A 134957-nucleotide genomic window follows, 5' to 3' on the forward strand; every position below is an offset into this window, starting at 1 on the left:
TCTACCTAAATTTAAAAAACTAGAAGTGCTAGGCAAAAATAAACCTGATTTTTCGGAATTCTCGTTCAATTTTGAGTGGAAATCATGTATTTTTAACTAAATCTAGAATTTAGCCAAAATTGAAAAAGTGGGAAGGGTATAGCCTTCCCACTTTTGTCAAAATCTGCAAAAACGGACATCTCTTGGAATTCAATAAAAATTACACTGTATGCACAAAATTGAACGCTTATTTTGATAGTAGTATAAGTTTTCCCGTGGGCTGAGTAATTAACGAAATTTACGTAACAAATTGGCGCAACAACTTTTATCTTCCGTTTTCTACCTAAATTTAAAAAACTAGAAGTGCTAGGCAAAAATAAACCTGATTTTCGGAATTCTCGTTCAATTTTGAGTGGAAATCATGTATTTTTAACTAAATCTAGAATTTAGCCAAAATTGAAAAAGTGGGAAGGGTATAGCCTTCCCACTTTTGTCAAAATCTGCAAAAACGGACATCTCTTGGAATTCAATAAAAATTACACTGTATGCACAAAATTGAACGCTGATTTTGATAGTAGTATAAGTTTTCCCGTGGGCTGAGTAATTAACGAAATTTACGTAACAAATTGGCGCAACAACTTTTATCTTCCGTTTTCTACCTAAATTTAAAAAACTAGAAGTGCTAGGCAAAAATAAACCTGATTTTCGGAATTCTCGTTCAATTTTGAGTGGAAATCATGTATTTTTAACTAAATCTAGAATTTAGCCAAAATTGAAAAAGTGGGAAGGGTATAGCCTTCCCACTTTTGTCAAAATCTGCAAAAACGGACATCTCTTGGAATTCAATAAAAATTACACTGTATGCACAAAATTGAACGCTGATTTTGATAGTAGTATAAGTTTTCCCGTGGGCTGAGTAATTAACGAAATTTACGTAACAAATTGGCGCAACAACTTTTATCTTCCGTTTTCTACCTAAATTTAAAAAACTAGAAGTGCTAGGCAAAAATAAACCTGATTTTCGGAATTCTCGTTCAATTTTGAGTGGAAATCATGTATTTTTAACTAAATCTAGAATTTAGCCAAAATTGAAAAAGTGGGAAGGGTATAGCCTTCCCACTTTTGTCAAAATCTGCAAAAACGGACATCTCTTGGAATTCAATAAAAATTACACTGTATGCACAAAATTGAACGCTGATTTTGATAGTAGTATAAGTTTTCCCGTGGGCTGAGTAATTAACGAAATTTACGTAACAAATTGGCGCAACAACTTTTATCTTCCGTTTTCTACCTAAATTTAAAAAACTAGAAGTGCTAGGCAAAAATAAACCTGATTTTCGGAATTCTCGTTCAATTTTGAGTGGAAATCATGTATTTTTAACTAAATCTAGAATTTAGCCAAAATTGAAAAAGTGGGAAGGGTATAGCCTTCCCACTTTTGTCAAAATCTGCAAAAACGGACATCTCTTGGAATTCAATAAAAATTACACTGTATGCACAAAATTGAACGCTGATTTTGATAGTAGTATAAGTTTTCCCGTGGGCTGAGTAATTAACGAAATTTACGTAACAAATTGGCGCAACAACTTTTATCTTCCGTTTTCTACCTAAATTTAAAAAACTAGAAGTGCTAGGCAAAAATAAACCTGATTTTCGGAATTCTCGTTCAATTTTGAGTGGAAATCATGTATTTTTAACTAAATCTAGAATTTAGCCAAAATTGAAAAAGTGGGAAGGGTATAGCCTTCCCACTTTTGTCAAAATCTGCAAAAACGGACATCTCTTGGAATTCAATAAAAATTACACTGTATGCACAAAATTGAACGCTGATTTTGATAGTAGTATAAGTTTTCCCGTGGGCTGAGTAATTAACGAAATTTACGTAACAAATTGGCGCAACAACTTTTATCTTCCGTTTTCTACCTAAATTTAAAAAACTAGAAGTGCTAGGCAAAAATAAACCTGATTTTCGGAATTCTCGTTCAATTTTGAGTGGAAATCATGTATTTTTAACTAAATCTAGAATTTAGCCAAAATTGAAAAAGTGGGAAGGGTATAGCCTTCCCACTTTTGTCAAAATCTGCAAAAACGGACATCTCTTGGAATTCAATAAAAATTACACTGTATGCACAAAATTGAACGCTGATTTTGATAGTAGTATAAGTTTTCCCGTGGGCTGAGTAATTAACGAAATTTACGTAACAAATTGGCGCAACAACTTTTATCTTCCGTTTTCTACCTAAATTTAAAAAACTAGAAGTGCTAGGCAAAAATAAACCTGATTTTCGGAATTCTCGTTCAATTTTGAGTGGAAATCATGTATTTTTAACTAAATCTAGAATTTAGCCAAAATTGAAAAAGTGGGAAGGGTATAGCCTTCCCACTTTTGTCAAAATCTGCAAAAACGGACATCTCTTGGAATTCAATAAAAATTACACTGTATGCACAAAATTGAACGCTGATTTTGATAGTAGTATAAGTTTTCCCGTGGGCTGAGTAATTAACGAAATTTACGTAACAAATTGGCGCAACAACTTTTATCTTCCGTTTTCTACCTAAATTTAAAAAACTAGAAGTGCTAGGCAAAAATAAACCTGATTTTCGGAATTCTCGTTCAATTTTGAGTGGAAATCATGTATTTTTAACTAAATCTAGAATTTAGCCAAAATTGAAAAAGTGGGAAGGGTATAGCCTTCCCACTTTTGTCAAAATCTGCAAAAACGGACATCTCTTGGAATTCAATAAAAATTACACTGTATGCACAAAATTGAACGCTGATTTTGATAGTAGTATAAGTTTTCCCGTGGGCTGAGTAATTAACGAAATTTACGTAACAAATTGGCGCAACAACTTTTATCTTCCGTTTTCTACCTAAATTTAAAAAACTAGAAGTGCTAGGCAAAAATAAACCTGATTTTCGGAATTCTCGTTCAATTTTGAGTGGAAATCATGTATTTTTAACTAAATCTAGAATTTAGCCAAAATTGAAAAAGTGGGAAGGGTATAGCCTTCCCACTTTTGTCAAAATCTGCAAAAACGGACATCTCTTGGAATTCAATAAAAATTACACTGTATGCACAAAATTGAACGCTGATTTTGATAGTATTATAAGTTTTCCCGTGGGCTGAGTAATTAACGAAATTTACGTAACAAATTGGCGCAACAACTTTTATCTTCCGTTTTCTACCTAAATTAAAAAAACTAGAAGTGCTAGGCAAAAATAAACCTGATTTTCGGAATTCTCGTTCAATTTTGAGTGGAAATCATGTATTTTTAACTAAATCTAGAATTTAGCCAAAATTGAAAAAGTGGGAAGGGTATAGCCTTCCCACTTTTGTCAAAATCTGCAAAAACGGACATCTCTTGGAATTCAATAAAAATTACACTGTATGCACAAAATTGGAACGCTGATTTTGATAGTATTATAAGTTTTCCCGTGGGCTGAGTAATTAACGAAATTTACGTAACAAATTGGCGCAACAACTTTTATCTTCCGTTTTCTACCTAAATTTAAAAAACTAGAAGTGCTAGGCAAAAATAAACCTGATTTTCGGAATTCTCGTTCAATTTTGAGTGGAAATCATGTATTTTTAACTAAATCTAGAATTTAGCCAAAATTGAAAAAGTGGGAAGGGTATAGCCTTCCCACTTTTGTCAAAATCTGCAAAAACGGACATCTCTTGGAATTCAATAAAAATTACACTGTATGCACAAAATTGAACGCTGATTTTGATAGTATTATAAGTTTTCCCGTGGGCTGAGTAATTAACGAAATTTACGTAACAAATTGGCGCAACAACTTTTATCTTCCGTTTTCTACCTAAATTTAAAAAACTAGAAGTGCTAGGCAAAAATAAACCTGATTTTCGGAATTCTCGTTCAATTTTGAGTGGAAATCATGTATTTTTAACTAAATCTAGAATTTAGCCAAAATTGAAAAAGTGGGAAGGGTATAGCCTTCCCACTTTTGTCAAAATCTGCAAAAACGGACATCTCTTGGAATTCAATAAAAATTACACTGTATGCACAAAATTGAACGCTGATTTTGATAGTAGTATAAGTTTTCCCGTGGGCTGAGTAATTAACGAAATTTACGTAACAAATTGGCGCAACAACTTTTATCTTCCGTTTTCTACCTAAATTTAAAAAACTAGAAGTGCTAGGCAAAAATAAACCTGATTTTCGGAATTCTCGTTCAATTTTGAGTGGAAATCATGTATTTTTAACTAAATCTAGAATTTAGCCAAAATTGAAAAAGTGGGAAGGGTATAGCCTTCCCACTTTTGTCAAAATCTGCAAAAACGGACATCTCTTGGAATTCAATAAAAATTACACTGTATGCACAAAATTGAACGCTGATTTTGATAGTAGTATAAGTTTTCCCGTGGGCTGAGTAATTAACGAAATTTACGTAACAAATTGGCGCAACAACTTTTATCTTCCGTTTTCTACCTAAATTTAAAAAACTAGAAGTGCTAGGCAAAAATAAACCTGATTTTCGGAATTCTCGTTCAATTTTGAGTGGAAATCATGTATTTTTAACTAAATCTAGAATTTAGCCAAAATTGAAAAAGTGGGAAGGGTATAGCCTTCCCACTTTTGTCAAAATCTGCAAAAACGGACATCTCTTGGAATTCAATAAAAATTACACTGTATGCACAAAATTGAACGCTGATTTTGATAGTAGTATAAGTTTTCCCGTGGGCTGAGTAATTAACGAAATTTACGTAACAAATTGGCGCAACAACTTTCATCTTCCGTTTTCTACCTAAATTTAAAAAACTAGAAGTGCTAGGCAAAAATAAACCTGATTTTCGGAATTCTCGTTCAATTTTGAGTGGAAATCATGTATTTTTAACTAAATCTAGAATTTAGCCAAAATTGAAAAAGTGGGAAGGGTATAGCCTTCCCACTTTTGTCAAAATCTGCAAAAACGGACATCTCTTGGAATTCAATAAAAATTACACTGTATGCACAAAATTGAACGCTGATTTTGATAGTATTATAAGTTTTCCCGTGGGCTGAGTAATTAACGAAATTTACATAACAAATTGGCGCAACAACTTTTATCTTCCGTTTTCTACCTAAATTTAAAAAACTAGAAGTGCTAGGCAAAAATAAACCTGATTTTCGGAATTCTCGTTCAATTTTGAGTGGAAATCATGTATTTTTAACTAAATCTAGAATTTAGCCAAAATTGAAAAAGTGGGAAGGGTATAGGCTGAGGGGCTGAGTAATTAACGAAATTTACGTAACAAAAGTGCAATTGGCGCAACAACTTTTATCTTCCGTTTCCGTGGGAAGGGTATTATTTTGTATTAATATTAGGGTATTGCCCTGCTACCATGGCAATTGAAACACTCGAAGCGACCTCAGTTTTTTACAATTTACTACTATTAAAATTAATCTTTTCTCATTTAAAAAATATCTATATAATTTTTATATTAAGCTTTTTAGTTTTTTTTTTTTCAAGAAATACAAAAAACCAAAAAGTGTATCAGTTGCCCCCACTCTCCCCTAGAAGTTATAGTGTAAATACCTTTGTAATTGTAATTACTCGAAAAGTAGAAGTCCCACATGAAAACAAAATCAATTTTTGTGACGCTTGTTGAATTTTGAATCTGATCACACATAGTTTTCTATACTTTAGAGCATTTAAAAATAAAATGGCCTCAACGTGATGCTGGCGCGCCAGCACTACCGCTCCGTTTTCAACGTTTATTAAAAAAACTAAAAGCCTCGGGTTAAAACGAACTTGCGTATCGTTATTATCGTTAAATTCCGAATCGAAATCATGTACTTTTACTAAGTCCCACATGAAAACAAAGTCCATTATTGTGATGCTCGTTTAATTTTTTATCTAATCTTGTATAGTTTTCTATATTTTAGAGTATTTAAAAAAAAAATGGGACCAACGTGATGCTGGTGCGCCAGCACTACCGCTCCATTTTAAACGATTATTAAAAAAACTAAAAGCCTCAGGTTAAAAAGAACTTGTGTGTCGTTATTATCGTTAAATTTTTAATCGAAATCATGAATTTTTAACTGAATCTAAAATTTAGCCAAAAATGGAAAAGTGGGAAGGCTATACCCTTCTCATTTTCACCAAAATCTAGAAAAATCGACATCTCTTAGAATTCAATAAAAACACACAAGTTATACTCAAAATTATGTTAAAGTTAGTTGATGCTTAATCGCTCGACATACTTTCAAAATTACAAATCATGTATTACACCTATGGACAAAATGGAAAATGAGCAAAAAAATCTTTTTGAGGCTTAAGTTTCCGCTTATGAATTTTCCGTTTTCGATAAAAATGGGACTTCAGGTTAACTTAAAAATTATTCGATATAGGGAATACCTTGAAAACAAAAATTTCTATTAAAACAATATAAAATAAGAATTTTTGAAAACTGACACTATACCTTTCCATTTAGAGAAAAAGATAATGACACGTATTTTCTAGTGATAAGCGAGAGTATCTCGTCCTTCAAGGGGTGGCGCTCGATAATGTTGACTATCTCATGGGCAGAAAGACAAAGTAGGTCTGCTCACACAAAACAGATGTTATTCAAAGTTAAATTTTCTATATAACAACCAACGTACCATCAGCCTCATGGACACCACTTTGGGAGATTACAATAGAATTCGCGGTCGTGTTTGTCTTCGAAGAAACAGAACTGGTATTGAGTAAAGTTGAGCTTTCGCTACACGAATGTGATTCCTTAAGATCGCCGATAATCTCGTCGCTACCTTTCGCAGCCTCAGAATTTACTAGGGCGCAAGTGTTTATCTCATTGCTGCTCATGTGGCTCGAGCAAAGCACTTCAGGACTGTCATCTAGAAAACAAGTGACAGAGTTTCGAGTTTCCATAAAAATCGGGAAAATTTTAGAAATATTACCTATGATTTGACCGTTTGGAGAAGAATCCAGTGTTTTATTGGATTCCTCGATTTTTTGCTCCTCTAGCGATTTGACCAATTCGTCGGTTCTGACACCGCATGATGATTCAACCACCGGCCCAGATTCCACATCTTCGGTATAAGTTGGGCTAATAACTTCCATGCCGACACCTTCTACTTCATGAGGGATTTGTGGGTCTGTTCTTGCAATAGATTTTCTTGCAAAATGGCTCTCAAGAAACTGTTTGATTGTTTCGTGTTGAGGAAGTTTGAAATCAAGTCCCTTGATATCAGTCTCAGACAATGCACAGAAGTCTCCGATAGTGCGAACACCAAGTTTCTCCAGGACAGTCAAAATTGGGCCCTTCGATGTCGGCGATGTCACTCGATCAACGATCAGCGCCAACGAATCAATACAGTCGGTAGCTGCTGGGTAAATGGCTGTTTCTTGTATTTCTTCTGGAACTGCGATTTCTTGTGGCTCAGTGATTCCGCTGCTATCATCTCCATCGGTGCTATGAAATTAAAATATATATATAAATATAAACATAACAATTAATGTACAAAATTTAAGAAATTGTTTAATCTATAAACTAAACGAGACGTGTAGTAATTAACTTCATAATATACACACATTGCCGATTCATTGCTGTCTTGTTCATTAGCTTGGGAACAAGAATCCGTCGAAGGTTCGTCGGCGGTGGAAGAACAGGCCTGGGTACCAGCTTGAAGGCTGTCATTGCTGAGCGAAACAACTTCATCAGTTGACTTCTGAGAAAATAAAACACAATTCAGGCAAAAATTCGGGCAGGCAAACGTGCAAACGCATACTTCTAAACATTCGGAAGCGTTTTCTGTGGAGACTGACGATTCCATTTCCTCTTTTAAACTGGGTTCTTCGCTGTTCAGAGAATCATCATAGGTTGTTATCAGTGATCGGCGGGTGCGAGCCCTAGATAATCTTTTTTTTATTGGCGATATTTTGACGCTGTGAGACACCTCCGGGTCAGCAAAGCTAACACGACGAGACTTGCACGAGCTAGATGCGGGTGAGTATGAACCCTCTCCAACCTCTTCAGATTCTTCTATAACGGCCCGTTTTTTTAGAATACCCGTGCTGGGACTTGCGTATGGTGAGTATGTGCGAGGTAGCCATGGTAGCAGTTCGAGCAGGAGATCCTTCAGGAGTTACCACAAGTTCCCCCATTGACGTGTTACAAATTGGTGAGTCGCCTATTTCTTTCTGAGGTGAATCCCCCTTCTTAGATTTTTTGCTAGGAGGTTCATTGTGAATTTTGCGGGACAGCTCCAGAATATGGGCACCCCGTTTTCCAGTGGTTGGTGACGGACCGACACTCTTGGGAGCAGCCCCCTTTTTCGTTCGTAAACTGAACGACTTTATCAAGCTCTTTAATGGAACAAAAGGTAATTTCTGTTGAAGGGTTTCAGGATGCGTAGAACCAATGAGACCTTCAATGTTATTATTTTCTAATACAGGAACATCGATCGGCGGTTTCCTGAAAAATTAAATTTTAATTTTCCTACTGGTAATTCGAAATATTAAAAAATATATATATCATACCGTTGTTCAACCGTCAAAGGCATCGTATCCACGACTATCACTTCTTCGGCTAACTGGCCAGTAGACAGCGTAGTCAGTTCGTTGGAATCCATTGGACAAACTTGTACACCATCTTTGTTCATAGTGAAGGTCTGGTCGACGACTTCAACAAAATCCAAGGGATTTTCTTTCAATTCCTCCTTACAATCAAGTATCTCTATTGACAATTCCTTTTGTTTTTCAGACACACTGCTATCCTCTGCCACGCTTTCGTCACTGTCGATCCAATCTTTTACGAGAACGTCACTTACAGATTTGGATTCTTCTAAAACAGGCTTGACATTGCTGAGCTCTACGATTTCGGGGGTTGTGACTGCATCGGCGCAGGCATCAACTGATGAAATTTTAGCATCATTCGGCTCATTAGACACGCTTGACAGTGCAGTATGACAAAGTTTAAGCCCGTCATCTGCAGACTCGACTGTCCGGGCGATCCCTAAGGAGTTTGACGGGGGACTTGAAATTTGAGTCACTTCAGAATCAATCAACCCATTTTCTTTATTGTGATTTTCTTCCACAGGGGATTCCAAGCTAGTTTCGTGTTGACGGTTGCATTCAAGATTATCAGACGGGACATTTTTCTTGTAACCCCGTTTTTTTGACGCAGGTCCAGGACGTTGAAATGCTTCTGGACATCTATGTGAGAAACGTGAATGAACATGAGATACTATTGCTATGAAAGCCGAGAGAAAAAAGAAATAATAGTAATAAATAATAATAAATAATAATAAATAATAATAAATAATAATAAATAATAATAAATAATAATAAATAATAATAAATAATAATAATAAATAATAATATATAATAATCATTGTTACTCTTCGGTTGATGATGGAAATTGAGATGAAACAGCTGAGGCAGGCAAGGATCGACGAAGTGATCGGCGAGACGGCAATTTACACATAGTGACACTGACCTTGCTTCTCAATTTTGAATCTTTCTTAAAAAATTCATTGACAGCAGTTGGTTGATCTAAATTCGAAGGACCTTGTGCAGATGTAAAGGATTAATGATTGCAAACAGAAATAAGGGAAAATATATCATACCAACAACTGGATTTCCATTACCGGGCAATTCATTCAACACCTCTGCTTGCTGCAAAATGACCGGAGGTTCCAGTAACGCATCTTCTTCTCTCGCTATAGTCACGTTAGAAGCAACTGATGTGATAGGATTGTCATTTACAGATTGAGTATCCATTGAATCTGTAGTTTGACTACTCTGAGACAAATCATTATACATGGCGGGTACGCCACAAGTAGCACGTCTTTTGGCACGCATCACCTCTTTTTGGTGCTCCGTCAACACACGTTTTTTCTGAAAGGACAATAACACATTAGATGACACATCACAAACTGGATGTTTTCTTGAAGTACCTTTTCTGGTGTTTGAATGACAACAAAATCGTCCAATGATTTAGATTTTTGCTTGTTCTTCGTCAGCAGATTGCGTTGAATCAACGGCGAAAATATTTTACAAATATTATTATGTTTGCGTAATTTCTGAACATTGGGGGCTTTTACTGCAGCGGATGCAGAACCAAATACCCTATTAAGAATTTCCGTCACTTCTTTGGAAAGGGTGTTTACTTGAAAGCATGATTTCACTGCTCCCATGAATAAATCAGATTCTTTTTCAACTTTCAATTCGTCCACAAACACAGAAAGAAAGTTCACGAGCAAATCCAAACACTTTTGCCGATTCTACAAACAAAATTCAATGTTAAAAATAGTTGGTTTAATTAAATTATGAAGTAAGTTACTTACCTCTTCGACATTGGCAAGTTTGAGCCATGATTCTGTCCAGCATTTGATCCACGATGAGATTTCTTTAAAATACAAGGGTAATTCTGAACGAAGGGCCGATAGCACAATGTGAGTACACGGTTCTTCAACGTCAATCTCATTTACGCCTCGAGGATTTACGACCTTTTCTATGACAGAAGAATCTTCTTTTGCCCATGCAGACAACAACGTAGACCAGGGAAGAAAAACACTTTCGTTCGACTGGATAGGAGGCCACGTAAGAGGAAGTAAAAGAGACTGTACGTTTGCATTACGCAAGTGAGTGACATGGCTTTTGGAAATTAAAGCCCTTGCGAATAGTATCCACAATTCTGTTGTAGCCGATTTGGAAGCTTCATCTGGTGCGCGGCATAAGTTTTCAAGAAAACTCATGATCTTTGATGTGAATTTCGCCACGTTCCAAATAATACCAGCTTCGAAGAACTTCGTGAGAAAACGAACAAACGGATGCGCAGGAAGAGGTTCATTTTCAACAAACCAATGCAACAGAACATCCATATTTTCCGTCATAAGCTCTGTTAGAAGGGAAAACCTGAAGGCTGTCGTAAGCACGTCGAAGACTACCTCCATTAACACTGGTTTGGAGGTGATTGTTTCCATAAGAGATAGGATGAAGACCTTCAATGGTTCCCTTTGATCCGTGGAGCTGCACCGCTCGACAAAACTTCTTATAGCTGTCCCGTAAACGCCAGCAGTGTGATCAGTCTTTGATTTCAGGTTTAGTGTAAGCAGCACCCATCGACTGAAACTCTCGACATTTGTGCAGAAATCTTCAGAGTTGATAAAAGGATACGAACGGAGCAGTTCCACAGTACCCATTGACAGACCTTTGAATTCTGTCTCAAGTGAGAGAATTCCAGCTAGAACGGTAGTTGTCAGTGGTAAAATGTTAGCAAAGACGAGTGCCGTTCCTTTAGTTGGTTGTTTTTCATCATGAATGCCAAAGCAGAAGTGGAGAAGAGGCAATGTCACTTCTTGAAAACGGAGAGTAGCGTCCGGTCCCAGTCTATTCAGCAAATGCCACCAAAGTTCTATTTTAGTTATTGAGAAATCTACAGTGCGTGTATCTGTAGATTTTAGCGGCACCAAAACCAGTTTTATTCTCTTGGAGTTGTTTAGGACAACCGGATTCAATGCGAAGCAATCGATTATGTACTTCCAATGCTCCAGTGCGCACTGTCGGTAGACTGGGTTTTTACATTTCAAAGCACTTTCTTCTATTTTAAGAAGTTCATTTAGCAACGTAACCGAATCGTGTAATTGAGTGCCAAAAGCTTGTATGAGGAAACTCCAGATTTTCAGGCTGTCGGCAGACTCGCCCGAGACTAGTTGCGACAGAACACCATAATACTTGTTCCTTAGAAGGGTTTGAAATGACGAATCAAGGAGTTTTCTTTTCGCTATCTCGGCTGTGAATGGCTCAAGACACGCAAGCGAAAGTTCACGAATCCGATCAGCTTCGTTAAATAGCCATGGGATGACTGCCGAGAGCACCATCGTCAGGTTTTTTGAAAAAAAATCTTCCTTTCTCAAGCCTATGTTTCGTAGGGTATTTAAGGATTCGCAAACTGTGCTCAATGATGTGACAGGGGGATTTTCTTCTAGAAATAAACAAGCTGCCTGAAGCATTTTTGTCAAATGTGACTCTTGAAGCTGGACATCAAATTGAAGGTTGGCAAGGCTCCACATTAACTTTCTTGATTGGTTTTTTTCAGAAACTTGGCAAAGTTTTTTTGTTAGAACTTCAATGACTGATGCCTGCTTTTCCAAGGGCAGTTTAACTACTTGCAGTAAACCTCCCAAAAAACCTAGTGCAGCCAACACCAAGTTATCATTTCCAGTTGAGATATCCTGAAGTGTAACAGGTACGGCAACAGAATGAAGGATATCATTACATGTTTCATCTTTAAGAAAGGAACTTTTGGCTCCCAACCTAGAACAAAAAATTACATTACCATTAAGAAAACCTTAACAATACCACAAAATGTATCATAAAAGAAATTCAGTGAAAAGTAAAATTGTAGTATTGAATCAAAAACTGAAGTGGTTTAACGAAATAAATAACCCTGTTTGTCTGTAATTTACTCAAACATTTCAACTGAAAGAGGAAGAAATATTACATTCTTAGACCACACTTACTGTGTCAGTGTTTCATAAATTGTTAAATGTGACTTGGGGTTCTTCTCGTTTTTCAGGTCTGAAACACTTTTCATAAGCGAAGCAATGGCAACCTTTGTTGGAGATCTGACTACAGCCATCTAATAAGGATAACAAATAAGAATATCCAATAAAGCGGTAGTAAAACCAATAAAACGACCAAAATAATGTACCTTATACGCAAGGGTTAAAAAAGATATATAAAAAGAAAAGTCGTCTTTCTTACGACTTCCACACTTTGTTGTTAATATTCTAGTGATCTGTATGTTAACACTTCAAAAACAGGACTTGAGTCTAAATACCGCATAAATCTCAGATATGTTGTCACATTCGTGCCGACGAGAATTATTATGCGATGTACATATTACACGACTTAAGATAGGAGTTCCTTCGTTCGTGAAGGCGGGAATCACAACACAGAGCTAGACGTTGCCGGTTTTACGATAGAGACGGCAAGAGCATGGCAAGGGCGGCAAGAGAAAGACGCACACGCAGCAGTGGCATCTAGTGGCATCTAGCCCGGCTGACGAAGTAGCACCCCGATCCAGCCCCGATTGCCTTTTCCCGGGGCGGGGCGGTTAACCCGATTATGGCTAATCGGGGCCGATTGGCATCTGGCAGGCTGGCAGGTGGCAGCACGCAGGAGCAGATGGAGGGACCGGGGGAATGGTGAACCAAAAACAAAAAAAATTTGGCTATGCCAAATTTGATATTAAAGGAAAATCATACAGTGCATTTTTATAGTTGGTAAAATAATGCAAAAAGCAAGAGGAAAATGCAATGAGCCAATGACACAGAGAGTAACAAATGGCGAAATTTTCTGTATACATTTCACTTCTGCTACTAGATGGCAGTTAATTGTGTAAACAAAATAGCAATTCTTTATAATTTTGCGTTGGTTTTGTAATGATTCAGTTTCTGGTTCATATATTCAAATCATTTCTTGTATTAAGAATTAGCTGTCAAGAGATACAGTAAACTCTGTCAAAGCTGTTGGTTTCGTAGTCCATGTCGGCAAGATGTTCACGCGGGCTTTTTCCCACATTTGAACATAGTCCGTACATAATCGTTTAACTTGGTTATAGGTCATAGTTTGAATGTCAGTATGTCGCTCTTTTAAATGCATCGGCAAATCATCAACTTGAAATTTGCTTAGGAGAAAGAGAAATTTCTTAAACAGATTTTTCTTGCAAATTTCCAGATAACATGATGATTGGTTCTGGTTCTTCTTGGTTAGTCCTTGTTTTCTTCCTTCTACCGCCACTTCCAACTGTTTCACAGGACATGCACACCAAATTATACTAGATGGGCAAGGTTGCATTTGGCATTCTTCATCATCTACCTGCTTGCCAAATCTGAAATTAAGTTGAGATTGACTTATTTCTGGTTTGTGCTGCCTAAATTCAGTATTCTGCATTTGGTTGAGAGCACTTTCAAATCTGGTGATTAAAGCACGTTCCATAGCAGATTGGCTAAAGTGGCATTTTCCTATGATGATATGAGAAACATAAACTGGCCTCAAAAGAAAATTCATCAAGAGGGACCCTTGAGTGCCTAATATAATCCACTTAGCAAATTTATCACTGCATGACATTGATAATGTACGATCTCCCCTTCCTGGTTTTGTTCGCAAAGCCCCAACAATGTGGTGATCAATACCAGAATGTTTGAGGTCCTGAAAAATAAGAGTATTAAAGAAATATTGATAAACAGGACTTCAGCACAATTCAACATATCAAGTTATTTATGGAGGTTACCTGAGGTCCACCTTCTACACATTTTGCCCCAGTACGATGTACATCTTGCATTTCAAGTTTTGACAGTTTCAAAGGGGGTTCTTCATCAGGATTTGATACACTGCCATTGGTTGGCTGCAATACTTCTTCTGTAGTACCTGATGCAGTGTTTGTTTCTTTTACAATTATGGATGCATCCCCACATGGTGTATGGCTGGAGAAAAATATGAATGAAACTTCTTCTCTCTGCAGAAACTTTTTTGTCTTTGGATCTACAACAAATATATCACTTTCTTTCCCAGACACAGCTATTTCTATGTGGTGGTACAAATATCGAAGAAAACCCCTTCTGGCTAAAATTTCAGCATGACTGTCATTTAACAGATCACCATCTTGTGACAGTTTGCTCTGTCCAACACATTTGGAGCCTGTTCCCATAGAAACAATTTTGAGTGAAATATTCGAATTTACTCTTTTTGCGGTCCTTTGGACGACTGCAGCTACTATTGTCCATTCTCTTCCTTGCAGAGGTTTGCCTTTCTTGGGCAGATTGTCAAAATGACGGTAACAAAGATGTGCCACTTGATCTGCCAAAGATTTTCTATCTGTGGATGCATTCATTTTCTTAAGATAAGAATATTACACGAGGCAATTACCAATAAACAGAACACATTTGTTTTAAGATTCAAGCGTTTTCCCTCAACAACAAATCTGCCAAATACCGAAAACTTTTTGGAATAGCAGCAGATGGCGTGTTTACACATATTAGTTTGAACAACTGTAATTTACGTGATAATGCGCTAGTAAATTTTAGATTGTGGAAGAAAAATTGTATAAAATAAAATAAAAAAGAATACTCTATCCAAAAGACCACAAAATAAATTGCATACAATGTGTTAATCGAAAACATAACTATTTAGCTGTCGAACACATAATAGATAATACCCTCCCGTCCCTCCGAGTACATTTTACCACTACACCAAACGGACCTTATCGAAAAATATCTGTTACTGCTGAACGGCAGTATATTTGTATACTACTATTATTCCTAACTTTTAGCTAGAAATTTGGATTTTCCACCTAAAGAGCCCATAAGATTTGAAAATACCCATTGTTCCAAAACATGTTTCCCTAGGATTGGTTTGATTGGCGATTCACGTTTGGCTGGTTGCCTGCATAATTTCTTGAATTAGAAGAAACTTTTAATGGAAAATACGATAAAAATTTTCCAATTAAATGGACAATGGTTACAATAATCACACAAGTTAAAATCAAGTTAAATGTTTCAAGTTTCTCTGGGAGATACAGATATACCTTTTAGCTGGGACTAAAGGATTGGAAGCTAGTGATATGCCAGAGTCATAGATTATAGTAATCTATGACTATGGATATGCTAACAGTTATTGACCAAAAACAAAATTATTTCTAGTAATGTTACCGGGCGGCACTGCTTTCAACAGAATCTTCAAACGACGAAACCGAAAAGACAGAAAGACAATAGCATTGGCCAATTTTTCAAACCAAGAATCTCTAAACAAAATAACGGAGAGCATGAGGCCTCAATGACAATGACATGACCGCACATCCCATGGTAAAACTGTAACTTTTGAACAAAAGGTAACAAAATTCCTACGATCGCTTTTTACTTTTCATCCTTTCCCTGGATTGATTGATGTTGAATTCGGATGTTATTACCTGCTTGACCATTTCAACAGTCAGTGGAATAGAATCGCCGTCTCTCCGATAATAAATGTGGAATCTCCTCATTGTGGCATCTGATTTGTTGAAAATGAAACGTGAAAAACGAAAGTTTAAACATTCTTAGCAGCAAATTATCTTTCACCTATTATGGCGGTCTTATGTTCCTCTTTCATCCACCTAGAACTTCTTGATGACAGAAAATCTTCGGTGAACATGTCCCGCATTAGGTGTCGGATAAATGCTGTGACGGATATGCTTTCAGAAAGTCTGTCAAGAACCACATCATCAAACGGAAGCGAGTCCTATAGCGAACAATATACGTTATACAAAACAACGATTACAAATACAACGAAATTTTACCACGTAATACCCGTCCAAATGTACGCGTGTCGCCGCGTTTGCCTCTTCTTTAGTTTCCACCATTGCCTCCAATTTTGTCCTAGCCTTTTTCACCGAGGGATATGCTACATTTTTTGTCGCTACCAACGGGTGTGGGCTGGCGGGATTTTTTACGATAACTTTCTCATTTACAAAGAGAATGATAAAAACAATCCAACATAAGTGTTTCCAACACTCCGTACCGTTTTTCACAAGCTGGTTTCTCAGCTTATTCACTTCAAGTTGTTTGCTATTTAGCTGATGCTGTAGCTGATAGATAATCTCCTTTTGTAAAGCAAGTTCCTTTTTCAAGAGGGGCCATTGTTTTGGCAGAAACTGCTCAATGAGTAATAAATCGAAATCAGAAGATTCTCGACACGTATCGCACTCGGTCGATGAAGATGATACGTAGCGTCTAAGGCTGGATTTGTAAACACATACATCATGGCACATACATTCAGAGTGGTTGCAATGCGCTAATGGAGGTTTAACTGAATTCAAGCTATCGCAAATGCAACCCATATTGCAAAAACGTTTATCACATCCGTCTACCAATCGTCGCTTATTCCAAATATCTGGACGAGGTACCTCTAAACAAAAATGAGACCAGTCGCTATATGTGCTACATGAATTCACTGAAATATATGTACCATAGTCTTCGCAGTAAGGTTCCACTGAAAGAGAGCGAAATGAAGCATCAATTTTGCCAGTATCTTCTCTGAGAAAATCTGGAGATGACGGTCCAGACGTTCGACAATATGACATGCCTTTCTCTTGATGAGGAGAATGGGAACTTGTGCGAAACGTCACTTGATGGGATGCACTTCTAGACACAAACTTTTCCAGGTGATCCATCGTCGTAAAGGAGCGAAACTAAAACAAAAACAAAATAAAAAGTTTGATTAGAATCCACATCCTGTTTCGAATAGTGTTCGACTCCGGTTACCACGAAGCCATCTATTTCATCATACTCCCCGAATGTATCCACGATCTCTTCTAGTTCATTTAGATTGGGTTCACTTATTTTTGAAAGATTGCCACTACTTTCATTAGAATTAATATTCATGAAGTCAAAATAAGAACCTACAGTACATTTTCAAAAATCAAAGAATTTAATTAAAATAAATGCTCTTTACTGTACGTTTTTTCTGACTACTGCCAATTTTCGCGCTTGTAGAGACCGTAGCAGAATAAGAACGTAAACTGTAATCGGAATGAATCGACTTTTGATACGGGACATTGGATTCGAGTGAAAATGCGGCAAACGACAAATCCCTCTAAACATGAAGCGATTTAAAACAGGGCAAAACAAAAAAAAACGTAAAAAAGGTTTAAGTTACTTCAATATTTAACTTACGATGTCAGCAGAGAGAGATAAAGAATCTTCCTTTGGTATATTATCCTCGTAAAAAGAATTTTTGAAATGTCGAATTGAGCCTTGTTTGTATCCACCCCCATTTATCTCATCTTTTATTTCTGTTGTAGGAGATGACTGTGCTGCCATGGGTTTCATTTTCACGTGTCAACGTGGCCTAGAAATACACGAAAGAGTTTTTGCAATATAGAACTCGTGGGCAACATTTTGACATCGATAGTGAAATGCCACGAGAAAGAGAATTTTATACAATCTTAATATTCTTGGATACATAATTGTGGAAAAGCCTTTGAATACCACATGGGATGTCTTTGTGTCAATAATCTTGTTAACAAGGAAACCTACAGTACATACATACTTCTTTTGGAAAAAAACAACAGATTCAAATACAAGACACTTTCAGTGTAAGTACAATTACCAAAATGCATTCTAGTATCTTGATTCTTGAATAGCTCTCCTTTTAAAGACAACATTTTAACACCTTACATCATATATATCATTTAGAGGCACCCACAAGCTCATAATTTAGCAGCCAATAAAAAATGTTTACTAAAAAGTCCTTCCATATTTAAAATCAACAGCATCAACTATGAGAACAAATGTTGGGACTGATAAATAGTGTTTATAGTCTGGCCCTGTTTACTTTAAGTGTGATTCTAATAGCATCTTTTGTTTGGGTACTACAATATTAAGAAAACACCCCAACTTCAGCAGTACCTTCTATTCCAATAGTGTCACCAGTGATTCTGCAATATCCATGGAGAAAATATGAGAAATCGCTTTTCCCCTGTTCTGTAATAAAGTAAATATTTAAAAAAAAAGGGCAACAGAAAACACAAACACGTCACACCATTGATCAGTTATTTACTAGGTCATCCGAGGTCGAAGAGATCTATGTATGATTACTAGCTACCTGAGTACAAGTTTGCTGTCCGACAAATACTGTACTTTTTACGTTGTCGACAAACATTGAACTGGCGGGAAAGGCTGACATGCCATTTTTGTTTTGCCCAGTCTTGCCAAATTGAAACACATTGTCTAAATTAGAAAAGTTGTTTCAATTTTAAATTCTCGCTATTTAATTTGAGCTATATTTCTGAAATACTTGTGTATTTTAATTTTTGATTTTCGATTAACGTAATTCGGCCTTTTAACTAGTTTTTTGTTACATTTGGCCATGAGGGGCGTCATTAGCGGTCATTCAATGTTTGAAGCTCTCGAAATTCGATGGATTAACGGCTTTGAACTTTGGCGACAAGATTTTCTTCAGTTTTGTCCTTCCGACTAAATCAGAGTCATGTATTGTGCAGTATAAAAGACCACAAGTCTCTTTCACAGGTTGTTCAGCAAAAGATGGGAATATCTTTCGGCTTAACTAACATCTTGCAGTCAACAGGAAAACCGGTATGCAGATCAACTAGATTCCTTGCATAACGTCGATATGCTCACATATCTAAGAAAAAGTGAAGTAAAAAAGAATATTGCCTCCATGGCAAAATAAAACTTTGTTGTTGTATAATAACACAAGAGTTTAACACGTGAAAAACACAGAATCGCCACGGTGTCAATAAAATCTGGTAGATTCCGCGAAACATTCGTTTTTCCATGAGATTCAAATTTCCATTGAAAAAAAAATTAGACATAGCACGCGTCGTTTACTTTGACTGCATTGTAAACAGTTCTGAAGAATCTGAATCGGGTGACTGTCGAAGCCAAGGAGACAGCAGATAAAACGTTGATAGCGACGCCCCACCCTTTTGTTTTACGCTGATGACAACGGAAAAAAATAATAATAATAACAAGAAAAAATGTTACTGCATAAAGAAAAGTACTGGAAAATACTGCCCCATTGTTTAGCAAAACAAAGACCTTGCTTAATTGAAATTACCTAATGAAAATACATATAAGCCACGACAATCAGTCGAATGCATTAACAGTTACACATTTACACGAGTGTTGTGTTTCAAAGTTCACAAGGCTTGTCTTGCTGATTAAGCTACGGTTGACACTACTAGTGAAGGCTTGGATTTCCGCCAGATAGCTGGCTACGTCTATTACTGATAAAGAATATACTATTCCTTAAGTATAATAGTTTGGTCATTACTTACATAGGGTGCAATGATTTGAGTCACAGACCTGCCCCTTCATCTCTATGGGCGGTCTCATCGCTTTAGTGCAATGTTTATACTGGAAACGATAATCTGGTTTCTACGGATTGAAAGGTGCAATGGGATAACGGCTTGAATTCACATCACGATTTTCGCATTAAAAGCCTCTATGATGACATTTTAAACACAAATGGAAATTTTTATGTGTCACATACGTAGTAATGATATGAATTTCGTGAATGAATCATACTTACTGGTGTGTATCACTACGTACTTTTTCGTTTGTGCAGATTTTAGGATTCAATATTCTTCTACCGTTTCATAGCATTTTCATAATGGGAAAATACAAGGCGTTTTCATCCTGCATTAAACAAATTTCCGTTATCAATAAACGAGATCGTCCGATGTCCGCAAAAGAAAACTAATTATGCATTATAATTGTGTCGATTGACTTTCTTATAATTTACAATACCTGTCGTTTAAAATGTTGGCACTTCATTTCTCCGTATAGCTGGACCAATTACATGAGCCATCTCAGTTGATTCACAGGGAGACCTCTCGTCATGGGCGGGTAAATATAACGAAGTTCAAACGGTGATTCTTATCAGTTGGTTGAGAGATGAATATCCTGGCGTTTTCGAATCGATCCGAGAACAGTTGCTAACAAATCCTCCATGGAGACGGATAGAGTAAAACAAGCAAAATGTTAATAGATAATTTTCATCAGTCACCTGGGCGTAAGTATTTTCTATACGAGGGTCCCTATTCTTCATTTGAGTGCTACTGGAACGAGGCCTTCCTTCCCATGGATCCATTTTTCTCCGAAGAGGATGAACCCAGGGCTACACAGTCGGTTGCGGCTGATTCCAGCACTTGTTTACCTCATTTTCCAGTTCCAGAACCAGATGGATCTTCTTCTAACCATCTGGAAGCGTTGAGCCAATGCGTGCAGAACATGATACCGGACGGGTTTCCACCAACTGTTGGGTAGGCTAAATACATCGATTTTTTAAATCTTAAAACCCGGTTTAGCTAATACCCGATTGAATTAGAAGTACGGTAACAAAACAACAATAAATCTAAATGTAATTCTATTGTTTAGGAACCAAATTTTCGCTTCAGCCTCAGACACATTTTAGAAAATATTTGAATACCAAAAAGAAAGTACTAGCCTACTTATAGCCTACTATTTTACGGTATAAAAATCTAGCCTAAGGTAAATTATTATTAATTAACTTATTCTTGTGAAATACAATTCGAATTCATTTTGCGTTATAAAAGTTAATAGCATTGTTTTGGTAGATGAAATTACTTACATTTTTAGAATGGCTTGCTTTTTTATATGCTTCTCGTAGGCAGTCGAAAACTTGGTTTGCAGAATTAGATTAGCCTAATTTGGTGCGACTAAGTAGACCTAGCAATTTTCAATTGTGTCAGTTGCAAAATTGTGCAGTTCTTAATTGGTAAAATTATGTTCCCTTTAAATTCCAAGTTTTTTTCTTTAATTTTTCCAACGAAAACTGGCACAATAGCAGTGAGGTTAATTCTGAATAGATTTTCTGCCAAACATTCTAATACAGCAAATCCTTGCAAAATTATCAATTAGATTGTCGTCATTTAAAAAAAAAAAAACTCTAATACCTTTTTTCCGATGCCTTCCTAATATGGTTAATCATTAACCAAACGCTGCCGTTATTTCATTATAATGCCGAATAAACACTGTAGTTCTTCATACCTCCAAATAACATAGGCCCGTCGGCGACGTGTACGTGTAATTCTAAGTGGACCGCTATGCTATGATCTTTTTACATTTTTCCTTTAACTACACGTAAGTGTTAAAACGCTATTTGAAATATGTTATTTAACTACTGGATGAATTTAGCCCCACAACCTACATTCAATAAATTTTAAAAATGAGATGATTAGTAAAAATAAATCCAACTGTCAAAGGGTGTTTGTGATTGAAACTATACCAACGTAATCAATAGGCCTGTTGCTACAGCCACGGTCGCAATTCAGCAACAGCAACCAGCGAAAAGATCTCGCAGCATCAAAACTGGACCTCGCCGACACAAAGCTAACGCACGTGAACGGCAGCGGATGCACGGCCTCAACGGAGCGCTCGACAATTTACGAAGGTATAGTATTTTTACACTTTTCGTATTGCTCTTTTATAACTACGAACCACCTTTATTGTTTAAAGACTAGCTCCGATTGTATCAGACAGCCAGAAACTATCGAAAATCGAGACACTGCGGCTGGCACGAAATTACATTCAACTTCTTAGCGGCATGTTAAACGACAACAACGCCGGCCCTTCTACATCTTCACCTGCTAACACAGCAAATGTTTTAACTCGGGGATTATCCCAAGCCACCGTCAACGTGATACAATCACTTCTTGGTGTCAACGATCGCTCTTCGATCTCCATCCCAGGGCGTGGTGGAAGCAGCGACAATTCGCTTAGCCCGCGTTCAAAGGCATCAGAGAATAATGGCGCATACCAACTCAATGATCTCTTGGTTAGCTATCATCAATGTTCTCAAAATTTCGAGACTCAGATCTGCCTAAGCGAAGAAGATGAAGCTCAACTGGAATCCATTGTAAACCTATTGACGCAAGAACAGGAACAGCCGATTCTGGTTGACTCTATCGATAGCAGCTGGACTGGCCAAGATACTTGGGATAGTTCGTCTTTTGAATTTGATGAGCCTTCTGTTGACTTTTAGCAGTTCAAGTTCCTGCATAAAGAAGACAAAAAAAGATATGGCTAAAAAACTTCCAGTTTACCTTAGGTTGTCTAAGCAGATCTTGGCTCGCATTTCATTCTAGTCAGTGCCAAGATTTAACCTACAGTTTATCGTGTTCGTGTTGTGTATGAAAGATAATACATTATCCTTTGAGTGAAATCAGATTTCAATTAAATTTTTAAACAAATTATAAACACATGAATTGTCATAATCCTGTCCGGCTTGAATCTAACGATCCACCACAGAGAATGCAGCCTTCCAATCCTGTAAATAATGGCGAAAACAATAACAATTTCCCGTAAAGAACTCAATAAATGCGTGAAGGAGATACCAGAATCAAGGTGGTAATGTGTTCCGCACCAACGACAGGAGAACGTGTCTTCAAAGCAAGTTCTTAAAGTCGCCCGGCATCGCAATGCTGTATGCCCGCCAAGGCACTGCCCATTTTCCCGCTTTTCGAAAGGGATTGTTTGCTGACAGATGGGACAGTTTTCATTGGATGACTTGTTGTTTATCATGAATTTCTTTTTTATCTTTGCCCGTAAAGTCTGATCAAATTTCACATCTGATTCTGTGACAGCGGGTGTGCTAACGAATTGGTATGCAAGGGAAATATTCAAACGTTCGTCGTTGGTTAGCTGTCCACTCGGTCGATTAAGAAGTTCTAAGAACGTCTTCTCGATGTGTCGCAACTGAAGGCAAAACTCTACTTTATCGGCGCGCATTTTCTGGATTTAAAAAATTTAAATCATTCAAGATTTAAAGTAATAATGACAACAGCGTTACCAAATCGTCTTGAAATTCCTTATCGTAACGCCGTTCAACGAAGCAGGCATTGCATTTGAAGAGAGCAAACCACCTGAGAAGTTGTAGGTAATAATTATCTTCATTATTCAAGTTCTCCATATCCATTTCCCAAATATTTTCCCAATTAGATCCATTAAGTGCCCTAATCAGTTTTAAAAATTCAAAAAAGGTAAGCGGTGATGAATTATTTCAATGAAAGCACGTGGCAAAAAAAAACTACTTACTTGTAGGTTTCTAAAGCCATTAATGACTTTTCCATACTCTCTGCGTTTTCAAGGACACTTGTTACCTTTTCTAAACTTCCTGCAACATAGACCGTTAGGCTGCTGGGTTGCCGGCATTTAAGGTGATCATAGGCCACTTTAACGCTTTTAATTAAAAAAAAAATGAATAAAAAGAAACAAATCGACTTGAGTGTACCTTCATTTGTTTTACCTCTCGAGCATGAAGAGGGTCGAATCATCACCAGACCAACATGTAGCCATCCCACGGCACAACATGATCGGATTGGATGGGATCATTAATTGCGTAATTTTCAAGCCACTGAAAACACCTTGGGTATTGATAGTTAAATCGATCTCATTGACGAGATAGTCTTCTGTGACACAAATGATGTTTCCTCCTGCCAACTTCCTCATACCTGATGAAACCACAATTAAAATTGAATCGATAAGATTGGCCATCAATGACGAGAATTCACTTTACCAGTTAGTTGCAGGCCAGGTAATATAGCGAATTTTGTATCGAAGCATTGCAATCCATTTCCGTCGCATTTTACTGACACAGCCATAACAGCATTATTCTTCGTCGTGCTAATAACGAGAAAATCGTCGGAACATAGCACTTCAATCGCACTCACAGAGATATGGTCTTCGTCGGGAATGATGGAACCCAGTAAGTTACAAGTCGGTGCATTTTCTTGGTTCCAAGAAAGCGACCAGCATTTGACTTGACCCCGGTGAGATCCAGCAAATATCAGCAACTGATTTTCTAGATAAATTCAAATATTTCGTCATCAAGTATCCATTTTGTTATTTAAGGATGCTACAATTATTATACCATTTGGTCCTGGATAAAGTGTGAGTATTGATGGGTCGGCCAGTTGCAAATCGTGAAACGTAGAAAGGGAGGTGCCAGTAAACGGAGCTTCAGCTTTCCAGATGACTATGTGGCCACTACGTTGTAACATGATTAGCCAAGCCCAGTTTACAGTGGATGTGGTGTACAATGGGCTCCAGGCTAGAGCCATTGTTCCTAGAAGGTACGATCGATTTTTGTAGAGCGAAAAAATTAGGCTGTGTTCTTGCTCAGTCGAGTGGCTCGGTGTCATCATATTATTATCTTTCATGTGTTGCAACCAACGAGGCGATAGCTGTTCGATTTCCTCCCAAGCCCAACAGCCATTTCGATACAAGGCTACTCTGTGATCAGCTGTCACTGTCGCCAGAATGCATCTTTAAAACAAACAATGAAAATGATTAATGTTTATGAAATTTTGAATTGACATAGAAATCTTACTTCCGATAGGGAATCAAACCGGAAGGCGACCATGCAACTTGCCGGAATGCGGTGCTTAGAGGTTCGTCAGTAGTCCGAGCTGCTGATAGTGTCCTATCCAGGAAGACATCATGAATTTCGTGGAAGTTTATATCACGATTCAACGCCAATCGATTACTTCCTATGTTCAACGTGTTCAAAATAAGTAACATTAATTCCAAATGCGTTCCATTTTTCTACCGTTGTTTTGGAGTTCGTTGATTTCTGTTGGAGCTGGAATAATCCGATGGTCGAAAGTGAAAGCCTCCTTCCTGTTGACGGCAGCAAGAACCTCCTAGAGAAAGTGGATGATGATCAAACAAGGAGCGGACTAATGTAACGATCGGTTTATTTGACAAGAAACGGGAGATACACCGTCACGGATTGAAAATATTTAAAAAACATGCTATGAAAATACAGAAATCGATATCTGATAGGTGAAAAAGAGTGGCAAATACATATTCATCACATAGCGTCAAAATGGAATCGATTAGCAACCGCCAATTGCTCGAGTTTGTCAGCCCGTCTTTCACGCGCATGCAAAATAGTGACAACGATAGCCAAAAAGAAGCCGAAACCACCCAAAGCAGCGGCTGACAAGACGATGGCCCTAGATGGAGTAACAAAGAGCTTATTGAGCCAATGTTTAGAACTCGCTTCCAGTGTTGGGATGATGATCATTTGGGAATTGGGGATGATCTGCGTCCATTCCCGACTGGCTGGATTCGGAACGTAGCTCAAACTAACACGGAGCGTTTCCAGAAAGTTGGGAGATCGTGCCAATCCAAACAATGTGTAAGGAAGCTGAAGCGCACTGTAAGCGCTCTGCGATAACTGAGCACTACATGCCAATTGCAATTCGCCGTTGGGTTGCGTCGTCCGATAGCTAATGGACGGACCGGGTAGGTTAGTTCCGTACGGGATTCGGCCGTGGGAACAGTTGGCGTAACAGCGCCCGGTTAAGACGACGACTTTGATGAAATTGGCATCGTAGTCTAAGGTGTTCTTGTATGCAGCCATCTGTAGCTGACCATTAGCAGAGCGATGAACGAGCAGCACGTCTAAAACACCTTTTTCTTGAATGTCGTACATGGTGGCCATGAGACTTGTAGTATTCCATTCTTCAAGCAGATCCCATTTAGGAACAAAATGGCGAGCGCCAGTCAACTCATTTCCAGCATTCTCTAAAAGAATTGCCCGCACTTGGTCGTAATAGGTAACCGTGACTAACAAATCAGGATATCCATCTAAATTGAAATCACCACTTCGGGCAGTCAGAGCTTCTTGATAAAACTGGGATGGATCAGGCGGCTGGAACGTCCATACTTTGCCTGAAGGATCTTTCAGATCGCATGGGACGGGTTGCCATTGATCACCAGAATAAAGATAAAAACTGCTATTTAAGCACTTGGAATCTGAACAGACGGGCACGAGGTGGTCCATCTTCCCATCGAAATTGACATCGACAAAAACAGATTGGCCAATGACAGCTCCTTTGACGGGGAGTTCAATTGTTTGAGCCAGTTCGAGTCCATTAGTGCCGTTGAAGTGCCATAATTCATAGGAATCTTTGCCTGTAAGCAGAAGGTCAGTTGACGTATCTCCGTCCAAATCAACGAAAGCGTGAGAATGTGGGATGCGTAATGGTTTGTCGGCTTCCATAGTGATTTGTTGGTCGATCAGACGACTTGTGTTAAAGATCCAAAATGTGCGAGTTCCGTTAATATCCAGAGCAAAAAGATCAGATATCATGTCACCATTGTAGTCAAGGACAAGAGGGTGGCCCTTGGTTTGCAGAAGTGGGTTGTTTTGGATGGGGCATTCCAGTTTTGTTAGTTCTCCCCATGCAACATAGACATTAAATGTTTCTTTGGCAGATGTAGATGACCAAAAGCTAGGTTTGGGTTGACTCAATGCTAGGACATCCATTGCACCATCGCCATCAAAGTCCCCTGGCACAAGGCCCACAATGGTTTCATCCCCAAGATTGCAGTCAAAATGTTCTCTCCGTAAAAATGGTGGTTCTGTATACGCCAAGAGTACACCAAAACTGTGTTGATGGTTGTCAATTACGAAGACATCAGTAAGTTTGTCCGAATTGAAATCACCAAAAGCTGCCAACAAGCCAAGTGACTTCCCATCAAACACTTGGTCTGTGTAGTCGAGACCCACCACTCCCCCCATTATGTAGCAGAAGAATAACGGAATATGACGGTTGACGCTAAACGTACCCAACATGTTGGATATATATGTGAAATAACTTACAAACAAATGAACGCCTTGGAGAGTGATTGCTGCAATCACATTACATTCAGAAGTGGACACAGCAAACGGCGTGACAGTCACCCGTTGCAATGGCACCTTTGTACCAATGACGTATTCCATTCATGTGTCCTTCTAAATCGACGAATAAAATAATTTAATGGCAAAGCAATTAAAGTTAACAAAGCCAAACTATTACTCAAGCTTATTTCACGTGCAGTTTAGGCGCCTATTGGTGATGAATGTCCGTTCTGACGTCGTCTGCAAGTACAGGAAATTGATGTATAGCTACAGCTAACACCATCTGGTGATAAAATGCCATTGATTCTTTTCATTTATTATTCGTTCTATCAAATGTTGAGAGGAATTTAACCTCAAAACAGGACATGCGAAATCCTGTGGGATTTCTTGAAGCAAAGCCTCACTCACATAGTACAATGCAGTGATGCTCATAAATTAATCTTACCATTTTTGTATTGTTTTGTTAACCGCCTGTTTTCGTAGAAGTGAAAAAAAGACGATATATAGCAACAATACGATATTCTCTAATTTCTTTTACACTCTAGTATTGTAAATACTGCATTTGGTTTCATTGCACCAACAGAAATGTGGGTGACAGTCCTTCATCAGCAAATATTTTATTTTTCCATGTGGTTTATTTATGGACGAACGCATTAAAAGAACTGAAACAAAAACATCGACATTGGTACAACCGCATTTCAAAGGGTTTGAGCGCGTATAGCGAATAGTACTGCTCTTAAAGGACTGGTTCTACGCAAAATTTATGAAAACCCATAAATGCAGCTGGTGGATCGTGTAACCCTTCGAGTTTCAACATGGGAAACGCAAATCTCATCCTTTTTCCCTCTCCCCTTTCTCAAGCTTCTCGTTCTTTATAGGCTCCTTTCCCGAGAAGCGGCCGATCGTATTCACGGCAGAGTCACGGCTCCACAGCGACTCATAAACCACAATCTTATTTTACCAAGAGTCTTCTCGGCGCCGGATATCAGTGTGTCAAGCGCTACCCGAGTGTGAACATGGATGCATGGGAAGATGCATCACTGCCTCTCAGATTGTAGTAAACTCAAAACGAAAATGACGATCAAATTCTGTTTGTTCGATTTTCTTCTTTTGTTATTTATCAGTAAGTGTGAGAACATTTTCCAAGTTGGCTCTCCAACACCTAAGCTTTTTCGACTATCCGGCTACTATTGCGTTATCGTTAGATTACGGGAATACTCAAGGAAATATCAGCTTGTCTCCTGCGAATCCGCTGTACTGGTTAGACAGTTACATCAAAATCACCTGCAGAACTTACTCGCCCAACATCAAAGTGAAGGAATGCAGCTGGTTTATAAACGACAGCAAGGTTTCAAATGGAGAAATCTATCAGTTTTCTGTGGACGAGAAAGAAAGAGAATGTGTTATGACTGTTGTAAGTGAATTGAAACAAACTAACGAGAAAACATTCATTTTAGCCAGCTAACATGTATCACCTGTTGCCTGTAGAAATTGGCGGCAACTGCCAAAAATGGCAAATGGAGATGTCTGCTTCACCTGTCGGCAACTAGCCGCATTTCAGATTTAAGTGCTTCCACCAATGTGGCCATTTTCGGTTATTTTATTTACTTATTATTTTCGGCAAACATTGAAACTAAAACAATAAAAAAACATTTTTTTTTCATTTAGAGCTAACTCTGAGGGAATTCGTCATAATCATTTGTGGTGTACCCATTTTCTTGGCAATGTCGCTCATTATCGCAGGGCTAATAATGAAAAATCGGCGCCAAATATCTCCTGTGGAACCGCGAAATTGTTTCGTTGCTTCAGCACCAGTGGTTTTGGAAGGAGGTTTAAATGGCGAAATGCCACCCCCCCACCTTCGTATGACACAGTTTTTGGCGACAGGTAAATCTATCGATCAGACTGTAGCTTAGTCTGACTTGCTTGTTTTGTTGTTAGCTTTTCTGGGTCAGTGCTGATTTTTTAATTGTACATTATGCAGAATGCTAACCGATCAGCTCGCCCGACTAGAGTTTTCCGGGTTTCATAATTGCACAGAAGGTCGTTCATCTCTTCACGATAACGACGAACCAGGAAACTTTGAGCCAGCGTTCAAAAGTAGATCAGCCCCTACTTTGGTTGTCGCGTAGAACAGCGTTTTAGAGAATACAGAAAACGCTGTCTATGAATTAATGAAACTTAAATATTTACACCAAAAACTAGACCGTTAAACTTGTATTATCCCTGGTCTGTTATTAATGGTTTCAATTGAATATGTACATATGGAAGACTGGTTAATCTTAGTTTAACCTTCTGCCAATATTGTCGTCCTTGTAAAGTGCAACAAAATACATTCAAAACGAACATTTAATAACCTTTCTGTTGTACGTTTCACGTTGTCGGCTAGTGCCATCTAGACAGTATTGATCATAACTAAAAAAGTAAATAAACAATTTGTTGCTGACAAAATAAGATACAGTAAACAACATGAAGAAACCCACCGATTTGGAATCAAGGATTCTCGAAATACTTGACAACAACATTAGATTAATTCAGGTAAGCTTAGAAACGTTGTGAATAAAAAAAAAAAGCTTTTATTACCTCACTGTTTGGGACTTCAGTATTCGGTGTACGCCGTTGGTTTGATTGGTTTGGCAGTCATTGCTAGAAGTACGCATATCGTAAGTTCACAACGCCAATTTTCTTTGACTCATCATTTATTAATGTTTTACCATTATTAAGTTTAGTAAGTTTACATCAACCAAAAGTGTTCCAAGAGAATTCATTAGGAAAGCAGTGAAGTTGCAGGGGAAAGTAAATGGCATTGAATACTATCAGCTTCCTCTTCAACAAGTAGAAGGATGTCATCCAAACTATGCACTCAGATTTAATATTGAGCATATCCCAATTGCAAGACTATTGCCATGGAGAAACAAAAAGGTTGTGGAGAAATCCTTCTTGTTGAACATTGAATTGGTTGGAGTACACCTGACTACTCTTGAAGGAGTAGATAATGTAATTAAGCTTCCCCTAGAGTCAAATCCTACAATTTGGTTTAGGCTATATGGTTTGAACTGCGAGACAGATCACATGTATGCTTCTATTTTCTTAAAAAGGGTAAGCAATATGATGATACATATATAATTTTCAATAAGCTCTATTTCTGTCCCTTTTTTCTTAACCATTTGACAGACATGGTGGAAACTCTGGAGTGAGAAAGATCTTGCCTTAATTATTCTCAAACAGAACAAAGGAATAGTTTCCCCATATTTACCTAACAGCCAGCAAATCTACTTTAACGAGAAATATCCTGCATATTACAGGAAGTTATTGTACTGTGAAATCAAGTACAGGAAATTATAATTGAAACAGTGTAAGAGAAATTAAAGTTTTCACTGAGAAAACCAAAACTACTTTAGCACTTACTGCGCTTCATCACCTTTCATAAAGCAGTACTAGTAGAACCCTTTCGAAATTCAAGCAGTGCCTTAAGGTCATCTATCTGTTTTTGAACTGCCCTTCGACTTGTTCCACCCGTGACTTGATACTGCTCTACGCTATGCTCGTAATTCCAGATGTTCGTAACGGATGGATCATCAAATACTGAGCTGAAATTGCGTAATAAGATTACTAGAGCATGTAACATTAGTTGCCACGTGTAAATGATGATACAAAACCTGATGGACTGCAAATCTTCAAGAGTTAATGCTGCGATATCTTTATGCTGGTTCTCGGCCTTTGCTACAATCTTTCCAACGGTTGCGTGAGCATCGCGAAAAGGCACCTGCATGTGCAGTAAACCGTTTTATGCATGTCGTGTGCATTAAAATCGTGTTTATATTTACGCCTCTTCGCACCAGATGGTAAGCTAGATCGGTTGCAAGCATGTCGGAACTGAGCGCACCTAAAGTCTTCTCTGCATTTACCTATTTTAAATCCAGGTGGGGAAAAAAATTAGCCAACGTTTCCAGTAAGCGGCTTGCGAGAAAAGTGTACATTTTTTGTACTTTTAAAGTGGAAAGAATCCCAGCAGCGACTTGAAGAGTACAGAATAAATTGTCCACGACATCAAACAGAGCCTCTTTATCCTCTTGTAAGTCCTTGTTGTAGGCAGAAGGTAATCCTTTTAGGACCATAGAGAAACCTGCCATCTGAGAAAGAATTTCAAACTTGTAGACTAGACTTGTGGTAATCTTATCAGGTAATCATCTACCTGTCCAAATATTCTCCCAGCTTTAGCTCGAATCAGTTCTAATCCATCTGGATTTCTTTTTTGTGGCATTAAACTGCTTCCTGTACTATAAGCGTCGGCTGTGAATGAACAAAACGAATAAATTTCAAAACAATCAGTTACGTCATTTGAACTTGATACCGATAGTCACAAAGTTGAATTCTTTCGTCGAATAAATGATCCTGCATTTAAAATACACGAAATTTAAAAGAAACAAGATTCTAAATTTCTTTTTAATTTTGAAATCTCAAACCTACAGATCTTCTGCCAGTCGGCTCAAATGAGAGCTTAAAATTGATGCCCATGACAGAAATTCAACTAAAAGAAAGATAATATATTCAATTATAACGAATATCTGGTAAATATCGAGTGTTATTATACGCCGCGAGATCATCAACTTGGATCAAATTTACCGACGAAATCTCGATCGCTGACACCCAGCAGCGAATTGGGGGTGATGGAATCAAAGCCCATCAGATCCGAAAGATAATGCCGATCGATCGGGAATGGATTGCCGGCCAATGCCCCACCGCCTAGAGGCATTACATTCACTCGATCTCTAAGTTGCATTAAACGTTGCCAATCCGACCATAGACTCCAGGCGTAACTGGAAGCAATTATAGCTAAATTGTGAAGGAGGTATTTAGCTGAGACTGTAAAATACAGGATCACAACACCTGCATAAATAATGACTCCAGCGGATGGGTTGTGCCCGCTGCAAATGTGTGTAACCAGGTAGAAGAATATCCATTTCATCTTGAGCTCGTTCAATCAATACCTTTTCAAACAGAAAAACACAAATTTAATTGTTCAGGTAGACACGTTTCAAATTGGATTATGCACACCTGAATAATTTGAACAAGAAACCCGTCCAACGATTGATCAATTTCTTGGCGTAACCAAAGTCTCAGATCAGTGGCCACCTGGTCGTTGCGGCTTCTACCGGTATGCAGTTTTCCACCTGCAGATCCAATTAACTCCTGCACGCAAAGGATGTTTATTACGTAAGGTGTGTAGAATGAAGACAACATTCCAGTCCGAGTCATCAAGTTTGAGGGTGGAATACCTTAAGACGTCGTTCATTGGCTGAATGAACATCTTCATCGGATGGATTAATCCGGAATGTTTCACTGCGCCACTCGTCCTCAATAGTGGCTAGACCGTGACAGATGTCAGCGCATTCCACCTGGTCTAAAAGACCGGCCTTGAATAGAGCTGTAGCGTAAGCCTTACTCCCCTATTTAGATAAGAATTTAAATGGAATTTTCAAGGTAAAACGCGTCAAAAGAAACATGAAAATGGAGGGAAAAAAGATACCAGAATGTCCACGTAACAAAGACGTTTGTCATAACTGATGGAAGAGTTGAATCGCTCCATCACCGGATCGATCGATCGTTGATTGCCAAAACGGCCGGCCCAAAGTTTTCCTCCGCTTTCCATCTCGTCCGACTCGTTCTGAAACGTGTTGTTGATAATCGATAAAAACAATTTGCTGTAGCGAAAGTTTTTGTTTTTTTGTTAAAATTGAAATGGGAAATCGCCGCCGTGTGGAACGTGATCGGAAATGAATTATCAAGACTTGTCTTTGTCTGATGTAGCAGGAGCTATTGTTCTTTTAGGTATCGTTAATCTGCTGATTATATGCATCCATTCTTTATTTTTCCACTTATATTCAAGAACAAACAATCTCTTTTCTTTCCCTCCATTTATTTTCCGCCGTGATTGATTTTTAAATCGTGACATTGGCCACGAAGGAAAACCCAAAGACATCAGATAAGAAACTGATGGGCTTCCCTGTACAATTTGCATCTCGACAAAAATCTTATCAGTGCCCACATTTCTATTCCTTCCCAACTCGAGTTTAATGGTGAAACGTCATCGCACGATGTCAGTTTGATTTTTGATGTGGTCACTTAGTACAAGATGTCATAACTTGGACGATAAATGCGGACTATCACAAAAACATTTTAGACTTGGCCAATGTACAAATCACAAAGATCGAGCTAATTGGTCCGATTTTCTGTATACAGCGCACTAATGGATAGCACTATATTATGTTATTGCATTTAGGTATCAAAGAGCGCATGAGATAGGGGTTCGCATTGCTGCGCACGCGCTTACGAATTGTCATCAGTGGATCGCTATAATCACCGACCAATGTCGTCGTCATTGGTTCAGTCAACCGTCAACGGACGACACCAACTAATCCCAAGTTTAATCCGTTCGTATAAATAGTTGATTACAAAATGCTGTCGTCCACTTCTTTGTTGTGCTTCCTATTTCTAGCGCTGCCAAGCAGTTCCACCGGCTTAGGTATAATTTACTTGTATTGAATTCAAATGCATATCGGTTGATGATAACACGGTATTATTTTTTTTCTACTGCAAAGCGACTAAACTGGATTTGATCCATCAAGAACTGGCATCGGTCAATCCGGCGTGGAATCGAGTTTTGAATTTCATCTTGGAATCGAATCAGCTAAACACCAACAAATATCTAGGCCAGCAAAATAATGACGACGATGACAATCAACAGTGCTGCTTGACGGACCGTTCGGGCTGGTGGTGTCGTCGACGAAGACATCGCTACGTGCCGATTAAACAGTCGACGATTTATGCTAGCAACGCGATTGAAAATGAGGGTCATTTGCATCCGCTTAGTCATGTCATTGGTGACAATCTTCCTCCCGATCAACTGGGCCATCGATCGGCAAGACCCGCTGAACTCTACGAGGCCACCGATTGGAATTGTCTGTCGAACAGGACGGCGGAAGTTGGATTCTCGATTCCCGACGAGGTTGCCTCGCTATCAACAGCCAGACATCACGTGGATTTGCCGGCCATTTTTTCCGTTCTTATCAATTTCGGACGCAATGAATACTATCAATTCTTGTTGAGCATGCTCGATTATCTGGAAGAAGATCACGGATGTCCGGAAGGATTCGTTTGGGATCCTTTCGCATCCGCTTGCCGTCGGGTTTATTGCGGCCCTATGGCAGTGGACGGATTCCTGAAAGATGCCTGCGCCAACACCACAAACGGGACGGATTCTGGCTGGCGTATGACTTACGTCATGGAACTGAACGTGATCCAAATGACGCTTTACATCGACGCCATCTACGATGCGCACAACATCAGTGACGACGCTTTAATTGCCATCATTCAACAATCGTTCACGTCCGTTTTTTCGTCTTTCGTCGGCATTAGCCCTGAACGCATCACTAACCTTCACGTCCGCTTTCTCAACGAGTCGAGCAGAGAAATTTCAGGGTTACGATCCTTGTCCCTTGATTTCTGGTTGAGTCAAGCGGAGGAAGGATCAGGTGAACCGACAATAGATAGCGTCGTATCCTTGATGGGCAGTTTGATTGTCCAGGATCGTTTGATCGTCATCATTGACGGTGTAGTTGTCCAGCTGATCGGTCTTCACGAACAGCCCGTATCATCGGAAGAGGACAGTTTCGCCAACTGGTGCAGGTTTGATTGCCATCATTCATTATCTCATTAGGATAACAAGATCAACAATTGCGATGATTGACCTTTTTTAGAGGCGGCGTAACGGCCATTTATCACAACGATGAGTTCCTCATCGATGTCAACAACACTGAAACTAATCAGACTGAATTGATCGTTCGTAATGTTTTTACATTTCTCTGAAAGCCTCTTCATTAAGCCTTTTTAAAAATCAAATAGGTGTACATCAAAGCGACCGATCAATGGTACTCTTCTGGAGAATACATGGCTGATTTGTTTTTCTACGGTTCGACGGATACGGATTTAACGAGTATATCAGGATCTGTTGCAGGTTGTATTTCGATAATGATTGATAATCCAGTATGCTCGTTAAACTCATTACGTGCATTATTATGTCAGTCTGCGAGAATCGAAGTGTTTTGTTAGACACGTCGTGCAACGTTGTCCATTTAAACGAAACCGAATTTATCTTCCTGGACAACAATACGGTCTTGTATAATGGAACCATTCCTTTCATCGATCCCGTTCTACAACCGGGAGAATACGAAAGTCTACCCGACGGCGGATTGGCTGTTTGCCTCTACATCGAACAGGACTGGCCAATGGCTTTGATAATCGAATCTTACCTGACACTTTGCTTGATGACCATATCGATTGTGGCAATGTCAGCTACCAACATCACTTACATACTCTTCCCCGAACTGAGAAATTTAGCCGGATTGGCCGTGATGAATCTATGCCTCATGACATCCGGATTCCAGTTGTGTGTCATGATCGGCATGTCCATTTCGGTTCATTCCGAATACGAATTATGCGTAGCCGCTTCCATTATCGCTCACTACGAAGGATTGGCTTCCATCTTCTGGACTAATGTCATGGCTATCGATCTCTACCTGACCCTGGGCAGATGGAGCGCAGTTCCCAGGAAGCCTTCCAAAATTCTTCCGCGTTACGCTCTCTATGCTTACGGACTTCCGTTAGTAATTGTATCCATCGCGGTGGCTATCAATTTTTGCAACTGCACTGGCCAATTCAGCGTGGACTACGGCCGGCTCTTTTGCTGGATCAGCAATCCAACAGCCAATATGATCTTTTTCGGTTGTCCGCTGGCCTTGGCTTTACTGGCCAACATCTTCCTGTTCATAAGAACGGTGGCCATCATCCAGAGTTCATCAGCCTGTCATCAATGTTCCAGGCGTGAGAAGGCCCTGTGCCAGCTGAAATTGTACGCCCGCATGTCGACCGTTATGGGTTTCACGTGGATCTTCGCCTTCATTTCGGCCTTTTTCGATCCGTCTTCTGCAGCCGGCATGATCTTCACCTTCACTTACATCGTCCTCAACGCCATGGGAGGTCTGTTTATTTTCGTGGCTTTTACGTGTAACCGTCGCGTCTATCAGCTCTACAGCGTCTGGTGGGCCAGAAGACGCCATCAGTGGATGCGACAATCCAGCACCACGGCAGACAGCGTCAGTAGGTCCCCGGCAAGCAACAAGAAAACTGTTCCGTCTGCGGAGCAACGACGCAACAACCGTCAAACCAAGACCATTTCCATCGAGACGCTCGTTTCCAACTCGGACGTTGCGGAACGAACGGCTAGTCAACGTGAAACTTCGCTTCACATGTAAAAAAATTTTTTTTTTGAAAAATATTCTAGTTGATTGCAGCATAACATATCAGCACGAAATATACAGACAGTCCTTTTTTTTAAGAGTTGGTTTTCATTATTTCAATGATCAAACGAATTACATTTGTTCGCCATGATTTAAACGTGATGTTTTCGTTGTTATTCTGGGCATATTTATTATTTATAATAATAACAAACGACGGGATGCAAATCGATTGATTAAAGACATGTAGGCTTCATGTATACTATAAGAGAAGAATGTGTAAGGAAAAGACCATAAAAAGGGCAGGAAAAATATGTAGAGGCATATTTATAATAAATTCATATCGACTCAAAAGAGGAGGAAAAAGGATTGGCTGCGATATACATACTGCTCTCTTACGAACACACGCACACTTTTGTTTTTATTTTAAGGGAGGATACATATATATATATATATTTCCGTCTTTTTGTTTTTTTTCAAGCTGGGTGCCGCTCGTTAAAAAACGGGCGTGACACGCGAAAAGCTCTTCTTACACTTGATTGTGTCGACTTTCTCATACCATACGCTCAGGCAGCCCTTTAAAAATTCATGGGGAAATCAGAAATACAAGACATGAAGGAAAATGGATGTAAGCGCACTTCGTTTCCCAATGACGGAAATATTTGAAAACAAAAAAACAAAAAATGGGAGGAAGAAATGATCGCGTTGTTGACTATATGGGACGGGATTAAACTATTTACAAAATGGATACCCCCTTCTCTCTCTTTAATTTTTTCCTCCCTCTCACGAACTATATTTAACAGAAAACTAAGAAATTAAACGAAGAAGAATGTCATGCACGCGGAAAGATGTTCTAAGACGAAATTTCATCACGTTTTCTTCACCAACAACAACAAAAAAATCGATATAATATGGCTGGATGTGGCACTTTTTTCTTTCTTCCTCTCTCGAATTTCCAGTCAACTCCTTCATCCATCCGATCTTCACATGCAAATAGTAATGACAAAGACGAGCTTGGTGTTTCCCAACGTCAATGGGCTCAAGGACGATCACAGTGATTCACGAAAGCAAACACGCACACAATGTCTTATTGTTCTTTGCTAAAGCTCGACATTTATGTTTTTATCAGCAAGGAGCCGCGTTGCTACTAGGCCACCGTGATCCGGAATTCTGCTCCATCGTCGGCGGTTGCGGCGCTTGCTGGCGTTTCATACTCTGGTTGATTACTGTTGTTGTTGTTGTTGTTGGAACACCGCAAACGGATTCGGGTAACAAGGACGTCAATTAGAAGCGTCAACCACCAAGGTATGTTTTTTGTTTTGTTGTTGTTCCAAAGGATAGCGAGGAAAAGGAAGCCGCAGGAAATCCACGCACAAAAAGGGAAAATAAAAAAAGGCAGAATAAGCATCAGACAAGGTAAAGTTTAAACAAACATGTAAGCTCTCCAGAAAGTTTTCATTTCAAAAACTCTGAGGAAATTTACGTTTAGAACATAAACGGAGAAAAAAAAAAAACCAATTACCCGTTAATAGAATTGTACAATTTCAGTTGTCAAGCGGGAATAATAATAAGCCAATAACCAGGAAAACAAATCAAAAGGAAACCCCATAAAAAAAATCAAATAAAAAAGGAGTTTTGAATTCCAAGCCAAAAAAGTTCAACGTCTCCCTTTTTTTTTTGTTTTTCTCTTTGGACAATAATTGTAGTAAATCATTTCATTTTTTTTTTTTGTCTCTACTATTTAAATGGATTTAAGAAGAAAAGAAAAAAAGGAGAAATTTAAGCCCTACGTTGACGAGTTGGATAATTTTTCGCGAAGCCAATAAAAGGTTCCGGTGGCGGCAGATGGTTCAGCGGGCGGAAGCGACCTGCAAATCGTGATTCGAAATCTTTCGCTTCGGCTGACTGCTGGAAGGCGTTGGCCAGACTGGGCGGTGGTGGCGGCGGCGGTGGAGGGACGACCATGGAAGACAGTGACGTCATCGATCCGCTACTCCGCTGCATGGAGGATCCTCTAGTTGGCGGAGTCGGAGGTCCGCTGTTGTTGTTATAGATACTAGGGGATCGGCTATTGGACATAGCAGAAGGCGGTGGAGGAGCAGGACTCATCCGATGCGGTGGAGGTGGTGGAGGGGCACTAGAAGGAGGCGGAGGTGGAATCGAAGCAGGAGGATTGATCCGCTGTGGAGGCGGTGGCGGACGTACTGAAGGTGGCCGTATTTTAGCCGGACTGGAATGAACACCGTTGGCCATCGGAACGCGTGGAACGGGTGGCAATGGTCCACGAGGGGCTCCGGAGATTCCCGCCGGCGGAACTGCATTACGTGGTAGCGTCGCGTATCTGTTGGGTGGCGGAGGAGGCGCAACTGGAGGCGAGGAAATGTCCTGTGAACTTTGATTCCGCCTTTCTTGGCTATCAATGATAGATTCTTCAGAATCTGAATTTCCTGGAACTCCAGGTTTAGCCGAACGAAGACTCTGCGCCCGAACGACCGTCGGTTTGGAACTGGGTGGCGGTGGTGGAGGTGGGCTGGTTGGATTGACCGGCCAATTCAGGCTCATACTCGCAATGCTGGGCGATTTAGGCGGAGGAGACGGCCGCTTAGACGGAGTAACTCCACCTCGTCCGGTAGCCGGTGGAACTGGACTGGTAGGTTTCGATTCGGCAGGGGGCGGTTTGGGCGCCAAATTGGGTTTGCCAAAATTCAATGTCGGCGGTTTTGTAGGGATAGTTGGCGGATTCCGGCTGACGGATGAATTATCCGTTGCGTCACTCTATTTGCGAGGAAAGAAAACAAAAACTTGTCACTGACGATCGACGATAAAATAATACAAGACATCGTTACTGCCACGAGCGACGGTTTCCTGCTAGCTGGGGGAGGCTGAGGGGGAGGGCCTCGGTTGACTGATGACGGGGACGAGATGGATGAGCCGGATGTGGAGCCATTAAGTGTTTTAGGCTTCCATGACGTCGACACCGTGGGTACAGTTTCTGTTGACGGAGTTCTGCTCAAACCACCTGGGCCACTTGAAGGCTGATTCGCCGGACCCAATCGACCTCTGCCTGTTGCTTTCAAAACTGGCATTCCACCTGAAAATGGCAATACCAAAATAATTAGTAAAATTTAACGGCATTTCAAATGTGGATGTGACTTGTACCAGCAAACAGTCCGCCCAATTGAGGTGCCCCTGTCCCGTTACTGGCGGAAGAATTCGGTACCGAAAATGGTTTCGGTCCATTGGGTTTGTTGTTGTTGCTTTTGCCTTCGATGATGGGCGCACTGCGATCGTTGGTTACCGTTTTCTTCAAGGCCGCTCCCTGGCGGATCGAGTTGAGCAGCTGGTTACGATCTTCGCCACCTCCCGATTTGCCCATTTTTGCTGGTCCTTTGGCGCCGAAAGATGGTGGCGGAGGAGGTCCGGGTGGCGGAGGTGGAGGCGGCATTTTTATTTTTTCTCCTGTTCTGAAAAATAAATAAATAATCATATTAGGAAAAGAGCGAAAAATTGAATTTATCCTCCCACCGGATTAAATAACAAGGCAGTTACAGGGCCTTCTTCCGTGTCGTTTTTGAACAAAACAAAAAAAAAAAAAGGAAATAACGGTACAGGAGTACGTATCTTTTTCCGGTTTGTGTATATACTTTTTTTTTTTTTCTCCAACGTCTTTCCCTTTTCTTGTTAAGATAACGAGCTAATCTTAGCCTTTCAAAGCTTTGGAAGTTTGGTCTACTGGGTCAACAGGTACCAGCCAGTGTAGGCGTTTCGAAAACGTACAAACACTGGTATATATCATCACTTCCGGAAAGAAATGGCAAATAAAAAAATTACGTACCAAAACTTTAGGTCACTGAGGTTTTTCACGTTACGGATAGGCAAGAAAGAAAGAAAAAAAAAAAAGCACTCAACAAAACCTTACAAGAGTGGCCATTACCAATGTAACCATTCAAATGCAGCAATTGGCTCAAAATGACGAAATAAATGATCTTTTCATGTCGCTTTCACGGTGAAATCGGGAACAACAACCCCCCTCCCCCCTCACTTGTAAAAGTAAAAAATAATATTTTCTTTCTTTCTCGAATGTGTGCACTTGATTCTTATCGACCTTATCACAAAGCCGCTAACTTCCTTTCGTTTCTAGTTTTTCTCGTTTATTACAAGAAAAAGAAATAAAAACTCGGTCTATGGTGCATAACATGTGATCACATCACACGATTTCATACACCGTCTTTTTTTCTTTCTTTCTTTATTTCAATGGGAGGTAGGAGAGAGAAGTTTGGTGGGAGAATGTGAAAGCTCGGGAGAAATTCAGTCCAAAGTCCGCGGTCAGCCATCAGAAAATCTCACCTTAATGAAGTTGGAAAACGAAGAAAAATAAAAAACTTCTTGGTTCTAGTAACCCGTTTTTTCTTTCTTTCTCTGTCTTTCTCCGATCGAATAAACACTCTCTCTCTCTCTCTCACACACACACACACACACACCACTGACTAACCAGTAACGAGTCTCTCAATCAACGGCGTTGCAAACAGAGTTCAACACATTCCACATATTGATTGAATATGCAGTTTTGTCTATTAATGAAGATGAAAACTGGCAAGTAATTAGTTTGGCTTCATTTGATGTTTATGTTGCCAAGGAACAACTAGCTTCAGACACCTGCAATCCCACTGCTCACACACAGTAAATACTAATGACTACAACGTTACACGAAACCTTCTTTCTACTGCTGTACACCTCCAGCCAACAGCGCTACATTCACCCGCTTGGTGGCTCTGGGGGGTCGGCAAAGTGCCGTTGCCAAGTTTTTACAATGCTGATTTGATGAACTTCCCTTTATTTGAAAATTCAAAAAGAAAATATTTATATTTTGATTGGCGTACTTTTTCAAGGTGCATATGTATTGTTAAATTTTTCAGAAGTGTAATTAGGCAAATCAGACATTTTCAGAAAATCATTATTGAAGTTAAGAAACTGTTGCAAAGCAATGGCGAATTCAAGTATGGTGATTCAGGTTTGGCCTTGATCTTGTTACACGAGGAGAAATTGATTTACTGAAAAGACCATTAAACGATTAATGGTAAGATGCATTTTGTCTGAGAGTAGACGTTAATGTAAATCATTTGAAATTCAAACTACAATACGATAGCCTGATAAAATCAATCAAAAGGACAGTCATTATCTCGAAATGAAATTCGGTTACCGACACCTGAGGCTCTCTGTCCTAACTTTAAGGATTCAATGCCGCGAAATATATGTAATATGATCTTGATATGACGTTTCAATAGATAGTCGTTTCTTTAGCATGAAATTTTTTGTTGAATCATGCAGTTACATTGCCAAATTCTCTACCGTTCGCTCTGAAATGCTCCAGTGCCCAGGCTTGAGTCAGTTGACTTTGCAGTGTCGAAATACAGCCATGGATAGCACCAAAAAATTTGCCAACGCCAAGTGCCGTTGGCGAATTTCGCAACCAGACGCTGGAGCAGCAGTACCGTGCGTATAAATAATGATGCCAATTTATTCAGAAGCTTTAGAACCCGACATCAATTATGAGAATTGAGACAGATGAAACAAATATTTGCTGACAACATGCGTGCCTGGATTGCCGTTGACGTAGGAATCTATACATGAAACATTTCCCCAGTCTAGAACGAGAATATTTTACTTGTCTTTTTTCCTGCAGCACAGGTGGTTGTTACTAATGAAGCCTTCATTACGGAAAGAATTCCTGTACCAAGAGCGTATCAAATCGGCATTCACGTTCTTTCTTTACGTGAAAAATGAAATCGAATCTGGCTTCGATAGTAGGAAAATAAAAAAATCAGAACCTGATAAATATTACGCAGTGAAACTCAGCATATTTCTTCTTCTCCTTTTGTTCTAAATCTTGCATGATAAGACGGCACAAGCATCTACGTTTCGAGCTATGACGCATCCATCCTGTAAAACCAGTTCCCGATTTCTTTATAATCCTGTTTCTTCCTACAAATTATAAAAGGGTAGTAATTACCTTGCTGAAAATTTCAAACCCAAACTTCCAGCACACAAACTTGGCATAGAACAGGAACAGTTGAATTCTTCAACGTTAATCCATCGGATGCAAAGGGCTTAATGTGCCCTAGTTGACATGTTGGAGGCTGTATTCTTTGTATTACAGGTAGGACAAGGAAGGTCGAAGAAATCCATCAGTACGCCACTTACTTCAGCAGAATATCACTTAATCAGCACAGAAGATGAAATAAACAAAGACAGCGGAGGCGGAACTGTTTCCAGAACGCACACCATTCATTTCAAGAATGCTGGGGATTGCAGACATTCGAAAGATAGACCCCCCTCCAACAGTAAGTCTGGATAGAGGGTTCTTTTTTGGGGAACAGAAGAATGGAAACTTTGGGATTATGATCATAATCCTGAGCTCTCTAAGTGAATTAGTATCTCTTTTTCTGATTTAAGTTGATTGCTTGCTTGTTCTGTGGAGTACGATAAAGTCTCTACCGTTGCGGACCGTTGAAATCGAATAACAAAAGGATAACAATCACTTCCACAGCTTCTTGATGGACATGTTTTTCTCCGAATCTTTTTGCATCACCTTGGCGACAGCCATCTCAAAATCTTCTTGGTTGACATGAACGCGCCTTTCGCGCAACGCGTACATACCGGCTTCTGTGCAAACACCCTGCGTAGCAAAGAGGTTGAAGTAAATAAGGATGTTGATGATAATCAGATAGCAACAGTGTACGCATAATTCAAGTACTGAAAGTGGACCTCATTCGGTTCGATTATGCAGCTCATTAATATGACACTATTAGGCAATCATGTGGGCCATTCTCTGAGTACAGATCATGCGCACAATAGGTATGGAATGTTAGATGGGAGGAAAAAACCAATCAAAATGTAGCAAAGATATAAACCTTGACTTCCGCTCCGGAAGCGCCGGGCATGAGCTCGGCAATCTTTCGTAAGTTGATGCCACGAGTTAGATTCATCTTTCGTGAGTGAATTTTGAGAATATCGAGGCGAGCCTCTTCATTCGGTGGGGGGAATTCGATCTTGCGATCAATGCGGCCGGGTCGCAGTAGAGCAGGGTCCAATATGTCGATACGATTCGTAGCCATAATCACCTACATGAGACGATAGGAAAGAGGGACAGAACAACGTCAATGGATCTGGCGGGATTAAAACGAATCGAGACACAAAAACGGCTGGTACTCACTTTGATATTTTTGGTGGCTTCGAAACCGTCGAGCTGATTCAGCAACTCCAACATGGTGCGTTGAACTTCGGAATCACCTCCGCTGCCCGACTCAATACGTGATGAGCCAATAGAATCAATCTCATCCATAAAAATGATGGAAGGAGCGTGTTCCCTGCAAACGCAAAACACAAAAGTGAATAAAATAAATACGGAAGATAGAAAATGATTGAGGCATACCTTGCCATAACGAAAAGTTCGCGAACCATACGGGAACCTTCTCCGATAAACTTTTGAACCAGTTCAGAACCAGAGACTCGAATGAAAGTACAGTCCGTATGATGAGCAACAGCACGGGCCAAAAGAGTTTTGCCTGTTTTGAATAAACGATGTAATCACGGAGATTTTCAACAGATTTGTTTTTTCAATTATTGAGCATCTTCCTACCTGTTCCCGGAGGTCCATAAAGTAGGACACCCTTTGGCTGAGCGATTCCGAGGGCGTCAAAGAGCTCCGGATGTTTAATAGGCAATTCGATAACTTCCTTAATTTCTTTAATCTGCTTATCCAGACCTCCAACCATTTCATAAGTGCTGTCTGGTACTTTTTCTACCATCATAAGGGAGACCAATGGGTCAACCTGAATTTAAAGGCACAATCAAAACCCAAACAACTAGTTAGACATTAAAAAAAATACCACTTACTTTGCTGGGAAGGATTTTGTGCAATGTGTAGCTATCATTTCTGAGTGCAACTCTACAGTTGGGCTTGATATCGTTGATGTCAATGTTCTTGTCAATATCCACAACAAATTTTCCTTCTGGATGGACTTTGACAAGCACTTTTTTCTTGTCCATGGCTTTCACAACTTCACCAACATATGATCCCTGCTCCTGCAGCAGCTGCAGCTCCTCCCTCAACATGCGGACTAGGAGAAAATTAGAGGGATACAAGCGCTACGTCATCTTATCTTTTCTACCTTTGGCGTTGAGCTCATTTCTCTGCGCCTGTAACCTGCGAAGATTCTGAGCCTTCTCGGCAACAACAAGCTGAAGTTCCTCAATCTTGGTGATGTAATATTGCCTGAGACCCTCTCCTTTAGGAGGAGCCACATCAACCTCCATCATCTGAAATTCACAGAGAAAGTTTACACAAGTGATGATTTGACAGAAATGAGCACAACTTTTCTCTTGAACGACAACCAACATTAAAGACGAAATGAGAGCTAAACCACACAAGTGAATTATTTTGCTATTTTAACAATTCAACTTTTGAATCATTATACAAGTAAAATGGTAGACAAATCGGCTGAGGGCCATTGCAGATCGTGAAAGTAAGGACTAATGGGAAGGTGGACAAAGCTTTTAGCACAGACACTGCATTTCGGTTACTAAATAATGAAATGGTTAATTACGTGAATTTTCATCTAAATGTTAAAACGACGACTTTGTGTCCTCCCTAATTTTTGTCACGAGCCCGGAAAATTTCCAGAGAATGACAAGCTGTTTAACTGTTTAGTTCTTCCGACTGCCGTTTGGTGCGCGACAACACTGACGGCGGCCATGTTTTATAACTAAAAAGTCAGTCAAGAAACTCGTGATCACGAAGCAAAATATATAAATAAATTCAAAAACAATTTATACTGCTCACCAATCATGCTTAAAATTCAAATCATGAATTTTAAAAGATATTTCAATAGATATGTATCCTACAAAAAAGATTTAGACGTTTGGTTCAATTGGGTTCTTCTCCCCTAACTCAGTTTTCATGTGCAGTCCGCCGGAGACAGAGCGGACGACTGTGCGTGCCAGTGAAAAAGACAAGTTGGGTTCATTTTTCGTTGGTTTTTCGGCGCCGTTTTACATAATTACTGTGTTCCAATCAAGAACTGAGTACTAAACTCACGGGAAAAATTTGGCTTATTTCAATTCACACTCAAAGTGGTAAGTTTCCAATCATATTGGCCTCCATCTTTAAAACTCGTGTTTTTCTTTAAGGGCATTTCCAATGTTTTTCCCTTTCCCCCCTTCTCTCTCTCTCTCTACTCCCTTCCCATCAAGTGTGTCTGTGTGTATATGTATGCCGCAGTGGCTGACCTAGTTTCCCACACACACACATCTAGCCATGTATGTATACGGCCTGTGTGTGTATATATATGGTAGAGTTTGACTAGATAGAAGTTGGAATCTCGCCAACAACCCGCGGTTCTTCCCTTTTTTTTTTCCATGCTGTGCATTCGAAAAGGGTTCAATTCCCTATTTTTTCGAACAACAACAAAAAAAAAAAAAGACTTTTGATTGGCCAAAACCAAATTCTAAGCGTCGTGATGTTTATGTCCTCGTGGCGTCGATTTCGTACGTTTTTCAAGTTCGTAACCTTGAAAATCGATTTTTTTTTTCTGGTGTGTGGTTCGTATTTCGAAATGTTGAAGATTTTGTGATTGACCGGAAAACGCAGAAGCATTAAAGAAAAACAGCTCGTGACACAACACGCCGAGCCCCGGGTCAAACAGCATCGAATTACCTTTGAGGCTCGCGCGCGCGCGAGATATGTAAATAAGAGCCGTTCTTTGTTTTGTTTTTTTTCAAGACTAAAATCTCTATCGATTGTTAATTCAATTTAAAGCGATATGTGAAAAATTTACATATTTTTTTTTTTTTTACAAAACAAGATTTGAAAAGAGGAGGGTCAACATCTTGTAGTTCGAAAGAAATCATCTAAACAGTTTCGAAAGAAATGGGCGTATTTTATTCCTTTGTGTTCCTAGAAATTGTAGATCTACCTTCGACTATTAAATCCCTACAGGGTGTTTACATTAACATTCCTCCCTCTTTTTTTTTTTTTTTTTTATTAAACCCATTTGATTTTTGTTGTTGTTGTAATCCCGTCCAGGTTGATTAAACCGAAAAGTCACGTAAAAAAAAGTTGTTCACGACAACTTTTTAAAAAATGCACAAGGTTGTTTGAGCGGGAAAAAAAAGGATTGTCTTTTCCCGCGTCATTCGCAGATTATCTGCGTCTTTCAACTTTTTTTTTCCCGCCTACCTTTTGTGGGTGTGTGTGGGACGTCGAGCATAAAACATTCAGATTTTCGCGGGAAAAACAATAAAATTGGAAAGAGACGCCATCTTTTTTCTTGGTGATTTACATAAGGCGGAATTTAATTTGGGGTGAGCATCAGGTAGCACACACCATGTCAGCATAAAATTTTGTTGCGTCGCAATGTTGGTTGAAGCCAACTGCTCTACGGCTCTATTTGTTCGTGATCATTTGCATACCACTGTTTCACAAAGACAGGAAATCAGCTGATAATCTTTTTTTCTGATTGAGACCGCGACATCACCGGTAACGAGATCCCTTCATGTGTTTTTATCAGAGAATTCATTATTGGGGGGATTTAAACTTTTTTGTGTCGGGATTAGACGTCGCTGAATTAGACCGACAGTGAAAAAGGAGAAGTCGAATCCATCGGTGGGGGGGGGGGGAATCAAACTTTTGGGTTGCCAACTCATCCCTTGTGCCCACTCGCGTTTTTTTCCAGAATGGGGTCAACACATCCCGCACGCAACTGTCGTTCGTCACAACAGTTCGCTTTGCTGAATTCGCTTCTTTCTGTCTTCCCCGCGATTTCTTTAGAAAAGAAATTACGTGTATCTATCTAAACACAAGTTTGGCCGATTAGAGGACAATGTCGGTCGTCAAATCAAGTAAATAAAACATAAATAAATAAGGGAAGCCCACGGTTATATGGTTCTCTTGAATGTCTAACATAAATTGACAAAAAAAGGAGGAGGCGGGGTTGGTTTCTTGTGTCGGCAATCTGAATTGCGACGTGATTGACATGGCAAAGAAGTACGCACAAGTGGGTTTTATGGCTCCTCTAGCAGGAAGAAAAAGAAAAGAGGTTGTTGATTGAGTTCACGTGAACCCTCGTGATGAACTGGACACACAAAAGACGTGATCTCATCATCTTTTCCTATTGGATAGCATTCCCTGTATTTATTTATGTTTGTGTGTGTGTGTGTGATTTTATTGCCGTAATCGGGTTGTAGACGTGGAATGTCATCTGATCTCTGGCGCGTTTTCACTTTCACTTGAAAAATATTTGGAGGACAACATCATTTTTCGGCGAGATTTCTTTAAAAGTTGGTCAAAAAAAAACCTGGACGATATTGGAGAAGTCGGTCAGTGCTTTTCGCTGGATCGGTTTGATGTATTGGTCATTTAAGTCGGGGGGCTCCATTGATCACGCGTCTCCAACCGCAAACGCAGAAAGGGAAAAGTTGGCGTTCGGTAGTTTTGAGATGATCAACGGAGTACGTCGTCTGCTCATGAGTTGCGGATACGATGAGTCTCGGGGGTTTTTTGCCGGAATTACCCCTCACCACCCCACCCACCTTCTCACTATATGTGTACGTAGTGTACAGTATATGTAGTAGTTTTGCGGTGTGCATCCGCCCATTTAGTGGGTGGCTGGCAGTTTGCCAAGAAAAATGCAATCAACTCTCTTCTTCTTCTTCTTCTTTCCCTCTGTGTGTAGCTCTTCTTCAACGTCTCTCTTCATCTCTATAAATAAAAAGAATAAAAAAAAAAAAGGAAAATGGCCAATAGGGTGGGTGGTTGGGTGGCGCAAAAAAAAAAAGTTATGGAGGAAGGAGGTCAAGTGAGCCATAAATTCCTTCATTCCATCTCCACATTTTACCGTTTGTGACGTGCAAGTGTGTGTACTACACACACACACACATTGTGTCTGATACTTTTCTGCACGTAGCAAGAAGAAAACAAAAAACAAAAAGTCAATAAGGTTTGAATTACATTTTCGTTCTCGTGAATGGCACAAAGCGTGATTGTTGACCCCGTTGTCATGACAACCTTGTTTTATTTTTTGTTTTTGAAAGAAAAGAATCATGTTGGTACATAAATAACACATTTTTTGGGTCGTCGTACATTTGCGTTACGTACTCACGTTTATGCTTATCGGGACGTATTAAATTGTTATCAACACGACAAATGTATTTTTTATTAAATTTCTTTTGTCCATTTTTTTTCTCATTTTTCGATATTTGAGGACTCTAGACTTTAGTAGAAAAAAAGGGAGATGTAATGGTACGTACACTAATCTAACGTGACCTAGTTTTTCTTATCCGCCGCCGGCCGACTTGGCTCTGCATGCGAGTGTGTGGTGGGCGTGCGGGAGCAGAGTGACGGGGGTCAAGACTCACGCTCTTTTTTTTTTTTTTTTGCCCGTCTCGACGCGACGTCTCTTCGTTACACGACAACTGTACAGTCAGCCGTATGTGGATTGGCTCAATTTCAACAACAAAAATCGAAAGCGAAAGGGGTTTTTAAAGAACGGGAGGACTTTTGCCAATTGGGAAAAAAACAACAAGGAAAAGGTCTGGCCCGTTTTTCTATTTTTGTCTTTCTTTACTGTTTTTAAACCGGTGAAAAAAAAGGGGGTGGGGAGGGAAGGAATGAGTTTTGATTTGAAAGGTAGAGATTGTGTGTTACCAGCGGTGTAGGGAATGTATGGGCCTGTTTAAAGGGACGGGGTAGAGGTCATTGTTCACGGACGATCGGACGGAAGCGAATGAGAATGAAAAGAGGGGGAAGTAAAGAGAGAGAGAGAGATGGATGATGGGCGTGAGATTCTCTCTGTGTGTACAGTGAGTTGTTTTTGTTGCTTTATTTCGATGTATAGAAAGTGACACACTTTCACTTGTTTTCTGGCCCGACGCCTGACGTCATCCAACTTTTATAAAACACAAGAAATTCGTTTTATTTTTTTTTTATTGTTGTAAACCCTTTTGAGTTTGGGGATCGATTCTACTTTTGAAAAAAAAAAAGGGAACTTTCGTTCTTTTGTTGTTGTTGGTTTTTTCGGAGTTGAAGGGGGAGGTCTATTCGAAAAAAAAAGTCGTTTGTGACAAAAGAAAATACGGAACAAATGTTTTCTTTGCAACAATAAAGTGTGATCAATTTAAGAGAAAGGGAGCTATTCTTTTTTGCAGCATTGAAATTGCAAGTTTGTCAAATTTTGTTGTATCGGTCCACACAAAAAAACAAACTTTTGTTTGGACTCTCTCTCTCTCTGCGTCCCAGGGTTTGATGGATTTTTATTGAAGGAGAAAATGTCTTGAGTTACATCATTGGAAGAAATATAGTGGAATGGCCGGAATGTAATGGATAACCATCCGTCATTTAGACTCCCCCAAAAAAAAAATGCCATTCCGGAAATTTATTTCTTTAGATAAATATTTATTTTAAAACTTTTTTTTTTTATGTGTGTGTGTGTGTTTAGAAAAATGGCGGTATTTTCAAAAACACTTTGCCTTTAATCAAACAGTGTATGAACACACAATGAAAAGACAAAGTGGAAAAGAAAAAAACAAAGCAACGAACCCGGAAATGAGTTTCCCCCAAACACCACATTTTTTGTTCATTACGTATTCAAAAAAAAAAACGCGTTCCCCATATGTGCGTGTAAAACATCCGGTTTTGCCGCAACACGGACAGATACTACATTTAACTTGCTGGTACCTGTGTACGAACTGAAATGTTTCAGCTTTAAAAAAAAAAAAAAATCAGGTTCGAATTTTCAGGTGTAACAAAAGATCGTTTGAAAATCACGGCTTTTGTTGGGGATGTTGAGGGACCTTGAACCTGTCGGATGGAACGTGTTGAAGCAAAACATACAGATTTAAAAAAAAGCAAACGAAAAAGGGCGTATTATATTTGAGCTTTTAAAAAAAAAAAAAAGTTGGGGAGGTGAAAGGGATTAGACCTAGGATTTATGTGTTTTGTTGCTTGACTTTATTGTCTTAGTTGAAAGAAACACGCAAGAGATTAACCATGATATATTAACATGTCCAATCTGGCAATGCTTTGTGTGTGTGTGTGTGTGTGTGTGTGTGGTGAGGGATCGAATGTCCACTTGGGGATTTTCTTGTAGACGAAGAAAAAAAATGATTGCATCGGGTCATTGAACTTGCAGCGATGAGGGAAAGTGACGTCACCTGTTTGGGGGATCAATCCCGTCTACCACCTCCGCTTTTTAATCAATTTGAGATATTGAAAAAAAAATGCGCTCACTTTATTATTATTATTTTTTTTTTCATAAACATCGGTGGATGTTTGTCAAATGCGATGTGATTTTTGCGTTACAAGGATCGAAAAGAATCAATTAAAGTAGGTCTCCATTTTGCCGCTTTTCTACGGTTTGGCCTAGTTTCTAATTTCTTCACACACACACACACACACAAAAAGGCAAACTGTTTAAATGATGCCGCTAGTTGTTGCAAGTACCTCTTCTTCGTTCGTAACTGGGTTAACCGCCACCTCATTTTCACGTCGGCTTCGGGAGTTTAAAAAAAAAAAAAAACTTTTTCTTTGGGCTGCACGCTGTTGTCGTTTTAACATTTTTTTTTTGCGGTCACTTTTTCTCTCTTCGCTTCTTGTTAGTCCCTTTTGCAACGAGAGCGTTTCAAATGGTTTTCTGCGGCTTTCCCGAATTTTCTTTTATTTTTCAGCCGCTAAGGAAAAAAAAAAAAAAACCCGCCATTTTGTTTCTACTATCAAAAAAGAAAAAGGAGGTCGAAAAACCCGAAATGGTTGACTCCCATAGCCGCCAGGTGTATGACACAAGCTCCGCCTCTCCGTCAGGTTTTTTCAACACCAAAATAAACCGGAATGCGCTGGGGCCGCCCGAAGAAGAAGAAGTTGATGGTGGTGTTTGGGGGAGAAGGGCTACACACACACACACGAGACTACGGGCATATAATCATGTAATAAAAAATAAAAAAATTCCCTTCTTCTGCGCTCTCTCTTTTATTCCGTTTTTCTCTCTCTGTCTCCGTGCGTGTGTGTGTAGAGAGAAGGTTACGAGGGAGGTGCACCTGGAGAAGAACAGAGAAAAAAGGTGGGGATATGTTGTCAGTGTGTATACAGACTCTGAGTAAGAGAGAGAGAGAGTCTCTGGCATAGAGAAAGAGCAGGGTTTTTTTTCTTGTGCGTGTGTGTGTGCGTGTGTGTGTGTGTGAAGAGTTGGGGTACAAGAAACGGAAAAGTTCTTTTTAATAATCAAACAGTTTTTGGCTTTTTCTGTGTTGAGTTGGGGTTTGATTTTGTTTTTTTCACACGTGGAGGCCGTGTCATCGTGCAACTTTTGATCGGATATAATTTTTTCTCGAATCCCCCAGGTGCGAAAACTCAGGTAAATCATTCATACAGTTGCCTTTGATTTTCCACGAAGAAACTTTTTTCTTTTCTTTTCTTTTGGAGTCTGTGTGAAACTGTGAGCGCACCGAAAGAAAAGGCGGCCATGGAAAGTGCAAGGCAAAAAAAGCTGAAGGCGCTAGATGACCTAAAAAAACAAATACAAACGTATTTCTTTTTTTTTCAAATCTAAGAAAGAAACACGAACATGGACGACTAAAGATATTCGTGAAAATTTATGTTCTTTTAAGAATACTATTGTTTTAGTTAGTGATGGATTAATTCCACTCTAGTCTGCAAGCGGGGGGATTGGGCGGATCAAAGTTCTTCTTCTGCTCGATTGACGCCATTAATGGATGACGGTGTGTCCTTGGTTGACTTGAAACATATATTTTTTAAACAAAAAGAAAAACGTCCCTCCTTTATTTTTCTTGACTGTTGGCGGGGTATTTATTCTTTCAAGACTTCCATTTCGCTACCATCAGAGCGTGAAAGTTGACTCGTTTACCTTGAACGATCAGGGCGCCCACCACCTTCCCCCCCCTTTGCACGTACACATCTATCTCTGTCACGATATACACACCGGGCTTACCAAATGCCCTCATTTTATTTTAAGAGTGAGCCCTTGTTTGTTTTTTGTTTTTTTTTGTTTTTTATTATATACCGATCGATTTATCGCTTTTGCGCAATATTATTTTTTTGATTCAGGCGCGCAATTCGATGCTGGTTGCGTTTGTTTGTTTTTTTTCCGCACCTGTTGGGGTTTATTGGCCTCATTTTTTTTTCGTAATAAGAATACGGGTGTCGTGTTTATTTTGATGTGGGTTATTTGTTATTGGGACCTTTAAAAAAGAAAAAAGGGAATTAACCTTTTGGATGACCTTATTTTCCTTTTAGATGGCGCTACCTTTTTTCTTGCGTGTGTAATGCAAATTCGTGACCTTGGTATTTCAAAAACGGGGAAGAAAAATTAAAAAAAAAAGGGTCAATCCTCCGAAGAAAAAAAAAACTTTCTACATTGTCACGTGACGTTAACCGCCGAGTTCTTGTGAAAGCGTGACGTCATTTTGGTCACACAAAACGGCGGTGGGGCTGGGGGGGGCTTGAAATTTTCGGTTTGAAAGTGGATTCGAGTCTAGTCTGTTAATAATAAATTTCTGAAGAACAAAATTGGTGAAATTGTTGTTGAAACCAATCGAAGCGCAATGCCTTCTTTTATAAAGAAAAAGCCAACTGTTGTAGGAAGCCGACAGGTGGAAAGGTTCGAAGAAATGCCTTGATATCCGCCGGATATCAATAATAATATTCAAGTGCGTATCCGTTACAACCGGAATTTGGGTTTTTTTCCTTTTTCTTAATATCTAAAGCAAACAATGTGGGTGGATTATTGCGATCTTGTTGGGACGTCAAACACAAGTAGATTGTGTCTGTTCATCTGGCAATACGAAACGGAAGTTGTTCCAGTTTTTCCTATGAAATGTCCAATTTAATATTTTGTAGAATGCAGCTGTTGTCTTAGAGTAATCTCTTGTTTCGTCGGAGTCTGACGTATAAGATAACACGAGCCCCCCCCCCTTCAAAATCATATCAATATTCTCGTGAAATTGTATAAGCTACTTGTGTATACGTCTCTGTTATGAATTATTGATTATGGCGGGGAAGCAACGATTAAAAGAGAGGTTGAGGGAAAAACAGCCTTAAGGGTTACGGGGGGGGGAGGGAAAGAGAGAGAGAGAGAGAGAGAGACAAGAAGTTGATTAGCATTAAATTTTGGTTCTTCCCAACCAGTTTCAAGGTTTTCTTCTTCTTTTGCTCTTGGGGCTTGGTGCTGAAGTTGAACGTTATCATCATCGTCATCTCACGACGACGAAAGACACAAGAAACTCGTTTTTTTTTTTCTTTTCTTTTTGGGTGATGTCCTTCGTGATTTTCCTCGTTTCACGAAGTTGCAACCAGCTTGTGTCTTGTTTCGGCGGGATTTTTTTTAATCCTAACCCTCCAAGGAAGGAAAAGAAATAAAACGCCCCTGGCTAAATTACGTCTCTTAAGAGTTGACATTGTACTATATATCTTGTTTAAAGTACATGTAACGAGGAAAGAAAAAAAGGGAGTTAGACATACACACACACACAGCTAAGAAACCAAAAATACGTAGGTGGAACTTGAATGGTTTTTTTCTTTTTGGCCGGGGACGTATACGAGTCCTTGATCTGAACGCCACAGGATGTTGTTGGGTCACGCGGCAGAGGTCACCCGCTGACGTTTGAGATTTATGTCGAAATGTTTCTCCTCCCCCTCCCCCCTCTCTATCCGAACATCGCCCCCGTTTTTTGTTTTGTTTTTTTTTTGTGTCAATTTTGTTGTTGTTGTTGGAACAATTGAATATCCGATTTTTCCCATTTTTTATTTACAGGTGCGCATTTTTTTTTTTTTTTATTGAAATTTCGTACCGTGCACGCCATTCTTTCCCTTACATTTTTCGTGATTACGCAACACGCACATTGGCCAAAAAAATCAGTTAAAATAGTGAGAGTGTGCGCGCGTCTCTTAAATAAAAAGAAACAGTGTCGGCATATAGAGAGAGAAAGAGAGAGAGAGAGATCCCGTATCGGTGGAACTGCACCGAAACAATGGAAGTGGAACAGCTGGAACGTTCGACTACTGGCGCTGGCCGTGTATTTTATCGGCCGGCCTCGCGTAATCGAATCAACAGTATGGAAGGTGTGGTGATAAGTGGCGCAGAGACTCAGCAACAGCAGCAGAGAATCCGGTTGGCATCTTCCGTCCTATCGGTGGCCACCATCATCAAAACGGAACCGCGCAACTCCGATTCACCCACGACCACACCTCTCCAACAACAACAACAACACAACTCTTCCTCTTCTTGTTCTTCTCCTTCTCCGTCCTCTGCTAGTTCGATCCGTCGATCACGCTCCCGCATCAGTACAGGGTAAACAATCATTTCAAAAAAACAAAACAAAAGATGGTGTGGGTGATTGTGTGTGGATGATGGACGTTTCCCCCCTCCAAAAAAAAAAAAAAAAATCTTTTCTTTTATGTTTCTGAAATTGCAAATCCGCATGCGCTTTTCACATTTTTTAAAACACAAAGATGCAAATTAAACACGGCTATGCTTTTTTTTTTTTTTTTAAATATTGAAATTAATAACTAATCCCGCCCAAGGGCAGGAGTTGATTGTTGTGTTTGATTTCGAAAAAGACAAACAAAAATGAACTGATAAATATTTCAAAAAAATTGTAGGGGAGGCAGCCCATTGGGTAGTTCACCGTCACCGACGTCGCCATCTGCCGCAATGCACCCGATCTCCATGTCGTTGCTACATTCATCGTCGCCGTCATCTTCGCATCACCACCATCCGCACCATCCGCATCAATCGTTTTACGGAGGAGGATCGACGACGCCTACGTTGGTAGGGGCGTCGGCCAGCGGATCGGTCCATTCGCCGAGCCCGTTGAAACGATCCAGGCACATCAACAACAACAACAACAACAACAGCAGCAGCGCTATGGAAGAATGGTTACCTTCGCCCGGCCAAATGTCTGTCGATTCCATGTCGCCACCGCCTCCGCCCAGCAGTTCGTCCATGTCGATGAGGGCAGACGGCCTTTTAGAGCCGGGCCAGCAACAGCAGTTGCAACAGCAACGCGCGTCCAGCAATGGCCATTCTACCTTACCGCCTTCGGTCATCTCGTCGTCGAACGGCTATTCACCATCGCCCATGTCGACGGGCAGCTACGAGCCGCCATTCAGCCCTGGCGGTGGAGGAGGCAAATTAGGTCAGTCCCCCTCCCCCTCTCTTCTTATTTTTCTTTTCTATTTCTCTTTACATGAAGGGAAGATTTTTATTATTATTATTATTATCATCGAGTTTTGGCAGGGAGCATGTGGTGAAAAGGGACGCATTTAGAAAACATTGGTGAAATAAGACTCTCTCCTAATTCGCTCTCGTGGAAAACCGTCTTCTCTTTTTGATTGGGACGAGAAGCGATCGATCCGCTTTCTATAAGGATTCCGTGGAACGGGCTTCGCTACCAGTCCGTCTTTGTAACACAGTTTTTCGTCGTTGTGTGCGTGTGTCGCTAAAGCCCTCGATTGAGGGTCACGATCACGTGCCGCAACGACTACAGATGGAAGCTCTAAAGGAAGACAGGGAACGCGTACATTTAACCGGATTTTTTTATTTTTCAGGCCGTCCCGTGTGTGTTTGTTGTTATTGAGGGGGAGGTTGTCGAACGCACCGCCGTTGTCCGGAGAAGGAGAGCTTGACCAATTAGATTAGAAGAATTCCCGAGTTTTCTTTTCTTTTCTATGTTTTTTTTTGGTGGGCTTTTATTTTTCTTGGGCGACTACGGTGCCATCTAGCGGTCGTTTTTGATACGTTTAAAAATGAAATGGTGGGCATTTTGTTCAAAGACGAATTGGCAAAGAAAGGAGTCATTTCACGTACCTGTTTCGCCTGTTGTTTTTTTGTTTTTTTGTTTTTTTATCTGCATTGCAACAATCGATTGTCAATGACTTTGAGTTGTCTCTCAACGATTAGCCTTGATGTGTCTTGAAGGTTTGAAAGTTTTTCCTCTTTTTCTTCTCCTTTTTTGAACCGGTCGGCTAACCCGGCACTTGTTTTGCCAAACAAAACAACAAACCAATGAAAAGACACAGCGTACAAACAAAAATGAAGGGAGGAGGGGAACAATCTGAAAAGGAGTTGAAAAGAAAAAAAAAAAAAAATTCACGGAGCGAGACTCACGCAAAGGTATGACGTGGCGCAATATCACCATCAACCCTTTCCATCTTCACGTTCACCTTCGGCCCTCGATTTTTTTGTTTTGGTTTGGTTTTTGTTTTTTTTATTTCTCGTTCACCTGTAGCTCCTCAACCTCGATATCTTCCTCCAATCAAAAGATTGGCTTACAGATTGAGATGGAAGTTGGGTGGAGGGCAACAGCACCGGCCGAGTTCTCTCTTTTCCCTTTCAGCGAGAGAGAAATTTCAGAATGTGTTGATTTTCCGTCTAAAAGAATTCGAAAGACTTGTTAAAGGCGAACAGAACAAGTGAATAAAAGAAGGCCGAGAAGAAGTGAACCGATGTGGCAAAATGTTTTGTCCAAGTTGTTGCCCCATTTCTTTCAAATGAGGGAAATGATTAGAATGTCGAGACGAGGACAGACAGTGAAAAGAGAGAAAGAGAGAGAGACAGAAGAAATATAATAATAATAAAAAAAAAAGCTGTTGAATGGAGTGAGTCAGTAAGTAGGGCGTGTGTGCGTTCAACTAAATATAGCAAAGTGGTCGGAGCACTTTCTCGATACGGCGCAGATCCCTTAGAAAAGGATTCCCGCAGGCCAAAAAGTTTTCGACGCAAGGGCGACTCGGCAGTCACGATTTTTCTGATTCTCCTTTTTTTTTTTTTTTAACTTTTGTGGAAAAGGAGAGAAAGAGAGAAAGAGAAAAGATAAGAAAAAAATAAAAAATAATAATGACTTAAAATCGAAATGCGCCATTTCCTGGAGCGTTGACTTATTTTTCTTTTGAAGTTGCCTCTATTCTTATTATTTTTCTTTCAATAATTGACTCTCTCTCTTGTATTTCCTTTTGGAACTCAACCTTGGATTGCACATTTATTATAATAATTATTAAATATGTTTCCCGTGAACGCCACTGGGGTAATCACGAACTCGACATCAAGTTCCCTTTTTGGTTCATAGATGGCGTTAGAATTCCCTAATCTTCTCAATTAAATCAGTTTTTTTTTTTTTATGAATAAAACTAAAAAAACGAGTTTGAAATGAATGTAAACTATAACTTTGAACTTGAAAAAAAGGGGGGGGGGAATTCAGAAAAGAAAAGAAATAAAAAAAAAAAGGAAGTCGAGTGAGCTCGGCCAAACGGGGACGATTTGAAAAGAATCGTAAGTCGACGTCGGATAATCATTGCGATGATTATTATATTATGTATCTTTATATCGAGAAAGGCTCTTTCTTGTTGGCTATATGGTACGTTATTATAATAGTAGCACGCAGTCGCGATTTCCTTCCCGTTCATTTTCCTGTCGGCCCTGCCGTTGCGGAATCAACAACAATGGAAGTCACGAACGACACACACACACACACACAAAGTCCCTTTTTCCTCTTTCCTATCCCGCGAGAAAGAGAAAAAAAAAAAATGGGGAAGAAAGGGAAATAGTGTCACGACCGAATTTCCTGTTAGCCTATTGGGGCTAACAAAAAAGAAAAGGGGAAAAATAAAAATAAAATAATTGTGTGCACTATTGACAATGATTTTTCTTTTTTCTCTCTCTCTCTCTTTAAAGAATACAACCGAAAATATCACATTTTTTTGGAATGTGAAGAAAATGACGGTCATCATTTATTTTATTTTTTGGGGTGCGAGAACAAATAAATGTACATTTAAATCAAATAAATTGCTATATTATAAGGAGCCGGATCTATTTTTAGATATTTTTTTTTTTTTACTTTTATTTATTTAAAAAATAAAAATGAAAATAAATAAATGTAAAGATGCGGCATCGACCATCTGTCGTCGATATATATTTTTTTTTTTACTCGAGCAGACACATTATGGCGGATGAAGCGCTCCCGCTGGGTACCGTGAAAGAAAAAGAAAAAGAAAAAAACCTTCACTCTGCGATTAAAAAGAATCCCGCGCGCACCTGTTGCGCGCGCGCTTAAATTTTCTAATATATATATTTTTTTCTTTTTAATTTTCTATTTAAAGAAAATTTTTTGTTTCCTCCATCTTAAAAACGATTTTACTAGCGAATATAATTCCTCGAATTGAATTGCATTCAAATTTAATTCAATTGGAATAATTGTTCTAGTTTTGTTGAATCGAGTTTGCGTGGCCGACGTTGGAAACAATTGAATTCGTAATGCCAATGCGAAATGAGGACGTGCTACTTAATTCAGAACAAAACAAAAACAAAAAACTGTGAGAAATTCTGACGGTCACGGTCGCTTATTGAAGATGGAAGACGGTGGCGCCACCATCGCTACTCACGACCGAAATTAAAGAATATTATTTTTTTCCATTTTTTCAAGCGTGACTTAGATATTCAATTGCTCCATTCGAGAGTGAATCTTTGTTGGCCTGAAAAATGAACATAATTTACTATTACAAACCACCGCAATGTGTATTCAAAAAATGAAATGCGACAGATGCCACGGTGGTGCGCTAGTTGTAAAACAAAATGAACGAAAACTTCAATTCACTCGGTAGGAAAAATTTAAATGATAATAAGTACAAGCTCAAGTTAATAACAGGTATAATTGGTTTGCAATTTCATTCAGTTCATAAAAAAAAATCTCTTAAATTCGAAGCTTTTTATTTCATTTTGTTTTTCCAACTCCCGCACTTCCTCGCAAGGACGTCCGAAGGTTAATTATCGCCTTCCACTCCACCGTGGCATCATCATCTTTTTTTTTGTGTGTCTGTGTGTCTGTGTTAACTGCGGCTCCGATTAAGAATTCAAATAACTTGAGAACATGTACACAAAATCCTCGCAGAACGAACAAACACATTGTAGTGGGGTTTTATTTTTTTGCATTGTCACACAACAATCTTTCTTTACGTAATCTCCATCGCCCATATAATTATTAAGGTAGAAACTAAAAACATTTATTATTTGTCCACTGCGATGATGATGACAGCCACAATTTCCCATCGCACCGAGATGCAAATTGGTGTGTGTTGTCTCTACCCCATATCATCATATGTAAATAATCTGAGCTCTGACTACTATGTGCGCATTAATCAATTAGCTCAGCATTGTAGCGTTTATAGTAAACGAGCTGTATAAGAAGAGAAAGTATTTATTTATTTTTTCTTTTCAAAGCGGCCAAGGCCGGTTGTTTCCCTTTTTTTTTTATAGTTTGCTTCATTTATTTTCTCTCTCTTTGGATCGGTGGTATTGACCGCATCGTCCCACTGATTTTGTTATTCTAGCGGCCTTGTAATTGTCCATTGATGCGATTCAATCGACGATGCCATTTGTGTGCACTTGTTGTTGGCTCTTTAACCACATCGCCAGGTGTTTTCTGTATGAATTTGTGTGGCGATTTGGGAAGCATTTCTTTTAAATGAGGCTTTAAAGAGAATCGATCATTCCCAAGCGTCCTTTATAGAGAGGTGGGTCACAGTGTTACACCCGGCTTTTTCGATCGGCCAAATTCAATTTCCCCTGTTTGTTCTGTTTGTTTATTTTTGTATCCAGAAAATGTTGACAGTTTACGTTCGATTCGTGAAAGAGGTTTCCTTTCGCCATTGAAAATGTAATGGAAAAAAATAATAATAGCCAAGAGTGTAAGAAGCGTGTAATCTTTTCACCAACGACTGCCACGCCCCGTATCAAAAGATTGGATCTCGAATGGCTTCAGGTGTTGATCAGAGAATAGGCAAACAAAAAATCAAAACCTCTCGAGATCTAACATTTTTCTTCTTCACTTTGAAGTGTAAATCAATTCATCCCTCGGTTTATCACGTTGTCGTGAAGGGGGGACCTATCCCAATCGTTTAATTCAGTTGATCTGCACGTTTTTTTAGTGTGTATACCTTTATGGATTAAATGTAAAGAGGGTTGAAAAGAACAGGAGATCAGGGGGGGGGGCAATATTCCCGAAGGGCCTTTCGTTTTCTTAATTTCTTTTTTTTTTTTTACCTGGTTCACAAGAACCTCCCCGATAGCCATCGTACCCAATAACCAGTTGTTGTTGTTTCTTTTTCCTCGTATAGGCTCCCTTCTTTTGTTTTAAAACTTGGAACCATTTCGTTGTTGTTTTGCCTTGTCGTTACTATGGCGACTCGATGACTCCATTTTGGATCGTTGAGATAAACAAAACGTTTTTGTTTTTTTTTTACCCTGAAGGGAGCATTCGGCAAGTTAGTATAACTTTATGAGGATAAACTTACGGCTTGAATGGAGATATCCAATCGGGAACGAAAACATAAAACAAGGGGGGGAGGGCATAAACACACGCCCTTGAATTGCGCCATTGTCGAGACGGAAAACCGGTGAAGAATGCGAAAGAAAAAAATAAATAAATAAGTTAAACGTGAAAATGTGTGTATTAAAAATCATAAAAAAAAACGGGAACAAAAACAAGGTCGATATTTATGATGAAAATCAGAGGCAGAGAGAGAAGCATTTAACAAACATAAAAAAGAGAGTGTGTGTCGTTGCGCCACTATTAGAGACACTGGTTACGTCGCACAGGAGGAATCGCTTGTGGACGACCATTCGTTCCGCTTGAAATAAGAAAAGATTTTTCCTTTGTTTTCTTTATCGCTGGGTTGGTTCGTTCACCTTGCCGCAAGCTCCACAATTATTTATTTATTTTTATTAAACCTCTCAGGCCAGATCGTACCTCTCGATATCTTTTTCGAAAGTAACCTGTAGAATTGGATGTTTAGGTTCAAATGATTAGAGCCACTTGTTTACCTACCCCGCCAACTGTCTAAATGCAATTCATTTGAAAGTTTCTAGTTTTTATTTTCATCGGCTTTCAACGCTCCAGTGAAGAAAAGACGACTTTGAGAACGTCCCCCCTCCTCATTTTTGTTTTATTGAACGCGGGACGTTGACTTTTGGTCCATAGAGCCGTGACCGAATTCACGATCGTTTTTGTTTTTGTTTTTTTAACGCAATCATTTGAAAACCTTGGCAACGATTTTCAAGTCTTCTTTTTTTTGGTTTTTTTAATCCATCAGATACGTTAAATTTTTACGAAAATTAACACAACCATTTCTTCGTGTTTTTTTTTACAACCTCCTTTTTTTTCGAATTTCCCGCGTGAGTGTTTTATTTTTTTTTATGGAGATTAGCTAAAAGGAATTTCAGTGGCGATACGCTTAGTTGATCAAGTGATGCGCTTAAAAGGAGCATCTTCCATGTACAAAATATAATTTCGTTAACAAGTTTTTTCATTTTTTTTTTTTGCTACAAATAAAGAAAAAAAAAAAAAAGGTTTTGGTTTCGGAAACGCTTCGTTGATTTTCCTGTCCTTGAAAAATAAAAATAACATTTTGGGAAATGGCACCGCGACGCTGGGCGTCTCCCGTGAGTCCAACTCGGCGTGAAGGGTGAAAAGTTTTTAGGAATTTCTCGAAAGGAAAAAAAAAAAAAAAAAATGTTGATGCAACTTGGGTGTGTAATCATTCACGTTTGAATGATGCAATTCACCTTCAAAACCTCGATGAACAATTTGTAACTTGATTTTTTGGTTGTTGTTTAACTTAGCCAATAGGGGGGTGGTCGTCGTACGGACGTTGTTTCTATGTGTTCTCGGACTCTTTTAATTACTGCTGCCATTACCTGTGTCCTTGTAAGCCAAGAAAAAAAATAAATAAAGGGACACATATATTTCTATGTTTGGGGCGGCTTCTTTCCCCCCCTGCAAGTTGGAGGTCCGCCGCCAGCCGTCAGACACCGACAAACCCCCAAAGCGCGAGCGCACCTGTTGCCTCTTCTTCCTCATATGTTTATTTCTTCTTTCTTTTATATGTATATAATAAGACGCAATTCAACCTTCTCTCTTTTTTTCTTTTCCCCCTGCCTTGTGGTATGACATGACACGAAGAATGACGTCATCCACTTTTTTGAATGTTTTCTTCTTCTTCTAAAAATAAAAAAAGGAAGTTGGCATTTTTCAAAAATCAGTGAAACTTCCTTTTTCCTATTTTGGTTTGAATTTTCTCCAGTTGCCGATGCAATGACCTGCCCCTATTTACCGACAAACCTCATTTGTTTAGATTTTTTTTTTTGTTTTCGGTTCGTTCTAAGAAAAAAGAAAAAATGCGACAGATGGATTTCTTTTTAAACGAAGACCGCCCACAGTTTTGTTCCGATATTCTCCCCCAACTCTAAAAAAGAAAATTGTCGGTTACAAGGTCATCAACTATAAGAACATGCAAATTCTATGAAATATTTCGATTTGATCATGTTTCTTATTTTTCGAGGTTATCTGGCTGGTTCAAAGTTCCCTCTGTCACAAGAGCTCACGTAAAATCCCCAATAACGAAAAATGCCTTTCGTTTCCAATGAAATTTTACATGGCGATCGAATAGTTGAACGAAAATGTCAAACGTTTGAAAAAAAAAATCTGGAAAAGATTGTTGGTGATTGTCGTAGCAAAGGAGACATAGTATCTGTGCCGAGTGTCAAAAGTGTCATCAGATACGAGTCGTTTAACACGACCTTTTTTTTTCTCTTCCGTTCGAGAGTTTCTCGAATAACGCGGTTGCGTGACGACTGTTTTCGGGGCGGGACGGGTGGGGTGAGCACATGCCACGAATATTTTGAATGAGAGGAGGAGTCAGAACAGACATTGTATTTCACTTACCTGTAAAAATTAAAAGCCGAATTTTTGGATTTTAATTTTTTTCATCGACAGATGTCGCAAGTTGTCACCAAAATGGATGTTCTTTTTTAAGAAAAACAAAACAAAACAAAAGGTTGGGGCTGGACTAGTGCGTCGCTGTCACTTTTCTCGTGTCCCCTCTTGTTTCATCTTCTTTTAAATTTTGATTCGATACTAAATCGGGAAAAATCGCAGCAGATGGTTTAAGACTTGCCCCCCGCGGGGGTGCACGCCTCGGGCTATCAATAGCAGACGAAATCAAGCGAAAGTACTTTTTTTTACATCAGCTGTGGGGGGGTTCGACGGACTTGATCCTACTGGTGGAAAACACCAGATTGTGTGTGTCTGGTTCCTCTCTCTCTCTGTGTGTCTCTGTGTTAGCACACACACACACACACACACACACACACATGAAGGGCGCCTTCTTCTTCTTCCTCGTTCGCCTTATCATTTTTTTCTTTTCTTCTGTCTACCTGTGTGTGTGTGGTGTGTGTTCTATAACCAAATGTTGGCCTTCATACCTGGCCGCAAGGCATCCTTGAAGTCTTTTGGATCACTCTTCCTTTTCATCATCATTTCTTTAGGTTTTGCTGTATTCTTCCTTCTTTCTCTTATTTTTTTTCAGCCTTCGTGTTGGCTGGAAACTATTTTTTTTTTTATTTCTTCTTCTTACCTGTGTCGATTTAGCTCGAGGCTTTCGTCTTGCACACCTTGATCAACCCCTCAGGGTATTGTTTTTTTCTGGTTTATTATTTCTTTTTTTAAGTTATATATATTTTCTTCTTCTTCTTCTTCTTCCCGTCTGTGTGAAATAATATACAACGGACAAATTATTCAAGAAATGCTTCTGGCTCTCTTGGCAATCGAAAGTGTGTGTGTGTGTTGTCTTTTCAATGCCAAAAGAGCCAAGACAAGGGTATAGGCGCTGACGACGCATTTGTGTTCCACGTGATTTTGGAAACCATTTTTTTTTTTCCCACTCTCAAAAGGAAAAAAAAAAAAAGTGGATCGATGTCGTAGTGCGGACGTACTTTGCAACAGGTAGCTCTTTTGTCTCCAAAAAATTGTTTTTTTTTCTTTTTCCTTATAGTTGCTGAAACCTTTTTTTTTTTTTTTTAAGAGGGGAGGAGCTTTAAACTTTTTTTTTTCTTTAGCATAAAATAAAAAAAAGTTCCACCCACAGAAAAGAAAAAAAAAAATTTTGGGGGTTTTTCGGTGTGTGTGTGTGTGTGTGTGTGTGTTGTTCTTCTTCTTCCTTTTCTTGTTTCTCTTTTCTTTCCGTCTGTTTGAAAGAGAGAGTGGTGCTGGTAGGGTGTCAGCGTCCAAGTCTTGGCAGTCGGTTTTGCGACGTCAACCAGTTCACTTGGGTGTGTGTTGGTCGATTGTTTTTGTTGGTGTGTTCACAAACCGTCGGTGCAAAAAAAACCAAAAAACACAATCGAACGTCAAACAATTCGAAAAGAAAAAGTGTAATTCAAATTAGTGTCGAGGTGCGCTTGTTTGATTGTGTAGAGGACGCCGATTAGAGCGAAAGTGAAAATCGATTCCCATCGCTGACTGTTGTGATTTTCTAAACCTCATTTGGGGTGTGTGTGTCTGTGATCGGTTCTCCCGTTGTTGGCCAGCAAAATAGAAAAAAAGACGGGCAACCTTGGCCGAGTATCTTGTTACGCAGAAAAAAAAAAAGCAAATTGAATATTGTGCGGCTTTCAACGTCCTTGACATCAACGACATCGAAAATTAAATTGGCAAAAAAAAAAAAAAAGTCTTCCGCAGCTGGAATCGAACACGGAGGCTTCTTGTCTTTCTGTTTGTTTTTTTTTCTTTCGTGTTCTTTAAAAAAATCAAATCCACGTTCATTATGTGGCTGGTAGTGAGGCCACGATCGTGATAAGAACACGCACAAGTACAGAGTGTGTGGCGAGGGCGAGTGGATGGATTGGTTAATGAGCTTTATTTTTGTTCTGTGCTGCTCACTAGGCAATTAGCTGGTTGTATCGTCTTGCCCTTGTGTTTCTCTTGTCGTTCATTTTTGTTATTTTTCATTGACAAAAATGACCATGGGCGATCATGGTGAAGTCAGTTCGTCATCTTCTGTGCCGATGACCACATCTCCGTCTGCGTCCTGGCAGTCGAACCGCGCGACCAATCAACAGCAACAGTTGAAATACCCTTACGGTCACGTGACCCGCGGTGCCAACAAAATGCTGGCCAGTTACTCGCTGCCCGGTCAAGTGATGCGTAGCAACGCTGTGAGCACGACGACGGCCAACGGCCATCGCCATCCTCTTTTGCATCAGCATGCCCATCACGGATCGAATCAACAATCAACCGGTTTGATGCAACCGCCGTCTTTCGCTGCCAACGGCGGCGCAGGCGGCGGCATCGTTGCTGCCACCACGGCCGGCACGACCGTCTTGACCGGTTTGCACCACCACAACCAACTGCATTTACTCAACAATGGCGGCAGTCCGTCAGACGAGCATTCACTTCCGTCCTCAGATATTGGCGAAGTTGATTTAGATCTGTGGGATCTTGACATTAATGGACCGTCCGTCAGTCCCCAATCGTCGACGGGCGGTGGACACAGTCCCGCCGTCCCGCCAGGCAGACGATCGTCTGACACGTCCTCTACTTCAGGTCCCTTTTTTTTGTTTTTGTTTTAATTGTGTTACTTTTGTGACGGAGACATGTGTATAGAACGATGGATCATTTGTTTATTCTTCTGTTTTTTTAAATGGCCTTGTGTCACTCTACTGCGCATGTCCGTCCATCCGGAGCGGATGAATGTCGACCGTGAAATGAGATTCAAATTTTATTTTTTTTGTATGTGTGTGTGTGTTAAAAGATGACGATGGCACATCCTTTGCAGGAATGTCTTTCAAGTGTTTTGTTAACACAAAAAAAAAAAATAGAAAAGGGCGTCGCTAAATAACCCCGCCCTTGTCGTCTAAACAAGGCAAGTTTTGTGTGTGTGTGGCGTCGCGGCGCTGTCTCTCTTTTTCAAGGTCGACATCACCTTCATTCCACCTTCTCTTTCGGCCGATTAACCAACCGTGCGCGTGTGTGTGTGTGAGAGAGAAAACCGCATTCAATCTAGTGGTTTTCTTTTCTGTTTTTTTACATCATTTTTTTTCTTACCTTCTTGGCTTCGTTGGTGACGACATTCATACACCACATATGCCTCCACCCCCTCCCCTCTCCTTACCATTAAAGATGGAGAACTTTCTCTCCGCGTCTCTTTCTCACAGGTAGCAACCGGAGTTCGAAAAGACAATCGGAGGGGGGATTTTTTTTTTTTGTTCTTTTTTTAGCTTAAAACGCAGAAGAATCACAGAATGTGGATGAACAAAAAAACAATAGGAAATGAATAGAGGACACAAAAAGTTTTTTTTTTTTTCGGTGTAAGGGTCATAACTCCCAGGGCAAGAAGAATCCCCATAGCTACTTGCGTTTTTTGTTTTTTTAAATTTTAATATTTCCGCGGAATCGGCTCCGGAATTATTAGGGGAGGTGTTTTTTGTGTGTGTCTGGTGGGACCGAACTCCCCCCCTCTTTAAAAGAAAATAGTCCAGGCTATATAGACTGTGTCTCGAATGTCCTTGCGTGTCCTTTGAATTTTATTTCATTCTTTTCGCTTAGATACCAAAAGTAGCCAACATTCCTGGAAAAAAAAAATATAATTTTTGTTGAAACCCCTTTGTGCACTTAGTTCCCTTCTGAAATGTTCTTTGGAACTATTTTAAAGCGGTATTTAAAAAAGAAGAATTTAAAAAAAATATTATATTTTTTATGAGTCATGTTGTTTCAATTTGACAGATAGGGAAACTTGAGCCTGGAACATGTTGATTTCATCATTTCAGTGTTTTTTTTTTTTCATGTAGTCCAGATGTTTTTCATTTGAATATTTCTGATGAAATATTTGCCAAAATGATTGATTTATTTATTTTTTTAATTCTTCTCGCTTTATTTCAACAGGTCGAGAAGATTTGTCGCCACCAGGCAGCGTCAATGGCGGCGGTGGCTATTCGGTGGACAGTTTCACCGACGCCAAGAAGAAGAAAGGTCCCGTACCTCGACAGCAAGAGGAACTGTGTCTGGTCTGCGGTGATCGAGCTTCCGGTTACCACTATAACGCCCTCACCTGCGAAGGATGCAAAGGTAATCTGATTTACATTGAAAAGAAATCAAAGAAACAAATTGAATTGAGAGACTTTGGGGCTGTTTGTTTTTTGTTTTTTTCAGGATTCTTCCGGCGGAGTATAACGAAAAATGCAGTCTACCAGTGCAAATACGGAAACGGATGCGACATTGACATGTACATGAGGCGAAAGTGTCAGGAATGTCGACTCAAAAAATGCCTCACGGTCGGCATGCGGCCCGAATGTAAGTTTTGCAAACAATCAAATCTTTTTTGTTTTTTTTTTTTGTATAAATGACTGCGGGGGTAGGTGTAGTGTTATTCATCGAGGAAGACGCGCATTTCCCACACGATTCATTAGCGCAAACGCATGATCCATTTAATGGGCATTGTTTCTTTTCGGACGTGTATCGAATGTGTGCCTCTTTATTTTCAATCGTTACTTACTCGTTCCAAGTCGGTGCAATTGAAAACCCCTCCCTTTGTTGTGGTTTTTTTATTGATGGCCACGGTGTTGAAATGGTGAGACGCTTTTCTGCTGCGAGACGGGATAAACCACACACCGTACGTGTTTTGTGTATGTTAATCAGAGATGAGGGTCTGCTCGACATCCGGTTTCGATTCGAGTCTCTCTTTTTTTTTTATTGAATTTTTAATTAAGTACCAAGGCGCTTTTTTTTTTTTTTTAAAAATTTCATATCTCAAATGTGTCTCCAGTTCGTTATTTATCGATTTATGAAAGCATCGGGTTTAGGGAGGGGAGGGGGAATGTTAAAAAGTTAAAACAAAAATAATAAATAGTTGAATGATTGCACAATGCGTTGTGGCAGGTGTTGTGCCCGAGTACCAGTGCGCCGTCAAAAGGGAGGCAAAGAAAGCGCAAAAGGAGAAGGACCGGCCCAATTCCAGTTCTTTGGGATCACCTGACATGAAAGAGCCGGAAATCAAGGCCATCCACCAGCAACAACAACAGCAGCAACAACAGCAAATGCAGCAGCAGCAACAGCAGCAATTACAGCAACACATACACGTAAGACAAGCAACTCCACCTGTTGATGGATCGTGGTCGAACTCGTTTGTTTTAACAATTTATCATTGGGGCGGTGGCTCTCGACCAGGTGTTGGACGAGAAACCGATGATCGTTTGCGGCCCTGCCAACGGTGGAGTCAGCAACGGATCGCCCGTCAAACCCCTCAGTCCCGAACAGGAGGAGCTCATCAACCGGCTCGTCTATTTCCAGGAAGAATTCGATCAGCCGTCCGAAGAGGACCTGAGGAAAATTTCGGTGCGTTCGATTCCCGGATCCTCCACTTTCTTTTTTTCTTGTTGCATATTTTAATATTTCATATTTTCAAACCAAAGACGTCGGGCATTCACGAGTCGGACGCCGATGCCAAATTTAAACACATAACGGAGATGACGATCCTGACGGTGCAACTGACGGTGGAATTCTCGAAGCGGTTGCCCGGTTTCGACACGCTCCTGCGGGAGGATCAGATCACGTTGCTCAAGGCGTGTTCCAGCGAGGTGATGATGTTGCGCTGCGCACGGCGCTACGACGCCAACACGGACTCTATCGTCTTCGCCAATAATCTGCCCTACACCCGCGAGTCGTACAACATGGCCGGCGTCGGTGACACGGCCGATTCGCTCTTCCGCTTCGGCAAGACCATGTCTCTCATGAAAGTGGACAATGCCGAGTACGCTCTACTCACGGCCATCGTCATCTTTTCGGGTATGTTTTTATTTTATTTTTATTTTTGTTTTGTTTTTTAAAATTGAAATTTACATATTTTTGACCGTGAGCGGATTTTTGTTTGATTTCGTTTGTCTGATTAGAACGACCGGGATTGGTGGAGGCGAGAAAGGTGGAAAAGATCCAGGAGATTTACCTGGAGGCGCTGCAGGCTTACGTGATGAACCATCGGGTGCGGCCGATGACGGAGTTTGCCAAACTCTTGTCGGTGCTAACCGAGTTGCGCACGCTCGGCAACCTCAACTCTGAGATGTGCTTTTCTCTCAAGCTCAAAAACAAGAAACTGCCGCCCTTCCTCGCCGAAATTTGGGACGTCCATTCGTGAACGCCATCTCTGCCCTTTAGGAAAAAAACAAAAACGAAAAAGCAGCACGCCACGCGTGATTCTACTACACCTACCCCGCGCTCCGTAACACAAAGTACTCCGCGTCCAAAAGTGAAAAGAAAAGAAAAAAAAAAAAATCGTTTTGGCTCCTGCCCCAGATCTTTTTTTTTTTTTTCCAAAATCCGGACCAATATGCCTGGGTTTAAACAAACAAAACAAAATGTTCTTGTTATTGAGTAGATCGTTGGGAAGCGCGCGGACTTTAGTTAGTTGGCCCAGGTGTTCACGATCCAAGTATAAACGGAGAGGACGAAGTAGGCAGAGAAAAGAAACACAGTACCTGAGAGAGACAAGTTTCGCGCTTCTCTCTTTGGCGCGCGATTCATAAGAGTTTAAACAGTTAACGGTAAGGCTCGTGTTTCATGTTTGTACATGTGGTTTTGTGATGAAAGATCTTAGTGCGACGATAGAAAGGCGGATAGAAATCCACATTTTTAAAGCGTTTGGGTGGGGAAATGTAAAAAAAAAAAAACAAAAAAAAAGGGGGGCAAATTGTTTGTTTGTTATTAACGAAAGAAAAATTTTAATTCGTTTTCTTCTTGGCAAATTGGGTTGTGAGATTTAGGCCAATAATTTATGTTGCCGGACAGAAATTGTTTGCCCAAAGACTAACTAAGAAAAAAAAATTTAAAAAGAAAACAGACGATAGGAACGGACAATTCAAAATCACGGGGTTGTGACTTCTTTTTTTTTCACGTTTTTTTGTTATGTGTAAAACAAAAATTTCGTTTTCTGGTTTTTGAATAGCAAAAATTGAACGACATCTTAGCCCCGAAATTGAAAAAAAAAAGACTATTTATCTCTTCGTGCGATGTGTACAGTAAAGGGAAGTGAGCTGGTAATTTATATTATTGATTATGCAAAACGGAGAAAGAACACACACCCCAAGAAGGAAAATATCGTCGTATAAAAAATCCATTGATTAGCTGAATACTTTCCTTTTTTTCTTTTATTTCCCCATTTGGCTGGAGAAAATGTAGTTCGTGAAACAATTCATCGATCGATTGTTTCTCAATTTTCTCTCCCTGTTGCAACTTTGGAAAGTCAACACTAAAAAAAGACGTTCGTATGGGGTTACGAATGTGGACCATTTTTATATTTTTATAAAAGCAAAACAAAAACAAAAAACGTATGGAAAGGCGGAAAAGTTGCAAAAGCGCAAAAATTTGTTCGTCGTAATTCGACATCTTGCCGTCTGTTATATGTTGTGTGCTATCTCTGTTGTTGTAACATAATCTTCATAACGGCTATTGTTTCCCGCACAATCTTACCGCCCCTATCTCTCAATTTGGTTCATTTCTTTTTTTGTGTGTGTGACTTGTAACAAATCTGTGAACGCCATTTTCTTTTCCGCATACGCACACATACAAAAACACGAACACAGGGAGGGGAAAAATTAGATAATTGTTATTTTTTTTTTTCGGTTATACTTATTCCGTCTTTGATTATGACACGACCTTTGTCGTTTTTGTTTCCCCTTCCTGGCAAAACATGTATCCCTCCTTTTGCCTCTCTTATTTGAAAGAGAAAAAAAAATGTGGCAATATTATATAACCCCCCCTATTGTTTACTCTGATTTTTTTTTTCACGTCTCTCAAATTGTCGTTTCCATCAGGATTTTTTTTTTTTTTGGTGCACAAAAGAAACGGGGATTTCTTTTTTCCCGATTTTCTTTCGAATTCGTTTATCTTCTCTCATCAGGCTCATTTCTGTTGTAAGAAAAAAACCCCAAAGAGCCTTTGAATTGTTTCATTTGTTGCTTTAATTCGTTTGTTTGTTTTTTATAAACGATTTTCCATCGAAATTTTGTCACTGATAAGAAGAAGAAAAAAAGGAGAGAAAACCAAACATAAAAATGGTTTGCCTTGTTGTGTGTGTGTTTTTTGTATGTGAGGTGCTTTCAATTCTCCTATTTTATATACGCACACGACCGTTTATGATATACATATATACATATAATTATATTCATCCGGAAGTGCTCTATTGCTATACATGTAACACGTGTATCGTTTTGTGTGTTGTGTGTCTCTCTCTCTGTGTCCAGTGTGTTTCTCTTTACGGTGCTGATGTGTTCTCCTTCCTTCCTTTTTTATATAAGACACGAGAAAAAAAACACACATTTTTACCTTTGGTTTGTTTGTTTTTTTAATTTGGATGTGTACAACTTTTTTAATTTTAAACAGAAAAGCAAAAACAAATTTGATGATGATAAAACGGTGCGCGTGTTCGAAGATCGCCGGTATATGATAATCGTGTGTGTGTGTGTGTGTGTCAATCGCGATGTAAAACAACTAAAAAAGAAAGAAAGTTGTGTTGTTCTTTTTCTCCTGTCTCGGCATAACATATTATACATTAAACATGAATGAAAACACGAATAACGTTATTATATTGACATTTTGAAAGATTCACTTGTTCACGCTTTTTTTTTTCCCTGATTTAAATAAGGGGAATGATTTGCATTCGATAGTCGCACAAAGTTCGTGGTTCATCAGGTGTGTCGTTGAGGAAAAACTTTTAATCCCAATGTCAGATGTTCAAAATTTGGTAATCCATAAATAATTCATTAAAAAAAACAAAACAACAAAAAACATTGGGATGACGAAGAGGATTTGAGTCCATATCTGGCGGCGTCGCTCAAGATTTGTTTCTTTAAAAAAACAAACATGGCGGAATTATGGATGACGTGTGTACCCAGTCTTGCGTGAACTTGTTTCCCTTGACATTTGTCACTCAGTCACAGCCTTCGGAAAATCTCTACATGTTTCAGTCATTGGAGAAACGGCCAACGAATTATCATATCTGGCCGTGAAAATCTGTCGAGTCTGGCTGTCAACATTATGCTCACTTTAAAAGCGTTAGGTAATAAAACGAATGTAGTATTTTTATTTTTTTATTTCGTAATTCTACGCTTTTCGAAAAAAAAAAAAATAGTACAAACTAAAATGGCAGCTGTTGTAACCTTGGACGTTCGAGAAAAATGGTCACAAAAATAATAATCCACCTGTTGCAGCCGAAAGCGAAAATGAGCAACAGAAAACGCCAGATGGAGAATTGAACACAATAATATATATATAGTATATTTTTTAAACAGCGTGAAAAGCAGAAGATAAAACTTTTTTTTTTTCTCAAACATATTCACCTTTGTTGGCAATGAGGATAACGGTCTGACATTCACGGCCACCCCAGCTGTCGGCTGCATTTTTGTTGGATGCTGTGCGTGCATCTGAAAGAAACTTGTTCGTCTTTGGAATTCGTTTGGAACATCAGCTTCAGGATTTGGTATGTACTGTATGGCCAGGTGATGCATTGATCAGCGCACGGCCGCTTTTGTTGTTGTTGCTCTACATGAAAAGAGCGCCCAAATTATATTCTCTGATTTTCAAAGTGTAATGACGTTTAATAACTGGCATCATTTTTACGTTTTTGGAATTGGGGTCTGTACGTCTAGAGCACGTGTCTTAATCGTTTTTTTTTTCAACGGCCATTGAAAAACGAAGTGGAAGTTAAACGATGTGAATACCGTGCAATTTAGACTCGTTTTGACTCAATGTCGACTGTTGTCTGCTACGACATAATGGTACAGCAACTGCTTCTTATCGACAAAAATCACGAGATTTCGTGGAAAAAAACTCGACATTGACAGGAGATTTCGAAAATCCTGAACTTTTGTCTTTTTTTTGTTGGTCGTAAGAATGTACTACTATGTAAATGTATTATCTGAATTCCAATCTCCACTTTGAAAACATCTTATGCATCTAAAAGCATACCAAAATGAAAAGAAAAAAAGGCAATAACAGGTGCCATGTTGTCCGCCTGGTGGCCATGGGAAAAAGAAAATGGAGGACGCTTTCACTATGGCGTTATTACTTATTGTTGCTCCGAAATTCTCATTCGTGGCCTCTTTTTCTCGCATGATTGATACAATAATAGAGAAGATAGTCGTTAGCATGTGTTTGTAATAATATCCAGAGGCCCCTTATCGCATACTGATTATGTGTGTCTATAGCCGTCCGATTTGGGAAACCAACTGACGTTCTACTTATCTTTTTTCGAAGAATTGCTTGATGCTGCGCACATCGAAGGCTGGCTTGAGGTCCTTTTAAAAACCCTATCGTAGGAAAATGAGATCTGTTGCTACCGTCCCTCTCAGGTGTTACGTACAGCGACGTATGTGACCAGCAGGTCTGTACTGATGAAGTCAATTCATGAATGTAACAAGTACCCTGGCGGCATTTCCTTGCTGCTAGCGTTCCGCCTACGGGGATGTTCGTTCCAATTTTAGGAATCGTATTAATGCAGAGAGACCAGGAAAAATGGTATATTTATGCTGGTATACTTTTTTTTTTTTTGCCTGAATTATTTGCAGTGATTTCGAAATTCGAATTGGTTTGAAATGCGTTGCTGTTTGCTTTGAGTTAAAAGCAATTGTTTTCTTTTCATTCTTGGCTTGACAGATGGCCTTCGTTGCCAAACCTGATGACAAAGCAAAACACTCGTAAAAATGTGCTGACATTTTGAAAAATTAAGAATTAAAATATGCACTTTTAATCCCTACCTGACATTTTTTAAAAATAACTTGAAATATGAGTAGTTATTTATTTTTCGGCGACAGTTTTGAAGAGTTAATTAAGCTAAGTATCTTAGCCATTTTGAGGACTGATAATATTTCCTTTCTGTTTTTCCCTGCCGATGTCGTGACTTCGTGTCACCTCGAATTTATCAGCAGTAGATCAAACGATGCTAACGTCATGACTCGGACACACTGGCATTTCTGGATTTCAAAGACTTCGGCAAGCAACACATTCGACGAAATCTGGAAAGCCACTGACAATTCCCTTTTTTGTTTTGTTTCAGGTTTCCCTGCATCCATCAATGTGTCTTTTTGGTATCCATTTTTTTCCTCATCACCATGTTCCCTGTCGTAAATATGATCTCTGCAATGTCATTCTCTTTCGTTTCTGCCTCATTGTTGCTGTCGTTTTTAATAGCAATGACGAGCTTTTTACTTGAGACAATTAATTGGCAAGTTATCTTGCAAGTTGAAAATCACTAATTTGAAAATGAAGCATGGACGTTTTTCAGAAACCACTAATTATTATTTTTTTCCACGAAGTCTAGACGTAAGACCTGCGGCCATCTTAAAAAGTAACTAGATGTAATCTTGTTTACCAGATTTATAGACTAAGCCCGATAACCGTAGTAATTGGTAAACCAAACAAGGGAAATGGTCACATGTTACTGCAATTTGTTGTGAACGTAGGCTGTACGTGGAACGTAAAGAGCCTACCCCTCCGCCCACAACTATACTCATAATTATCGACTGATCACATGTTTCTTGAAATTTCATGATCAAGGCTAGAAAAATCGATGTTTCCTTCTTGAATAAGGAAAGCGATTTCCCGATGAAACCAAGTGGCTATATGTGGGTGAATAGCGAACGAAAAGTCTGGCTCATAATTAGAAAGCGAAAGCGTGAAAGTAAGAAAAACTTTTAGGTGGTGGAAACCTGTGTTCTGTGTACGAGTGTAGACCAACCTTGCGAGTAAGTGCAAGAACTAAGGACAGCATTTAGATTGAATCCGATAAGGAAAGATGGATCAATTTATGTAATTGCAGAGGATAATTTTCAAAGTCAGCCCTTTTCTTGTTGTGGGAGACGTATTACCGAGATATCGTTTGTCTGATATGTTTACAGGGCTTTGTTATTAAATCAGTACCATGCTCAGCATCGTGTTCCATAAAAGACGACGGCTCGTGCGAAGGTCGAAATAAATCGTTGCTGCTTTCTCTTATTTTCGGCAACTGCCTTGTTTTTTGTTTGAAGTTTTTGAAGTTTGAACACAAAATCCTTGCAGGAAGTTTTTAGATCTGGCAACATGTTCTGGTGACTGCTAAGAGGGCAACCGAGCAGACGACTAACTAAATAAAAAAGTAAACGTGTTTTGTTAATATTTTGGTGATTTGGATGAACAAAATTTAAAAGCCAGTATTTGTTCATGTGCAAACGCCAGTTACATTTTACATTAAGATGTCTACGTTAGGGCTATTACGGACGCTCTTCAATCCCAAAATAGTAACGCCTAATGCAATCCAGTTGCAGTCATTGAACAGGAGTCCATTCCTTGTCGGGTATAGTAAACATTAATAATAATTACTGAAATTTTTTTTTCCTAAAATCATGCCTTTTTCTGGGCTTCATCTGTTTTTTAAGGTTATTTTTCAACCATGAGCAAGTTAGAACCATGTCTCGGGTGAAAAGAAGAACCACCCACCCACCTTACTGGCATGTGTTAAAGAATAATCAGGTATAAAATAAAATTCTCCAGTCTTAAGATAAATTAATTATTTTGAACTAAATGATGTTTTGGCACAATAAATTCTTTTATAGAGACAAGATGAGAAAATTTCAAGTGATAATTTGCGTTTCGTGAGAGAAGTTATTCAAGATAAGTATAAAAACAAATCTCCCATCAAAGGATCAGATCTTGACATTGAAAAAAAAGAATGGGATCCAAAAACCAAAAGAAGTGGTGTAATTGCAAGAAACATAGGAGTGCAGCATATGTGGGAAAAAGATGGGAAAAAAGTTGTTTGCACAGTGCTTCATGTATGTTCCGTGTTCTAAAAATAATGCTATCAGTGATACCCTAACGCTTTGTACAACACAGGTTTTGGACAATCATGTCATTCGTTACGTCCCACCCGAAGAGTACGCAAAATCCATTATTGGCGCCAAAGTGTTCAGGAATAGAAAACCATTGGGATGTTTAGTGGTGGGTGCTGAAGCTGCAAATCCCGATAGGGTAAGAATGTGGTTACCCCTTTTGATGTCATTTGCTAAATTTTTGTTGATTCACCTGACATATTTATTTTAGTTTACAAGACAATATTGCAGTCTTTTCAATGAAGTTGGTCTGTTGCCCAAGAAACGATTGGCTCGTTTTATTGTCACACCCAACGCCGTTTTGCCACCATGTACTCCATTGACAGCGGGTCATTTCGTCGTTGGACAGGCAGTTGATGTCTACGGCAAAACGTAAGTATCTTCTAGTCCGTCGTTTCTTATGGGTTAGCTTAAAACATGTTTTGTTTGTAGGATTGACTATGGATTTCAGGGCGTAGTCAAACGTTGGGGTTTCAAAGGCGGCCCAGCCTCTCACGGTGCCACCAAGTTTCACAGAAGAGGAGGTACTATTGGAACTGGTCGAGATAAGGCTCGCGTCTGGCCTGGTCAAAAAATGCCTGGACATATGGGTTCGGAAAGACGATTTTGCAGGGGTCTTAAAGTAAACGCGCGGATAAATCTGAGATATTTAATTTTTTTAAATTATAATAATCATTTCGTTTTCTAAACAGATTGTTCGAATTAATATGAAGTACAACGTTATTTACGTGAAAGGAACAGTACCAGGACCCACCAATTCTATCGTACAGATTTTCGACACTCTTTTACCTCGAAGGTTAGCTTTAAAATAAATGTATTAATTTCTTATAAATTGAAAATCTAAACCCACAAAAAAAAACCCTTATGGTACTACAGAAAATTCACCGAAGCTCCTCCTCACCCAACCTATTTCCCTCCAGAAGACGGAACACTACCACAGGAAGACATTTGGGATTCAAGCCTGCATGTCTTCGGCTCACCTTCCATCTCTGTGTAATGGACGGATACCTTTGTTTAGTCAATACATCGTGTTGGAACCATGTCACGCTGATTCCTGTAGCGAACGAAATTCGTAAACGCTTCCTCTCTCAGTGAATTTCGTGGCGATGGCTGTCACAACTGGTTTGTTTCCTTCCTTGTCCTCTAAACCGTATCCGCCTCCACCAGGAGTTAGAAGTCTAAAACTGTCCTGCAATTTCAAAACGGCTGTTTGGTATGCATATCTTTCAATTACTTTAGCTAAATAGTATTATACCCCGGCATGAACGGGCACTGAGCATTTCGCTCCCAAATTCAAAAGCACTCCGTTGCGTCGAAGTAATGAATTGCTGCCTTTAGCACCATCACCTCCACCTGAAAAAGAACAGAATGTTGAGAAAGCTATGCGGATTTGAAATGTAAATCCTTACCTGCTAGTCCATAGGGAGCGTACACGCGTCTCTCCGTGAGCACCGATAGCGTCATCGTTTGCCGGAAGAGCAATTCCCTGCTGATTCCATCTCCGCCTCGATACTTGCCATGTCCACCGCTTCCGTTTCGAAGACAAAAAGATCGCAAGATGACTGGATAACGGCGTTCAAGCACTTCAGCGTCAGTAATGCGAGTGTTGGTCATGTGGGAATGTATTCCACTGCGTCCGTTCCAGTCGGGCCCAGCGCCTGAGCCTCCTGCCACGGTCTCATAATAGCCCATGGTTTCGTCTCCAAACGTAATGTTGTTCATGCAGCCCTGAGAGGCCGCGCAAGCTCCAAAAGCTCTAAGGACAACGTCTACCACCCGCTGGGATGTCAAAACGTTGCCACCAACTACACCGGCTTCAGGATATGGATTCAAAAGACAAGCCTCCGGAATGATGACTTGAATTGGTACTAGGCAACCCTATTTCATGGAGAAATACGAAAATAATTGCGGTGTTTCGTGACGCGTGACATAAGACGAACCTGGTTGAGTGGAATGTCGTGGCCTACGAGGGAACGAAGACAGTAAATAATGGCGGACAGCGATACGGCGCGAGGGGCGTTCGTATTTCCCCACACTTGACAACCGGTACCACTGGAAGATAGGCAAAAGATTAGAAAAACCAATTTCAACCTAATATCTAAATAGGGCTACTATTACGCACGTGAAGTCAAATGTGGCAGATCCTTGGCTAGGATCTATGGCAACCGATAAACAGATGCGCGTCCCATCATCCATAAAATCTTCTGCTTCCAGTTTTTGGCCAGACTTTTGAGCTACTTCTTTTAGCAAAGAGCGTACCGCCATTTCAGCGTTATGTCTTACGTAACCCATATACTGCTGAACTACTTTCAGGCCATAATAAACCATCAGTTCGCTTACTAGACCGATACCCTAAGAATCATAGGGGTTTGGTTAACTGTTCATTTGTATGGAAAGCCCCGAAGACGTAACACACCTTTTGATTGGCTGCCACTTGAGCACGGAGGTCAGATAAGTTATCATGCAAATTGCGGGTCCCAGAAGCACCAGGAATATCTATCTTGCCAGGAGCGTTCAACGCGTCAATAAGTTCTGCTTCTCTGAAGACTCCGTCACGGACCAAGACAAAGCTGAAAAATGATGTAAGTGATAACAAATTAATTAATTGCAAGTAGTAAGTAAGCAGACAACCTTTTGAAAACAGCACCCTCTTCAATCAACATGTGAGAATGCGGAGGCATCGAGCCGGGTGTAATGCCACCAATATCAGCGTGATGACCCCGACTTGCGACGTAAAACACGGGCTTTTGTTGCTTTCTAAATACGAATCTAAACTGTTGATTCCCATTTCGATCAATAATTTCTAATCAACATACTCCCAAAATACGGGCGTGATCACAGTTAGATCTGGTAGATGAGAGCCACCGGCTGATGGATGGTTTGATAGAAAAACGTCGCCAGGAAGTATATCACTACCCCTTGCACGTAACTGAACAGAAAACACTTTTTAAATTTTCAATTAATAACGGCTTTCGAAGATGTATTACTTGGTACTGAACTGCCTCTTGCATAGCTCCGAGATGGACGGGAATATGCGGAGCATTTGAAACTAATCCACCATCTGGCCCGAACAAGGCGCACGAAAAATCCAATCGCTCTTTGATATTGGTTGAAACTGCAGTGCGTTGAAGAATTCTTTCCGAAAAAGATCACGTTATCAACAGCACGATTTGTTGAAAGACGGATGAAAAATTACCTTCCCATCTGCTCAGCAATGCTCATAAAACGATGTGAGAAAATCGACAGCTGAACTGCATCAAGTTCTAAGCCGATGCTGCTGGTCGGTGCGTCGTGTATGGTAATTCGCAGATCACCTTGGACTGTCAATTCAGCTGTCGAGATTGGGTTCGACAATAATAGTTCCAAGTTGATCAATAATCATGGCTGGGCCGGGGATGGAATGGCCAGGTAGAAGGTCTTTTAAAAGAAAGACACTGCAGTCTCTGTACCCGCCTTCAAAGTAGATTGGACTCATCTAAAAGATGCAAACGAATTTTAAATCAATAGATTTTACATCCTGCTATCATTAAATGTACTGTCACAGAAGTCGCTGGTGACGTCGCAGCTGGAAGAGTTTTAGTAGTTTGGATGCCCGTTTTCGCAATGCCTCGAACGCGGATATCGTCGACGATTACCGGACGCTCGTCAATAGTGAAGCCAAATTCTGTTTTGTACCTAGAAGAAAATGGCATATCGTTGGACTGGCATGATTTATTATTATTTTTTCTAGTTTAGCATTCTTACTTTTCGACGAACGACTCAAGAAAATCCCCGTGCGAGGACATGTGACGCGATGAACTGCCAGGATCTGCTGGACCACAGAGCAAGGCGCAATCAGTTCGATCGTACCGCATATGGAGATACGGCTCGGTATGAATTTGATCTGGTTGAAAACCTCGACTGATTAGTGATTCCCGACAACGTTTGGACAACACATCAATCCGTTGATCAATATATTCGAAGTTATCTAGAAATGAAGAAATGGAGATAAATAAATCAGACGTAACTCTGATTTCTTTATTAAGCAATTCACCGATTTCGTAAGGTTTACTACAAGCCTCTTGTTCTTCACGAACGACGTCTGCGAGAGCCATGCCATAGGCGGATAAAATCCCAGAATAACGATGGATAAGAACGACTTTCATGCCTAAACTACGAGCAATAGCGCAGGCATGTTGCCCGCCAGCCCCTCCGAAGCAGGCTAAAATGTGACGCGAAGTATCATGGCCTTTTGCTTGGGTAAGTGCTCGGATCGGTCGGCACATTGCCTCATTAGCAACATTAATAAAACCCATAGCGACTTCTTCCTCTGTCATTTCAAAGAGCTCGTTCACCTGTAGAAATAAATCAAGATCTTTGATTGGGACTCTTTTGCGCGATGGTGATCCTTTATAACCCACTGACCTGTTGGGTGAGCTGCTGAAATGCATGGGTAGTGGCAACGGAGTCCAGTGGTTCATTCTCATGTTTTCCAAAGATCTTGGGAAAATATTCGGGAATAAGACGGCCAAGACGAAGGTTGGCATCGGTCACAGTAAGAGGACCGCCTTTTTTATAGCACGTCGGTCCTGGATGAGCCCCTGCTGAGTCAGGACCCACTACAAACATTCCATCGCGGAAAAATAGCATCGAACCTCCACCTGCTGCCACCGTGTTCACATCAAGCTATGAAAAAAATACGTAACAGATTTGTTTGTGCAACGCAAGATTGAGGATTCCAACCTGAGGGGCCTGGATGGTTACGCCAGCAGTTGTAGTTTCAAAGACATGCTCCCATGCTCCATCGTAGCGGCTAACATCTGTCGAGGTACCACCCATATCAAAGCCAATGACAGGTAAGCCATTTGAGACGGATCCATAAAGTGTACGTGCGTATCCAACTACTCCACCAGCCGGTCCAGATAAAATAGCGCGTGAGCCACTAAATGAATCCATTGGTGTCAAACCTCCGTCGCTTTGCATGAATAGCACGTTTACACCATCAAGCTCGTTTTTGAATCCAGAGCAGAATCCCTGTAAAACAGACAGGTGAAGAGAAGACTATTTTTAATTTTCAGAAGCCAAAGAGGAACCTGCAGATAGCGCTGAATATGAGGCGTTAGATAAGCGTCGGATGCTGCGGTGAAGCCGCGAGGAACGATTCGCATCATTGGCATTATCTTAGACGATAGTGAGACGCTTTCAATTCCTACGCTGCGTGCAATCTTTTCAATAATTTCCTCGTGAGCGGGATATCTGTTGGTGAAAGAAGAATTATGTTACCAATTCCGACAATCCTTGGTTTCTTTCTTCAATTTGTCAAAATTTACATGTAAGAGTGCATCAACACAACAGCAATGCTCGATATTCCTTTATCGTGGATCTTTTCCAATTCCCTTTTAAGGTGCTCTTGATCAAGTTCTTCGATGATCCATAGTTTCTCGCCATTAGTGGCATCTACCTGTCTTCCTTTCGCGGTTAACTGGCATCTAGGGCTATCCAAAATGACACGTTCTTTAGCTTCTACGACTGCTTCGTACAAACCTTCTGGCATTTCGATTTTCTATGGAAAATTGATGTTGGGGATTAAACCAGTAATGTGTTATGAATGCTGTGAAATGGCATTTACTAAATCAAAGATTTTTGGTCTGGCTTGGTTTCCAATGTACAGGAGATCTCTGAAGCCACTTGTGATAACTAGTGCCATTCTTTCCCCTTTCCTTTCTAGCAGGGCATTGGTAGCTACAGTTGTACCCATCCTTATCCAGTCAATCATTGAAGTATCCACAGGTTCATTGGCAGGCATTTTGTTTCCCAGTTCCTATAGCACAAATCCAATGGAAAAATTACTTGAATAAGGTGAGACTCATTATTTTAGTATTTCACAAATCACATACTTCTTCAAGGATCCTTCTGATTCCTTCTCTTGGTGCATCAGGATAATTTGAAGGGTCTACACTTAAAAGCTTTGTGACTCTTTCCTTTCCATCAGGACAAATAGCATAGACATCTGTAAAGGTTCCACCACGATCAATTGCAAACTTGAATTTCCCTGCTGACATTTTCCTGTTAAAATGGTGACCCAGATAAGGTTTCTTGGATATGGAAGTGATCAAATTATTGCTACAAGTAATTTTTTTATTTTTACGGTCTGGCATTTTTTTCTTACCTTTTGTGAAAGTGAGCTATTATTTAATATCCGAAACTCACAATATTTTAAATTTCAGACAAGGATATTACTCTGTTAAAATTCTTCTATATTTGTGCAAAGTCTTCTGAGGCCTAAGCCAATTTTTGTATCTTTGGGTAGCACAAAAAACTGTTCTTATCGTCACGACGTTTCTTGTGCAAATTCAAAAGTGTAAAATCCAAGTTCCAATTTGGACCCCATGGGTTTTGTTTTGGTAAGTATCAGCTGTGAAGCAGACGATACTGAAAGAGATCTAGCGGCGTATTTGAGTGTATTCTATGCTGAAGCAGTTCACCAATTGTATGGAAATGCTATTACTTACAACATGTTTCTACAATTTTTCAAGCCAACCTAAATAGCAGAATTGAAAATGTAAGAAGGGCTTGGTTTCAATTTCAAACGTATGGATTGAAATTTATTTCGCTTAATTCTTCTTAATTTCCCTTTTGCAATTCGTTACCAACTTGCTTACAGTTTTATGACATTCCACAAAGCCAATGTCGTTCACCCATAAAAGCATCTGGCGGAACACATTCATGCTAATCAAATATCATTAGTTTTAACTTTACCAGTTGTGGCTCTGACATCTGCAAAAAGTAAATACGGTGTCATCGTACAAATAAGCGCAATGGACGACCGAATTTTCTATTGGGGTTTGGTAGCTTTCATTTGGCATAAAAGGATAGAGTTTTCGGTCTTGTTTTATCCGGCACCGAAATCCGTACAACTTTTTTGTATCGGTTTCTCGTGAAAAGAATAGAGATCAACTACACTGTAATTTCAAGTAGGGCAAGTTTACCTTTAATATAATTATATTCTTCTTGATTCCGTTTATTGTTTTGTATTTATTAGCATCAAGATGAAATCTTTCGCGCCAATTGCTTTTTTGTTTGTCTTGAACGCCATAATGGCGACGATGTCTGCAACCGTGAAGGAGTGGAAGCAAGGAGACAATGGCAAATCACTTTGGGCTGTAAATTGTACTTTCCAAATTGTGCAAATGGATCCAAATATTGGATCATTTGTTTCCACTATATATGCCACCAGCGAAAACTGTGGTAGAGTATGCCTCGGAATTGCTGAATGTACCCACTTCGTTTACACCAAAGGAAATAGATGTGGTGTATTAAAGAAGACGAGATACGATTTGAAAGCCATCAGCCACCCAAATTTAAAAGGCAATATTTGTGGCTACATTCCCAGTCGCACCCCCCGGCCCCGCCAGTGAATTTCATGAAGCCACAAAACTGGTAATAAAATAAATTCGATAATCTAATTCAACTAAGCTTTCAAAAGAGGCGATAGTTAATCTGTAACCTGTTACCATTGTGCGCTGTCACCTGTCGGCAAATAAGCAAAATGCAATTGTACAACTGTTAAAATTGTGTAAAGAATCATGCAACGCTGGTGAACAGACGATCTGTGAAAATCTATAGTTGCGTATTCTGAAAGAATACAAAAATTGGTTCGGTCAAACGGAAATGAACGGAAGAATCTTGCTTCTTGGTGAAATTGATAGGCCGTCTTTATTCATATCGTTTTTCTGACATAGTAATTGAATAATTAATGTGGACCATTTGATCACCCCAAACCAAGCTTCAAATAACACAAGCTCACTTGCTTACTACATTGAAGTGAAGGCCAAGAAAAGTGCAGAGAGCAGGGTGTCTGTCATGATTGTGACTACATGTATGCTAGTTGCCTTCAACAAGTAAAACAACAGACAAGGGTAGCTAATAACTATTTGAATATGTAATTTTTTTCTCTCAACTTTAGCAGTAAAAATATGTATTCACATGCTAGACTACATTGAAGAACTAACAAACAAATATACTCTATAGTATATGTTTCAAAGGACAACTGTGAACATGTTTTTTCCCCAGACAAGATCAAAGAGTGGCTAATAGGAGAAATAACACCAGCACTGTGCAAAAAACAAAACAACACAAAAAAGGCTTCCTTTGACCACTGATTAAAATCTGTTAATCATCTGCATTAATGGTATCACATATTTGTAAATTATTGTTGCCTCTAATATAGCCTAAATTTAATGAATTTCTGGTAGTTGCTAAAAGTTTCAGCAAATTGACAGAATTGATTGTTTTCCGTTTCGTCATCTTCTTAAGCTGTTTCACGAAGTGTGAAATACCTTTCCGCCCAAAAATAAATGTGGAAGCGGAGGCATATTTGGCCTCTTCTTCTTTGACCTCTTCTATGGTCTTCCTCAAATTATTTTTCCATTCAAGAAAAGGGTCACCGAACATGGACGCGGATGCGGAATCGCTTAGTTTGCCTAACGACTCAGCTTTCAAAATGGCCAAACTGTCTGCAGAACGCGAACTTGCGTTCAGAAAGAATTCACCGGCATCACTGTACAGGTATTTCAACTCTCTTGTCATTTTACACGCCTCACGCTCGAGTGGATCGAGGCTTCCGCCTTTCGTGCCATTCAATAGGCTCATATCTTGTTCGAGTTTTAATTTCTTCTTCTCCAGCATTTCAATGGTCGTTGAAATTTCGGCATCCAACTCATACCATTTCTGCATTTTTTCATGTACGTTATCCAGTGCTTGTGTCGAACAGTTACTCCGCCATAAAGCCTGTTCGAACCTTGCCTTAGTATTGGCCCAGTCTTCCTCTGATGGCCTGCCGTAACAGAATGATGTTGTAGTATATGTGAAAGGCCACCAGTTCCATTCCCAGTTCGCAAAGCAGTGAGCCGAGTTTCGTTTTTCTTGCAGCCATTGCCACTGGTATGAAATCGTTTTGAGTTCAGCTTGATCTCGTTGTAAACGCAGGTCTAATTCGACGCTGATATTCTTCAATGATTCCATCGCCATGTCGAGTTCCATCTTCTTATAGACAGATGTGTTCATTTGTCTGTTGATAATGCCCAAAGCTCCTTCCAGCCTACTCATTCTCTTGAAGCTGCTAGCCACCATTTTTACCAAGTGAAACAACTCTTCGAATTGGCCGATAATCGAATAGTATAGCTGAGAAATTTTCTCCGTTAAATCGCTTACACTTCTCAGCGGTTCTTGAATTATTTTAAAAAGATCAACATACTTTCCGTACTGATCAAGGTAGCGGTTTACATATTCGAATTGCTGGTTCAACTTCTTGGCTAGAAATTCTACCTGTCCAACACTCATCTTCACTGCCATAAAATCTTTGGAGAATTGTTCGGCGATTTGAAGCAACGACGTTTGTAGCATTTTCGACTCCTCAGAATCCTTTGTCATATTGAATCAACTGGAAATTCGTGTCGAGGATTGGAAGTTTTATTTCATCTTCTTTGCTGCACAGTTCTATGGAAATATTGGTCGAATTGCGTTCCAGTAGAATTAGTTCCGTGACACCGTTATTGAGATAACTATGGTGATTCAAGTGAAATGCCAATGTGATTAGCAGCAAAAGCATCCAAAGACCGCTTACAATTAACACGACGCTAATCCGCTTTTTCCCTGCTGCTTCAAGGTCTTCCCGTTTAACGTTGATGATGTGATGGTTAAACTTGCACATCTCAAAGTTTTTGCGAACGTCCAGAACTCACTGGCCAAGTGATCACCTCCATGGCAGTCCTTTTGTACGATCTGCTTGAGATACGCCCCAACGACTCGAATCCTGTTTTGGTAATTTGTTTTTCTTCTGTTTTGTTTCGTTTCATTCTTCCGTAGAAATTGGATTACCGCAACTATATCTATCTTTGAGAAACCTTCACGGACACGTTTTTAGTGATTTCTTTCTCGTTTTTGAAGGGGAATTTAAGTTTTCCCCTGACGGCACGATTCTGATGCCCTGTTGTGTTATGTACTGAGAAACAACAATGTAAGTCGAACCTACTTTCAATCCTTATCTGAGATTCTCATTAGAAAAATATATAAAAATTGCAAAGTTAATTAATACTTCCCTGCCGCGAAACCAGGAGAAAACCAATCTGTCAATCTTGGCCGAGAAAGAAAGGTGCTGTTTTAAATGCGAGTCTGGTATCACAACACAGGTAAGTATAAAACAAAAAGAAATGATAATAAATAAGATAATTTAAAGTGAATGTACTGGAAAGCAGTTCTTCAATCACAAGTTGGATGGTTTTTCGGGAAATTCCCGTGCATCTAACGTTTGTTTTGTTAGTTTTGTTTTTGTTCTGTAAATCTAGTTAATCCGAACAATGTTCAAAACACCCTGATTTTTTACTATACTTGAAAAGAGAACTTTTTTACTTGCGCACCAACTTTGTGAGATTCAACAAACAATGCGGGTGAAATAAACCTGGGATATCAGTAACGGGAGTAAAAAAAAAAAAAAAAGGCAAGGAAAACACGACTGAAATTAATTTACCATAAGTTCTTCGAATGGGTGTGCCAATGTTTCGGGTCACTTCCAGTTGATGGTGCTCCGTGCCAAGTAGAATATACATGGCATGATTTATCGTATTTTTTGCCATCCAATCATTGGATACAATCACTTGAAACAATTCGCCATATTTAGAAACGAACATTTACTTTTATGCTAGACAAAAATAAGCAGATGAAGGTTTAAAAATCCAAATTCAAAACATTGTTTGTGCTATTTACCTTCTAAAATGTGGTCCTGTGGCCCAATGGATAAGGCGCTTGCCTACGGAGCAAGAGATTCCAGGTTCGATCCCTGGTAGGATCATCCGGTGAATGAAGATATTGTTTTTTAGAAATTTGTCCAAGTTTAATTTGTTTCCTTCATTGTTGGTGATGCTATCAGTGTTTTGATAAGCCGTCGGTATCCAGAGAACCGGTCTGGAAGACTTAATTTGTTGGTTAGCCGCGGCCTGCTCCTCAAAAGAGTCATCGTTTCTTTTCGTCAAAAGATTTTCAGATCTGGCTGGTGGATCCCCCGTTTGTTTTTTAAAGTTATCGCCTCAGTAATTTACGTCTACAATTCCACAGAATAGACGAAGACAAAGCTGAAATACCTGGGCGCAATGCTTTATTAGAGACTTATTATAAGAGACCTAACAGAGACATCGACAGGAATTCCAGTGATTGTTATCTAGCTTTGATAACAACTCATTATCACAAAACATGGCAAGAAACCAGAAACCTCAGATATTTCTGGTGAAATTTATCAGGAAATCCCCGTGAAATAAATTCTGTCCTTCAAAATGGCATGATTTAACAGAAAACGTAACAGAAGAGAAACGAGGAAGGAAAAAAGAAACGATCATGTTACACATTGCCAATTTTATTTAAAATTATCACATCACTTCATCACAATTCATAATTCAAAAGACAAAACGTGTTCTTGTCAACGCTGTGCTTGAGGGTTATGAAAGACTTTGCTGATTTACGTCCTTAATTTAGCAACTAACATGTTTTTTTTTCTTTCAAACCACGCGAAGGTTAATAACTAAAGTTGATTTCCTGTTCCTTCTTTTCGTAAAGGTAAAAGAAAAAACTTACATTCTACAATTTATTGTTAAAAAATTAAAACTAAATTAAATCAACTTCGTGTGATCTTCACTTGTTTTGGCAATGGTGTAGTGCTTTGTCCCAAGATGGCGCGCGCCTTTTCTATTTCTGATGTGTTGACTGTAATGGCGCTAGTTTTAACGACTATTTCAATCTCAGTAAGTGCTCGTTTCGTGAAAGTACCAAGATTTTTTGTGAAATTGAAAAACATTAAACACTTTAGTGAACAACTATTTGTCTTTCCACAAAATACAGCATGCCCTTGGTTATGGCAGAATGTTTGCCCTATGCAGCATGCAAAAGCCACCACGTGTTTTCTAAAGGACGTAGAAAACGTGAAGACGTACAGGCATGTGGCTGAAATGTGACTGTAATTGCAATGCAATGCCGACACTAGTTAAAATGTGAAGCGCCATGCTTTGTAGTTGAGTGTTTCTGTGAGTTTGCCTTAAGTGTTAAATCAACTATTGGACAAACTTCCACGTAATGTGTTTCACAAGTTTCTCAAAAGTGTAAAATGATTTGTACATACTTAGCCCCTATAGGTTGCTTAGAAAGAGCTTCTGGTGCACAACAACTTTTCAATTCAGTGTTCAACCTTAATGTGATTACCCAAAGTACTTAAAACTGGTGTCGAACAGCTTGGCTGATTTTGGGCATCCACCGGTTAGGCATGTGTTGCAGCATCACTGTCTTGAAGAAGGTATGTTGTTTTAACTTTCTTATCTCTATTCTATATGTTGAAACTTTTTCCTCTAAATACCACACCATTAGTTTTTGCTGGATTTTTACTTTGACGTGCCGCCGATTCTTTGATTTCTTTTGGTGTTTAGCCTTGAAATTCTCATTCATGTTATGCATTTCACCATCACTGCAATAGGTTTTTTGATCAAGTCGTACTATTGCTAAAATAGACTTCTTTTTGTTATTCAGACAACGTATTGGAGACGTTGGAACTGGTATCTGTTTCAATTCAGAAATATCGACGAGAAATTCAAATGACGATCGGCACTGAATTCTCGCATAGCAACCATTCAAATAGGGCTGGAGCAATCACTGTTCCCAATTTCTCTTTTGGGCAGTTATCTAATATAATTTAGCTTGGGCTAAAATGTTAGTATCTGATTTTTGAAATGTCATTCAAGTTGTAGTGCAGCATGCGGGTGTTGTTTCAAACTCGTCCCATTTGTCAACGTTCAGCATTCCCCTCCCCCATATATCCTGGTCTTTGATTGGCCAGCACGTTTTACGTGATTGTTTTTCGTGATGCGGATAATCAAAGCGTAAAATATTCTTTGATCCGGAACAACAGTCATTTTTGTTTTTCCTCTTAACAATCGTAGTTTAATATCCGACCGTTAGATGGCGTCTTGGGCATGGACAAAATCCGCGTCTGCATTCAGTTACCCTCCCTTAAAAGAAAACAACTCCTAACGTGTTCTTTTATTTTTTTTTTATCGAAACCGATTCCGTGTGAATAAAAAACAAAACAATTCTTTCTATCGAGGTGAATCATCAAGGCTGGGAAACTGAAACACCGAACTTAAAGAAAAACAAATTGAGTTTTTTGAGACATGCAAGCCGAGGTGATGTGGATCGCTTAAAAAAAAAAGTGAATAGGAGCCTTGTGTGATGGATTAGGTAACAACACACAGTTAGATGGGCTTTAGATTGGCGTCGGCGGCGGTCGTGTGGTGCGAAAACAAAACAAAAAATGCTCTAAGCTCAAACGCACATTTCGGGTTGCCCTTCGCGTCTGGGGGTGTCTCGAATGCTTCTGGACCCAATATCTTAACGACGATATCGGATACACATAGCCGCAACAGTGGTGTAAGTGAGTAGCCTGCTGATTGCCTTCATGGCGGGGCCATCTATAAAGCACATCAATAGCCATAGCACATTCATCGCCGTTGGCGTGGTGTCGTCGTGAAGCGAGCTCGTTCACACGGACCAATGCGCGTCCTTGTTATAGTTTATTGGCGACGACGGACTGGGTCATCATAGGCGATTAGCCCTCATATCATCACGCTTTGCTCACTTTTGTTTTGTTATGAAATTAAAGAATTTCTCATTGCGAGAAAAGACTTTGCATGGCAAAAGATTGTGCTGTCGCAATGACGAAATGTAATCCTAACAACTTAACGACTCGTCCATGTTTTTTCGATAAGAACAAAAAAAAGGGGGGAGACTTGTATTGAACTGATTTAGAGACAACAACAAAATCAGTTTAATCTGCCCTTAACTTGATGACGATCCACTGGTTTTCGTCGGAGTTCGCGCACTTTTTCCCCACTTTATTTTTTAATTATCGTGTTGTTTTTCGTAGCATGAAATGGAGATGACATTGAATGAGAAACTGTGTGAGCTGGGCGACCTCAAGGGAAGCTGAATCGACAAAATGAATTTGTGTTTTTGAGATGTAACGTTTCGAAGACACTCGAGAAGTTGCTCACCAAAACCTAGCAGACACGGGGTCCTTTCAGTTTCTTCTTGTTGAAGAGGGAAGGGGGGGGGGGCGTTGGATGGTCATCAAGTTACGAGAAGCAACAGTTGCTGGACGATTATTGCCGCTGCGTTGAAGGCAAATAGCTCACATTTAAGGACTTTTTCTATTCGTTTTCTATCGTTTAAAAATTCAGCCTCTTATCGAACCCGGTAGTTATATCCCCCCTCTCTCTTATTTTTTTCATTATCAATCATGTGATATGCAGGACCATTCATCGATTTTCTGCTGCACTTATCTCTGCTGAAAAAAAAAAAAAGTCGACTGGGGAGAGTATGAAACTCGAGTGAGAAACACAAATGTGTCTCTCTCTTTCGGGGTTGAAAAAGATAAATGAAAGTTAAGGTTTCCAAACATTTGAACAAAACTCTGAAGGCGCGCTATATTTGAACAGAGCTGCACCAACGAGCTGTTGTTGCTCTATATATATACAACGTGTGTGTGTATGTAGATTAGGTTTGTTTTTATTTTCGGTTGGGGGGTGTCTAAGTTTTTTCTCGACGTGTGTTGTTGTGGCCCTTCTCTTTTCCTGAGATGCCGACCGTACGATAAAAAAAAAACTTCTGGTTGTTCCGTATTTTTTTTTTGTCATTCCTATGTGTTCTTATGGACAGGTCTCTTGTTGTTTTGTTTCAATGGATTGTCATTATCTGGAGACAGATCTGTCTCTCGTAGACGAACCCAGTGGAACATCAGGCTAGACAGGGGACGCGTACAATCCTCGGAAAATCTTCTAGGTTCGATGCGGAATAAGCCTGGCAACATCGGGGACATGTCGTTTCTATGCTCACACACACAGAAATTTAATCGCGGCAGTTCTAATTAGATACCTGGTCTTTTTTTTACTTTAGTTTTGAAGCAACATGCCATCTAGGGACCTCATCTAAGATGCCGTTCCATTTTTTTTTTATTTCCCCCCAAAGAGTACACCCTAATTTTCCACGAATTTTGGTTGGGGTTTGGGAGAGGTGTATTGAAGGTTATGTAGGAAGCGTCTACCTGGAAAAGATAAAACACCTACTTTTTTTTTTCAATTAAGAAAAAAACGCAAACTGAAAAAAAAGAAAAAAGTTCATTATACTCAATTCGTTTGGAAACGTTGATGAACAGTCACCTGTTTTCCAATAATGAGATTGCCCCCCCTTTCTTTTGAAAAAAAAAAATATAAATTTTTTAAATTTCAAGAATGTGACTATGGCACAGATGAGAAATATTAATTGGGCATGAAAATAAAAAAAGCAATGTATGCGTATCATCACTTTGTTTTCATGAGTTGGCGAAAAAAAAAATCATAATTGGCTTATTTTACCGGCGGATCTTGTTCTGAAAAAAAAACATGACGGACAAATGGGGATTGACATGACAGAATGAAAAAGAGTGGCTGCGTGACACCTGTCCACATCTAAATAGGAAGGACTCGATTGGACAGGTGTCGTTGTAAAACTGGACCATACAGGAAGAAAAGTGGCTGGGGATGCGTGTGCCATATCGACACACCCACACAATATAATAATACCGTGTATTACACATATTTTTCAATGTATCACCCACACTTTGCTTGCTATTGTTGTGTCTATACATCTTTTCACATTTCTTTTTTTTTCTCTCTCTCTCTTGTTTGCCAGGGAACAGATGATGAAAATGCCGGGGGTTTACAACAAAAGGATCTTCTCCGCCTGTTTCTATTTCGAACACACAAAAAAAATGACTGAAAAGTGAGATAAAAAGGAGGATTCGATGTGGACAGGTGTGCCAGCAGAGACCCATTTGGCCAGGTAAAGGACTTCTTGACACTCGAGAGACTTCTTTTTTTTTTTTTTCTCTCTCTTTCAAACAGCAGCCCCCCTTCTCTTTAACAAACGACATGGCTTCTTCTGTTTCTTCAGGGCCTTCTTCGTTTTATTTTTATTTTTTTTTTGGTAATAGACGCACGTATGACAAAAAGATAAGCCTATCCATCAACGGTTGACAAGGTCATTCCAAGACTCTTTCTTTCTTTCCTATTAAATCTTAGAGAGAGAGAAAAAAAAAATGCGCTTTCCTTATATAGGGATAAGGGGGGAAATTGTACCGTTGCCAAATGGGAGAATCCATCACACTGGGAAATGCGCACATAGTCCTTAATTTCTCCTATATCGACAAATCTTAATTGGCAATAAATTTGGGGCAGAAGGCATGCCAAATTTTTACGTATTTAATAATCACGGCATTTATCTTTCTAAAAAATGAAATTAAAGGCGAGGACTTTAATAATTGCTTGGATAGCAGTCGAAAAAACAAACAAACAAACGTACCCTATGATACAGAGGTTGTTGAGGACAATTGGAGGGACAATGAGAAACTATTTAATAATAATAATAATAAAAAAAGGGTACGGACTTTCAAATTGACTTTCAACAGTGGTGGCGTCCCCTTTTTTAAAAAAAATTATTAGAAACACGCACCAGTAAAGCGTATCTTTAAACAAAAAATTGTGTTGTACAAGTGTCTTCGTGTGGTTAACATTAAACAAGAAACCGTTGCAAAACAAATGAGGCTCCCAGGTTTAAAAATCCATTTTTCGGTTGTATCGTTGCGTTGGTCCTCCTGTCCCCCCCCCCACCCATCTCGTTGTTTTCCACATTTTCGAGACGACATCTTATCATTTTTAAATGAGTCTCCCACGGCATGTCAGACTTCCCCTCAGTCGCCAAGTCATTAACTCTCAGACTTTGACCTTTAAAAAAAATTTTATTTTATTTTTTTCAATTGAAGTTACGCCAATAACGATTGTAAATTAAATATAAAAAAAAATATATGTGGATCGATGAATCGTTCCCTCTTGATGCATAAAAAAGACATTAAACTCCACACAATCAGGTGACATTAATCAACGGCCGTCTCTCTCTTTTTTGAGTGTATGGTGGTCGTGCGGGTTGGCCCGCATGTCACAAATAATTCCAACCCCATTGAAGAAGAGTGGCGCTCGTTAAAAAAAGATATAGGATATAACTTCGGCCTCTCCGATATCGTGATGGATGATGACGCTAGGTCTAACAGTTTGCCGATTTTCTTATTTTTTTTTTGCTCTCTCATCCTTCGTTTCTAGAGAAGATGATGAGGCTGTGGGTATCTCCTCACATGTGTTGTACGAAGACTTTTTTCTTGAGGTCGTGAAAAGGTTATCGACTCCTCCCATTTTCGTCCCCCCACCCCCGTCCATCTTGTAAAATGAACCGAAAAAAAGAAAATTTTTTTTTTTTAAATTTTGGCTGCGTGGTTTTGCTTGACCCTTCGTTTTTCGAATCTCTCACACAACACACACACACGTACAGTTGAAATACTAGACATGGAATTTCAGAGAGTCGCTAACCGAATGATTCACGATCAAGAAACGAAAAATCATGTTACATTTTTCTCTTTAAATTCTGTTTGTTGTGTTCTCGATCCCTGCGGGTGAAAAACAATTGGGCCTTGCCCCCCCCGGTTACGTCTAGACGTCCGCCATCTGTTGTTATGTTTCACTTGTCTATTTTCACACTATTTTTTTTTTCCAACCATTTTTGATTTTTCTTTACTTTTCCTTGGCACAGTTGTGAAGTATAGCTAGGGGGATTATATTGTTTTAACTTACGAGAAACGCATTTTCATGCGAGACGTGCGCGCGGAACGGATGAGTTAATTGGTGGAGAAAAAGACAACAGGTGCCAGCCGCATCGCAGATAGTTTCCAAAATTTGGGATTTATCCTCCTCCCCCATTTGAAAATCAAGTTAGGAAAAGAAAAGGGTCAATAATGATAGAGAGCGGTCGTGTAAAAAGCCGACTAAAAATAATAATACAGTTAAATAATAGATTTTTTCAAAAAAAAAATGGCGGGGAAATTGAAATTCATTGCCTTGTTGCACGATGTGCAATAGGATTTTTCGATATTTCAAGTCGTGGTTTCTACCTGCTTGAAATTGTTGTGAATCGATTCGTTAAGATAACATTCGCGTCCACAGCCATGGGCTTCCGTGAAGCGGAATAGCCGAACAAAATGTTGACGCGTCCAGTTTTCATATCGTCCATCACTTTTAGCCGCCCCCACCGCGTCTCTCCACGAAAAAAAAATGTTTTCTGAACACAAACAATTCGACTCGATGATGGTAAAGGGGGTTGGGAGGGGGATGTTATCCCGCTGAATCATTGGAGAGAGAGCACAGGTCGGATGGCTGTGAAGAATAGAAAAGGGACTTTATTTCTTGTGACCCTATTGGCGTAGATCTTGTTTCCGTTGGAGCTAACACAAAATGTGCCGACCCCTGAAAAAGATCTTCTTTTGTACCCGCCATTTTTGAATAGATGCGAGAAAGAAAGAAAAAAAAACCATTGAAGAAGAAGAAGAAGAAGGGGACAAAATTTTCCAATTTTTTTGTGTTTGTTTCGTATGCGGCCTGAATTTTTTCTGCTTCCTTTCATCTCTCAGAACGTCTTTGAGTTTTTATATGTCTCCCCACCGTTACAAGGGGCTGAATTTCGGGTTGTTACAATCTACGGGGGTCAAACTCAGGACGCGCTTCTTCTTCTTAAAGAGCGGAAGGACATTACCGGAAGGGCCGTTATGTAGAATTAACAAAATTTCCATCAGGTCCATTTCAATTTCTTGTTTTGTTTGAAGAGTCTCTGATTTCCGCAATTAAGTAATGAGGGCCCCCCTTTTTGATTCTTTGTTGGAAACGTGTCTGCAGACGTGCTGCCATCAATTTGCTTTTGCTATTCGAAAAATACAGGTGTTAAAAACAAGGAGAGAGGGGGGGGGAGTAGGATCACGTGTGTCGGGGGAGTAGCCCTTGGTAGGTGAGAGATCCATCAAATTTTGGACAATGGGAGCCAAGTGTGTAAACATATGGAAATATTTGTGTGGTCCATTTATATGTTCTATAGAGGAATATTAGTTTGGAGAAAAGTACTAATTAAACACCTGCCTTTGGGGTTCTGATTCCCATGTTGAACATCATCTTTTAGTGATGATGGATCTGTTTTTTTTTTTTGTTCGGTGGGCAATCAACTTTATGATGAATAAAAACAAAAGTTGAAGGTCTGTAAGTCAGTTTTTAAAAAATATCGGTTCATATTTTCGAAAAGACCTTGTATCTTTTTGTAGAGCTGGTTGGCTACAAAGGTCGTCTATGCGTTTCCGAATGGCTTGTGTTGACGGTTACTGAATAAACAAGGCGTGGTCTACATCGACGACAGAGAGGGAAATTTTTCTCTTATCGGACAGAGACCCTATGTCTCCCCTCAATGACCTTTCCGAGTTTCTTTTCTGTCGCGTATTTTTCACACGTATACAAATATTTAAAAGACGTGTGTACCGCCGGCAATCACAAAATCCCAATAACCTGGACGCGATAACCTGCGCAAACTCACCGAAATCTCTCAACTGAAAACTTGATTGGATCTCGCATTTTTTAAGAAAGAAAGAAACATCAATTATTGGGGCAGGCGATGATGATTTCATTTGTTTGAATGGCTTATAGTTAGCTGATAATGTGTAATGTGTACGGTTAGCGATAGTTGTTGCTATAGGGCATTTGCCTATATAGCCCAGAGATAAGTTTGGTTTTTTTTAAATATGCCTTTTAAAACAGCGCGTGCACTGCATTTATCTTAACAATTTGTTATGTTTTATGGGAGCGGTGTTGTCGGGTAATGCTCGCACAGTTTTGCGGAAAAAGGTATTGACAATGGAACGTAGAGGAACCAAACAAAATGTCGTTTTTAAAAGCGCAAAAAAATCCTGTTACAGACCTCCACCTGCCTTCTTTTTCGAAACGTCCTTGTGTAGTATCCCATTGAAATGCTATTGTGAATGTAGTGACATCACGTGGAAAACCTTGGGCGCTGTGCGTTACGAAGGACAAGTCTGCCAGGACTTGGGGGCCTCTCTATCATGTTTCTATGGGTTATACAATACATGACGCGAGCAGCTGAATCTTTTGTATAATCATCGCCATACAATTTGTGTGTCGTCGGTATACCGTCAAGGTCTTTTTTGTTTGTGTGTATTGCCCGATTTTTTCAGAAACGAATTCCCCGCGAAAAAAAAACAAAAATGATGTAACCGATTTCCCACAAGTGGTTGCCGAACCCTATTTAGCTTTTTTGTTATTATTACTATTTTTTTTTATGACTTATTTTTGGGAAAGAGAGCTACTTTATACCAATCTGACCAGTATTTGTTTTCTACATTTTTTTTTTTAATGAAGCGGCTCATTTTCGTTGGATATCCAGTCGTCCTCAAAATAGAAATAGGTGGTCAGTTGCAATCAGCGGATTATCTAGCTTTAATGGTGTCCAACAGGGGGGGATCCAATTTCGTTGATGAGTGTAGCCATTGGCTTCTTCCCAATCATCGCTGCGCTATTAGTGGATCAAAAGACCCTCAAAAAGCTCAGGTTGAATAATTGATGTGTGTTGGGATGTTTTATATTTAGAAAGAATTTAAGTGGCCGCTTGTTTTTTTTTTGTCCACATAACTTTTTTTTATTGCTGTGGGTCGTAATTATGGGGCGGTATTTACGACTGGCGAGTTATTTCCAGGTGCAAATGATAGAGATATTATATAGAAAGAAAGACATTTAGGCCGTTGATGATGACAGAAAAGGACGTCCAATGTTAACAAGTAGATGCAAAAATCAGCACCTACTTTCTCGCTGTTGCGTAATGAGATGAATTTCTGAGGGGAAAACAAAATTGATTATGCAATAGTCGAATTTTTATTTGGCTTCGCGTAGTTTATGCAACCTCATCGTGATCCGCCCACTTTTTTTTTTTTTTTAAATTTGAATAAAAACAATTAGTCCAGTTGGATTTAGGAGGACCGCCTGTGGCTCATTTGTTTGTTACATATTCATGTGTGTGTGTGTGTCACGTTACAAAAATAAACTCACTCAAGACGAAAATAATAGCGAAATGATTAGCTTCTGTAAAGGAAAAGTTGTTTTGATTAGTGCGTCTGAGTGTGTGTGTTTTTAAATAGATGACCTCCCTCTCCCTTACGGGGACTAATTATTTCTTACAGTGTGTGTTACCAAAATGTCAATCTTTATCGTAGTAACAGTGGAAACATTTTTTTTTTTTTTTAATTTAAAAAAAGGTGGGGGGGGGATCAAAGTGGCAGATTGGGCGAACTTAAAATAGTGAACGAAGAATGTTGTCGGGACTAGTTTTCCCCTCGTTTCTTATTGGTGGGGGGGGGAGCCGATGTCAAATTTTCGTGTAACATTTCGTCGTCCTAAATGGAGGACGTGAAACACTTAAAACCCAATGTGTGTTTTGTATGATTTAAATTTTCTAATCAAAACACATTTTTTTTTTTAGATTGACGTATTCTGTGTTTGAATTTCCCATCAGCTTTGGATTACGAAGCTTTCACTAACCCCCTTTCAATCGAGCCATTTAAAACGTATATACCTTTTTCCCAACTGAATATATTTTTTAAATGATGGCCTCTTGTGTTCTTTTGCGGATCTTTTGAGTAACTCGACACGCCCGTCGGCCGCTACTGCAATAGCAAAACACACACACGTCTAAGACATAAAAGAAAATAATAATAATAAAAAAAAAAAGGCCAATTTTTTTTTTTCATTTGAAATTGAAGGCATTTTTATTTCTTTATGAAGGGATGAACAATTTTCCGTTGATGTAGATATAACGTACGCTGTCGATATTTTCACCGATGATGTGAGAGAGACACACAGGTAAAAAAAAAAGGAAACCGAATTCTATTGTGTTTTAAAGCCTACACTCTCCCCTACAGCGAAACTTTTCCCCTTATACAATCATCATCGTGCCCAGCAGTCTGTGCTGCCTGTGCAGTCGACTAAACATTGAGAGTAAGATGGAAATGAATTAAATCTATCAGACTCTTCTCTGCTGCTTGACCGTGGCCAGATATGGTGGTCAGTTCGGCGTGAAATGCGATCCGTTAGTAAGACGGTCGGGGAAGGGGAGGCCAACGTCATCAAAGTTTTCGGGTTGTATGAAATTCGAGCGAGAAAAAAAAAAAACGGTGGTAAGGTTTTACGTTTCCCTAGAACCTCACAGAATTGAATTTTTGAGAGAGCGACCTATTTTTACTGGTTTTATTCTTGAAAGAAAAAGAAAAAAGGGCCTATAAACAGATGCCTTGTTTAAAGGTTACACTTTTGACAGTTGGCCCTTTTTATTATTTCCGAAATTTAATCCACATTATCAAATAGTTTTTTTTGTGGAGAGAATCAACTCGTGAAAAGGTAGAAATAGACGTTTTTTTTTTATTATTATTATTATTTTAAACACGGCTATTAGATAACACATCACCAGGTATATAAGATATTTGTAGATCACGTTTCACCGACTTTTGCTGATTGGGCTCCTGTCCTGTTTTCAAAAAAACCTTTTAAATTAGACAAACTGTCGCTAGTAGCAGCCGAGAAACATTGCGAATTATTATCCGAATGATTTGTTTGTGTGCTTTACAGTAAAATTACATTTCTTTTCTATGTTTTTGATAGGTGGAAAGGCAGACCTACTATTGACATTTCCTGTCGCTCTCTTCTAAAAAAAGGTAAGACTATTTTTAAAACGATTCTTTTTTTAAAGTCTGGGTTGATGATTGCCGTGTTCCCATCACGAAAAAAAAAAATGAAATGGTTAAAGAAATAACTCCGCCTACTCACCTCCTGCTTTGTTGATTAACTGTCTAGATCGTAACGTGCGCTAAAGCGTTGTGATATGTGTCTAGCCAGCAAAAGAAACGTCCATCAAAAGTGAAGAGTTCCGTTAGATTTTCTAGATACATCACGTGAACGTAGGTGGAAAAATTACAAATTCGGGGTGAATGAAAAGCCGGAAAGAGATCGTAAAAAAACAAGTGAAGGGTGGGGGGAACAGTGTTTATTTGTAGTAGTTTTCTTATCTTTGCTAGTTTTTCTTTTTATTGTTTCGTGTGACGTGAAAGCAACGAGTTCACGCACGTCAATGTCGATAGTTTATCGAATACAAGAAAAATGTTTTCACGTTGAAACGCAAAAAATTTGTGTTTTTAGCGAAACTTGGCAATGAGAAAATAGAAGAATCTCTTCTAGAAACTCCGCCTACTTTCAAACTACCCCTGTTCAAGTCCCCTCCCCGCCCAATTTACAAGTTGGAAAGGAGAAAATGAATGCTTGTTAAAGAGAGTTAGATGATGTACGTTTTTTCTCCAGTTCTACAACTGTGAGCTCCGCCTCGAACAAACGGATTGTAGCGGCAGTCTTTTATTTTTTTAAATGGCCGTATTGCGTCGTAAATTACAAAGCGTCAATGGAACGAGTCTTATCATAGCAATCGATTTTTTTAACTGGGCATTTTTATCTTTTTTTTTTTTAATTTTTTACATCATCCGGTACAAACCGCAAATTGTTGAAGAAATAATTTTCATTTTTTGGCTATTGGAAATGACGTAATTTTTTTTTTAAATCGAGTCATTGCTCTTTAATACGCCCCCACCTGGCATACGTTGACGATATGTCGGTTGTCGTCGCCATTTCGTTTAAGTTTTCTCCGTTGCGATCTAGATTCTCAATGGGGGGAATAAAAAAAAAAACGGGCTTAGTGAGGGGGATATTTTGGAACATAATACACCTTTTTCTATGGAACCGTATTAAACAACGAAGAAGAAGAAAGAAAAAAAAGACCCTAAATGTATATAGAATTACAGCCGGAAAAGACCCCCCCCATAGCAGTAGAGAATGAAAAAAAAAAAAAAATGAAAAAGGTGCGCAAGTAAAAAAGAAGAAGCTGAGAGCTTTGTAACAAAACAATTGAAGAATTTTGTAAGACTATTGTTGTTGTTGTTTGGCGATATTACGAGAGCGCGCCAGTTTGTGTTTGATTTGAAATTCGCGCGCTTTTTTTTAAAATTTCAAGACTTGAAATGATTATAATATAATGAAATTAAGGATGATTGAAAAAGTATGGGGAGGGTGTCTGTTGCGTTACAAACCGCAAGAACGGAAGCGGTCAATATTGTGCGAACACACTATCCTGTTATTATTTTTTCGCTTTTTCCCTGGAAACGAACAGAAAAAAAAAAATATTTCATGGCTCAATCCCCCCCCCCTTCCCGTTATTAAAAAAAAAAATAGTATGTATATGTATTTCTACGGTTATAATGATTAGCTCTTTTAAATGATTTCAATCGATGTAATTTATGCTGCGCAATTGTTGGCGTTTTCCCGCGCTTTTTCGTGCTCCTTTTTTTGTTGTTGTTGTTGTACGTCTGCGGTCCCTTTTTGGTGAAAGTTGATAAAAACAGCCATTTTTGTGTCTGGTATTTGATTGCGTGAAAATAGGGGGCTAGAAAATAAGTAGCACGTAAAGAAATAATACGGTGGGGGGGCGTTTTGCGGCGGGAAAAAAAAAGAATTGCTTCAGCTCCAAAAATCATTTCTTTCTTTCCTTTTTTTGGCGCCGTATTGCATTTAAAATAGTTAATACCTGTGATGAAATAAACAAAAAAAATAAGCAGCTGGTGAATGTAACTAGTCAGGAAATGCCGTGCGTGAACGAGTTTTTTTCGGCAACAGTTGCGTGTCATTTTTTCGACAGCAATGTTGTCAACATCTTGTAAAATTTAAAAAAATTTATATTGAATGAATCGTTCCTTATCGCGACACACGATGACGTAATGTAATCAATGAAGAAAAAGTTGATCGAAACGGCGAGTGAATGCAGTGCGATGTTGCCATATCTCACGACAGGAAAAACCGCATAATCCCCAATTTTTTTTAATTCGAAAATTTTGATTTAAAAAACACAAAAAATGTGTGTCTAGACTTTAGATAATCGAAATAAATTATCGTATTTTGACTTTTTTTTTGTTTTTTTGGTTTTTTTTCCCACAAACTTGATCCCTGTGTGTGTTAACACAAATGCTCGCCTTATATGTATTATGTAAAGCCCAGGACGTAATCCCCATTTTTGGTGGGTTCATATCTTTGTGTAGAATTTTTCATTAAAAAAAAAAAAAAAAAGGGAAAATAGGAAACATTTCGTTCGATTTTGATCACGTAAACCGGGGATTATTTGGAAATTTACATGGAGAGTATTGTTGCACGTATGCACGACATGTGACCTCGTTACGCATACAAGGCTATCGTGAAAAACTGGTCAGACGTGATTGACTCTTAAGATTTTTTTTTTTTAATCGCATCGTATTTTCAAACATTTTTTTCTGCGAAATAAAAAAAACAACATGAAAAGGCCTTGTCTAGTCTGTTGGTGACGTGTAATTCCAGACGGCCGTGGACAAAAAGAAAAAAATGATCGAAGGCCGCAAAAAAAAAAAACGAATGAACGACGCATCGAAACCTCACGTAATTCAACATGTCGCGCACGTTCAATCGTTCAGTCTGTAGAAACATTTTTTGATTGAACGATTGTCGAATAGTTTGGGAATTTTGAACGAAAATAAAACAAAACAAATGAATTTCGGGTCGTACGAATTGTTTATGATGCAAATGATTGCGGTTTTCTCTTGCTAGACGGACCCAACGACCGTCAAAAGGAGGTCGAAAGACGCGGGAAAAAAAATTGGGGGGTTCGGTTGGAAACAATGCGATAGAGAGAGGTAGGGGAGGGGAACGAGCTTTCACGCCGGTTAAAATTCTTATTTCGGTCATGGCACAGAATAGGACACACGACGATAGCAACATCTGCTTTCCAAACAGACGCCTGCTGTCTAAAAATTCGAGAATCTTTTGTTTTTTATTTTTGAATAAATAACATTTTTCAATTTATTTATTTAAAAAAAAAAAAAGAAAAGGGGTGGACTTTCCCTGAACGTGTTTTTTCGATGTCTTTTTTTATTTTTTTTAATTTTCATATTGACTTGTCAATTGGCATTTTTCACATTTCTTTCCGGCTTCATTTCGTTCGTTTTGGTTTTGGTGCGTGAGTTTATGCAAACAAAAGATACGGGTTCTTGGCGGGAAACACGTGACCGGCATTCTTCAATTCTTTCATTTTTTTTTTTGCCCCCTTTTGTTTTTGTTCATTTTTTTCTTTTCTTCTTGTGTTTGGCAGTGCGCATAGCGCGGCGTAGTATTCACGCGCCCGCGGGCGCCCAGACTACCGTAGTCAGTCCCGCGGGAAGGAAACTGGCCAGCCGTTCGTGTCGCTGTAGTAAAGGGTTTTTATTTTTTCTTCTTCTTCTTCTTCTTCTTCTTCTTCTTCTTCTTCATTCTTTGAAGGAAAAGGAGGGACTAGAAACAAACAAAAAAATTTAAATCTTGGCCTTGAATGAAGCGATAACGTGAAACCACACGCGGAATTATACTGTCTGTTACGCTTTGTTATTCTCTCTCCCCTCGTTTTTTTTGTTTTGTTTTGTTATGACGTGTAGTCGGGGGAGAAAAAAGAAAATAGAGGCTTTTTTACCCTTTTTTTAGTTTAATTTTAGAAGAAAGAAAACGGGGGCCGGTTTACGCAGCGTTACCCCGAGGCGACAACTGCGTTCACCCGATTTTCAAGTAAATTGGCGAAATCCCCTTTCATATTATTAAATTTTTTTTTTTCTATCTCACGTAGGTACTACATTCTTTCATGTGTATGTATATTTTCCTAATGGAGAAAATGGCTTGACCGATATTTGGGTTTTTTGAAAAGGGAAAAACGCCTTTGGCGTTCGATGCGTTAGGTCATCGTCGTGAAAAGCTAATAAAAATATTTGTCTACAAGTTTTTTTTTTCTCTTTTGTGAGAGGTGAACGTGTCGAGTCATTACCCTTCTCACTGGACAAAAAAAAATTAAAAAAAAATATTAGGCAAATATTTGAAATTGGCCCCGTTCCTTCAGGTGATCTCGGTCCGCGTTCATTCGTTTTCTCTTTTCCCGCGCATTTTCAATTAGCACGACAACGCATAAAAAGTCAAGCATTTGTGTGTTGTTTTCAGTATTAGATTTTTGACGTGTATCCGGTCCGCACCGCGTTTGTTCAAATTGTTTTCCAGTTCTATTAATATTTTATTGTAATTGGGGTGGGGGCTTGTTATCGTGTTTCTTGTTTTGTTGGGCAATAAAATTTAGAACACACACATACACACACAAAAAAAAACGACTTTTGTTAAAACAAGCCACTGAATATGGGGTGCGTGGGCAAACAACAGGTTAGTCCGGCTAGAAGCAAAACCTATCAACGTGATGGATTTGCCAAGTTTTCCCTGGCAAATGGACTTGAAAATGATTCGAGACAGGGTTCGTTTTTCGTGTTTGTTGACTTCTTCAGAAGTAATGGAAATTTAAAAAAAGACTGCACTTTTACGTATATGCAATACACAAAATGAGGAAGGACAAATGTCCGTTTTTTCTTTCTCAAATCTTAGAGATTAAAATTTGAAAAAATCGTACATTTTTTCGTTTGCGTTCACCGCTCAAATTGATCATTTGCCAAAAATAAAAAAGTGGTGAACTTAATCTTTGCTTTTATTATTCCCGATGCGTCTGCAATTAACGTGGGAGGGAAAAAAACGAGTTGGACGAGTCTATTTTCGTCTAACCTCAACAAACTATTTCGAAATTGGCGCGCCATCCTCCCCCCTTTTTTTCCCTCGATCTGTCACATGTTTTGCATCTATTATTGCGCAATCTAGTTTGTTTGTTTTTTTTTTCTTCTTTTTGGGGTTGGTGGTTTGTGTTATTGTTGTCGTCCGTGGCATCTGTTGGCAGATGGCGCGTGACACGATCTTTTGACCCGGCACAAGACGAATTAAATACCCCTAGGCAAAACTCAAACAGCTGTAGAAACAAAAAGGGGGGGTATTTAAAGGCGACTGGATAAATATATTTTTAATAATTATTCAAGATACGAGGCAGCCACGCCCTTTAATGAATGCGTTCATTGTGAACCAACTGATTCGTTTGATATTTCAATTTCGATTCGGTATTTTAAAATTGTGGGTCGCACATGACTAAGCAACAAAAAAGAATGAAATTTTTGATTTTGATTTTTACCTGTATTTTTTCAAGGGGGGGGGGCAAGGTAAACAAAAATTGCCTGTTCTTCTTCTTGTTTTCACATGTCGGTGACGGAAATGGTTCACGAGATTAAACAATTTTTTTATTTTATTTTTAAAGGCGGCCAATTGTGTGTGAACAGTAGACATAAACAGAAAAGATGTTGCCAGGATGGTCTGAACGCGAAATGCTCGTCTTTTGTTTCGAAATGGTGAATTCAAATGTCAAGATTAATCCGTTCTGGAAATGGATTCGTGGAAAAGCATTTTTTAATTGTTTTGATCGACTATAGATTTATTTTGTTTATTGAAGAATAAACAGGATCTGTTATTGTTTTTTTTGTTTGTTTTTTTCAGAATTGTAAAAATCTTCGGTTTTTTAATTCTTCTTTGTTATTCTATCCGTTTCAAATGCGCATATTTCAGTTAACAAGAATTGCCATCCCCACCCGCTATTCTTTTGAATGTTCGAAAAATCCTATCGGGATCTTTTGAGAAGAAAATGTCTTTCAATCAGTGATGTGACAGGTTAAATTTTGTTTTCTGCATTAAAGATTTCCCGGCGCTCTTTTGAAAATTCCTCTGCACACAAGACTCGAAACTAATTGGTTCATCTCTTGATATTGAAAATCCTTCCCCCGTTCCTATTGTCATTTTCCACTGGCGCCTTGTGCGGATTTTCGCTTTGAAAATATCATTTCGCGCGGTCGGCCACACGTTTTCGAATGGACACCTTGCGGCCATTTACGTGGGGGTGTAGTATAAACACTATACAGCGTGTGTGTAGATCTACTATCGATAGTAAAAAATAAAAAATACTATTTACTACAATCACTGTGAGAATTCCACGCAGTTTTCTTTTTTCCTGTTTCAACAACAAGGAGGGGTTGGGGTGGGGTTTAGTAATTCAGATTGTCATCTGTATTTATTTTGGAAGAAAAAAAAAAAAGGAATTCGTGTCTTTTGTTTTATTTAGACAATAATGCGCCGAGAAAGATATTTTCGTTTGTGGTTCTGTCAAACAAGAAATGTCAAAGAATCCGCTTGGCTGGTTAATGAAAATGTTTTTATATTTGGACGAAGACATTTCAAAAGAAACGTCCCCCTGTTTTTGTGCGTGATGGAGGGGGGGGGGTTTCTTTTCTATAACAAATGTATACACACGGCTGATTCTTTTGTGGACATTGCCAGACAGAAATAAAAAGGTGAAATTTGCAAGAATTTTAAATTTTCAATTGATCACTTGAAGATGTTTATTTTCTCAATGTCTTCTGCTTTTGATTTTAAGAAAATGATCCTGGACGATGTGGAGACATTTTTTTTCTTCTAAGAAATGCCACCCAGTTTATTTCGCAAAATTGCGCTAGTGAAACCGGATTTTGTTTTATCGGCACAGGAATGTCAGGCCCCAGGTTAGCAGACTTGGCTTCTGTTAATGTTGCTCCTGGCTCTTTTCGCTATATTTATTTTACCAATTGTGCCGAACCCGTTTTTTTTCTTTTTAAATCTTTTCATTGCCCATTGGTGCCAACATGAAAACACTGACAAAGGGAAAGAAAAATGAATAATGGACACACAAAAAAAAAGAAAGAAAGACTTTTCGTACCTGTGTATGTATCCAGGAAACATCAATAATCATTCAAGTATTATTTTTTTTATTATTATTTATTTTGAGTATATACAATATACAACGAAATTCAACAAAAGGGTCGCCATTTTGTTTTCCCCTCCGTCTAGCCTTTCCCTGAAAAATTTTGTGTTTGCGGCTGGATAACAGAAGAAATATATATATCGGTTTGGTTATCAGCATTTTCGGGTAGGGTTCGCCACGGTACCGCAAAAAAAGAGGGACGAACCGCGACGTTCAAACACAGGTGTTGTTTGAATATTCAGGTCGGTTTTTCTATCGAGATCTGCTGAGAAAAAAAAAATGTTTAAATTCATTTTGCAGTTTGCGTCTGAATAATTAAATATCCGTGTGTACTATGCAAACGAGAAGCGCATCATCTACCTCGTTTCTCGCCAAGAGTTTCGTGTTATTCGGCCGCGAAAAAAAGGTAAACAAACATCGAGGTGTGTAATTCCATCGTGTTTCACAAGAGAGGCGGAAATTAGGGTAGACGTTGCCACGTTGATCACTCGACACCTCTGTAGTACGTCGTTTGTAATTTGAAAAAAACGGTGCAGCTTTTAAAAAATTCTGAATTTAGCGCCACCGCTACCAAACCTCTCCCCTTTCAATTTGTCTGTTTGTCATTGGATACGCGACTGGCATAGAACAAATAAATGACGTCTTTCAAACGATGCAAATCGGCATTGACAAAAAAAAAATGTTCCAGTCGATGTGAGTCGTGATAATCAAATTTTCTTTTCTTTTTTTTTTTTAGATTCGAAACGATTACGTCGTATTGGTATTGCAAGAAAATTGCGGTGCACGCTATGTGACTTGAATGAATTTAAATGGATCCCCCCCCTCCCCTCCCTCTCTATGTATGTGATATCAAACGAGCCGTGAACATCAGACAGCCGCCCTTTTTCTTTAACGAAAAGTATTAAAAATAAGTAAACGGATGGCAAACCGCAACATCCGGTGGCATAGTATGCGCACAGCGATGCCAAGTGGTGAAGATATCCCGTCGTGCTTATCTTTGAAGGAAAAGAATGGAGGGAGCGGATGAAACAGTAAACAACAATTGAGATGTTGCAATCCATTGATAATTTCTTTAATTATAATTTTTTTTAAAGGAAGAAATTAAATTTAATTCATTCGTTTTAACATGGAAAGGTACATAGCCGCAGGGGATGGACCGTAGGTGTCAAACGATCAATGGTTTTGTGTGTGTGTGTGTGTGTGTGTGTGTGTGTGTGTGTTTGTTGTTAGAAATGAACGGGGTGCCAAAGTTTGTTCCAGGTGAAAAACTCTGGTGGGAGGAGTGTTCAGACATCCGACAGGAGAGGATCATGATTTTCTTTGATCAAAACACTTTTGTTGATTGAAAAAAAAAAAAAAATCCTTTTTCTTTGACAGTTGGTTGTCGACTTTTTGATTGACGTTGGTCTACACACACACACACAAAAAAGTCCTGTTTAAAAATTAGTTGTTTGAATTGTCGGTCTTCGCGAGAGAGGATTATTGATTCGATTTTAAATATCGGTCGATAAAGAAACCTTTGACATGTCCTAAAATGTCTAGGGCTTCAAAACCCAATTGTAATTCAATGTCATCAGCCAATTATCGTGAGCATTTTTTGTTTTTTGGTGGGGGGGGATAAAAAGATATTTACATATGCATATATTAATACACGCGATAACGACGAACGTGCTTTATCAATATTTTTTGGGATGGACATTTTTTTTTTGTTCACCACCAATGTCCCAGAAAGAAAAAAAAATAGCGCCCAAGAAAATGGAAAACACATGTCTGGAACGCAGCAAAGGGATGTAAGTTGAGGCTTGTGTTTTATAGTATCGAACAAAATACGAGCCGTTTGAAACACAGATTTCTTTTCTTGTTTTTTAAATAGCACCGCCTGTCACAGCTGTTGAACATTTTCGATTTCGTAACCACACATTTTTTTTTTTCAACAATTTTGTTTTGATTCCAAAAAAACAAATCAGACAAATCAATTGCACTGAAAAGGTGTAGACACTTTGTTTTATTGCCGCACGTGCAGTTGTGCGCTATTGGTGGTGATAGTAAAAAAAAAAAAATAAGGTCATCTAAGGTCAATTGCATTTTTTTTTATTTTGTAAGGGGGGGGGGGAGTCTCTTTAAATGCCGCCGCCGCCGCTTTTTTTTTTTTTCAAGTGTCGTATATCGGCAGAAAAAAAAATATGGGGGAAACGTATTGACACAAAACGAGAAAGTCTGTTGTTGTAACTCGATACACGCAGCGAGATGCTATTTGCTAATAGATAAAACTAGCGGTGTGAAAAATTTATTTTATTTTTTTTTATCTATTCCGATTAAAATGAGAAGCCCAAGTCAGCAAAAAAAAAAGAAATAAATTCTAGACATTTGTACTTCAAAAAGATAAATGTTTAAATGCAACAGTCACAACAAAACGAGTATACATGACTTGCTTTATGTAGCGTGTAACGTATCCCTTAAGAAGTTAGCCAACACATAAGACGATACCAAACAGATGAGATAACATTGACCAAACAGAAAATGTTTTTTAAAAAATTATTTCTAATTTTAAGGGTAGGTCAGCATTTTTTCCCCCTTTCCTTAAAGAAATTATAATGAATTCGTTTGTTAAGTTGATTGGATTTCCGGATTGGATAATTGTGGAATATTTTTTTTTTGACGGCCTATTTTCGAATTGAAAATGTATTACAAGAAAGTGTAACCAATAGAAACCGGTTGCTACTAATTATGTTACCATTATTATATAACGAGCACATCCGTTTTTCTTTGTTCACAAAATTGAACTTTATTTTTTAATACCCTTTCTCCAGTTTTATTGGAAAGGCGATCCTATGATTCAGTTCTTTTCAAGTAAAACACACAAGAGAGAGAACGATCCCTTTTTGTTATTGTGACATGTCCGGCACTTGAAAATGGCCCTAAAGGTATACGACACCGTTGCCTTTGATTGTCAATAAAATAGTGTAAGAAAAAAAAAATAAAAATGGTCACTCGAAAATAAAAGAGGACACCTAAGTGTCTTCACCGGAAGTTTATCCAAAATGTTTGCCATTGATATTGGAGAATGGGATTCAAATTATCTGAATGAAAAACGACATTTTTCGCCACCTAGTGGCACCAGCTGTTCACAAGTCGTTCATCAATGGCGATAATTTTTTTTTTTTTTCCGGTCAAAGGTCCATTTTTGTTTTTTTCGATTACATGGCCGTGCGTTACCTGATAAAATTTCTACTCTTTTACGACATCGTTTATGACCTAACTGTAGGTATTACTACATTACGATTTTTTTTTTCTTAGTTAGTCAATGGGCGGAGAAAGGAGGCGGACAAGTGAGTTAATATTTATACCCCCCTCTTTTTTTTTTTTACTTTAACCTCTGAAAGAAAAGAAAAACGACTCGAAATGCAAAACAGTTAAGTTCGTCCTTGTCAACGTGTGTCTAGACTCTGCACACCTGTACAGTAGGAATGGAAAACAAAAATGGCGCGACATTCTCTTCCGTCTGCAATAACCGCAAACAACCGGACAGCTGTGGATCTATTCCACCATTTTGGGGGGAGGAAAATAGATGAAACAAAATGCAATCATTTAAAATAAGGGGAAGACAGGTGACATATCATTTAGCACCACTTGTTTCTCCCCGTTAACTGAGAGACATTATCCCTCAAATCAATATTGAGAGTCTCATTTTAGTCGGATGTTGCTACCAGCTTTGTATAACAGACACACGCGCCAGCTTGTAGAATGAAACGTCTGTTTTTGTGTACCGCATGTGCTGCTGTTGTGATGAATAATAGAACCGGATACGGGTTTCGTCACGTGTGTTAAAAAATATCACACGCAAAAATAAATGCTGAAAAAAAAAGGGGGCTATTTAATGAAACTGTCGAAATTTAGTCAAATTGAGCTCCTTTCTTTTTGTCGTTCTTTTGGGGGGAAAACTGGTGATACTAATGAGGACTAAATTAAAAAAGATTTCGAGAAAATGAGTTGTTTCCGGTGAGATTGTGACTACAGTTTCCCACATTCAGCTTCCATTTCTTGTGCAAACATCTTCTTTTTATTCTCGAATTTCCAAGAAAAATGCCATCACTGATACCTGAGGAACCGAGGTGGAGGATTAGTGTTGAGAACAAATGAGTGTCGACAAGATCTGGTCATCAGCGTACACTAGTATTGACCATAACAAATCCCCACTTCTTCTAAATCCGTGTGTTTTGTGTATTTAGTCTTATTGTCCGCCATTTTCTTTTGTGACATTGAGACTAAATATTGATCGATATCTGCCCCTATTTTGTTTTTAATCCTTTTCTCAGTTTCAATTTTTTTTAGGGTGATGAAATCTTTCTATTCAAGATGAATGATTTCAACATTCCAAACGCGATTGCAATATAACCCCTCTGCTTTTTATTGTTAACTCTTTTCCCCCCTAAAAAAAAGTTATGATATTTCGACATACAGACGAGAAGAGGTAGAGTGAGATTTCTGAGCCTAGAGGCGCTCCTGTTTTCTTCCCTAAAATGTTGTATTCCGCCATCTTTTTTTTTTTTTTGGGAACCCGCGTCTTAAAGAAAAAAAAAAAAATGGGGGGTACAAAAAAAATCATAAAAAAAAAGATGGGGCATGAAAGGGAAGAGTAAGAAAAATACAAGAAGATGGGGAGGGGGGGGGGTTGTATAGGGAGGAAACACAATCCCCTTGGGGAGGTAAGGGAATCCACCAACCATTTTCTTTTTCTTCCAAAAACCCACCGTCTGGAAATCGTCCAGGCATGTATGGGCCACAACTATTGGACTGTGTTTGTGTGTGTGTATGTGTGTGTGGACCCATTTTTTTTTTTATATGGTCTAACATTCACCCCATCATGTCTGGCTTTTTCTTGGGGTTAGGAGGAGAAACAAAAAAAAAATAGCGTCTGATTTTCCCTTATTCGCCAACAAATATGTATTCTAAATGATTTTCAAGAGCCGGAAATGTTAATTCTACTGTTCTTTTTCATGAACTATGAACACGTAATTGTTTGCTTTAATTTGAAAAACAAAAAAGATAGGGGAAGACAATCTCTTTAGCAGACAGCTCTTTAAAAAGCTGTTTCAACTCGTGTTACACACTTGTTTTTTAAAGGCGGCTATATAACAAGTGTCATTCGGGCGACCCTATTGGGAATGACGTAACAACATGGTTTCCCGATTTAGTCAGAAAAACAACAAATTCTAGAAACATTTTGTTTGACTTTATTTTAAAAAAAACAAGCAAGGTCAAATGGGATGAAATAAACTAAGGAAGAGTAAGGAATGAGAGAGGGGTATGGGTTTGAAAAAATGGGATTAACTCGTTTCCCCCCTTTAGGTACTTGAGGGGGTGGGGGGGGTAGAAAAAAACTGGTTGTTAATAATCAGCGAAATTGAGGAAAGGAAAATGGTTTCTAGAAAGATGCTCTTTTTTCCCTCCAAAAAAAAAGACTCTGTAAAATCTGGTGAATTATTATTCGAAAAATAGATACACAAGTCGCTTATTCCGCGTTTTAGTGCTCAACTACTTTTTTGCTTCCTACGCGTCCAACATGCCGGTGCAGGACACGTTAACTGTGACCGGCTAATCGCATTTTACTGAAAGTAATCACTTTTCGATTACGAAATCTTTATCAAACAACTGTTTACTGCATTAGAATGTTGTTGGTGAAACTTTGTCATCATGACAATTGTCCAAAATGGCGAATAATGCAGATAAAGTAGTAGATGGAACTATTTCTTTCATAGTGGCGGAGCGATACATGGTATGACGAGGGAAAAAACACGCCCTAAGGGCCATCTCTTACCCACCCCTACGATAGGAAAGAAGGCGGGATGAGTGTGTGTCTGCGTCTCTCTCTTAGACGGCCAGTCTCGTCTCGCTGCAAGCCAGTCACAGGGTGGATGCCGAGCCGGTAACATCGTCTCTCGAAACGTCTATAGAAAAAACATTTAACACAACATTTCTACCAGAATTCGATTCTTTCCGGCTCGACTTCACTCGACGACGAAAATAAGAAAATTAAGTGCACAAATCATATTACGGATTATCGGCAATTGTTTCTCCACTTTACAACGAATGTCACGGTAAGTTTATTTTTCTTTTGCCGTTGGTGTTGTGCATTTCTTCAGAAACCGGCTTTGACTTCTTTCTAATTCGCCTTTTTTTTTGCCTGCTATTCACAGGGCCTGTGAGTGTAGCTCCGCGTGTTTGTGTTGAAAACTCCTTTAACAAAATAAAAAAAATAAAATAAAAACTCGAAACATTTTGTTTTCCCGGGCAAAAGTGATCATGGCGGCGACAAGTTTTTCGTCAATGTGCGAATCGCTATTTTTCGGTCACAGTGACCTTTTGCTTTCGTCGACAGGGCCGTGCGACATGACACCGCCCGTTTCACCATCTCGAAGCAACGACAACGACATGAAGAAAGAAACGACATCAGTCATCGATGAAGATCTCGATTTGGGTTTAGACGAATTGATTAGCGGATTGGATTTGCCGCTGTTTTTCGACAATCTCGATCCCGATTCTTGGTTTGGCGATTTACAATCTGATGCCATCGTGCCAGACATTCTCTCTGAAAACAAGTGCGACGTTAATGAATTGAGACATGATTGCATGTGGGCTGGACATTGCCCGGCTGAAGAACATCGCAGTAAAAAAGATTTGGTTCAGCTGCCTTGTTTATTGTCTTCCAGTCCACCGGAATCGACCGTTTTGACCATGCCTTGCGTTTTACCAGTTGTTGGTGGTTGCCGAACCCGACTCGATACGCTGGGCTCCGTCAGACCTGAAACTCCAATCTCCTTGTCCGACTCTGAATTAGATGCTGATCAATTGACAAGCGATGAAGGCAGCAACAAGATTCATCATTCGTCTTCATCCTCATCTGGCGATGAATCTGAATCGGATGAAGATCCACCTATGATGAATTATCAACCCACTTTGCCTCCAAATATTCATCCTGTGCGGAGTCATCAGATGCGTAAAATGGCCAACAACAAATCGCTCGTCAAGACGGTGTCATCTTCGAATTTATCGCTCATTCCCGATCACAGTTATAGCCACAGTGATCATTCGTATCACACTCAAAGAAGGCCTGTTCTGTCTGATAATTTGGCTATACCATTCGACCTTGGAGCACCGACACCTTCCGACTCAGGTAAGCCAATTTTTTTTCTTGTTTGTTTTCACGCTTAATTGCGTAAGGCAGAAATATATCGTGCAGATCCGGTTATGCGGAATTGGCGTATTTGTTAGCGACCTTGAAGAGATTTTTTTTTTCATACTGCGATTGGATTCATGAAAAAAGTGGCAAACCTTGAAAGACTAGTAGCGCCGCTATGCGGCAGTCAACTGTAACTTGCCGGCATTTTTTTTTTTCTTGTAAATCCCTACCCACTTCCTTCGTGACTCACGGGGCGCCTTTTTAAACGAGAGAAAAGTTTGCATTTCATTCAATCCGCCAGGTGGCAGAGGGTTAATTCCAGTTAAAAAAATTTCGCCATATGTTGTTGGCAAAATAGGAGGGGAATGTCTCGGTCCCTTTCCAAGGACGGCCTGCCCGCGCAAACGCAGTATGGGTACGTCAATGACGCAGCGGTTGGGAAGCTGTTGGGATTTTGCCGCGCACTTTGGGATGTATTGAACGCGAGTCTCACGATCACGTGACTGTCTGGCGGTTTTTATTTTCTTCCTCTTCATCACGACATTCTTCTTTGGCGTGGACTTAGAATTTCGTTCGCCTCGCGGGCAATTCTCCACACATGGACTGATGTTTATTTCAATATTTAAAGCGGCGGGTGCTCGAGGCTATCTGTTGTAAATCGCGCAGTGTTTTGGGTCCATTCACGCTGATGTCCTTGAAATAGCTCGACCGTGCGTTTTTTTTTTTTCAATTCCCGCCCTTTTATTTTTATTACCTTTCCTCTTGTAGGGTTATGCGATTGCGTCACAGCAGACGATCCTTTTTTGGGCATTTTGTCTGAACGTTTTTGGCTAACCTTCTCCGTTTTTTTTCCCCCATTAAACATTTTATAGAAGAAGAAATTGATGTCGTGTCATTGGGTGAAGTTCTGCGTATGAATCCGTCTGCGGCTGCGGCTGCCATGACCGCAACAACCGGCAAGTCATTATCTGCCGGTAATGTGGCGTCTCCTACCAACACTACGGCCGTCAGTCACGCTCCGCTCCGACTTAAATTGAAAGGTAGGTCCAGTCTTGATTGCATCTTATTTTTTTTAAATGTTTAACCCCTCGACGTTCATTTCAGTTGGAGGTACACCTGCTGCTTCATCATCGGGGCAAGTTTTGATGCGCAAAGCTCTTCCATCGCATCCGTCCGCGTTGGTGAGACAACAATTGCAGTTGGCTGTTGCGTCGGCGGCACAGCAGCGCAAACATTCTGACCATCATACGTCGTCTAAGAAATCGGGTGATATCAAGTTGAGCGGTAAAATGAGCCACAGCGAGCGGAGTAGCAGCAGCAACAGTAGCAACAGCAGTAAGAGACCGCGGTCTTCCGGCGAAAGTGGTTCCAGTTCCCCGCGGAAGCGTTGCTCGAGGGCGGCCAGCGATTCGGAGGACAGCTGCGAAAAACGCTCGCAGCACAATTCGATGGAGCGTCAACGACGAGTCGATTTGCGTAACGCTTTCGAATTTCTTCGGTCGCTCATTCCCGACTTGGAAGCGACCGATCGAGCGGCCAAAGTCGTCATTTTGAAGAAAGCCGCCAATTTTTGTCAAGGTTTGACTAACAGAGAGAAACAATTTGTTTCCGATAAAGACGCCCTCCAAAAACGCCAAGAAATGCTAAGGAAGAGATTGGCGCTTTTACAACGCCGGCGTTAAGAACTACGAATGAAAAATTATTCGAATTAAGTAGACCACAATTTTTCTTCACCTTTTTTTTTTAAATTAAAAGTGAAACTAACTTTAACAAAATCAAGCTTTATTTTTTTCATTTTTTTTTTTTTTTGAAATGCGCGCGCACACATATGCGGAATAGGTTTTTTTGAGTTTAAACAATTTTTGGCGGGATTTATCGGCTTAGAATTTTTGTTTTTCCTTGTAGAAAAGAAAAAGTCGGTATTCCCTTTTTTTTTTGTTCGGGGCGTTTAACTTTAATGGTTCCCGTAAATAATCCGTTTTTCTTAATTTTGTTTTTCCCCTTTTCTCTACAACAGCGGTAAACACGGGGAAAAAATGTACAAACTAAAAAAAAAATTAAATTTTTCGTTTAAAAAGTAAAAATCTGAAGGAAAAAAAAAACAAGTTTTTGTTCTTTTCGAGCGACTCGGAGTTCGCTTTCAAATAGATTTTTGTTCCCCTCCCCCCAAATTTTTTTTTCGCTCTACATACACACACGCAAAATGGCAAGATTTAATTTTGGTTAATTTTTTTTTTCTTCTTTCTGTTTATCGTACGCAACACCACACACACATACAGTTTCTATTATATATATATACATATATATATACACATTTATATAATCTATTCGGATGGGCAATTAATGTGGTATGCGTCTCCTCTACCCTCAGTTATCATAAATATTTGTAACGTGTCTCAATAATCCCGCCCGATGGTACAAAAGTGAATTGTGTGTGCGTTTCTTCCTTTCTGCGAGTGATGGGATTCAAGTGTCCAAAAAAACTACTAGCACCGCACACACCGCGTGTGTGCGTTTATATGTGATTTTCTCGTGTCTAAAACTGTGTCGTTCATAGCCTCCGTTTTGTTTTCGAATTTATTCTTTTCATTTCGCGTCAACACAGCAAGTGCCTTTTTTTTGTTTATGCAGCCATGTCTTTTTTTTCTTTCGCTCGACTTAAAACTTTAATTGGGTTTAATAATTATCCAAGAGATAACATATCAGTTAATTTTTTTTTCTCCTTTTTTGCGTAGGGGTTTGCTTTTCTAGTTTTCTTCGGTTCAACTCATTTTAATTGTGCATCATCACAGTGCCTTGTTCATATTTTTTTTTTTCTGGGTTGCGAAAAACAATTTCTTGGAGAGGGAAGATCAGTTTATACAGCGAGCTTTTCTTTTTCATAAGTTACATTTCTCTCTCGATGTGTTTTTTTTTTTAAACGATTGAAAAGCTTGGGGATCATCAGCGGTATACATTTGTAAATTCGTCGTTTTTTTTTGTGGCTTAAATTCTTTTTTTGCGTGGCCCGTTTAATTGTACTTGCGTGTGTTGAATCGTTCATCGATATGGTCACATCCACACATCATCTGTCGTTCCATTGAATGTCCAATTTTTGCAACCAGGTCAGAATTCTTTCACAAAAAAAAAAAAAAACACAAACAAAAAAAAAATACACTTTTTTTTGTTTTTGTTTCTGGAAAAAAAAATCTGCTCAGGAAAGAAAAACCACGTCTTTTTGCCAAGATTACCTCTCTTTAAACGCTTAAAGACAAATTCAAATACAACTCAATATGTTAAATCTGTCCAATATACAGAAAATCTAGTACACACAGTTTATATGCAATAGCCCCCCTCAATTCAAACGGAGAAATTTCCCCCTCACTCTGCTACCCCCTCATGAACGCGAGATGATGTGATGATGATGTCCCCCACCCTCCCCCCACATAACTTACTATTATTATACATAGAAAATTTACAAGTGTGTGTGTGTGTGTGTGTGTTTTTCGTGTACTGCTCGCCGCCCAATTGTTTTTTTGTATTTTTGCAAGATAAGAAAGAAGAATGCAAGTGAGAAAAAAAAGCGCTTATAATACGAATGTTCGGATAAATAAAAAAAAAAGATGGACACAATAATAATAAAACGGAAAAAAACGATTATCGCGTCATTTCTTGTCTTTTCGGATAAAACTGTGTGTGCAAATCAAATGGTCAATTTGAAAAATGGGACAGCAAAAACAGAAATTCTTTTGTTATCGGATTTCTGGGAAAGATAATGGGACAATGTTTTGAAAAAAACCTGATGGGGAAAAACCATAAAATGTTTTTTTTCTTTTACCTTTTTGATGTTGGAACGTGAGTGGAAAAGGGAACCTTTTTTTTAATTATCGTCCTCGACGACCTCTATATATGGTCGTGACGTAACTGCCCATAGAAACAGTGTCCTCATTCACGACATTTGGCCACTTTTGCCACAGAGCGATTTGCATTATGCAAATGATGGTCCCTTTAACTTAAAAAAAAAATCGTTTGACATAGCTCGACCTGTTTTTCCCGTCAACCGTGAAACCCGATGTTCGATCATAATCGACATTATGAAAAACAAAAAGTAAATAGTTTGTCCAAAGCAGAACGATAGAGGGTGGTCTTTTTCCCATTGAAATGGAAACAAAATCAAGGACGCAACCGACCGTGAATACAGCCATTTGACAATACTGTATTTTTATTTTATTTTTTTTCATGTTCTAGTACAACTATTTTCTGTAACGGTTCAGTCAAAAGATGTTTCGCCGGAAAAAATCATCAGAGGGCGACACAAAATCCCACACAAATCGCTGGCGATCAACCTGGGCAGCAACAACAACAAAGAAGTTTCAAAGGTTATTTAAACATAATCCGGTAGGCTATTGCTTCATTCATACGTTGGGGGGGCTTCTGGCCAATTGATAAAAAAAAAAAAAAAAACACATAAGGCCGGGTTTTACAAACGATCGAGATAACGAAAAACAGTGGGGAATGCGAAACTTGATTGACATTTGTGTCGTCTGCTAGGCGCCAACTGGCTTTCCAAAGCGTCGATCAGCAAAAAGACATTGGTCGGACAAAACCGAATACAAAATGTGATAATTTTTTGTACGTGGATAAAGACAAACATCGACTGTAGTCCTTTCTCGGATGGATTTCAAAAAAATAATCTTGATGCATTTATTTAACACTAGGATCTTGTGTGTGTGTGTATAACCTTTTGCACTTGGACAAGTTTTGGTTCCTATTGGCTGGATATCGTTTGTTACGGCATTGATTAGATTACACATTCACGACCAATATAGGATTTAGGTCAAAGCAGCCAGTCGAAAAGTTGCAACATTTACATGTTGTCGTCAACTCGAAAATTCAACTTAAAGATGTATCGAATGTTGTGTGTGTACATCGTCTTAGGGTCGATGGTTGGTATAATTTAGAAAAATAAAAGGGTTTGAAATGTTTATGTATGTAAGAGGGGGTCTTTGGTTTTTTAAATGTCAATAAAAAAAAAATACCTAAAGCTCAAGCCCCCCCCCCCTCTTATGGTCATCATATGCCCCATTTAAACGGCGTATTCTTAATTGCCATAACAAAAGGTTGAGTCTAAACGAACCCTTTTTTTTTTTGTTCTCTGCATTTTTGTTTCGGTTGTACCAAAAGTGCTTTACCCCTATCTTTTTTTTTTTTTGGGGTTAAAAAAGAAAACCCAACCGAAACCACCCATGGCTATTCCATGGCAGAGCTGTCATTGATACGAGCAGTTGTAGTAGCTCTCAATAAAAGTTGGCTTTACCTAGACAACAATAGAATAAAAAAAAAAATGCTTTGTGGCAACTTGAGCTGTAGATCATAATTCAATTTTGAAAAAAAAAAAAGGGCCAATCAAACAAGTTTTTTTTTCTCATCGCGAATGGCAAAGGGTCCAACAGCTGATTATACATGAAAGTGTATTGCTCCCCACCTTATTTAGATTAATCAGGTATATTATATATTATTTAAAAAAAGGTATGTTAACCTAGTTATTTTCGTATTTGCTCAAGTTAGACGTTATAGCCAGACTTGGCGCCTATTGTTAAAACACCTGCCCAACAGCTCTCGCTGACTGGCGACACATACGCACCATATATACCTGGTTTCGATTAGACACCATTCGTGTGACGTAAATTGGGAAAAAAAAAATATAGCCTTTGAACGGGATGCGATTATTGGGTTATTGTCCCTAACAAACACAATGTCAGTCATGGCAAAGATAAAACCGAAATCTATTTGCTTTTTGTAACAAATGTTTCAATGTTTTTACGTTAGTTGATGTTAGAAAAAAGTCAGTCAGTTTTACTTACGAAAAATGTTGTGTCATTGGTGCTAGACTCTTTTACGCTTCAGACATCACAGACAATTTAAATAATTTAAAGAAAAGATGCCCCCTTTTTTTTTTCGTTTGACGTTATTCTTTTATTCAACAAGTTCTTGCGCACCACGTCAAGTTTGTCGGCTACCCTTTACGGGAAGAACAACAAACTTTTAAAAAAATAAAAATATCCCCCTTCCTTCTAGTGTCTATTTCCGCTAACCGGAGCTTCTTCTACCGGGGTGTTTTTCTTTTGTTTTTTCTTAAAAAAAAAAAAAAAAAGAAAGAAAAAGAACCATTTCTATTTCCCTTCGGTCGTCTTGACCGTGGCGTGAGAAAGTGGAGTAACACGTGTAGTTCTTCCCCTTCTAGCCTTGTTTAAAAGAAATAATCATTAAACTACGAAAATAAGTATTCCCTTTTTTTTTTTTTGAAGGGGGAGGCGGTGTAAATAGCTCAACGCTCACATAGTTCTGATTTATATACACAGGATATTCCACCTGATTTTACTTGAACGAAAATGCCCCGATTTCCTTTTACGTTCAGGAGACACATTTTTGACCGGTTTTTTTCTGTCAAGAATAAAAACGAATAAACATTACCTGTCTCTCTAAAAAAGGGGAGTAAATAATTACCTTTTAAGGCGTTTCTTAAGAACTAACGTTAAATAATAAAAAGAATACTACCTTTTATAAACATAAATTCGCCTCAGCCGACTAATGTGATTTCATCTAGTGATTATACATATACAGAAAATATTATAAGTGAATAATAATCTTGTCGTGTGGCCTTAACCGGTTATGTGAAACGGGTCGTAACGTTTTACACACAAAGAGTGAAATGTGCATGTTGAAGATGTTCAGGTCTTCAAGAGAAAGGAAGATGAGAAAAACATCTGAATTCTGATCGATGACCCCGACATCTTCCTGCCGCCTCCACTGGTCCCGTTATCCCCCCCCCCCCTCTTCCCCTCACATGATATAAGAAAAGAAAATAAGATTTTTTTAAAGATATTTTTCACTGACAATTACAGGCCAAATTGATTGATTTAAATTGATGGAAATGTTATTCGACCGTAACGAGACTCGAAATGGAAAAAAAACGGATTATGTTAATGTTTGCGGTTTTAAGAAACTGTAGTTTTTTTGTCGAAAAAAAAAGAATATCGGTTGAATGGATGAACTTATAAAGAAAAAACTAATGAAACAAACGGTACAGTCTGGGGGCAGTCTGAAGGGGGAGCTGCGCGCTAGGCGTTCTTCGATTGTTCTTTTGGAAAAGGGTTTTGTTTTGATCATTTTTCAAGTTCAAGATGGCGGCGCCCGGGTTGGTGAGAGCCACCATGGGACTTTTGAATTCTCGTTTACCGGTGATTGTGGTGTGCGGAGCAACTGGTACCGGAAAATCGAAATTAGCTTTAGAATTAGCTGAGAAATATGGAGGTGAAATCATTAGCGCCGATTCTATGCAGGTATTCCTTCACCTTTTGTACATAACATACGATCGTGAATAAGTCATAACCTCGTTTCGTTTTGTGTCTTATGTATTATTCCGTACCACGTTTGCTACGTCACATTGAGGTGCCGCATTCTTTAGATATCCGTCTCGAGCAAGTCTAGTAGGGTGCTAGGGACTTTGATGCATCACTTTTGAATTGCAATCTACTTCCACGGAATGGAAACAGGTTAAGGTTGTGGTCTAGCCGTGTTAGTTCAACTACCTAGAAGGAAAACAAAGACTACTCGAAACATTTTCTTTTTTTGAAAAGTGTTGAGGCAAAAGAAGAACTAGATCAAAGTCATCTGTTGGCTAGGTCTAGGCCTCAACAACACGTAATGTCTCTTTCGAATGGAATGAGGAATGGACTTGGCCTCTGCCTGTGCTCTCATAAACTCTGACGGAATGCAGACAAGGCCACACACACCAGGCCTGAATTCTTCTCCTTTTTGTTTTTGTTCCAGCCTGCCAGTTTCTCTTTTTTTGGTGTTTTCTTAATGCAAGAGACAAGTCCTCTGTAAAGATTCCAAGGCCTGGAAAAGAAGAGAAACCAGTTTCTTCTGCCTGTGCTCGTTTACGTCACCAGCCTCCTAAATCACGACTTTCAACCTGGAAACTGTATGTGTACTGGGTTTCGACGTAAACGAAAGGAAAACAAAAAAAATCATCTCCTCGCAGTAGAAAGGCCCTTTTTCTTTCCCGAGCCTCCAGACACAGCCTGAAGGAGGAAAAACACGCACCTTCCTTCATTCCGCTTTAACCGTCTCTTCGGATTGTTGTTGTTTGTCCGTAAGCTTTTTTTCTTCTCCTTCTCCCCACACCTCATTCGTTCTGTCTCGCCTTCGTCCGTTCGCCTTCTTCTTCCTTTTATAAAAACACATTTCTTTATATAGAGCGCGTATGCGCTCGTTCTATTTTCAGGTGCGCGCACAGCAAGTTCAATGACTCGACAAGCAGAGCAGGGCGTGGTCCCCCATCTTATCTCTCTTTCTTTTCGCTGGGTCTCCCTTTAAAATAAAAAAAAAGAGTCTGTTTGCTTGGGTTCTTCTTAATTTTTTTTTTGGTTTATTTACTGACTCCCCCCTTCGTCTTGTCCTATACGAATGTAGAAAGGACCAAAAAAATACAAGACAACTGGAGGCAAGAAATTGGATGGTTGTAGAACAACACTAGACTTTTAATTGGATCCTACGATCCGACCTCCCCTCTAGTCATTTCCTTCCTCCTTTTTTTTTCTTCTTAACTTGGAAACATTCCACACTCGTGCCAAAAAGAAAAAAAAGGTTTAAACAAAACAACTTAAAAGAACAAGGTCGGAAAACCGTGTATTTACACAGTGTAAAACTATAGAGGGAGGGGGTTGGTTGTCTGGTGTTGGATTGTACAGTTATGGAATGACAAGTTTATTTCCGACACACAAAAAAAAAATTCAAAAAAATTCGAAAGAAACCCCGAAGAAATAAAAGTCAAGACCGATAGGATCCAAGGTGGAATTTTGTTCGATTCTTATTTTTCTTTCCACGTGAACGGGCCACGTGATGCTCGAGATGTCTATCGCCTGTGTTCTCAATTCATTCTGGCGTCGCAAACACACACACATCCCTGAACAATCTAATCGTGGCGATAAAAATCGAAGCGTTTTAAGCTAGGGCTCGTGTAACGTTACAAATTTGTCACGTAATAAAATTATTGTATGAATATTATCATCCCCGTAGTGTGTGTGTGTGTGTGAGGTATGAGGTATGAGGTATGTCAGGGGGTGGCTTGGGTGACGGTCAAGGACGATCACGCGGAAATCACGCCTCTCCCGCACGACCCAAATGATGCAATCTGTTGGACAAACTGGCGGGAATGTTCGGCTTTGATTAAATTTGGTGTGTGTGTGTGTTAATTAGATTTGCTTGTTAATTATTATTTTTTAAACTTTTAAGTTGAATTTGAAACCTCTTGTCATTAAGGAATCGATTATTCAAACAGATCGGATGACTTTGAGAAAAAAGAGAGGCTTATGGTCTCGGTAGCGACTGACGATCGTGGTGGTCGAATTCGTGACCAACGTCTTTTCTTTTTTTGCGTTCGTGCGGAATTTCCCGACCGCCGTGAAATTTTTATTGTTATTTTTTTTTCCCCGAAGAATTGAAGGATTGAAAGGCGGCGAAAAATTCGTGAGTTGTCTCGCCCTGACCGCAAACAGGCGCTGACCATCCCTGTCCCGCGGCCATTTATTTTATTTTTTTTTTTCGTTTCGTTCAAAAGTCCAATAACCGCGCGGCAATCCGCCAAAATGAAACAGCACGAAACAAAACAAAATGCGCGACTCGATTTAACATATGGGTGTGGCGCCACCTATCACTCTTGTTGATCTCTGGATCCAGTTGTCGATGTAATTGACCAAAACTAAATGTAAATTCTCTCTCTGTCTGTGTACATTTCCCTAATATGTCAACAGCTCTATTCGAATTTCAGTAGAATGGATCTCTTATTTGTTTACCATTTAAATCCATCGTATTCGAAGTCGTGAGAAGAAAAAATTTGCGTTTTTTTAGACTCGTACTCAACGACCCCTGTTTTTTTTTTTCCTATTGATGTTAAGAGACGTGTGTGGTTAGCGAACCGGCCGCTAGTCTACGTGCCAAAGTGCCCTGGCCAATAATGCCCAGGGGCGGCCCAAGGTTGGCTAGCCCTGTGTGGGTTTTCGATTTCACCAAAAAGAAAAAAAGAAAACAGGCAAAGCAGCATAGAAACACAACTGCCCATTTCCATTCTAGTTAAGCCTTTATAAATATATATTTAAAACAAACAAAAAAAAAAGTCCTTGAAAATTCGTGTTTCTTTTTTTCTTTTTCGCTTGTTAATATCTCTCTCTCTAATACCACAGCCTCACGAAATTATCTAATCGGCTGGGGCGGGCTCGGTCAGCCGGGACCCGATTTCATTCAAGGACTTTTTTTTTTTTTTTTTTTGCCTTTGAAACTTGTTGAGGCCTTTTTTTTCGATTCAATTTTTTTGGGCCGTCCAACCTTGTATTGCCGGATTCGGATTTTATGTAATCTATACACACAGAGAGAGAGAGAGACGCAGACATGTGATGTAAGAGTATTTTGGCTTTCTCTGCGTGTGTGTGCGACGTAATGGAGAGAAATAAAAAAAAAGAAAAGAGGCCGCCAACCAAACTCGTCTGTTATCAATCATTTGATGGTGGAATCAATCGAAGACATTGTCGTTTTTTTTTTTTTTTTCTAGATACGTGATTGTGGTTGACAAAATGTCGGCCGCGTTGGCTCTTTTAAATGAGAGGAAACGAAACAAGAAATGATAACAAGTTTGAATGGCCAAATAATGTCGAACGCGCGTACGAGTCGAAAATGGAAATTTGAATATTTGATTTTTAATTAGATATATTTTTTTTTTTTGAAAGATTTATCAAGGATTGGACATCATCACCAATAAAGTCACGTCAGAAGAGCGGCAACTCGTACCGCATCATCTCATCGATTGCGCATCGCCTTTGACCCGGTGGACTGTCGTGGACTTTCAACGCAAAGCCTTGCCCATTGTAAGTTGTTGTCTCATTTTTCCCTCTCTGTCTCGAAAAAAAAAAAAAAAAAAAAAAACTGTGTTTTTTTTCATTCATCTGTTGGGAGGGGGGCACATTTTTGTTTTATTTTGGTAACTTTGTTCCGGCCAGCGTGCCGTTTATCGCTATTCGATATGGTGCCATGTCGTGCAGCACAGCAGCTAGAGCAGCGAAAATCAAAGATAATTGTTGACTCCCGCCGGCTGTGCCATGCAACCGGATGACCTCTGGTTCCAAATGTGTGTTTTGCCGGCGATTCTGAATGGGAAAATACTGTCTGCATCAATGCGCTGAATCAGCGTCTTTCCACAATTTCACCAGTTTTTTGTAAGTGCGTCTCGATTCGAGGTGTGATCCCTTTTCGGTTCAAGGTCCTCGATTTAAAAATAATTGAAACACAAAATAAGACATGGAAACTGATTTTGATTTGTCTCTGTCTGGCCCTTCTCCAATTCCAAGAAAAATGGACGCAGCGGAAAAGTCGGTCGGGATTTAATTTTTTATTTGTTGGTTTTAAATGGACGGATTATTGGCAAATGAACCCAATTCTTCACTAAAAAGAGTAAAATGTTTGTCTATTAATACGAATAAATGGTTCGTTTTCTCTTATGTGTGTGTGGGGCAGATTGATGGCCTGTTGCGAGACGGCCGAGTTCCAGTCATCGTCGGCGGGACGCATTACTACATCGAGTCGTTACTATGGAAAGTGTTGCTGGACGACGATGGCGGTGAGCAGACGGCACGGCCGCTCCTCTACGAGCGGGACGAACAGCTGCGCCGCGAGCGTCCACTTTGCGCCGCCCAAAGTGACGATGACGAGCAACTCTTGAAATTGTTACGTTTCGATGATGGATCGGACGGGCCGCAATTGCAACACTTGACCAGCGGACGACTTCACCGGCTCTTGAACAAGGTCGATCCCGTTATGGCCGACGCCATTCACCCGAACAATCGGCGCAAAATTGTCAGGTAAAAACAAAAGGACATTTTATTTTTTTTAATTTAATTTTTTGAAATATGATTTCATGTGTGCGCATGTGTGACGATGAAAGGGGGGGGGGCTAAGCAAATGACCGGGGCTTTCCCTAGCAAATTTGCATATTTATCGAATCAATAGTACATACAGCGTTTGAATAATTTTATTTGCCGTGACACGTAGTGTGCCTATAAACGAGTTTGGGAGTTGTCGGAAGGAATGCTCCACTAGGTAAAGACAAACCCGTTTCTCTTTTCTTTTTTAAAAATTTAAGGTGACGATTTAAAAAAATAATAATAAAATAAAAAAATTGGGGGGTAGAGAGAAAAACAAAACAAAAACGGGAAATAAAAAAAGAAAAACAAATGAAAAACGAGATGCTGGCACGTAGACGCGTAACATACAAACACTATATAGGAATAGCTGAATATGGTTGGTTCCTATCGTTGTTGTTCTTCTTCTCTCGCTCCAAAAGGAGGGGAAAGGCACATTTTGTGCCCCAGTATATGTGTATCTGTCAGTATAATTAAGACGTTGAAATTGAAGGGCTTTGCTTCTGCTGTTGTCAACTGAAATTGATTGAAAAAAAAACAAAAAAAAAACAAAACAAAAGAATTAAAATAAATTCCAAGGCTCTGTGTGTTGGACGGACTTGGTGAAGGGAAAGTCTTAAACTGAGAAATGGAGGGTGGGGTGGGGGGGGCATAACCCGCAGAATTCGAAACAGGTTTCTTTTTTCTTCTTCTTCTTTAAGAAACAAACGGAGTTTTAATTTTTTTATAAATTCAGTGATTCCATTTCGAATTGAAAACACGAAAATCCTTTTTTCTCTTCGGAGATACAAGAAAATACGCATTTGAATTTGGTCTTTATTCCCCTCTCCCCCCAAAATTCTTCTTCCGTTTCGAAATCGATCTCTTCTCTCCCCCCCTTTTTTTTGCCTCGTGCGTCTCTCTGTTGTTTCCCCCCCCCCTCCCTCGTTGGCAATTGCGACAGTCCCGAACGCGTATCGGGAGACGCCTCTCCCCTTTTTTCTGGCCGTCCCATTTGAGTTTTCTACTATTTTATTTTTTCCAAGTCGGAAAGTTTTGGCGCGCAAACTTTCGAAAAAGGAAAAGTTTACTTGCAGACGAAGAGTTTTTTTTTTTGGTTTTTTTTTACGCCAAACTCCGTATGTTCCACGAATATATACGACCGAATAGCGCGTAAGAAAATCCGATTTGAATGGCCGTCTACTCGTGTAACGATCCCAAACTTTTTTTTTTGTTCTCCCTCCATATTTTTTGGGGGTGGGTGTGTGCAAGTTCCATCCGGCCGGAATGACCAAAGAAAAAAAAAAAAAAAAATTGGTCTAATATCTAAATTATTATTATTATTATTTTCTTTTCCCATGGTATATAAACCAACCCCCTCCTGGAACACACACACACCCTGAAGCCGGAACGCCGATGGCGTCTTCCCTCTTTCCGTAAGAAGAAATTAAGAATCTATAGATGGCCGATGTTATATTTGTGAAGCTAATACAACAATAGGGGGGTGGGGTGTGGAATAGAAGAGAAGAGTGGAGAAAAAGATAATACATATCCGGAATAGTGGTGAAGAAAAATATGAAAATAAGCTAGGGACCGTATAGGTCACACTTCCGCCTAGTTTCCGCCGCCCCCCACTTTTTCTCTCTCTCGGACCACTTTAGCACATTAAAAGTGTGCGCCCCACACACAATTTCCAGTCACTTTCAACCGCGACCAATAACGATTTGGTGTGAGTGTGTGACCATCTTTGACGCGGGCGTCCAGCGCTGCATTAACGTTCCAAATGTATTTTGCCTCTCGTCGTCGTCGTTGGGGGGAGTATTAAGGAGAGGAAGAGGAGATGGTGTGTGTGTTTTTCTCCGAATCTATAAGGAAGCGGATCAATTGGGTTGATGCCATGGAACGCGCACGTTCTCGGAAAAAAGAAACAAAACCGAAATAGAATTTATGGAAAATTTGATTATTTTTTTTTGTTTTTTTATTTTTTTTTTAAAGGCAACATTCCTATAGAGGAGGAGGGGGGAGGAACAATGGGGAGCGTCTGACAAACACGCAGCTCGCGTTTCATCTTCGTTTTGGAAAATCGGGTTTTTTTAAATCTGTTTATTTCTTTGCTTTTTATTTACGAGAGCCGGCTAAAGTGGTAGAAATTCGGTAGGATGATGACGGACGGTCGGATGTTTCAAGCTAACGATGCTGACCTTTCGTAAGCCTCCCCCCCTCCCCTAAAAAAAAAAAAAAATGGAGAACATTTCATTGCTTACTACCCCAATAGGTTTGAGAAGGGGATGGAACGATTCAAACTTGGCTGTACATTTTTCGTTTATTTTTACCTTTGAATTTAAAAAAGAAAGAGAACAATTCGCCCCCCTCCCTTCCAAGTGTGTATGGCCCGAGGAATGATGTCATTGCCGCTGATGATACAACTGGAACGCACCATGTGATTTTCTTTCAAGGCCATTTTTTTTTTCTTGTAGGTAGCCGCAATTTATTTCGAATTACTTACAACCGTTGTTTCTTACTAGGGGCAGGTAGGTTGCATACACGTCTCGTATTAACGAGGGTTCCACTAGAAAATTATCTTTGTGTGTGTGGATCGCGTGAGTCTCATCCAGCGCGTTCTCCCTATTTTTCTTAGCTTCTTTTTTTTTTTTTTTTTTTAAAGGAATAAAATGTAATAGAGGGTTTGTTCTTTGATGGAGAGGGGGTTTCATAGACTTACTGTTGCTCCCGGTCAGGGCCGTCCTCACCCCGCAACACAATTTTTGGCCCCATTTCGTTGGTTTTTTACTCGGTTGGTTTCCTTTTTGTGAGTGTGTTCGTTCTAACGGACGTGTATGCAAAAACAACGGGAGATTGATATGCAAATATGGGGTTTCTTAAAAAAAAAAAAAATGTGTGAGAAAAAGAAACTGCTCTTTTTGTCCTCTCGCCATTAGGGAACAATGTTCTCTTATGTTCGCTAAGCCGTGCGGACGGATATACAACGACCCCATAAAGAACAGCAGATGCCAAAAGAGCCGAGAAAGAGAAAAAACACGTTGCAATCAAAATCAGTAGATTGTCAATCATTCCGTGACTTTGTCTCGTTCTGTCTGACTTGCCAATTTGCATAAAACACTCAGTTTGTTCTCTTTCTCCCTTTGGCTCTCGCGCAGCTCCCCCGTCTGCTCCTAGCAACAAGAAAAGAATATCTTGCGTGACCAGCTCTATGTAGAGTTGTTTTAAAAATATGTTGTTGTTTTTACTATTTTCGAAAATTTATTTTGCCTTTTATTTTCTAAAATATTTTTTTCTGATAAAATCGAATGTCTTTGTTTTTTTGTAAGAAAATATTCCTACTAGTTGATCAACACGGCCCCCGCTTGTACGCAAAAACAACACAGCCGTTACGTATTCCCTCGTCCGTTCAATCATAAAAAAAGGGCCATTTCTTACCAGAGGAAGGGGGGGAGGGGGATGGTTTACCAAACAAAAATGTGTAGATGCTAATGTTCTTCTTTCTCCCCTCTCTACCTGCCTCCATTTTTTTTTTCTTTTTTTTGCTTTATGTTTTTAAATATGCACCTCCATGCTCGACATTCTTTGGCTGTCAAATTTTTTTTTTCAAAAATCAAGTGTTTTTTTTTTGGATTTTATACGTGCTCGTTTTGGTTCTTCACCCATTTTTATTTTTAAGTGAATGTGACAGTTTTCTCCGCCCTCCGAAAAAGAAAAAAAAATGCGTTTAAAATTGCAAACAATCATCGCGAAGGAGGGGGGGGATTTGAATTATTTGGGATTGTAGATCAATAATTGAAAAATGATTTGCAGGAATTTAAAACAAACAAAACACACATTCGTGACTTTTGCTTTTTCGTCCCTTTAAAAAAACAAAAAACAAAAATATTTTGATCAACAATTCAACTCACGTAAACATAGGGGGGAGGGGGAATGTTTTTTTTTTAAACATTGAAGCCCATTGTTGCCAGCGGTATTAACCGTTAAAGAGATTCTTTTTTTTTTTCATCTTGTTTTTTATCGTTTAATTTCAAATGGAGATGAAAAATAAAAATGCCTTGATTGACGGCGAGTGCATTTTATTTTTCAAAATGGCATTCTCAAACATTTCAGCACATTCTCTTGTTTACCTCTACGATTGTGCAACAAGTTCTAGGGGGAGGGGGGAATAGGGGAACAGTCGAAACAGTTTGTGATGGAGCAACGAGTGTAGGTCTCTCTCTTTTGCTTTTTTGCCGAGATAGACGTGAGGTAGACCCCAAACCTTTTCTGTTGTCTGGACGAGCCAGACGGCACACAAATTACCTGATTTTCTTTTCTACGATATTTTATTTTTTTTTTTATTCAGACAGGGGGGGATGCTTTGTTAAACCGGTTTATTTTTTTCTTTTCTTCCCCCATATCGATTGTATTTAAGAAACATTCCTTGTCTATCGGATTAAATTGTAGTTTAATCGCGCATTTTGATTTTATTTTATTTTTTAAATAGGGAACTGTTTCCCTTTTTTTCTTCCTGAAAAACTGACCACAATTTAAATCGGATTTCTTTATAATTCGCTTGGAAAAGGGGAGAGAAAAAACGCATTTAAAAAATCACGTGTTTTTTCGGTTCGCTCCATTTATTTAAAAATAATAACATTTAAAAAGAAAAAGAAAAGGTTCCGGATATACACAGACAGAGGAGAAACAGGAAGTGTCGTGTATGTGTTGTCCTCGACTAAATATAGTTTTCTTTTTGTGCGTGTATGTTGTTGTAGTTGTAGTTGGTTAGTTTCCAAATGAGAATCAAATGAATTCCAGTTTTAATCTTATTCTACTAGTACAATAACATCTCCCCCTTTTAACAGCGGGTGGGGGGGGTTGAGATATTCATAGAAGATTTCGGATTAGTCACGCTGACATGCATCGAAAAATTCTTTCATCTCCCTGGTTTGTTGTTTCTTTCTTCTTTTTACCTTTTTAAGAAACTAGTTTTATTTATTTATTTTTAAACTCGCACTAATCGCATCAACTTCTCGTCTTTTCGGCGGCGTGTTTCTTTTCTTATCGCAGGGGGGGGGGGAGAGACGCTTCTATCAAAAATAAAATTCTGCTTCTATCGAGCAACACACCCGCGTTAAAAGGGTGTCGTGTGTGTGCGCGCAAACAATCGCCTTAAATCGCATTTTTGTTTGATTTTTTTTAAAGAAGAGCCGTATAGACACCGTGGCCCAGGTGTGTACGTCAAGGTGTGTGTATAATCTCATTACGTGGGGTTGATGCAGAACAATTGTATTTACACGCCTTGAAATATGGCGATGCGTTTTGTTTCTTTGCTACTCTCTAAAGGAAACGACACAAAGAAGACCCGTTGTTGTTGTTGTTGTTGGTTACGTAATGCAAAGGCTGTTGTTGTTAATCTCCTGACGTCACACCTGGAAATGGATTTCTTAAAAAATTCCGCTCTACTAGTCCCCCCCTCTCCCCCTTCATTAGCATTTAATAAAAGCTAATCAAACTGTTTGGGTGCGTTGTCTATGCGCGTTAATTGGAGCGTGAACTGCTTTTGAATAATAATAAAAGAAAAAAGGGCGGGAGATTTAAAATTTGAAATGTTATTGGACTATTCAATTTGTTGTTGTGTGTGCGTCTAAAAGCGGAGAAGAATAGAAGTGAACTAATAATAATTATTTTTCTTTTTTCTTCTTTTCTTCTTTTCATCCCCCCGGCGTGTGACGTGCACGAACGAACGGGCAGGTCACTTCAAGCGTGGCAACAGCACGGCCGACCCCATAGCGAGTTGCTCCGATCGCAACGGGACTCTGAGGGAGGCTCAACGCTGGGAGGTCCCCTCCGCTACGATGCCGACCGAACGCTCATCTTCTGGGTCCAATGTCAACAGGTAAAAAATAAATAAAAAATGCTCATAAATTCAAATTCAGCTACTTGAAGATCCGATGCGTAAACTGCGCTTGGCGGGAAATTCGAAACTTTTGAATTGAAAACAATCGGGGAACAAAAAAACAAAACAAAAAGGAAAGCTTTTTGATGTTGGGCAATCGGTGGCTAATCGGTTTTGAGCGAATTTCCTAGTCGAAAAGAAAAAAGAAAGGAAATGAAGGCGAACACAAATCGTATCTGTCGCTGTTGCTTTTTAAGGAGAGGTTTCGACTGTTTGTTTTATCTATTTATAGGACTTGTAACGACATTTTGGCTTGAGTCAACTAGAAGCCAACGAATGCGAATTATCGTGTCGGTTGATATTTCGTTTGTTTCTTTCATTTCGGAAGGGTTTTTTTTGCTACCATTTGTACGCGAAAAGAGAGGGGCTGCCGTCGGGTGGGAATCGCATGTCGCTCGTGAGCAGACACGATTTGTTACTTAGCGGAGAGCGTGAGCGGCTTCCTCGTTTGTGTGTGTGTGTGTGTCTATCAATTTTTGTCGTCTATTTATAAGTACAAAACATGTGGAGAACAGGGAGAAATCAAAGCGACTCGACCCGAAACACACAAAAAAGTGGAATGCTTATGGTAATCGCTTGGTGCTGTCTTTGTCAGCACCTTACATGGCGATGTCACCTTGGCGAGGTTTAAAAAAAAAAAACAATAATCTGTTGCGTGATATTGAGGTGAATAAATATCGAATTAGTTTGAATCGATTCATATGTCAATTGAAATGGCGCTGCATTTCAAATTTGCCGCCCTTTTTTTTAATTCAAAAAAACAAATTGGACCGGAGGAGTAAAAAAATTGGCATTTAAAAATAAAATGAGGAAACTCTGGGGAATCGAAATCTCGTTAACTAAAAATAGAAGAATAAATAAAACGAACGCACACAAAAAAGAAATGCTATTTTTCACGAGACGGCCAAGTCTGCGTGAGACGGTTCACGTCCTTGGAGGGTCTCTTCTAAACTCGTTGGGGGCGTCGTCTGAACGAGGCGCCGATCGTCGTGAAAATACGGAAATAAGAATTTGGCCTCTACGTTGGCCAAATAGGAAAACCAAAAATAAAAAAAAAAATAATTTGACTCAACTCAACGGTGTGGCACTGTCTCCAAGAGGCATCGGCGTCCGTCCCGTTTCTCTCTGACGGGCCACAGCGCAGTGCGCCGAATTAAAAATAAAAAAAGTTGTTCTTGGAACGGCCCATTTTTTCGCTGACAGTGCGGGGGATCCAAGTTCAACCACCCAGACACTCTCCGAAATGTTTTAACTGTGGGGGCTGTTCGATAACTAAACTTCTTTTCTTGGCCTTGCGCATCGTTGACGACGTCCGTCCTCTCTCTCTCTCAACACGACAGGCTAATCAAGACGTGTGTGTGCCATTACGACATTGCACAACTAGTTGCGTCTGCAAGAGGACGAAGCGAATACTTCAGGACACGTTTAAAAACATTTTTGGTTGTTTGGAGGAAGACCTAACGGCCACCTTTATGGCATCGTAGACGAGAGCCGTTGGGCGCGCGCAACGAAGAGATGATGCCATCTGGTTGTTGATGGATGCTCCTGTTTGTCTATGGTGACGTTTCTTCTTTCCGTCTTGAGGGCAGGCAACTGACGCGCGAAAGAGAAATGTTGTTTCACGGCCAAGCGAAGGTTGGCCACTTGAAAGGATTCGTGGTTAACAAGACGATAGACGAGAAATGAGAATGAAATCGGATATGATTTTCTTCCTGCGGAAGCCAAGAAGTTAACCAAAAAATGATAAATTTAAGTTACTGTTGTTGTTGTTTTTTTGCGCGCTCAAACTGTGCCACCTCTTTTCAAAAATTTAAATTTAGAAAATAAAAAAGAAAAATTGTCAGTCAACTCGGTTGGAACTCTTTGACGATGGGGAAGGGGGAGGAAGTGGTCAATAATTTTGTTGTTTTTCTTTCTTGAATTTGTTAGTCCTTCCCTCCCCGTCATTTTTTGTTTGTTAAAGGGACAGACTAACAAAGAGGCAAAAGAATCATCATGGCTTCTCTGTTCTCTTGTTTCCAAAGAGCGGCGGACGAGCGCTTCGAAAATAAGTTGGGATAGTGGTGGCGTGTGTAAGTGTGTGTGCGCGCATGTTCCCGTCTGCTTAACACGAAAGATTATGTAGACGACAGTAAAGAGGGGGGGATTAGACAAAAGGTAAACGGATACGATGTGTACACGATATTGAATGCGTTTGGTAGCAAGACGCACAAGAGTTGGCAGTTTCAAAAAGAAATGAATTTCTTTATTTATGTGCTGGGGATGATGGGGTAGTAGATTTTCTTATGAATATTGAAACCAGTGCTTTTTTTATGGGGGGGGGAGGCCGGCCTTCCTGTTTTCTAAATGATCAGGAAGAAAGAAAGAAAAAAAAAAGAGGAAATGATGAAATTATTGAATGTTTTGTTTTGAGGAGCTACTGAAATTGATTGGTTTGTGTTTTGGGGGGGTAGAAAGCAGACCGCAGCTGCCGAAGTCAATAAAAAAATAAAATGGAGGGAAATCCGCCAAAGTCCAGTTTTTTTTTCCCGGGTTTTCAGCTACTGGTAGTCCGTAAATTTCATTAATTAGAACGGTCGTGCCTTCGTTAAAGGCTAAGAGAAAAGAAAAAAAAAAGATGGACGTTATCGTAGCAGGGCGGCAACCATTGCGCCAAGGCTAAGAACCGAACAAAAAGAGAAATGAATTAATGATTGGGTTCCGTCTCATCCATCAACTGATTAACGCGGCCCCATAAATCGATAGTTTGAACAAATCAAATAAAAAAAAAACAAATGAAACTGGCCGTGTGCGTTTTTGATTGACGGGCGAACAAAGTCGCATCGGCTAAAAAAAAAAATTTCCGAGGCGTCGCTCCTCTTTGTTCCTCATCACCTTCGCGACGACTTTTCCAAAAAAATGTTGAATTTCCCTTTTTTTTTTCAAATTTTTTTCATTTCAATTTTCCAATGTTAACGAAGATTTAAAAAAACAAAACAAAACAAATAAAATGAAAACTATGTGTGTTATCCGTCTCTTACGTGACATTCGTCGGAATGCTGTCGCGCCAAAACAATTTCAAACTTGACTTAACTCGATTTGAATAATGACGCTCGGGAATTCAACATATTTTTCCTTGATGAAAAATGAAAATGAAATCAGGCAGCGAGATGAATCTGATTTTTGATTGCAATTAACTTTTTCGGTAGAAAAAAAAAAAGCGGATGACTGATGTAATAATGTAACCGAGGAAATGTTTGCAGAGGGGGCCCCCCTTCGGCCATCAGCTCCCGATCAATCAGACGGTCGAATGGTGTTATTTATATGCGTGACTCTTGGTGCTCGATTTTGTCTTGTTTTCTATTTTTTATTCTTTTCGTAACAAAAGAGAACTGACCTCTTCAACTTCTCCCTTTTTTTTTTTTTCTTCTTTGGTTTTGAATAAATGAATTCCAGGAGGTGCTGGACCGTCGACTAGATGCCCGCGTGGATGACATGATGTCTCGCGGCCTTGTAGACGAATTGGCTGATTTCCATCAACTCTACAACGCACGGCGCCTACAAGACCAGATCAAGTAGGTAACAGTCTCCATGTGATTTCTTTTCTTTTAAATATTTGAAACTAGACTAGAATAGAATTGTTTTCGGACTTTGTCCGTTGGGGAAAATAATCATCAACAACCGTCATTAGTTATGATGATTACGGTCGGGGAGGGGCTGCTGTTCTTATTTTCTTTTTTTGGTTTGAATTATTTCTTGTTAAATCGGCACCTACCGGCCTTTCTTGTAAATTGGTGAAGGACAGGTTGTGCCATTTAATTGTTTTAGCGCCAACGTTCTGGAATTTCACCTGATTGGGCCAATTGAAATTGCGCCATCAACGCAGTTGGCCACTTTGACGGCAACGAATGTCGTCCATTTGCAATTCAAATGGCGCTCCGTTTTTCCTGTTTTCTCTTTGGACTTGATCCGTT

General features: G+C 39.4%; 15 protein-coding genes, 5 long non-coding RNA genes and 2 other non-coding genes across 40 annotated transcripts in view; 11 read left to right on the top strand and 11 right to left on the bottom strand.

Moving 5' to 3' along the window:
* Window positions 1–6186: 6186 nt before the first annotated feature.
* LOC116918249 (telomere-associated protein RIF1) lies at window positions 6187–12926 on the bottom strand. The gene is given in 14 exon segments (XM_032923923.2): window positions 6187–6340; window positions 6405–6526; window positions 6586–6819; window positions 6883–7397; window positions 7517–7653; window positions 7714–8040; window positions 8042–8399; window positions 8465–9139; window positions 9325–9493; window positions 9553–9823; window positions 9883–10209; window positions 10273–12244; window positions 12451–12569; window positions 12642–12926. Coding segments are annotated over 13 exon segments (5253 nt in total). The 5' UTR covers window positions 12642–12926; the 3' UTR covers window positions 6187–6313.
* A 472-nt stretch (window positions 12927–13398) lies between these two features.
* Window positions 13399–14960, bottom strand: LOC116918253 (tRNA-specific adenosine deaminase 1). The gene is made up of 2 exons (XM_032923926.2): window positions 14226–14960; window positions 13399–14143 (listed from the first exon to the last, which is right to left on the bottom strand). The coding sequence occupies exons 1-2, from the start codon at window positions 14823–14825 to the stop codon at window positions 13424–13426; spliced, it is 1320 nt and encodes a 439-aa protein (XP_032779817.2). The 5' UTR covers window positions 14826–14960; the 3' UTR covers window positions 13399–13423.
* A 59-nt stretch (window positions 14961–15019) lies between these two features.
* Window positions 15020–20379, bottom strand: LOC116918252. Of its 5 annotated transcripts, none has more exons than XM_045171272.1 (13): window positions 20239–20379; window positions 20021–20127; window positions 18764–19933; window positions 18572–18696; window positions 18376–18450; window positions 17641–17815; window positions 17425–17560; window positions 17230–17366; window positions 16934–17156; window positions 16487–16873; window positions 16266–16423; window positions 16048–16207; window positions 15020–15979 (listed from the first exon to the last, which is right to left on the bottom strand). In XM_045171272.1, the coding sequence occupies exons 6-13, from the start codon at window positions 17794–17796 to the stop codon at window positions 15834–15836; spliced, it is 1503 nt and encodes a 500-aa protein (XP_045027207.1). In that variant the 5' UTR covers window positions 17797–17815; window positions 18376–18450; window positions 18572–18696; window positions 18764–19933; window positions 20021–20127; window positions 20239–20379; the 3' UTR covers window positions 15020–15833. The 5 variants fall into 5 exon arrangements, 4 of the variants coding, with proteins under 4 accessions (XP_045027207.1, XP_045027206.1, XP_045027208.1 ...); XM_045171271.1 differs by having other exon boundaries at window positions 18527–18696; XM_045171273.1 differs by having other exon boundaries at window positions 17440–17560; window positions 18509–18696.
* A 90-nt stretch (window positions 20380–20469) lies between these two features.
* LOC116918254 (T-cell acute lymphocytic leukemia protein 1 homolog) lies at window positions 20470–22675 on the top strand. The gene is made up of 3 exons (XM_032923928.2): window positions 20470–20753; window positions 21755–21904; window positions 21970–22675. Exons 1-3 carry the CDS (start codon window positions 20470–20472, stop codon window positions 22493–22495), a joined length of 960 nt encoding a protein of 319 aa, XP_032779819.2. The 3' UTR covers window positions 22496–22675.
* LOC116918251 lies at window positions 22606–27480 on the bottom strand. Its single transcript, XM_032923924.2, has 11 exons — window positions 27321–27480; window positions 27125–27256; window positions 25061–25154; window positions 24842–25001; window positions 24383–24777; window positions 24029–24313; window positions 23759–23963; window positions 23548–23691; window positions 23303–23465; window positions 22848–23244; window positions 22606–22780 (listed from the first exon to the last, which is right to left on the bottom strand). The coding sequence occupies exons 2-11, from the start codon at window positions 27242–27244 to the stop codon at window positions 22722–22724; spliced, it is 2022 nt and encodes a 673-aa protein (XP_032779815.2). The 5' UTR covers window positions 27245–27256; window positions 27321–27480; the 3' UTR covers window positions 22606–22721.
* Window positions 27481–28053: 573 nt separating this feature from the next.
* LOC116918256 lies at window positions 28054–29495 on the top strand. Its single transcript, XR_006644417.1, has 5 exons — window positions 28054–28265; window positions 28348–28556; window positions 28631–28736; window positions 28811–29029; window positions 29127–29495. It is a non-coding gene; the product is annotated as an uncharacterized LOC116918256 (transcript).
* On the top strand, window positions 29486–31473 carry LOC116918257 (protein C3orf33 homolog). Of its 2 annotated transcripts, XR_006644418.1 has the most exons (5): window positions 29486–29680; window positions 29746–29805; window positions 29867–30241; window positions 30317–30987; window positions 31066–31473. XR_006644418.1 is itself a non-coding variant. In XM_045171278.1 (4 exons), the coding sequence occupies exons 1-4, from the start codon at window positions 29612–29614 to the stop codon at window positions 30485–30487; spliced, it is 675 nt and encodes a 224-aa protein (XP_045027213.1). In that variant the 5' UTR covers window positions 29486–29611; the 3' UTR covers window positions 30488–30989. The 2 variants fall into 2 exon arrangements, 1 of the variants encoding a protein (XP_045027213.1); XM_045171278.1 differs by lacking the exon at window positions 31066–31473 and having other exon boundaries at window positions 30317–30989.
* Window positions 30211–32834, bottom strand: LOC116919368 (argininosuccinate lyase). Of its 4 annotated transcripts, none has more exons than XM_045171277.1 (12): window positions 32673–32834; window positions 32422–32592; window positions 32201–32335; window positions 32033–32133; window positions 31769–31962; window positions 31613–31673; window positions 31497–31537; window positions 31338–31435; window positions 31132–31275; window positions 30982–31050; window positions 30802–30908; window positions 30211–30732 (listed from the first exon to the last, which is right to left on the bottom strand). In XM_045171277.1, the coding sequence occupies exons 1-12, from the start codon at window positions 32793–32795 to the stop codon at window positions 30567–30569; spliced, it is 1410 nt and encodes a 469-aa protein (XP_045027212.1). In that variant the 5' UTR covers window positions 32796–32834; the 3' UTR covers window positions 30211–30566. The 4 variants fall into 4 exon arrangements, with proteins under 4 accessions (XP_045027212.1, XP_045027211.1, XP_045027210.1 ...); XM_045171276.1 differs by having other exon boundaries at window positions 30970–31050; XM_045171275.1 differs by having other exon boundaries at window positions 30211–30908.
* A 603-nt stretch (window positions 32835–33437) lies between these two features.
* LOC116918259 lies at window positions 33438–36539 on the top strand. The gene is made up of 5 exons (XM_032923933.2): window positions 33438–33668; window positions 33745–34831; window positions 34903–34984; window positions 35048–35159; window positions 35228–36539. The coding sequence occupies exons 1-5, from the start codon at window positions 33602–33604 to the stop codon at window positions 36454–36456; spliced, it is 2577 nt and encodes an 858-aa protein (XP_032779824.2). The 5' UTR covers window positions 33438–33601; the 3' UTR covers window positions 36457–36539.
* A 53-nt stretch (window positions 36540–36592) lies between these two features.
* LOC116918263 (WAS/WASL-interacting protein family member 3) lies at window positions 36593–41192 on the bottom strand. Of its 3 annotated transcripts, none has more exons than XM_045171286.1 (5): window positions 40786–41192; window positions 39598–39897; window positions 39285–39529; window positions 38229–39213; window positions 36593–37664 (listed from the first exon to the last, which is right to left on the bottom strand). In XM_045171286.1, exons 2-5 carry the CDS (start codon window positions 39881–39883, stop codon window positions 37564–37566), a joined length of 1617 nt encoding a protein of 538 aa, XP_045027221.1. In that variant the 5' UTR covers window positions 39884–39897; window positions 40786–41192; the 3' UTR covers window positions 36593–37563. The 3 variants fall into 3 exon arrangements, with proteins under 3 accessions (XP_045027221.1, XP_032779828.2, XP_032779829.2); XM_032923937.2 differs by lacking the exon at window positions 40786–41192 and adding an exon at window positions 40373–40753 and having other exon boundaries at window positions 39598–39902; XM_032923938.2 differs by lacking the exon at window positions 40786–41192 and adding an exon at window positions 40274–40753 and having other exon boundaries at window positions 39598–39902.
* Window positions 41193–41430: 238 nt separating this feature from the next.
* LOC116918267 lies at window positions 41431–42293 on the top strand. Of its 2 annotated transcripts, XR_004391466.2 has the most exons (3): window positions 41431–41692; window positions 41767–42051; window positions 42122–42293. It is a non-coding gene; the product is annotated as an uncharacterized LOC116918267 (long non-coding RNA). The 2 variants fall into 2 exon arrangements; XR_006644420.1 differs by having other exon boundaries at window positions 41767–42293.
* Window positions 42294–42568: 275 nt separating this feature from the next.
* LOC116918264 (26S proteasome regulatory subunit 8) lies at window positions 42569–45203 on the bottom strand. Its single transcript, XM_032923940.2, has 8 exons — window positions 45045–45203; window positions 44610–44757; window positions 44335–44558; window positions 44078–44270; window positions 43871–44003; window positions 43652–43805; window positions 43350–43559; window positions 42569–43114 (listed from the first exon to the last, which is right to left on the bottom strand). Exons 1-8 carry the CDS (start codon window positions 45054–45056, stop codon window positions 42974–42976), a joined length of 1215 nt encoding a protein of 404 aa, XP_032779831.1. The 5' UTR covers window positions 45057–45203; the 3' UTR covers window positions 42569–42973.
* A 192-nt stretch (window positions 45204–45395) lies between these two features.
* On the top strand, window positions 45396–71924 carry LOC116918260 (ecdysone receptor). 5 transcript variants are annotated; one of them, XM_045171280.1, is made up of 9 exons: window positions 45396–45573; window positions 54258–54794; window positions 55106–55641; window positions 67216–67398; window positions 67483–67623; window positions 68209–68408; window positions 68497–68664; window positions 68742–69114; window positions 69219–71924. In XM_045171280.1, exons 2-9 carry the CDS (start codon window positions 54475–54477, stop codon window positions 69458–69460), a joined length of 2163 nt encoding a protein of 720 aa, XP_045027215.1. In that variant the 5' UTR covers window positions 45396–45573; window positions 54258–54474; the 3' UTR covers window positions 69461–71924. The 5 variants fall into 5 exon arrangements, with proteins under 5 accessions (XP_045027215.1, XP_045027218.1, XP_045027216.1 ...); XM_045171281.1 differs by lacking the exon at window positions 45396–45573 and adding an exon at window positions 51251–51842; XM_045171283.1 differs by lacking the exon at window positions 54258–54794 and having other exon boundaries at window positions 45399–45573.
* On the bottom strand, window positions 70829–73255 carry LOC116918268. 2 transcript variants are annotated; one of them, XR_004391468.2, is made up of 3 exons: window positions 72940–73255; window positions 72660–72861; window positions 70829–72521 (listed from the first exon to the last, which is right to left on the bottom strand). It is a non-coding gene; the product is annotated as an uncharacterized LOC116918268 (long non-coding RNA). The 2 variants fall into 2 exon arrangements; XR_006644419.1 differs by having other exon boundaries at window positions 72660–73255.
* Window positions 73256–75223: 1968 nt separating this feature from the next.
* On the top strand, window positions 75224–77226 carry LOC116918265 (39S ribosomal protein L3, mitochondrial). 2 transcript variants are annotated; one of them, XM_045171289.1, is made up of 8 exons: window positions 75224–75282; window positions 75732–75825; window positions 75909–76127; window positions 76189–76323; window positions 76396–76556; window positions 76617–76806; window positions 76877–76980; window positions 77061–77226. In XM_045171289.1, the coding sequence occupies exons 1-8, from the start codon at window positions 75239–75241 to the stop codon at window positions 77179–77181; spliced, it is 1068 nt and encodes a 355-aa protein (XP_045027224.1). In that variant the 5' UTR covers window positions 75224–75238; the 3' UTR covers window positions 77182–77226. The 2 variants fall into 2 exon arrangements, with proteins under 2 accessions (XP_045027224.1, XP_032779832.2); XM_032923941.2 differs by lacking the exon at window positions 75224–75282 and adding an exon at window positions 75414–75649.
* Window positions 76982–82536, bottom strand: LOC116918258 (5-oxoprolinase). Its single transcript, XM_045171279.1, is given in 21 exon segments — window positions 76982–77373; window positions 77440–77537; window positions 77594–78062; window positions 78125–78236; window positions 78307–78536; window positions 78601–78754; window positions 78816–78941; window positions 79001–79113; window positions 79172–79319; window positions 79381–79523; window positions 79525–79659; window positions 79721–79859; window positions 79929–80151; window positions 80218–80518; window positions 80589–80849; window positions 80907–81197; window positions 81257–81419; window positions 81494–81726; window positions 81793–81984; window positions 82061–82258; window positions 82333–82536. Coding segments are annotated over 20 exon segments (3843 nt in total). The 5' UTR covers window positions 82226–82258; window positions 82333–82536; the 3' UTR covers window positions 76982–77226.
* A 4016-nt stretch (window positions 82537–86552) lies between these two features.
* Window positions 86553–89193, bottom strand: LOC116918269. Its single transcript, XR_006644421.1, has 2 exons — window positions 86928–89193; window positions 86553–86862 (listed from the first exon to the last, which is right to left on the bottom strand). It is a non-coding gene; the product is annotated as an uncharacterized LOC116918269 (long non-coding RNA).
* On the top strand, window positions 86940–87012 carry Trnar-acg. Its single transcript has one exon. It is a non-coding gene; the product is annotated as a tRNA-Arg (tRNA).
* Window positions 89194–108303: 19110 nt separating the features above from the next.
* Window positions 108304–109335, bottom strand: LOC116918270. The gene is made up of 2 exons (XR_004391470.2): window positions 108685–109335; window positions 108304–108613 (listed from the first exon to the last, which is right to left on the bottom strand). It is a non-coding gene; the product is annotated as an uncharacterized LOC116918270 (long non-coding RNA).
* Window positions 109336–111733: 2398 nt separating this feature from the next.
* LOC116918262 (myc protein) lies at window positions 111734–116766 on the top strand. Its single transcript, XM_045171285.1, has 4 exons — window positions 111734–112048; window positions 112148–113124; window positions 114003–114170; window positions 114235–116766. The coding sequence occupies exons 2-4, from the start codon at window positions 112254–112256 to the stop codon at window positions 114810–114812; spliced, it is 1617 nt and encodes a 538-aa protein (XP_045027220.1). The 5' UTR covers window positions 111734–112048; window positions 112148–112253; the 3' UTR covers window positions 114813–116766.
* A 3498-nt stretch (window positions 116767–120264) lies between these two features.
* LOC116919040 (tRNA dimethylallyltransferase) overlaps window positions 120265–134957 on the top strand; it is a 20879-nt gene continuing 6186 nt past the window's right edge. The window contains exons 1-5 of one of the 2 annotated variants that reach the window (XM_045171287.1): window positions 120265–120452; window positions 123897–124034; window positions 124681–125024; window positions 130800–130944; window positions 134440–134558. In XM_045171287.1, the coding sequence (XP_045027222.1) occupies window positions 120294–120452; window positions 123897–124034; window positions 124681–125024; window positions 130800–130944; window positions 134440–134558 (905 nt within the window). In that variant the 5' untranslated portion in view covers window positions 120265–120293. The remainder of the gene's footprint in view (window positions 120453–123896; window positions 124035–124680; window positions 125025–130799; window positions 130945–134439; window positions 134559–134957) is intronic. The other variant, XM_045171288.1, reaches the window with a different exon arrangement.
* Window positions 134575–134957, top strand: part of LOC116919042 — a 4524-nt gene continuing 4141 nt past the window's right edge. Inside the window, exon 1 of the long non-coding RNA XR_004391769.2 lies at window positions 134575–134957. This exon is cut by the window's right edge and continues 3802 nt beyond it. This is a non-coding gene — a long non-coding RNA (uncharacterized LOC116919042).

Source organism: Daphnia magna, linkage group LG3, assembly GCF_020631705.1.
Source record: "Daphnia magna isolate NIES linkage group LG3, ASM2063170v1.1, whole genome shotgun sequence".
In the NCBI taxonomy this organism is placed as follows: Eukaryota; Metazoa; Arthropoda; class Branchiopoda; order Diplostraca; family Daphniidae; genus Daphnia; species Daphnia magna.

Bases quoted from the DNA above. Each gene is read 5' to 3' on its own strand.
- LOC116918260 (XM_045171280.1), top strand. From the start codon at position 54,475: ATGGAAGTGGAACAGCTGGAACGTTCGACTACTGGCGCTGGCCGTGTA. The intron at 67,399-67,482 runs GTAATCTGATTT...TGTTTTTTTCAG, and splicing joins CACCTGCGAAGGATGCAAAG to GATTCTTCCGGCGGAGTATA. The intron at 69,115-69,218 runs GTATGTTTTTAT...TTGTCTGATTAG, and splicing joins GGCCATCGTCATCTTTTCGG to AACGACCGGGATTGGTGGAG.
- LOC116918252 (XM_045171272.1), bottom strand. From the start codon at position 17,796: ATGAAACCCATGGCAGCACAGTCATCTCCTACAACAGAAATAAAAGAT. The intron at 17,157-17,229 runs GTAACCGGAGTC...TTTTTGTTTTAG, and splicing joins ATGAAATAGATGGCTTCGTG to TTTCGCTCCTTTACGACGAT. The intron at 16,874-16,933 runs GTACATATATTT...ATTTTTGTTTAG, and splicing joins ACCTTACTGCGAAGACTATG to AGGTACCTCGTCCAGATATT.
- LOC116918251 (XM_032923924.2), bottom strand. From the start codon at position 27,244: ATGGAATACGTCATTGGTACAAAGGTGCCATTGCAACGGGTGACTGTC. The intron at 24,314-24,382 runs GTATAATAATTG...GAATTTATCTAG, and splicing joins ACTTTATCCAGGACCAAATG to AAAATCAGTTGCTGATATTT. The intron at 23,964-24,028 runs GTAAAGTGAATT...TGGTTTCATCAG, and splicing joins ACCTGGCCTGCAACTAACTG to GTATGAGGAAGTTGGCAGGA.
- LOC116918253 (XM_032923926.2), bottom strand. From the start codon at position 14,825: ATGAATGCATCCACAGATAGAAAATCTTTGGCAGATCAAGTGGCACAT. The intron at 14,144-14,225 runs GTAACCTCCATA...CTTATTTTTCAG, and splicing joins GTGTAGAAGGTGGACCTCAG to GACCTCAAACATTCTGGTAT.
- LOC116918262 (XM_045171285.1), top strand. From the start codon at position 112,254: ATGGCGGCGACAAGTTTTTCGTCAATGTGCGAATCGCTATTTTTCGGT. The intron at 113,125-114,002 runs GTAAGCCAATTT...AACATTTTATAG, and splicing joins ACCGACACCTTCCGACTCAG to AAGAAGAAATTGATGTCGTG. The intron at 114,171-114,234 runs GTAGGTCCAGTC...CGTTCATTTCAG, and splicing joins GCTCCGACTTAAATTGAAAG to TTGGAGGTACACCTGCTGCT.
- LOC116918264 (XM_032923940.2), bottom strand. The intron at 44,004-44,077 runs GTAGGAAGATGC...TATTCAAAACAG, and splicing joins TTATGGACCTCCGGGAACAG to GCAAAACTCTTTTGGCCCGT. The intron at 43,806-43,870 runs GTATGCCTCAAT...TTGCGTTTGCAG, and splicing joins GAACTTTTCGTTATGGCAAG to GGAACACGCTCCTTCCATCA.
- LOC116918265 (XM_032923941.2), top strand. From the start codon at position 75,549: ATGTCTACGTTAGGGCTATTACGGACGCTCTTCAATCCCAAAATAGTA. The intron at 75,650-75,731 runs GTATAGTAAACA...CTGTTTTTTAAG, and splicing joins AGGAGTCCATTCCTTGTCGG to GTTATTTTTCAACCATGAGC. The intron at 76,324-76,395 runs GTAAGAATGTGG...TATTTATTTTAG, and splicing joins AAGCTGCAAATCCCGATAGG to TTTACAAGACAATATTGCAG.
- LOC116919368 (XM_045171274.1), bottom strand. From the start codon at position 32,795: ATGGAAAGCGGAGGAAAACTTTGGGCCGGCCGTTTTGGCAATCAACGA. The intron at 31,538-31,612 runs GTAGGTTTGAGA...TTTTAAATGCAG, and splicing joins AGCCGACTGGCAGAAGATCT to GATCATTTATTCGACGAAAG. The intron at 31,051-31,131 runs GTACAAAAAATG...GATTTAAAATAG, and splicing joins GGATTCTTTCCACTTTAAAA to GTAAATGCAGAGAAGACTTT.
- LOC116918263 (XM_045171286.1), bottom strand. From the start codon at position 39,883: ATGCCGCCTCCACCTCCGCCACCCGGACCTCCTCCGCCACCATCTTTC. The intron at 39,530-39,597 runs GTACAAGTCACA...TGCCATTTTCAG, and splicing joins ATTGGGCGGACTGTTTGCTG to GTGGAATGCCAGTTTTGAAA. The intron at 39,214-39,284 runs GTAACGATGTCT...CCTCGCAAATAG, and splicing joins GGAAACCGTCGCTCGTGGCA to AGTGACGCAACGGATAATTC.
- LOC116918254 (XM_032923928.2), top strand. From the start codon at position 20,470: ATGTTAATAGATAATTTTCATCAGTCACCTGGGCGTAAGTATTTTCTA. The intron at 20,754-21,754 runs GTAGGCTAAATA...CGTAATCAATAG, and splicing joins GGGTTTCCACCAACTGTTGG to GCCTGTTGCTACAGCCACGG. The intron at 21,905-21,969 runs GTATAGTATTTT...TATTGTTTAAAG, and splicing joins GCGCTCGACAATTTACGAAG to ACTAGCTCCGATTGTATCAG.
- LOC116918259 (XM_032923933.2), top strand. From the start codon at position 33,602: ATGCTGTCGTCCACTTCTTTGTTGTGCTTCCTATTTCTAGCGCTGCCA. The intron at 34,832-34,902 runs GTTTGATTGCCA...GACCTTTTTTAG, and splicing joins AGTTTCGCCAACTGGTGCAG to AGGCGGCGTAACGGCCATTT. The intron at 35,160-35,227 runs GTTGTATTTCGA...TTATTATGTCAG, and splicing joins TATATCAGGATCTGTTGCAG to TCTGCGAGAATCGAAGTGTT.
- LOC116918257 (XM_045171278.1), top strand. From the start codon at position 29,612: ATGAAGAAACCCACCGATTTGGAATCAAGGATTCTCGAAATACTTGAC. The intron at 29,806-29,866 runs GTAAGTTCACAA...ACCATTATTAAG, and splicing joins TTGCTAGAAGTACGCATATC to TTTAGTAAGTTTACATCAAC. The intron at 30,242-30,316 runs GTAAGCAATATG...ACCATTTGACAG, and splicing joins CTTCTATTTTCTTAAAAAGG to ACATGGTGGAAACTCTGGAG.